Source organism: Phoenix dactylifera, chromosome 4 (genome assembly GCF_051530095.1).
Source record: "Phoenix dactylifera cultivar Ajwa chromosome 4, Ajwa_hap1_PhDact_Kaust_v1.1, whole genome shotgun sequence".
Taxonomy (NCBI): Eukaryota; Viridiplantae; Streptophyta; class Magnoliopsida; order Arecales; family Arecaceae; genus Phoenix; species Phoenix dactylifera.
In genome coordinates, this window is record NC_143193.1 from 50030636 (window position 1) to 50167531 (window position 136896).

Below are 136896 nucleotides of genomic sequence, written 5' to 3' on the forward strand. Positions count from 1 at the left end.
ACCTTTGGGAATTTTCACTATAATCCACGATTACAGTACGGTAGTTTTGCGAGTTCACTACCCAACTCGTTGTTTTACACCGGGTTCACAACAAACCCTAAAACCCCCAATTTAACCTAGGCTTGGGACGCCTTTCCCTTGTTCTAAGTCCCTTGACTGGAACAAGCACAATGTTAAAAGAGTTTTACAAACAATTGGAAAGCTCTAAATAAGCAAATATGACAATGATAAACAATAGAACCCGGAAGAATCCTTTTGCCGTTGGAAGCGTGGGAAATGGTGATTCTTCCGATGTGGATCGCGTAGGTTTGAGTGTGAGCTTTGAATGCACGAGCGGAAGAGAGTAGTTGAGCTTGAAATCACTTGGGAAGCTTGAAAGCACTTGATTTCTTCACTTGAATGCACTAACTCCCTTGAACCTCTTTTTCTTTCTTCTCTCTTGAATGATTTTGCTTTGGGTTGGTGAAGAGTTGTTTAGAAGCACTTAAGAGGTCCCTTTTATAGCCCAAAAAGCAAATATAGCCGTTAGAGATAAAGTGAAGGAGATTTGAAATTCAAACCAAACCTGAAAAGTTGTCAGTCGCGTCTCAGGCGTTCCGGGGACGTCTCCGCTTCAACGAGAGACGTCTCGGCTACAAGATTTTACTTTTTACGTTGTCTGGGGACGACTCGGCTCTTTACGGGGACGACTCTGGAATTGTACCGTTTGAATCCTTGCCTTTCTGATTTGCTGAGAGGGTCGTCTCTGCACTTTACGGGGATGTCTCGGCTTGTTTGCACTTTTTGAATGGGGACGACTCCGCTCCCTCGGGGACGACTCCGCTTCTTTATCTCAGAAAAACATGTCTTCTGGAATTCCCTGAGAGAGTCGACTCCGCTCCCTCGGGGACGACTCCGCTTCTTTATCTCAGAAAAACATGTCTTCTGGAATTCTCTGAGAGAGTCGACTCCGCTCTTTCGGGGACGACTCCACTTCTTTATCTCAGAAAAACATGTCTTCTGGAATTCCCTGAGAGAGTCGACTCCGCTCTTTCAGGGGACGTCTCCGCTGCCTTATCACCGAAAAAATCATTCTCTGGAAAACCCTGAGAGAGCCATCTCCGCTATCTAGGGGACGACTCCGGAGATCTGCTTTTTACTTGCGGGGACGACTCCGCGTATGGTGGGGACGTCTCGCGCATGTCTCTTGAAAACTGCCTTTCTGCCGCCACTGAGAGAGTCGACTCCGCTACTGAGAGAGTCGACTCCGCTATCGCGGGGACGACTCGGCAGGTGCCGGGGACGTCTCCAGACGTGCCAGTTCTTCCTGTTTGTGCCAGAGACGTCTCTGAGACTATCAGGAGACGTCTCGGCTGTCCCTGAACTTTTTCTTTCATCTCAAAAAATTCTTCAATAAATTCATAAAAATTATGGGAACTTGCCTAGACATTTCTTAACAATATTCTTAATAAAACACATGAATTTCTCAATTAAATTGTTAAGATAAATGGAATTATACTCTAGTGTTTTGTATTCATCAAAATCCATTAGGGGGTCAACACTTACCAATCCACAGGATGTCTTGGGAGTAACAGGACACATAGGAGATTACCTAATCTACGGCCTCATTAATCTTTCTGAACACATGTCTTATCTGAAAGGCCACTCTATTGCTCACCCTAGCTCAAATATTACGAAGTAGAAGAAGTGCCCCTCCACCGCCCCCTCATGCCACCTTGGATCTAAAATCCGTGCACCTAGTCCTCAGACCTAAACTTCTTGGTGTACCATCAACACCCAGTACCTGTCAGATTTTCATCACAACATTGATGGCCCGCGTTGCACGTTGATCTTACTTTTAACTAGGGGTGGCAATCGGATCGGGTTAGACATAAACGGATCGGGTCACATGCAGGTCGGATCAAAAAATTGTAAACCTGAACCCGACCTATTTATTAAACAGGTCAGAAAATTACAACCTGAACCCGCCCTGTTTATTAAACCGGTAACCAGACTCGACCCTTTTATCCTGTTTAATTAAAAAAATAAAATTTAATCCGGGCACTGGGGAGTGGGGAAGAAGGTGCCGACCCTCGTGGTGGTGGGCATGGCAGTCCCCTTCGCCGTCAGCTCCGCGGGAATATACTGCCATGCGTGCGAGAAGAAGGTGCTGACCCTCGCGGTGGTGGGCATGGCAGTCTAGCCTCTCCAGGAAGAACGTCAAGCCGCTCGTCTTTCACATCTTCGTCGGCGTCACCGTCTCCATCAGCGGCTTCCCCATCCTCGCCCGCATGATCACCGAGTTGAAGCTCCTCAACACCGGGGTTGGCCCCGTCGCCATGGCCTCCGCCATCATCAACAGCGTGCTTTCCTTCACCCTGCTTGGCGTCGCCATGGCCTCCGACGTGCGCTACAGGGAGGAGGCATCGATGGCGGCGGCGGTGTGGGTGACGCTCTCGGGCGCCGCCTTCGTCGCCGGGTGCTTCTTCGTAGTCCGACCTGCTGTCAAGTGGATGGTGCGGCGCAAGCCGGAGGTGGGCGAGCGGGTGAGCGACGTCGAGATCAGCATCATCCTCAGGGGCGCGGCGGCCGCCGGCTTCATCTCGGACGTGATCGGGATGAACTGGGTCTTCGACGCCTTCGCGTACGAGTTCTGAGGGAAGGAGAACTCGCTTCCATCGCGGACATCATCCATGGTGGAGCCGTGGAGGGCAAGAGGATTTGGGGATGGAGGAGGCCGGCGCGAGGAGCGAGGGGAACGAGAAGGGTTTTATTTCCGCCTAGGGCTAGGGCTTTTGTATTTGATTTGGTTATTCAAACGATCCGTTGGGCTGAGGCTGTGACTTGTGAGGCACTTGTTCTCTATAATAAAAAAAGCCTGATTCATATATTAAACGGGTTAAAAAGGTTAAATGGGTCAGATATTTAAAACCCATATTCAACCCAATTAATAAACAGGTTAAACGGATCGATCTGTTTACGATCCGAATTTATTTAGGCCAAATCTAAACATGTTTATGGCGGGTCGAACACGGATCGAATTGACGGGTCGGGTCATATTTTGCCATCGCTACTTTTAACGGCCTGAAATGTACCGACACCACTTGAAATTTAACCCGTTGTATTTAAAAAAAGAAAGAAAGAAAATTCTGACAGTTTGGATCCACTGCGGCAATGCGTCCCAACTTGACTTTAAGATGCGCAACGACAACTAGGGGGGCGTTCTGATGCACGACGAATGCAGTCCACGTGGGCTGAGCTGACGCGAAGTCGAAGGCTTTCCTTCCTCTGCTTCGGAGCAAGCCGCACCCCATTACGTTCTCCTTCGCTCTTTCCCTCTCGGCGACGGCGACGATGGCGGAGAAATAAAAAATAAAACCAAAATGAATAAAACAATGCAAGAATTTGGGAAAAAAATTTAAAAGCTCTTCCCCAAACCCTCATCGAAGACAAGAATTCTCTCCACTTCTCTCTTCTCGCCGCCGCCTCGAAATCCAAGAATCTCTCCGTCTCTCTCTCTCTCTCTCTCTCTCTCCCTCTCCCTCTCTCCCTCCTTGGATTTCAAATTAGTTTCTTCGAATTCTCTCTTCTTGATTCGAAGCCATTGAAACCCTTTCCTCCCTAATTCAGACCTTAATTAGGGTTTCTTCTCGGCTTCAACGATTTCCCAGGGTTCGTGGAGAGGATTTTGTTGTTTAGGGTTCGGAATCTTGGATTGCTTTATTCTCGATTTTGTTTGAATTGGAGGCGTTCTACTAGGCTTTGGATTGGCTGAGCGGAGCTGTGGGGATGGGGAATTGATCATGGTGCTGTTGCTGGGATTGAACCGCTTCTTGCTCGACGACTCCCCGCGCGAGATCATCCGGACGAGCCCCATCGTCGCCGGCGGCGATGGCAGCGGGGAGAATGGGTGGCTGATCCGGTTCTTCGACTCGGCCTTCTTCTGCGAGTGGATCGCGGTGAGCTACCTCTACAAGCATGATCACCCGGGGGTGCGCGACTACCTCTGCAACCGGATGTACGCGCTGCCGCTCGCCGGCATCGAGAGCTACCTCTTCCAGATCTGCTACATGCTCATCCACAAGCCGAGCCCCTCTCTCGACAAGTTCGTTATTGATACGTGCTCGAAATCCCTCCGGATCGCTCTCAAGGTGCACTGGTTTTTAATGGCCGAGCTCGAGGACTCCGAGGACAACGAGGGCATCAGCCGGCTCCAGGAGAAGTGCCAGATCGCCGCCACCCTGATGGGCGAGTGGCCGCCGCTGGTCCGCGTGCCCCCGGCCTCCGCCAGCACCCCCTCGAGCCCCAAGGGCAACCCGGTGCTGAATAGGATACTCTCGTCCAAGCAGCGGCTGCTGTCCCTGGCCTCGTCCCCGGCATTGGGGTCCAGCTCTCCGATCGAGGAGAACAGCAAGAGCAATAGCAAGGGGGATGAGAACAGCAAGGCTTTGACCTCTTCCGAGGAAAATAAGCTGTTGAAGAAGCTGATCCCTGGGCCAAAAGTACGGGATACGTTGTTCTTCAGGAAGTCCATGGAGAAGGAGGCAGAGGAGTCAGATAAGGATGGGTTCTTTCGGAGGCTGCTCAGAGACAGCAAGGATAAGGAGGTGGTGGATTCAGACAAGGACGGGTTCTTTCGGAGACTGCTCAGTATCAACAAGGATGAAGATGCGGAGATGACTGCAAGTTCAGAAAGCTTTGTCAAGAGATTGTTTCGTGATAAAGATGAGAAATTGGGGGAGGAGGATGAGAAGGACAGTTTTTTTCTAAGGATTTTCAAGGACAAAAATGAAGAGAAGAAAGATGGCGGGCATGATGGAAATGAGGAGGATAAGGTAAGGAGGAGTCTCGAGGAAGATGACAAAGATGGTTTTTTCCGCAGCCTTTTCAAAGACAAGATTGAAGATAAAAAAAATGGCGGGCAAGACAGGCATGGGAAGAAAGATAAGGGCAATGAGAGTATTGAGGAGGATGAGAAGGAAACTTTTTTCCGCAGACTTTTCAAAGACAAGATTGAAGAGAAACAAGATGGCAGGCATGATGAAAATGAGCGGGAAGACAAATTAAGCAGGAGTGGTGAGGATGTCAATTTCTTCAGAAGGCTTTTTAAGGACAAGAATGAAGAAAAGAAGGTCGTTGGGCATGATAAGAATGAAGAGAAGTGTAATGGGAGCATCGAGGAAAATGAAAAGGATGGCTTCTTCCGTAGGTTTTTTAAGGACAAGCATGAGGAGAAAAAAAATGAATGGCATGCGAGGAATGAGGAAGACAATAGTCAAAATGGGTGTTTTGAGGAAGAGGAGACTTCAGAATTTTTGTCATTCCGTAGGTTGTTTAGGGTGCACCCTGCAGATGTTAAGACAAGGGGTGCCAATGAGAATGGTCTTTCCAATGGTTCACTGGAGAGCAGCCCAGGGACAGAGAACTTCTTCCGGCGGCTTTTCCGGGATAAAGACCGGTCTGTAGAAGATTCTGAACTTTTTGGTTCAAAGATACACAAAGAGGTAACCATGAGTCTTGCTTTCAATGCCATTAAGTCTCTGTATCCTGCCACTTTTCATTTGCTGCTTTCTTGGTAACATTTGAGTGTTTTTTTCCTTTTCTTTTTCTTTTATTTTTCCTGCACACATTCAGTGAGGGTCTGATTGGGATTTTTTAAGCAACTCATGTAATCGTTGACCTCTTGCCAGTTGATTCTGAGTAGCTTTATCGAGATCAGAAGTAAATTGTGTAAAGGCTTCTAACTCCGTGAATTGTGCTAGTTCCTATTTTTATTTATAAAGGCTTTAATTTTAGCTGTGGATCCTACTCTGGTAACAGAAATACCCACATTGCTAGCCAGTGCCTTCTGGACCATAAAGTTGCTGCAACATATAGTTTCTTCTCAATGAATTTTATATCCTCAACCCCTTGACAGACAGAGATGAATCTTTTTACTGTCCACTTTTTACAAATCTATTTATTATATTTATTGCCATCTCCTTACAAGTGAACAAAACCTCATGGAAACCGAAAAAATAATTGCTTCTGTCAGGAATCAGGAATAAAAAGACACCTGTACTTTCAGAGCGTAATAAATGATGTGCTCACACTTTGGTTGTTGACTAGAAAGGTTCTGGTATTGTGGGTAAACTCCTAGTTGATCAGGCAGAAACTCTCTCTCTCTCTCTCTCTCTCTGTAAAAACCGTCATCCCTCTACCCTCCAGTTGCAAAATATTTAATCAGGTCGGTCGAAGTTGATGATTTGAGGTTTTCAGGGTCTTGCTTTCCCCTACCGGTGAAGTGAGCCAGTCTGTGAAGAAGCTGGCAATGCAACTTATGATGATATTTGTTGCAATTATTTAGACTGTAAGATTGCTGTCTTGTTGTATAAGAAAATTGTATCTACCTTTCCTGTTAACAAAAAATTTATTAGCATGCCAGCATGCCTGAAAATAAACAGAACAGAGAAGTGAACATAATAACTGTTCTAGTTTCCATATTATATCATTTCCTGAAAAAGTACTAGCTGTACCAGTAGCTCTTACGAAACTCCTTATTTTGTGTTTATCTGCCTTCATTTTAGACTCATTTCTTCTCAACTGACAATTACTGTCCCTTCTTAATCTTATCTCTGAATACAATGCCGGGTGAAAAATTTGGGTCACCCAAAATTCTTGACAGTAAGGTAGATCCCTTTACTGGATTTCTGCATAAAAGAAAACTTGATTCATTAATGGCATTGCGAAAATAGTACTATTCTTATTGTTCAATAAGATCATAAGATCCACTAAATAAATAATTAGTTTTCCTGCTGTTCCCTGTGATTTCTGAAGTTCTTAATTTGGTGATCATTTACAAAAACTGGAAATTGTTGCTGTTGTGTATTGAACATCAGTTATCAATGATTCTCTTTCCAAGAGACTTGGTTCATTACAAATCGAATTCATATGCTAAATCCTTTGACTAATTATCATAAAGCTACAAGATGGTGATCCTCAGAGTGCATAGGAGTTCGATGGCCTGAGGAATCTATGAAAAATCCCTTTTCCATCAAGAGAATCCTCGTTATGCTTCCCTTCTGAATGCTGCAGATATCTTTTAAACTGAAACTCCACATATTTGTAATTTTGTACATTACATGACATGGATGTGGATGAGCCTATTGATCATTTGCTCCTTTCTTTTTCTTATCAAATTTTGTATGTTCCTGAGATTGTGCATTTATCATGGTTCTAACGCAGGACATTTTGCCATTACTGGCAGCTTTTTCTGTGTTTCTTGAATCTAAAATCTAGACGTGACATTTAGCAAGAGATCAAGATAGATGAAATAGAAGATATTTCATGATCTTGTGCAAATTAGTGAATATATCGCAAGCTTATCTTCTTTTTTGTACCTTTATACATGGTGCATCTATTTCTTTGTGAAATTGACATGTTGTATATTTTGCCTCTGGAAGGATCACTTCCTTTAACTGTTTACCTGGGTCATTGATTCTCATTCACCCAATTGGATAACTTGTGGCTTTTATTTTGGTCTTTGTGCATGAATCAAATTTTCTTCTTGCCCTACTAAGTGATATTTTATGGGACATAGTTCTCCATTTTGATCCGACAGATTTTATGGTGTAGAGAAGCTTGAGGGGAGAACGTGAGAATGTGCGGCATTTCCCTAGGAACTTATCATAGAAAATAGAAGTAACTTCACGAACGATTATATAGGGAGCAGTTCTTTTGTGAAAATTGCAAATTCAAATAATCTTAAGCACAAATATATAGAATATAAAATTCATAAGGCGACACATGAGCAGATATATGTTCTAATCTTTAGAACCTTGAAGGTTTTTATCAACATTTCATTTCTTTTTGAACACTCATAAGGTATTGATGGTACTAATCTCGTAATATTGGTGCAAACCATATGTCATGGAAAGGATCTATTTTATGTGCATTAGGCACAACCTTATTTGCATTTTGCAGGATCAGATGTTTCTCACCCTGAACATGTAACTGGACTACTATGCCATCATTCCTTTTTTAATTATTGATTCTTAATCATGCACTTGAAAATGCTTGTCTTTTTGATTATTAATGACCTATATTTTGCACAATTTCTTAATTTAATGTGTGTGTGATATATGCTGAGTGCTGACCAAACTTGTTCAACTACACAAATGCAAGCAAAGACAAAAAAAGAGATTGCCTGCTTTAAGAATCTTAACTCCATGTAAATTGAGTCATCACATACTGGAGATAATCCGTTGACCCTATAATATGTTCTTCAGTTTTTTATATAGGTTATTTTAGAAGGTGTATATATTTTTTTTCTTTTTTCTTTTCCTGATTGTATGTGACTAAATGAGCTAAAATCCGATGGCTTTCAGGTACTCATACCTTCCCTTTAGTGCAGCAAGCTATTAGTTCTTTACAGCTTTTCACTGTTGTTCTTTACAAGATTTTTGATCAGCCTGTTTACCATAAAAGAGCCTTTAATGTGATAGCTTATTAATGTTATAGGAGTGTGAGGCAATCACAACTAGATGGCAAACATGTTGGCAATTTGAACTTGAATGTTAATGATTTTGGACTTGCAAAAGAAGCTTTTTGGTTTTATTATTATTTTTTCTAACTCTGATCTAAAGTTTTTATTGCAGAAGAATTCTTGTACCATGCAATTGTTGCCTGTTAAATAGTCTCAAGACTCTCAACAATAATGTTCATGTTGTGATTTCATGTTCCTTACCTGTCATGCTTGTCAGAACATTCTGTCACAGAGCCATACTACTATGGTACTATGACATGATTGCCTGCTTTGGAAATATGTGGCCCCATTGTAAACAGAGTATGCTGATGTCTTGTCATGCCTTGGGCACATGTTGTAATATATATATGTGCTTACCTACTGCTCACTTTGTGCTTAGCAGAAGCGTCCTGGCTCACCAAGACAATGGAATGAAAAACATGGAAAACCACCTCTACCAAATAATGTGGTAGCAGAAATTCGCAAAGGGTCCTATCATGCTTCATTGGAATTTGTTCAATCACTATGCGACACATCATATGGCCTGGTGGACATTTTTCCTATTGAAGATCGTAAAATTGCTCTTCAAGAGGTCTGCTTAGACTTATCCCATGATATCTTGTTGTGTTTTTCTTTATTTCGAAAATGTATCTTAATCTGCTTTATTTTGCTTCTTTTGCCATTAGTCCCTCATGGAGATCAATTCACATCTTTCTGCTGCTCAAAAAAATGGAGGTATTTATATGAGATCCTACCGTTGCTTTTGACATTATTGTCAACTATCTCTTAGTGTGGTGCTTGCACATGGGATGTTTTAATTACATCAATATGATCTTTTTTAAAGAAGCATTATAAGAATCATGTGACACATCAACTTACTGTGGAGCACTTGCTTGGATGGTATCACCCCTTGCCACTTGGGAAAGAGGAGGGGGGTTTGATTCCGGTTGGAGTCAGCCCTCAAAGGGTGGAGTTGGTATAGGGTAGAAAGTGGTGATTAGCCCCTCCTAATATCAACAAAAAAAAAAAAAAGATGTCACACATCAACTTCACTTAGGTGACCAGTTGGGCAACATATAGGTCTATATGCCTAGGCAACCCTCACCTAGACTATTGTACATTTAGATATACAAGGATATACGTGGATGCATGCACACATGCTCTTTGTGCACACATGCATATACATCAGATACATATTATTAGATACATGTGCACACATATAGTAGCTTATATATATGCATATGTAATTTCATATGTATGTATGAGCATGCAAATATTTGTGAACATATAGAGTGCACATACATGCATGCAGACACACATGCACACATAAATGTAATGCTAAATCTTTAGTATGATTTTAATGATTCAAATTCAGATGAGCTACCCAAATTGGAGATCCTTACCATTGATCATGATTTGTATGAATGTTCCATTTTTCAACCTACTTGATTCATAGGTGAGAGACCAATCTACACAACAGATCGAATAGATTGAAAATTTGAACAATTCTTACATCTTAAAACGTTAATAGACCTCAATAGTTTTTGATGCTAAGATAATAGCAAAACATCATGTCATTAGAACCGTCTCTCTCTCTCTTTTTTTAAATACTTGTTCCTTAGCAAACATACCTCCAAAATATGTGATTTTTGGTCTAGATTTCTAATTTAAAATGGTGTAAATTTCCAATTTGAATGACTCACCATCATTTTGTAGTTGTTAAATCTTTTACCAAACATCTAACACTTAGCATGGATTCCAACCATATATAAGTATATTCTCAAGTTTGCAGAAGCCTCATTGTACTTGGTGCAAAGCCAACCATGGGCGTTATGATGATCCACACTTCTGATGTGTAGCATCTAAAATTTCTCCAAACAAAAATAATGTTTTTGGAAGCAAGTTACCTATACATCAAGTGGATGCATGATGGGGAATATAAATGGTCAATACATTAAAATGCATGATAGGTCATGTAAATTTTGAATTCAGTCTATTGATTATGTTCTACATGTCTTAAAGCTGTTTTTTTTTTGAAGGTTTCATGTCTTAAAGCTTATACAGCTAAAAGTCAACATTTTTGAGTGCTTCTGAACCATGCATTATGTCAAAACATTATATCCAACCATAAAAATTGTCAATTTTTGAGCCACTTGATGCATATGTGAATCAGTGAATGACTTCCAAAAGGTACTATTTTTGATTTGTAGGTATTTTAGATGTTACAAATCATTATTAATGGTATGAATCGTCATCTTGAAGCACCCATGACTCAGCTTGCACAGAGCCGCTCAATACGCTTGAATTTAGACTAGTCTACTTTTGCACAGACATTTACTTATGGAGGTATATTGTTTCATATATGCATTCATGCATGCATGTATGCATACGTATTTGTATGTGTGTGATTGCGCACTGTATATATATGAATGAATGAATGACACAAGGATTCTAATAAGGGAGTCAGACACACTTGTTTGGACCCCAAGGAAAAACTGGATTGCATTAAAAAAAATACATAACTTAAGTTTTGTAGGTGACTACAGAAGGCTATTTGTTCAAAAGATTAGGGAAACTGAGGAATCCAACAATCTCTGTCCTTTGAACTAAGACACTAAGGTTTAAACTTTAAACAAATGTTAATTTAATAACATAGTATAAAAAATTTATGATATAACAGATGTATGAGCTCATCAAAGCTGCTTATAAGATCTGAGATCGGGTTTCTCAAACCCGAGTTTAGATCTTGTCAATCCACTCTACATGACTGTGAGTGCATGCTCATGAGGTTGGGGCTTGATCTACCATCTGTGGATTCTTTTTTACTGTCTCTTGAATTTCTGGAATTGAACTCTCGGTTGCTTCCAGCTCTCTTAGTAATTGCAAAAGAACAAGAAAATGCTTCTTGAAGAATGACTTTGTTGCTAATGGCATTCTTTATTGAATTAATTATTCAAAAACTTATATATTTCCATCCCATTCTTGAAATTTTGGGTAAAACCAATTATATGCAGGAATCAATGTCTTCTCGTCTTGTCTGCTTTATTCTCAAAAGTTTTTGATTAATTGGCAACTGAAAACATTGGAGTGGTTTTCTTCATGTACTTAGATCTTTTTGAGACTTTGGACTATTTTGTATATTTACCTTTTCATTTACACATAGCTACAATTAATTCTTGGTGAATAAGTGATGAGACTTGGAGAAGTCCAAATTTAACTTGAATGAGTAATTGCATCAATGAATAGTGCTATTTGTTAGTTAGGATCCCTTCTTTGACTGAAAAGAAGAGAAACGAATCCAAATTGACACTAACTACTTAATTAATTAAGGTAATGATGAATCAATCCCAGAAGGGCAATAGCAAGCCAAATAATGAATACATATGGCATCCATGGTCAGTTTTAGTCCGTATATGACAGAACTGGCTGACGGCTGCAACTTGATTGTAACTGATCAGTTTTGGTCAAACTGAAAACCTAAAATAAGATTGGCTCTTGTGAGAAGTTTGCTTCTGGTTTCTCGCCTAAACCAGTTAATTTCGACCTAAACTTACAGGCTGGAATACTTTCGCTGGAGTGGTAAGCATAGTTTGTGAGATACATTAGCATGCTTCTTTGATGAAAGACTCGGTCATAAATGATCAGTTTTGGCTGAAGCCTGAAACCTGAAACCTAGGGTTGCTTGTGGCTAGAACTTTGTAACTTATTCTAGTTGAAACTGACCTGTTTTGGCTGAAATATAAGGGCTTGAACATTTTTTCTGGAAATAAGATACATAGTGATGGCAAATAAAAATTATTAGTGCAGATACTTTTGAATTTTCAGAAATTTTAATTGTTGAAAGTAGAGTTAGGGTCCTATTAAGGATAATTTGTTTGAAGAAGTCTTCTTTAGGTATATATTGAAGTGGGCAAGTCATGAGGTCACAATATTTTGAATATTTTGCTGTTTTAGGTGTCCTTTTTTATGGTAGGATTATGTGGATTTTGATTTTTGGAATTTTAGGGAAGTTCTTGGAGAGCTTAGTTGTAAAACAAGTTTTGTATGGTCTAAAAAATATTCCATTAGGTTGATGAAAATCAATTTACGTGATTTACTTTGAAAGGAAAAAAGGATTTCCCTAGGTCAAGTTCAGTCCTTCTTATCTTTCTCTCTCTCTTTCCCCTACCTCTCCCTTCTCCTCCGCCTGTTCTTGAATTCTCTTCTATTATCTTTGATCTTTGCCTTCATTAATCTAAACCTTGCCGCACTCTTGTTTTATATATAGATATAAAATATGTGATCCATATTGCTATGATAGGATTCCTAGATACCACCACCAATTGACAAGTGCTCTTTAGAAACTTGTCCTTTGGACCTGTACCTCATCACATAAATTCTAAAGACCTAACTAGAAATTTTTTGACCTTGAATTTTACAATCACCAAAGAATACCTTTTTTGCCTGTTTTCTGTAATAGGACAGCAGGGAAAATTCTTGACCAAAAGCCTAGTTTTTGAAACTCTCCAGGTCCTTTCACACATTGTAGGCCATTCCCGATTAGTCTAACATCACATAGCTTCTAAAATATGTTTTTTTTTTTTTTTTACTTTAGAGGGAAAATAGCGGAGGGGATGCTATGTCATATTTTATTATCATGCTTCTTTTTCTTTTTCCTGATATTCAAACCTTCATAATAGATAAATACTGGATATTATTGCTAGCTAGCTTCCATTTCCAACTTTAGATGATTGTAATATTAGGTTCTTGTCTGTTTAGCTCTTATTTATGCATTTCAATATGAAGAGAATATTATTGATTCTTCCGCAAGTTTTGATCATGCTGTGTAATCACAGGAGTTTGCTTCCCAATGGGGAAGGGAATGTACAGGGTGGTTCATTTACCCGAGGATGAAGCTGTTCTTCTGAATTCTAGAGAAAAGGCACCTTACCTAATATGTGTCGAGGTTTTAAAAGTTGAAGTACGAAGGTATATGAGATGTTATAGAAGATACATTCCAGTTGACTTTTTTTTGTTCTAAGAAAAAAGAAACAATTGTTGAAATAGTGTGTTTCTATAACAAAATCAAATTGCTATTTTTAAAAAAGTGATTTAAGCTATCCTTGAACATGCTTTAAGTTAAAATTACCATGCCATACAAGTTGCTTCTACCACCATTTTCCGTCTAATGACTGTGATTTATGAAGAATAATGCAGTTAAATATTTAGTTATGTTCAGCATTTTTTACAAATGCCATATATTTCTTTTCCAGTCATACAAAAGTGACATCTGATGCTCAAAATATCTCTAAAGGAGGGATTCCTCTAGCAAATGGAGATGCACAATTGCCAAAGCCGCCTCCATGGGCATATCCTTTATGGAGCCAGTATGACATGCATCAAAATGTTACAGATAGGATGCTGATGTCTACCTCGCAGGCTATTGACCAAGCAATGACTCAGTTATGGGAGGCCAAAGTAAAATCTGTTCATGTCAGTTTCTCTATTGAGAAGCACTTCGGAGACTGCTCAAAGAGTAGTGAAGGGCCTGACTCTCGGTGCAACATCAAGCAAGCTACAATGAATGGGCAAGATCCAGCTAGTGAGTTAATATCAAGTGCCGATCATGACTTGAAATGGGTAAATGTTAATCTGACAGCAGTCCCTGACGTCAACATGGAAGATGTAGATGATCAAGAGCCAACATGTCGAAAAGACCACCGCCGTGTTCCCAGCACAATTGCCATAGAGGAAGTAAAGGTGGGCCTGTAAGTGAAAGATATATTATATATATTTGCAGTTTAGGTAGTATGGCAGTTGGACCAGATATTTCTCCCTTTTTGTACTTCATTATGGTTCTCACTTCTTATAATCAAATTATTTGACAAATTTTGCACTACTAGCTTTCATAGACTGCTTAGTTCTGCCTAGATTTTCAGTACCAGCGTGTACCATCTTGTAGCAATCATACTGTACCGTACCCATATCAAACTAATACTCGATATGGGGAGCGTACAGAGTGTTGATCCATGAATTAACCCCCATACGGGTGTACCGACGCTACCAATATGGTAGCCATACCAGGTGTACAGACACTACCAATAAGGTACCAATACAAGATCCAGTACCAAGATTGTGAAAATTGGTAGGTGATGCATACTTTAACTAAATTATCAGGAAACTATCATTGTTCGAAGTCATGATGTGAAATCGACATTGTACGATGCTGTTTTTAAACTGGCATTAGGTCAGAAATAGGTGCATCATCAAATACCGTTGAAGTGCTGGGTCGTCCTGTTGTGGTCTTTGTAATGGATGCTACTAGTTAAAGGTCCTTAATATCATCTAGTGGTTGGTGCTGCACTTTTGCGTCTTTCTTCATTACTATCAATATGACATTATATTTCAGTATTTCAAATTCTCCATTGACATTCTGTGGAACTTTTTCTTTACCTTTGCTATGAATGTTAATTTAGTTTTATAAGCTTCTTCTAGACAGTTTTTCGTTTTGTTCTGGTGGTTGTCATCATAATTATTGTTTTCTAGATGTTCTCAAAATGTTTATTTGGTTTTATCATGCTGACTGTCACTCTGTTTTTAGTTATGCATTTTGATATGAAGCCCATCTCATCAGATTTAGTTGTATAAAATCGAAGTCATTGCTGATTTATTTGAGTTTCTACTTCTTTAGGCTGCAGCAGCCAAAGGACAGGCTCCACCTGGGCTACCTTTGAAAGGAGCTGGACAGGATTCTGAGGATGCAAAACCGAAGGTGAAGGATTTTGGATCTACTATTTCATCCTTTTCACCTGCTGAGTGGAGTTAATAACGAGGCATAAATTTCTTATAGGTGATGAATGGCCGCATTCCTAAACCCACTGATGCTTTATCTGGTGAAATTTGGGAGGTAAAGAAAGAAAGGATACGGAGGTCATCGGTGTACGGGAAGTCACCTGGTTGGGACTTGTGTTCTGTAAGTGAGCTTCTTGCTTATGGCTATGAACATATTGAGTGAACAGGCAAAACACCAATGAGATCACAAAGGGAAGAAACTAAGGATCCATTATATAGGCATGCTCATAATTCTGCAAGGAAATGTGGATTTAAATTTCAGTTGCTATATATAATATAATGCCATAATGATTCTTTTGTCAGCTTATATAAGTTGGGCTCTGCACCTCTTGAACTTTGGAATTCTGATGCAGACCATTTAGATGATATTGCATGCAAGCTGTGATGACCTCAAGCTTCATTCTGGTTTTTGTTCTCTGTGGCTTGTGTTTTGGCCATTCTTTTGCACGAGTCAAATATTTGCTTGGTGTCTGGTGGCAAGATTGGAGGAACCTTGGACATAGTGGCTCAGTGCTTAACTCATCTTGGGGCACCTTAATAAAAATTTCTTCACATATTTATCGATGGAAGGCTGAATAGTAACTTATATCATCAACTCTTGTACTCCACCTTTGAAATCTTATCGACAAGCTCTTTGAAGCTACCTCTCCAATGCTTGTACAGTTAATCTGCTGCATGATTTCATGCAAGTCACTTGTCTTGAAGATGTTTCTGCCTCCTAACCAACTTTTTGCGGAGCATTTTTACAACCCTTTTTTTCCACAATAAGCATCTACTTCTAATGTAGCGACTGAACTAAAAGATTAAATTTGGAGATTTTATTTGCTGCTGAATTTACTAGAGTATGTGATGTTGAACTAAATATCTTGTGTGGAACTTCAGATATCTAATTATGCATATTGTACAATATGTCAAACTATGGTTTAAAGAAAAAATTTTGGTAGTTGATAGCTTTAGCTCCAATTTGTTTGCTCATGTAATCAATTTTTTGCCATTCATTTACATTTCCTCAAGCATTTTCTTGTTCATCATTCAAATCAACAGATGATTGTGAAGAGCGGTGATGATTGCAGACAAGAGCATCTGGCTGTGCAACTTGTTTCTCATTTCTATGGTAGTAAAGTATCCAGTCATCTGTTTTCTTGATTAGCGGTCATATTAAGCTGCTGCTAAGTGCTAACTGCATATGATTGGTTTTCATACTGTTCAACAGCTATGGATTTTGATGATTATGTTAAGCATCTGTTTTAAGACACTGAATTTTACCCGCTCAAATGTCACAATGTCTTTCATGTCATGCCTTTCTTGAAGCAATAGAAAGTTAGAAACTAATGTATTAAGTGGTGGGAGAAATGTTGGCTGATCTTAAATTGCTAATTCTACTGCTCCAAATTGATTGCAAAAAAGTTTATTTTGCCAGCTTTCAGAATGGTTGTAAGAAGTTATTATGATTTATGAAGTTGATCTTAGTTGGAAATAGTTTTGCATAGGATTAGAAATAAATTGATCATTCTACTGTCACCTCAAGAGATCGACAAGTTCATAAATACTCTTGGGCTCAGTTTTGAAAAGGACAAACATTCTTTATTCGATAAAAGGGAAAATTCTCCAGGGATGAGTTTCTGCCTTTTTTGTTTCCTAAACTATCTGCTTGTAAATGTGGCACAAAGCAAATATTGATGCAAAAAAAAATAATCAACACTTTGTCCTCCTCACTACAAATTTTCTGTTGATTCATGGAGTTGGAAATTGAATATATGAAGCAGTTATCATTAACATTTTCAGACGTGTACAATGTTGTGACTGAAATGTAGAAGATATTCTGGAGATGCTGGATTTTATATTAGTGTGGATCCTATACCCATCCTTGGGGATCCTTTTCTAGTTCATTAGTTGTCTTCTGTAAGGCAGACTGTAATTATAACTAGGGCCTAAGCTTAGCTTGCTGTTGTGATGAGCTTTATGGATGGTGAATATCCACTTCTCTGTAAGCAATAGGTTCAATTTCTCATGTGATCATGAGCTTTTGCAGAACCTTTTACAGTTTACTATGTTCCGTTTAGGTTGCCTTAGGTCCTCCCTGTGACCAAAATCCTTTTTTCCTTACCATTGATCAAAATCTGAGGTACCTCCTTATCAAATGCAAGTTTGTGCTTTTTGCTTATTATCAAACTATCTCAGTTGGTTCCCCATTATTCTGTGCTCTGTTGATGCAGCATTCTAGCATTCTAATTTTTGATTTAGTTGTTCCTTATTTGGGTGTACAAAGTCCACGTATAGCAACCTTATACATTCATCAGGAGAAAGGATGGTGAAAGTTTACCATGAAAAGATTAAGAGGTCTAAAAGAAAATTAACATATGAAATGGAGAGGTAGAAAATATAATAAATAGAAACCGAGTGTCAATCCGGTGTGCTAATCATTTGCTTTCGCTGCTTTTATCTGAATCTTTTCTTTAACTTACTGTTTAGTTACTGAGAAGGCTTCTTACTTATGTATCTTATTGTCAGATATATACCAAGAAGCTGGCCTACCACTTTGGTTACGTCCTTATGAGGTTCTTGTTACGTCTTCTTATGCAGCCCTAATTGAGACTATTCCTGATACGGTGATCCTTCTTTCCCTTTAAACCTTACAAATTTCATTCCTATAATATTTATTTTCTATCATTGCCTTAACATTTTACTTTTCCTTTCTTTTTATGTAGGCTTCAATTCACTCCATAAAAAGTAGGTTTCCTAATATCTCAAGCTTGCGTGATTATTTCGTAGCCAAATATGAAGAAAATTCTCCAAATTTTAAACTTTCTCAGGTAATCTACTGTGTGGTACATCGTGTTCTAGTAGACTTGTTGCTAAATCATTTTTTATGGTATTGCTCATTTTCTAAATCTACTTATCATTTATCTGCAATAATTCACTGATCTGTTGCTTATTAGGCACGCATATACTAGCTGGTAATTTTTCAATAATGCAATGGCATTTCTTTATCATTTGTAACTTGTCCATTGAGTACTGGGTTTTCTTGTGGTATCTTTAAAGCATGGAACATTTGTTCAATTGTCAAATTATCGATCAAGATTTTTTCATTGTGGAAGCGAATTCTGGTTGTGTGTATATTTGGTATTTTTTTGTAAACTATACACCCATGTGCTGTTGATAATGTGGCATTTGTACCTGCAAGTTTGTTTCTGTGTAGGAGGTTGATTTAATCAAAGATTGTATGATTTCCTGAGGCAAGTTTTAAATCAGGTGTTTAAAGAACCAAATATATTTGTTTAAGATGAACTAAGATTTTAGAAGTAGGACTCACTGAATCATGTTGTTGAACCGGTTTTGAACCATGCTCCTGCTTCTTCCATTGCTCCCATTCACTGTAGTACCACTTTCATTTTTGAGCAATTTATGAGTTGTTCCCTTTACCTGCTCTTTCTTTACTTTTGAGTTTTGTCATCTAAACTCTATGAAAATGATACCATATGTTAGTCTGTTTCATCCAGCTAATAAGGACTTGAGTTAGAAGCACATTGGAAGGGTATTAGTTAGTATATGATGTTACTTGTTTAATCTTCTGGTTGGTTCTTGTTGGAGCTTTTAGCAGTTGTAGTTTGGGATTGACTCTTTTATATTTGTGTCATTCAATTGATTGTCTGTCATTGCTTCCTGAAACCAAACATTAGGTTTGATTGTTGTTAATTTTTGTACATGAGAATTTTATGCGATATTGATGTCTGATGATCCTCACAGAGAAATTTCGTGGAGAGCATGGCTGGATATTCCATATTATGTTACCTACTTCAGGTATTTCTAGCATTCCTCTTTTTGGATGCTTGATTTCTGGATCAGTCGCTCAGAAGCGGTATGATCATTTTAAGAATTCACAATTATTTGATCCTGCATCGTGTATGTTCTTATTTTTGTTACAATTAACTGCTTAGGAAGTGCTATAAAAATTGAGAACACTTTGACATGCCTGTATGCTTTTATTATGTTGGAGCTTTTAGTTACGTAAATTTTTGAATTTTTTTTGCTTATTTATGAGGTAGGCAATCATTTGGAAAAAGGGATGGAAAGAGAATTTCTATGGTCATCCTTCCTTATTCATGTCAATAGTCCATCCTATGTGATGAGATACATCTAAACTATATGGTGTATTTGATTCTGCAAGCATACAAACTTAAACCAACAGTCAAAAATGTAGCAGGCCTCGAGCACGAGGTTCTTGTCATTGGTTAAGCTGGCTAAGTATGCACATCTTTAAATGACGTACTCAAAAGAGTGCTATCTTCATCAACCAAAGGCTGCGTAATTTAGCATCAAAGGAACCTATGCACATAAAAGTTCGTTAATTAGAAGAATTGAGGTAAAAGGGTATGCATGGTTTATTCCTTAAGGTTCTTGTAGTTCGTTGGGGTCCAATCAAGGTCTGCCGTACCGGCCGGTACGAATCGGTACAAACCGGTTCGACCTGGGACCGGTGCCGGATCAGCGTGGAATTCGGTACCGGAAGCTTATCGTTGGAGATCCGGTATGAGACCGATATGGGCTGGTACGGGCCCGGTATGCGGAACTCCAAAATCCGGCCATTCAACGGGACTTCGGTATGGGACCGATATGGGCTAGTACGGGACCGGTATGTGAAACCCCAAAATCCGGCCATTCAACGAGACCGGTAAAGGCCGGTACAGGATCGGTATGGAACCAGTACGGACTGGTACCGTACCGGTCCGGGCCGTCACCGATACGCCGACCGGTACCGGTACGGCGGACCTTGGGTCCAATGTTCTTGATGTCCAGTGAATGTGTTGAGTCAGGGCACCAATTATGTTTTTCTATACTTGTTTGCAAAAAGACAATTGGCTGGAGACAATTATGCTGATTGTTTTCCTTTTTGAGCATATATGTTATCTAGTTATGATTGCAATATACATGCATACATACATACATACATATATATATGTATGTATGTATGTATGCATGTATATATAAGCATATATGTATGTATGCATGTATATATATGCATGTATATATATGCATGTATGTATGTATGCATGTATATCTATATATATAAATTTTCACAGTTGGTATGGTTCATCTTTAGTTATCCACGTGTTCAAGGTCGGAAATGTTTCAGGGGCTACGGAGTTTTGGTTCCAGCAATTTCAGTTGTGTTGGTAGTTTAGCTCCAAGTTTCAGTCAAAAAGTCAAGAAAAAAATAAAAATTGAAAATATAGAAAAAGAATAAAAGGACTTCAAGAAAGTTACTGGACAACATTTTGGAGTATTCAGTTTTAGACTGGTTCTTTATTTGTGCAGTCTCAACCATTATAAGCTGAAGTTAGTATTGCATATAAATGAAACTCATAAATTGTGAGGGTATTCTGTATTGTGAGCATATATATTATTTAGTTCTTGATGTTCATTTGTTTCAAAATTCATTATGTCTAGCAATTTGGTAAGCTTTTCAATGCCTAGTTTGTTCAAGTTATTTTCTTCATTTTTTTTAGTAGAAGTGATAAACATATTAATTTTAGCATTTCAAACTTATATCTTTGATTGTAAGTTATTGTCTAAATTAAATGCATGTATTTGCAGAATGTTATATGTATTTTATATTAAAATAGATGGTAGTTTTTTGTATTTAGTTGTTCACATTGGTCTTTCTTAAAAGAAAACAAGAAAGAACAAGTACCCAAAGCATTCAAGTCCAGTGTCAAAACTGACTGGAATCGAGTTTTGAGGTCTGTTTGGATCACTTCCAGCTGAAACTGGTTAGTTTCAGGCTTCCAACTGAAACCTCAAAGGTCAAACCTTGAAACTGATGCAAACAATGTTGTAGGCATTGCAAGTGAAATCTGATGATCCCTAAGCTTCAGGAGTTTGGATTCCCTCCTCCTAGGAGAAGGTTAACAGGCTAACTTCATGCAGGGTGTGTGGAGTGCTTACACTCACTCGCAAATGGAAAGACGAATGTTCGTTATTGTCTCTGGCAGCAAACTAAAGGCTTCTGCTTACCCGATTTTAGTTTCCGCTTGGAAGGAGGCTTCCTCAGGCATTAACAATGGGAAAAAGTGAGAATGCACACTGGTATGAGAGAGGGAGAGAGAGTTTGTAATGCACAATAGAAGATTGGAAAAAGCTGTAATGACCCATATATATGTGCAGGAAGTGGTTTTGACAGGCAAAGTGAGGAGTGGTTCTGTACTTTAACATTAAAAATATCAACTGTAAACAGTAAGGGCGAAAGAAAAACAAACATAATATAATACATGATATTTTGAACCTTGTGTGATTCTAATCTGATTCTCATTTTGCCACCCTCTTTTTTTGGGTTTTTGTTGATGTTGATTTTGCTGGTTAATCTGATTCCAATCTGATTCCAATCCTATGATTTGGAGACACCTTACCTGTGAATCAAATGGTCAAGAAAAGAAATTATAATTTCTTATCTAAGCTTTCTGTTTTGACCACTTTATGGTCGATGAGCAGTCTAGAGATTATAGATTACATCCAAAAACTCGGATTATCGTTCTCAAACCCCCGTCTTTTGATTTCACGTGACTGGATCCAACTTGAAATCTGGTTGACTAGATCCTAGTCTACTTCATGTTTTAAATATATCGATCATTATATTGTACTATAAAGTAATCGTTACGTGGTGCTGATTGCCTAGGTATTGACCCCACTTATCGTATTACCATATTATTCCTGTCTATCATCGATAAAATCCATGTATATATAAATAGTGTTGCTTTTCTCTTGAGTTTGTATTGACTTCATGCATTCCTACAGTGTTAATTGTCGATAATGATGGTTTTGGGATAATTAATGTGTTTGAAATAAACATCATTAGCTCTACTAAAGTGGGTGTTGGTGTTCTGCAACTGGATACCATTAACCCCCTATAATTGTATGCATGACTTGTCCTCCATAAGCTTCATATTTATTTTCTTCAATTACGTTTTTGGTTATGAAGGGGCCATTGCTTGGTGCAGTGGTAAAAGGCTTGGGATGGCAGACGCAATGGTATGGATTCAAGTCCTGAAAAAATTTTTATGCGAAAAAAAGCCAAAGGTTATGTCTGTCCCCAGTTCGTGCCTGCCAGGACCCCGGATTTTCCGGACCATAACTGTGTAATGGCCTTTGTTTTTGATTTTGGTTAAGATAATATTTCGTTCTGCTTGGTGCTTTAATAGTTCTTTCATAATTGATGAGTAGAACTTCTTTGTAATTTTGAATGCATATTAAAAAAAGCATCATTCTTAATATATTACTTGCATATTTTATAAAATAAGAATGCATGCAAAGAAGACATTACTTCCTTTGCCACCATTGAAGATATTATCTTTTGCAGCGATTGATTTACTTGTACTCCTTTGTGGATCAGTTCTCAGTGCTTTACTATCACCATTCTGTAGTTGCTATTCTTGCATTGGCACGTAGTTCAGTAATTAAAGCATATTTTTGTGGTTGTATAGATTAAGGATCGGCACAATGGCAATCTTTTAATAGACGAAGAAGGTCATATCATTCATATAGATTTTGGTTTCATGCTATCTAATTCTCCTGGGGGTGTAAATTTTGAGAGTGCACCATTTAAGTTGACCAGAGAGCTTCTTGAGGTCAGATATTTGCAGCATTTATTTTTAGAATTGTATTTAATAACAATTGTCTTGTCTAATGGTTGTCGTCTTTCTTTTCCTTGACATCTCATGGCATGCTTGTTTGCTAGGTGATGGATTCTGATGCAGAAGGAACTCCTAGCGAATTCTTTGACTACTTCAAGGTGTGTGATTGACCTTGACTTTTTTGTTGTAATCACTAATGCAACTTCGGATATATTCTGTTTTTAATTTGGTTTGTACAGTTGTTATGCATCCAAGGTTTTCTTACATGCCGCAAGCATGCGGAGCGCATCATACTTCTTGTTGAAATGCTACAGGTAATACAAGGTTTCTATGGAGGCATCACTTTTAACTTGCATTTGAATTTTCAAGATATCCATCTCTTTTACTGCATGTTGTTCTCTCTATAATTGTAATTTACTGGCAAAGAGATTTGTTCGCAATCAAGAATATATTTGTTTAACCCAAGATTTGAAGTACCAGTACCAATACTCTTACCAACCTTACATAAATGACATGATACTATACTGACATGCAATATGCCTGTATGTGCTGGTACAGCAAAAACTAGGCACTGCATATGTTGGTAGGGTGCCTGTACAAGAGACTGAAGAGAGTACAATTATCGATACCAATATCTTACTAGTACAAGCTAGTATGGCTTGGTATTCACTAGTATTTGAATCCTTGGTTTAGCAAATCAAAATTATTTAGACATACGAAAACCCTAGTTTAAATGCGAGGCTATTTTTTTGCCATTGTAAGTAAGTTACCTTGTTCTTTCTAAGTATAGTTCTTTGTAATTTAATTTTTCCCATCTATAAGCATTTGTATAACCTCATGGGTATGGCATTGGCTTCATCATGATATATGAACTAACTGTATTGGTGTTTGATATGAAATATCGGTAGCATTGGTTTATCCTCATGTTTCAAAGTATGTGGTTCTGAGAGCATAGAAATATAAACCCGTGTGCCTGACCCCCTGTAAAAAAAAGAAACAAAACATGGGATTTTTTTGTGACCTCTTGATTTTTTGGGGATATGAGGTGAACCCCTGTACTTTCGCAAGAATAAATTAACCTAGTAAATAAATGGAACATTTTCTTTAATTTTGTCCTATCTTATCCCATTTTTGGATATCAATGCCTAGGCGGCCAATCTTACTCTGGTAATCCTTTGTACAATGGCATTTGCCCACGTTTTGTATAAGTAACAGACACGTATAAAGAAATTAACTAAAACTTGCTCTCCTTCTTCCTTCTCCAACCCAACTTGTCCAATTCAAAGTTGTACATAAACCTATCTCATCAAGAAGCCTACCGAACTCCTCTCTCTCTCTCTCTCTCTCTCTCTCTCTCTCTCTCTCTCTCTCTCTCTCTCTCTCGCTCCCTTTTCTCTTTGATGACCTATATTTGACTCATCTCACCTCCAACTTTCTAATTACTAATTGCCAGCCAGTCTTTGAGCCCTTTTATATTTGCCCACCATCTTATGCAGCAACACTCACCCGCAATCTGCTACCTCACGCCCAAACCATATTTCCAAAAAACCCTCTGTTCCGTGCATTCCTTCAAATAAGTTGGGAAGACCTGCTGACCAGTTGATATTTCATTGACCTTAGCCTGCTAGTCTTTATGGATTCAACTCCAATCTCTTGTTCTCCTTCTCTCTGAGATGCCATTGGCCATTTAGTTGTTCAAAGATTGATAGCCACCAGAGCCGCCAGAAATGATGCTTTTTAACTTCTAGTTGGGTGGCATTTGGTTCCTCTGGTGGCTTCCTCAACCCTCCTATCTTTCTAGTTCTTCTGACTCCCCAAACCAAGAAAGCCCTATGTCTTCTACCCAGTTGCTCAATGCTCATGATTTATTTTCCCTCTTGGGCTTGTAGCAAGGAGTCTTTTTTTCTAGAGGTCAAGATTTTGCTGGAAACAAAGTTGTCGAAAGCAAAAAGCATCCTTGAGGCAATAGGACCCCTATATCGCCTGAGGCATTGAGCGCCAAAAAGGCACTCATTTGGAGAATGAAAGCTGCTAATTTAAAAAAAGTTCAATAAATATATTAGAAATAAATACTGTCTATATATATATGGAAACAATGCAAGCGTCTTAACATTAGTTATTCAAGTATCAACTTCAAAAATCATAGTTGTTTTAAAGCAAAAGCATTATCATGTTCTTAAACAGAAGTCAGCAAAAATAAACCACTAGACATCCTTCCGTAGCTTCAAAATTCAAACGTCACATCTAATTATGATGTCTGTAACATCGTTTCCGTCTCATAAAAGGTAGTTATAAGTAATCATAGCATCTCGTTGCATGAGATTTATGCATGTCTGATCTTGCCTAGCAAGCAATCCAATGCAGTTGGCGTGACAAACACAAGTGTCACAATTTACATGCATAGAGTCTGCCCAGGCATGCAAACACAAGTGCCAAAACATATAATATGAGGCTGTGCTTAAGGGACTGATTAGATTTGCGTTGCTTGTTTGCAAATTGTAGCCCTGCTCGGTGATAGATTTTATGATTTTCATTTGGTGGAGATTCCAAAGGAAACAGGGATAACATTGGTGTAAATGTGTTTGATTCTAGTACAACAAACTGAAACAAGAACTCATGTGACATACAATATCTGCCACCGCATTTTTTTGTTGCGAAGTAACTTGCACTTGGTCTCTGGAAGGGATATATTATACCCTTTCCACATATCTTAAGCCTTTGAGGCTGATCTTCTAGATCAATTGCTCCAATTTTAGGTACTGCTTATGTCTGGTAGACATGAGAGCTGTGTAGGAACTATTTTAATCACAAACAGATGACCAATTGTGACTCATCTTTCATGTGTTATGCACTTGGAATTAGGGGTGGCAATCGGGTCGGGTCGGACATAAACAGGTCGGGTCAGATACAAGTCGGGTCAGAAAATCATAAATCTGAACCCGACCTGTTTATTAAACAGGTCAGGAATTACAACCTGATCTTGACCCGTTTATAAAACAGGTAATCCGACCCGACTCGTTTAACCCGTTTAGCCCGTACATGAAGTAGACCGTAGACGCCGAACGGAAGAAGTCGCGCATGGAGGGGAGTCACATCCAGGGAACCCTTTTGTCAAGGGAGCGGAGGAGGGCGAGGGCAGCGCGCGGCGGCGGGGGCGCCGGCGACGCGGAGGCGGAAGACCCTGGTGCAGTCCTAGAGGGAAAGCAAAGCAAAGTATTCGGGAAGCGCGTGGGAGAGAGAGTAGAAAGAAGGAGGAGGAAGAAGAAGGGAGGGTGAGGAAGGAGCCGAGGGTAAAGGGGTGGGAGAGGAGGGAGGGGAGGAACTTGGCGGAGGAGGGGGGTAGGAGGCGGGCGTAGAGGTCGGCGGCGAGGGAGGGGGGACGCGGACAAGGGTGGCGGAGGAGGACGGGGGGAGGCGGTGCGCGTGGATGGGGTGGACGAGGACGGCCGGCGATTGGAAACGGGTGTAGAAAAGGCCGGCGAAAAGGTTGAGGGAGGCTGTGTTGATGTGGTCCAAATCGTCGCAGTCGCAGCTCACACCACTGCCCGCAACAGTGCTCTACCATGCGGAGGTGCTCGTCTTCTTGGTCAGCCCCGGATACGGTGTCTTGCGCGTGGAAGGGCGAGTTGGATTGATTGCGAGCGGCGGGCAGCAGGCTAAGCTCAACATGCAACAAGGCGTGGTAGGTGAGTGATGCGAGGCGACGAGATGGGTGGCGCGGGAGGAACCAGTCGTAGGCCTGCAGGCTGCAGGGGCTTACGTTTCAGTCACATTAACCTCCCATAGGCTGCCTGTTTTTTTTTTTGGTTGAATATAGGCTGCCAGTGGAGAGCTTAAAAAAAACCCAGTGAGAGAGCATGGCAGTGTCTTATCGAGAAAGCATGGCAGGAGAAGATGGTACTACACTATGGGTTGCGTTTATTTATGACCTACTCTCACCCACCCTTTTAAACTATATAACTCGACGCAACCCTTTTAAACTATATAACTTGGCATTTATCTCTGACGCGATTCGCCGTGCCGGCGGCATTAGGTAGCCATAGCCATAATTAGTAGCCACATGTAGCTTTTACTCCACTGTAGCCATAGGCCCATATTCCGTAGCCATAACTCTGAATCCGACCCATATATATATATTAAACAGGTTAAACGGGTCCGATATCTAAAACCCGTATCCGACCCAATTAATAAACAGGTTAAACGGGTCAACCTGTTTACGATCCGAACATGTTTAGGCCAAATCCAAACCTGTTTATGGCGGGTCGAACACGGGTCGGGTTGGCGGGTCAGGTCATATTTTGCCACCCCTACTTGGAATAGAGGGAGAAGTTGTAACTTTCACCTATATGTATCCCATCTTGTAAATGGTTTGGCCCCTACATGAAAAATCAAGAAGATGGATGGTTGGACATTTACTCTCATGATGCTGGTGCAATGGAAAACACTCAAACAAGATTGAAATAAATGTAGAAAGGTCTTAGGTATATGTACTAGGTTGCCGCCAACTTTGCTGGTATAGCTGTTGTTTGGACATTACTGTACTGACCCTAGCAATTTTTAATCCCTTCAGATATCGTGCTGAGGCTCCAAAGCTTCCACTTCCCAAGACACGTGTTTCCCAAGTTGCTTTTGACAACTAGATTTCAAGATGAATGGTTTCTGACCCTTATCAAGTAGCCTAGTTTTTAGATGTCAATTTGCTGGAGGTTCTCCACCTATTAAGTTATAGTATAAGCCATTCTTATAGCATCTTTCCTCAAGTCATTATGAATTTTTGTTTACCTTCCAAGACAGGTTTTTGTAAGGGTGTGCAATTAGAAGCCTTGCCTATAGAAAATCATTGATAAACTCATGCCATAGTATTAATTAATTTTTCACTATCTCCAAATTTATTAGGCTCTTCATTGGGTATGTTTGATGTAATCACATGGCACTGCTTAACTAGTAAGTATCATTATATCCCATTTTGTGGACACAGATGATATCTTTATAGTAGGGCTTATTAACACTGACAAATTTTCTATTATTAACCTTTTAAAATTGATCTTACTCTTTATAACATGCTTTAAACTGTCATTTCTCATTTTAAGGACTTCACTAAAATATTAGTATTTTCTGATCCAAGTAGACAAATTATAAAAATGTTTTGGTCGGATAATTCTTCCTGAACATTTTTAGGCTCTTGATAATGTGTGTGTATGACTGAAATGAAGGATATCTGATTGATAGCCAACATTTTCTATGACTCAAAAAAGTAGAAGTAATACTTGAGGAGTTGCTCTCCTTGCTTAACATATAGGAAAATCATCAAAGCACTTTGCCATTATTGTCTTTTACACGTACCGCATCAGTAGGTGGCATGAGAAAATATCGAAGAAAGATGAAATGGATTTCTGACAAAGGTCATGTTATCCAACTTGTCCAACATCCTTGATATATGAAATTCATCAAAGACCCCTGCTCCTTGCCAATGAATCTCAAAAATTCTTATCTGCATAACCCAAAAAAACATGTACATGTCATCTGTTAACTGCATTCCTATTTGAGAATTATAGGATACTAAAATTTCTGCATATATGGAAATGACACCCAATGAGATTTCCTGTATTTTGACTGAACTGTTTTTATGAAAATGTAGATAGCTTTCTTTATATGCATCTGCTGTTTATATCAGGACTCTGGCTTTCCCTGCTTTAAAGGTGGTCCTCGTACCATACAGAACTTGAGGAAACGATTCCATTTGAGCCTTACAGAAGAGGTTTGTTTACCTAATTTTTCATATTTATCTTTTCATATCAATATACAGAAAACTTCTTTCTTTTGTTCGTTCTTTTTCTTTTGAGAAAAGGGAGGGAACCTGATCCAGCTTCATTAAGATAATGAAAGATACGTTACAACAAATATCCAGAAAATACCTCACTGCAATATCTGGTGATTTCATGCAGCAATGTGTCTCGTTGGTGCTCTCCTTGATAAGTAGCAGCTTAGATGCATGGAGAACACGGCAGTATGATTACTACCAGCGAGTACTGAATGGGATTTTGTGAGGGGCTCTCATACTTGCAGGTTCTTCTGGCGATTTGCTTTTCTCCTTCATAAAAAGCAAATCTAGGGAAGCGTGTTAGGCCAAAGGAAGTGCGGTTTTGATAAAGGGGTTTTGTGACACTGACCAAGCGGCTTAATGTTAGTGCTCGGCACCTCTGACACTTTGGTCTCACATGGTGACTTCCTTGAAAGTTGCACTGCAAGAATTTTGAAGATCAAATTGTTTAATCTTTGGCAGATTCTAGCAGGAAGCAGGATGACATTGTTTCCATGATCTGGAACTGAGAGCTGCGTTCCCACATTGTTGTAGATATACAGGTTAGCAAATATGAGAAAATCAAAAGAAAAGAGATTTAGTTGTCAGTGACTGTATAAAAGAGGTTAATTTGATGTAGACCGGCCAAAAGAGGGCCTCGAAGAGAGGATGTGTCTGAGGAACCCAGTTGATTCTTGGCTGAAATGTAGAAGTTTTCCCTGACCTTAGCCGTGATTTGTGAACAAAACGGTTTTGAGGTTGTGAGGTACTTAAACATTTGTACATTCAATTCTTGGCTGACATGTAATTAAGCGCTTGGAGTTTTGGAAAAACAAGCTGCAACTACTTCCAGTCTGCGCTCATTGACATCTTTGCTTTATTGTCATGATTCCTTGGAACATTTCCTTAGTGGGTTCCCTTTATGATGGTTCCATTCTGAATTGGGGATTTTTTCCCCTTTTGTTGTGTGGGTTGAAGCGTCAGAATGTTGGGCAAGATTATCTCTACTCGTTAATCTTTCTCCTTGATAATGCTTATTCCAATCATCTGCCTCGTTATGATATTGTTGCATTAAAATACAGTTGTATTTAAGCATTTTTAGTGCATCCATTTGGTTGTGCCATTCATTTGTCAGCTTTTTCAGAGATTTCCAATTTCTTGCAACGTCATTTGGAAGATGGCCATTGACCATACTTCATATTTTCTTTTCCTGGTTTACTGGGGGATCTGCTTCTAGAGTATATTGATAGTCGCATCAGTTATTTAGCATTCTTCTATGAGGTGAGGACAGGCCAGAGTGTAATTATTGGATCTGTTGATTTGTACATTCTGAATTAGACACCAAGCAAATGCTAATGTGAGGCCTGGATCAAACTGAGATCTCCTGTATCAACATCATGGACTTCATACGCAGTTGGTCGGTTGGTAAAAATCATAACTTTTTTTTCTGACATATTTTCTCTTTTATTAAATGAAAAGGAAATCCTTGCCCAAATAAGTAAATGAATGGTGCTTATGGTTGATGTACTCTTTTGCAGCGCTGCTTAATTGTGCCGTTACTCCTCCGTGTTTTGGCAGGTTGCACGACGGGAGCTCTCCTAAAGTTCTGGTTGTGCCTGCTCCACGAGCTACTTGATCCTAGAATTTTGTTGAGAATGTTATATCAAATATATTTAAAGCGAAACACGAGGAACATGATTTGCTCAACTTTTCGGCTGGTAATGAAATTATTCAGCTGGAAAAATGAGGGAACCGTGTCGCAAACATTCGTTTAATGTGCAACGCGAGTTGTACGCGAGATTGTGAGGATCTTCTTAATAGGGCTTGTTTCATTGTCAGGATTTTCGCTTTCGGCAGTGCTTTTCAGGATTTTCGCTTTCGGGAATGCTTTTTAATAGCATTGACCATTCTCCCTTTGTTTGTAACATTTACCTAGTAGAATTAACAACTTTGCGTTCACTCTACTCGGCCTCGCAACAGATGTTGTTTCCTTCTTTTTCGTACCTTCTTGGAGTTATGGCTTTCAAGTTTTTGTGGAACATGATTTAGTTCTGAGGAAACAAAAAAAAGAAAAAGAAAAAAAAGAGGAAGGGGCTGACGTCTCTGTGCTGTCATGAATGTAGCTGCACATAACCTTGCCTAGATAACAATGGGTTGTTGCATATTTACTTTCCAAATATCACTATTTACATTTATTCCTCAGATCATTCTGTTTTAGCATAAATATCTCTTTTATTGATGATGCTAATAAATGATGGTTTTGAGTATCATTTTGATACTAGTACCTTTTTTAATTAATATCCATGAAAAAATTGAACATTCAATTTTTATGAGTATGATATATATTTTTATGTAATTTTTACTGGTATTAATGCAGAAGGACAGTAAAATCGTTTTATACTTAAAATGATTGTTTATTAAATTGTCAGTCAAAAAAATATTGGAAAATATTCATGTAAAAATAAAAAAAATTTGAGAGGTATTGTTAAATAGTATTATTTAAAAATTAAATATGCAATGAGTTATATTTGCCATGATATATATAATAAAACTTCGACGACTTATTTCTCCTGGCCTTGTCAAGAGCATTAAGAATCCTTAAAAGTCTAATTGATGGGTACATTTTAGACAAGGCCTCCAAACCAGAGTAACGGCGATCGGAGCCAATGGCCGGAGTATGAACCTAAAGCCTTGGGAATGAAAACAAACGGTTCGCCGTAAGAACTTTCCTGCACCGCTCATTATTGTGTTGTGGTAGGGGATGCAAGATTCCAGTGTGTCTTACCAGCCTACGGTAGCGAGGCTCTACAATATATATATATATATATATATATATATATATATATATATATATATATATATATATATATATATATATATATATATATATATATATATATATATATATATATATATATATATATATATATATATATATATTTACCCTAGATGGTACTGTTATCTCTTGGGATTTGCCCTGCTTTTGTTTTGTTGATGAATGAGGTAAATTTGTCATTGGATGCTGTGATTGACCAGCCTATTTCATCCATTCCATGAGAAAGAGATACATCCAAAAAGGCAGGACATATAATATTGTTGTTTTGGATTGAGAACACACCATGCGAGGGAGATATTCTTGTTTCTCGACTATCCTTCCCTTATTCTTGGAACCACCTGATCACGGTAAAAAAAATAAAAAAACAATTAATTTTTTTTGGCATTGTTGTCGGCTTTTTTAAAAATAAAAATAAAAATAATATATTTTTTAAAAAATTCTAATAACAGAAAATATGTTTGATTTTTTTTCTTTTCTAACAACAAGAGTTGATGGCATGGTCGGCAATGATGGAGAGGGAGAGATGATGGGGTTGGCGACGTGGCCCAAAGAATGAGGAAGAGCTCAATACCAGATGAAGAAGCACTCAAAGAAGCAATAAGAAGTGAAGCAGTAGAGATGGGGCTGATAATGCAGTCAGAGAAACTGATATAGTTAGACGGGCTGATAATTTTTAGTTAAATAAAAATAAAATTTTTTCACTTATAGTTTTCAGAAATAATAAAAATTATTTTATATATATATATATACACACACATATGATAACCAATTATTTTCTGCACCGGATTTTATATTTTTATTTTTTAAAAAATTAAAAAATGCCAAACAGTTGCGGATCCGTACGAGTTCAACACCTGCACTTTTATATTATTTTTCTCATTCCTTCCAAAGCCCCTCTTTCAATTAAACTAATTGATTTGACTAGAATCTTCTCTTCCTTAGAAGGAAGCAGACTTAAGAATGGCGATGTGACTAAAATCTTCAAGGATCTTAGTTGATCACAACCTTTGGATTCGAAACGAGGGAAGAGCTGGAAGGGAGCGAAGGGAAATATGAGAGGTAGAGAAAAACTCAAGGTCCTCCGGGACCACGGGATATGCAAACAAAGGACGTGAGTGGGGAGAAAGACACCACATCTATCGTTCACCTGATTGGATCCACCATATCCACATGCTGCTGTTCCGAAAATACTTTTTTTTTTCAAAAAGATTGGATTCGAATCTCCCTACGGTTTGTACCTTTTGATTTTTAAATAACTACCGTCTTTGGTTGCAACTTCCCAAGATAGCCTTGAGTGTGATTAATTTGAAAATAGTAATCTTTAGGTTATTTTGTACCAAGACACTGAGTGCTTGAATATATGGGTGACATAAAAATAGTTGGTGTCCATGAAACGATTGGGTTTTAGATCCATTCCTCAAATCTTGAACCATAGGTTCATTGCATATTGGACAGTATTGCAATTCGGTGGTGATATCGTTCAGCATCAATAAATATTTTCGTTCTTTATTAATTTTTTCTCTATTTATTTAGGAACATTTTGTACTTAAATTTTCTCATGATTTTTGTAAAGATTACTTCCTCTTAAGCTCCAGTTTTGTTCCATCCACATCTACTTTATGGATGGATGCAAAATTCATATAAAAAAATAATTTACAATAATCTCTTAGCAAGGACGATGCCACATTTGAAAGAAAGAAGTTGATAACTAAAACAAAAGTAGAGTGAATTATAATCAAGGGACATTTTTGGTCTACTATGTAGTGAAAATTATTATTTGAAGGGATAATATAACAAGCTTTAGGATAAGTGGTTGGAATGAGATATGAAGGAAGATACGTATTAGTCCCTTGAGATATGGCTTTTGAATAGTCTTTGATAAATATTAACAAAGTCCATTATTCAACTTTATGATTTTTTTTAACATCTAAATAGATTAATAAAATAAATTTGTTTTTCAAGCAATTGAGAAAATTACTTTTTGATATTACAAAAATATTTTTGAGATTGAACAAAAGTCAAAAAGCATTTTTTGTATTTCTTTTTGTCAAGATAGAACCAATAGAGGGATTGGATACTTTATTTGGTTAAAAAGAAATAAGGTATGGAATAAATAACTTTCTTTTAAATAATAAACAACCAAATAAAGCAATAAAACTAATTATTATCTTATCATAAATTTCAGAGACTATTTGGTATTGAATTTGGTTGCAACAAAAGAAAGTTATTAATGCATAGAAAACCTACCCCACGTTCCTGAAATGGTAGCTTTTTATTGTCTAAATAGCACCAATGGTAAACTTAAAAAAAAAATCTACATATAATAATAATTATAATCATTTTAGTCAAAATAGCACCAATGGTAAACTTAAAAAAAAAAAAACTACATATAATAATAATTAAATTTGTAAGAAAGAATTAAAGAAAAGGAAAAATTGTACAGGGTCCCACCACCTTCTACAAAAACGAACCCCGGCCCGGCCCCCCGACCCAGCAAGAGACCAGCGGCGAAGAAGAAGAGAGCACGAAGCCGAGAGATCGAGCGCTCGATCCAATCGTAGGGCTTCCGATTTGAGACACCACGGCTAGCCTTGCAGCCGACCGGCGGGCAACCGACCGCCACCTCAACCCCCACGGCCGCCACCAACAAGTGGAGCGCCGCCGGGCTACCGACGAGGCCCTCCGCCTCCCCCTAGACAAGCAGCGCAGCCCCGCCCCACACGGCGGCCGCGGCGCCCTCCCCTCCGCCGGCGGCCACCCCTCCGACCTCCTCTTCCTTGCCGGCGGCGGCCCTCTATCTGCCCTCCTCTTTCCCCGCTCTTAATTGACCTGTTCCTCCCTCATCTACGTATCGATAGAGTTGTATAGAGATGCTGACCATCAAGAGGGTCCCCACCGTTCTTTCCAACTACCAGGAGGACGCCGCCGAGCCCGGCGGCTGCGGCCGGAACTGCCTCGGCAAGTGCTGCTTGCCCGGTAAAGACACCTAACCCATCATCTTGATCTAATCAACGAAGTCCCTTCATCAAAATCCCTTTTTTACTGAATTTTTGAGTTTTTTTTGTGGGTAGCAGTCTCAAAACTTCCCCTTTATGCCTTCAAAAGCGACTCGAAGCCGCCGGTTTCTCCCTCTGGCGCCACCGAGGATCCACCGGCCGACTTTTTCCTCAACGCCCTTTTGCTTGGACAGGTATTCGTCATATATGAACCCTCAAAATTTGATCTTTTTGTTGTCTTCGATTTTTCTTATGTGTTTTAGTGATGTGCTTGTTATTGGTTTGTTGATTTTCGGGTGGGGGGTTTGTAGTGGGAAGATCGGATGAGCCGGGGGTTGTTCCGGTATGATGTGACGGCCTGCGAAACCAAGGTGATCCCTGGGGAGCAAGGGTTCATTGCCCAGCTGAACGAGGGCCGCCACCTCAAGAAACGGCCAGCCGAGTTCCGGGTCGACCGCGTCCTCCAGCCATTTGATCCTGCCAAGTTTAACTTCACCAAGGTTGGCCAGGAGGAGGTGCTGTTCCGCTTCGAGGCCGGGGGAGCCGACAAGAGTCGCTTCTTTGAGAGTGCCTCTGTTGATGAAGCCAACCCTCCTAGCGTCGTCGCAATCAATGTAAGAGGCCATTTTTTGGTGTATTCATCTTAGTTTGGCTTTTCGTATCCGGCTATATGATATTACTGTTGATATTTCTAATGGTTGCAGGTAAGTCCTATTGAGTATGGTCATGTGCTGCTGATCCCGCGTGTGCTCGACTGCTTGCCTCAGAGGATCGACACCGAGAGCTTCTTGCTTGCCCTCCATATGGCAGCAGAAGCAGGGAACCCTTACTTCAGGCTGGGATACAATAGTTTGGGTGCCTTTGCCACTATTAATCACCTGCATTTCCAGGTCACTACTTCTTCCTGCCTTACTTGTTCTTTCCCATGGGGTGACTGCTTATGATCGCTATTTTATTTGCATGGAGTATGAATTATTGATTACATTGATAATGGAATGCTTTCAATTGTATGGCGACAGGCTTATTGCTTGTCGGTGCCGTTCCCGGTGGAGAAGGCTACAACAAAAAAGATACCAATAGCTAAGGGCCTGGCTGATGGTGGTGTGAAAATCTCACTATTGATGAATTATCCTGTGAGAGGCCTGGTTTATGAGGGTGGGAACACCTTGAAGGACCTAGCTGATGTGGTAGCCAACTCCTGCATTTGCCTTCAAGAAAGTAACATACCATTTAATGTGCTTATTTCTGACTCAGGCAGAAGAATCTTTCTTTTTCCACAGGTAAATGTCGTCTTGCTATTCATATTCACCTCTATGATGGTTTGACTGTTCTTCCATGCTGTCCATGTTTCTGAAATTTCATGCTCAGTTTTGGTTCGATAGGCATAACCAACAAACAAGAGTATGCCAGTTTTAATTTGTGAAAGTAGGTATATCAACTTAAAATGATTTGATGACTTGTGTATAGAATAAAGGGAAAGGTGTTCAGTCATAGATGCCTCATGCGGGCAGCTCTGAGACCTCGTACAGTCATAATCATTCTTGTGCAATTTATTAGTTTTGGCATAGGACTTCATGAATGTATACTGGACACTATTGTATAATGTACTAACAAAAGAAGATAGGATGATGAGGTCGTATACATAGGCGTCGAAGCTCTTGTTGATGTGACATCACAACAAAGAAAAATTCAGTATTGCAGAAAATGCATCACAGTGTCTATTTTTTTGTTGCTTGCTATTTGTATTCTTTAGTAAATTCTATTATTTTTTCTAGTTTCATTTATGCTGGTGTCTATGCACTTGATACTTATGTGTGGAATACTCCTTGATGGAATGTGGGTGGGAACAAGCGGTGTGAACTAATTCATATCCTGAACTAGTAGCGGTGTTTGAACTTTGAACTGTTGGTTCTCTTAACTATACTAGGCATAGTAGTCATAAGTTGATGGGTTAATTTTTTTTAAGGATGGCTAGGAATTGTTTATCAAACATTTATTGCCATTACCTGTATGTGGAAGAGGGTGATCTCTCGGTATTCTAATTTTTCTTTCTAAATATGATCATAACTTACGAAGGTGGCCTAAATCCATAATTGTATCATGAATTTTCCATGGTGTAGTAGAAACAAGCCTTGCTGATTTTCTTTCCTGTGCCCAAATTGCTCAGTGCTATGCTGAAAAACAGGCTCTTGGTGAAGTGAGCCAGGAGCTCTTGGATACTCAAGTGAACCCTGCTGTATGGGAGATCAGCGGGCACATGGTGCTGAAGCAAAAGAAAGATTATGAAGAGGCATCAGAGGACTATGCTTGGAGGCTGCTGGCTGAGGTCTCCCTCTCTGAAGAAAGGTTTCAAGAAGTCAAAGCTTGTATCTTTGAAGCCACAGGTTTGGTGGAGGCCGAAGTGGAAGATACAGATGCGAACGAGAATAAAGGAACTTATCAGTCTACCACAGCTTCCAATACTCATTTCCCAGAAGGCTGTCTGGTTCTACAGTGAATGATGAGCCTTCATCTGCTACTGCTGTTTGCTTTCGCTTGCTTGCTTCTGTACCAAATAAGGGCCGTTATGGTGCTGTTTTGTGCAGGAACGTTGCCTGAGGACTTGTTTTTCTTCAGTGTGTGCTCTTTGTTGTTGGCTTATGTTCCAATTTTCAGACTGCCAAGCAGATGCTGAATCTATTGTTTGTTTTCAACCCATATCTAGTTCTATCATGTTCTCGTTCTCATTGATGTTTCTAATGAAGTCTATGGGCCTAAAATGAGTACCAAGACAACTAGTGAGAGCATGTAAAAATGAGTACCGAGATGTTTGACACAATTTGAAAAGCTAGTGATTACGGCCAACCACTTTTGATCGATAGAATCGTGGTTCTTTTCCAACCTGTGCGTAAAGTCTGCGCGTAATGAAGATAGGAGAAGTGAGGGAGTTCTATTTTGTCCATTTTCAATTCAGTATGGTTCTGTCCCTTCTGTAATGTCAGATGAATAAATATACTAATTCTGCTTCTGTCGTGCTGCTTTTACTGGTTCTGAATGACATCTATTTAAAACCTTGGAGTTGAGGGAGCAGCAGAAGTATGGGTTTAAAAAGATCATCTTCCGAAGAACCAAATGATTGTAATCATGAAAAAAATCTCCGAGCTATAGAAACTGAGGAAGTGACTTTCCTACCTACAATGTGCTCGAGCTTCACAAGTGCTGAAGTATGTAAATAACTAGGTTGCTTCAGAAGAGACTGGGTGCTGTGAAATGCCCAACTGTTGTTCAAGATGTTTCATCATGACATTATTTATGACAAATTTTATCTATCATTAATTGAACTCAATTTAACTGCCATTCAGATTCCTAGTTCCAGCAGTTCACTGGCAGCCTGAACTCTGTCAACTCAAACCACTGCCTCCAATAGGTCATCCTTTACCACATTTTTGGCTTGTTTCCAGCAAACTCTTATGAACATTATTCCGTGAAGTTAATTGAAATTGATTGGCATTATAGGGAAGTTTCCCTGGTGAATGGGGCACCAATATTGAAGTCACAGCGGAAAGGTGGTGGTGGCTGTAAGAGCTGGAGTCTGCAGGATAAGGTGAAATGCCATGAGAAAAGCAGCAGCCCAGTTGAAGGAGGTGAAGAAGAATGGGTAGGACAGTGAACTTGATGGACCACCACCAACTGAAACACCTCATCTTTGTTATGAGGGGTAAAATGGTTTATGCTCCTGGTTAAATGCAGCCAGAAATGGTTAAGGCCTGGGTTGTGCATATTGATAATTTTTTTTATTATCCCCATTCCAAAGCCTGGCCCAAACCAATATGAAGTTAAGCCCATATTCTCGGCCCATTAGCAGCCCATCGATTACACACACAGCATATCTGTATATCCATAACGGATTGTGGGATATGCATGCACAAGGTATCCATATATCCATAAGGGCCAATATACAGTTTGTGCATGTGCATGCATGTGCGTGCATGTGCGCATGCATGCATGCATGTGTGCGTATGTGCGTGTGTGCTTTCAAGAACTCAAGTTTGCTTAAAGATTATTTATAATAGCCTAGGCTTCTTGAAGAAAATTCCAACTACAAGCAGTATCACAGAATTGTCACCAAAATCTTTCTTCAGCTGAACTATGCCATGATTTTATAGTTTTAGAAGCTTAACTTGCAGAAGGGTTTAGAATGTGTTATATCCACATATGTACAAAATTGGACATACCATACTGACCATCTAACTGCATATCATATTGTTCATGGGCAGCGCCTATCGTAGCCCTCCGTTACCCTGGATTTATCTTTTGGTGATGTTCGATGGACTTGTATTTAATTAGGTAACACCAGATGTAGAGATATGTGCGCATCTTAGACATCCTTAAAACTCTTAAGATGAATAGCCTCCTCTAGAACTTTTCCTATGAATACTATAACTTTGATTATATGAAGTCTAGTTTATTAGAGAGTAGATTAAGTCTAGTTTCAAGGAGTTCAGTTTTTGACTTCCTGAGAAGCAATTTATCTGGAGCCTCATATCAGGCTTCCGGTTCTTTCTTCTTTCTAAATTATGCAAGTCTTGTGGTAGTCCCGAGATGAAGAGAACAACAACAAACAACATAGAAGAGATTGGAATAAGAATGAGAAGAATAGAATAGAGAATAAGAATAACAGGAAGGGATAAAGAAGGTAATAGAAAGGGTGTGGAATTTGAAAGATTTCTTGGTTTTATTTGACTATCATGTTGGTGTGTTTTATTGTAGCTCTTAACTGGATAAGTGACGACTCAGCTCTCTCCATTCTGGCTTATTTGCCATATTATCAGAACAATATCCAGCACCAACGTTATGAATGGCTGGACCTCATAGATTCCACATGAAGTGCTCCAACTTTTGAAGTCTCCAAGAATTTTAAGGAGCAGAGACGGAACAGGGGATGATTAACTGACCTGCCAATCCCTCATCATTACTAAGCTTCATCCCCAGGTTTTGTAAAGACTCTTGTCCTGCCGACCCGTCCTCCATGGTTGGGAGCCTGCATGGTCTGATTTTCTGGGGCCGAGTCTGCATGGTCTGATTTCATCGCAGGCTCTTTTCTCGCCTACGTTCTTACGTTGAAACTCTAGCAGCAGCATCAAAGGCGCACACATACGCTTCAATTCCCATTTGTTCTAATCTTGATATATTAGTGTTGTTGATCTAAGTAGAGGTTATTATATTAATTAAGAAGTCAGATCCAGGCTTCCACATGTCGATGAGGGCCAGAGCTGGCAAATCAAGTCAGAAATTCATTAACAAATTCAACCTATTTATTAAATAAATCAAAATCTGAATTCAATCTACTTATCAGATAATCTGGCCAGACCTACATAACTTATTTATTAAACAAATCGAATTAGATGAGATGAGTGAAATAAATTTTTAATAAATTAAATATATTTAAACAGATTAAGCATATCAGATTAAACGGATTAGAAATAAAATAAGCAGCTTTTAAACAAGTTTAACAAATTTTAAATAGATCAAATGTGACCGGTTATGACCAACGGATCAAAGGTTTGAATCTAAACCTAACCTATTTAATAAACAGAGGTCATAGATTCTAAACCCAACTTATAAACATATCTAGATAAATTGACCTATTTATGATCCAAATTCATTTATATCAAAACCAAACCTATTTGGAACGGATCAAAAAAAAATTCAATGAAAAAAAAACTGCATACAAAATAAACAACATAGGCATTCGATTAGCACACAACATCCACCTATTGTAACCCTGTAAAGCATTCGATTAGCATGTATGTACACATAACAATTAAAACTAAATAAGAACAAATTATAGTCTAAGCAACTGTAATAACTGAGAACCTCATTTAAAAAAACTAATTAAAAATATTATTTAATTTTTTAATTCTGTATAATAATCAAGATCTACCGGATGATTGAACTAAGTATACGCTCATACGCATCCTCATATATTTCTTCCAATTAACCTCTAACTTGCTGCGATATTCCCTAATTAAGATAAACCATTAATCAGTTCTTTCTAATACTATTTTTAATAATCCAAAATTTCTCAAAAGTATTTTAATTCATCGATCCTATATAAATATTGGAGACGCATAAGCACAGGAGCCAAGCTAGGAAGGGCACCACATAAGCTATTCCACCACTCAACATGCCTACTTTATACAAATATCTGGATGTTCAAGCCGGGCTAAAAAAGAGGTCAAGGAAAATCTGGACCAGTTTCTCATGTACAAGGACTAGCTAAAAAGGAGCAGACAAACCCTCTCTCTCTAAAAAAGGGAGGTTTATATGCTCCATTTCAACACAATCCAACATCTCAGCATCGTCATCCAAATCCACGTTGTTCCTTGTGCTGAGCACTGGCTTCAGACCCTGAAAAACCAACACAAGATCATCAGTAGTTATTATTAAACAACCTTCTTGAATGCTTTAACCAGGCAAACCTTTTCTAAAATTTTAACCAAAGATGACACATATATGTGATTCACACACCTCTGTAAAGATTTGAATAGCCTCTTCCATGGTTTTGGTGCTTAGCACATACAATGCTGCCTCCTGAAATAACAAAAGAAAGGAATAAAAACATTAGAGTTGATTTCAGTTTGTATCTAACTCCATCATAAGGCATGTAACTAACAAATAAAAGCGTGCCTTCCCAAGGAGAGACCATATAGAACTCATTAGTAGGAACCATGAGGGAAAGGGAAAATAATAAGATTCAAAGATTGGTTGCGACAACACCTTCCTCTCTTTTTTCTTTTTTCGCCCCAGTTCTTTTTAAGTAAGAAATATTCATTAACATATACTTTTGAGAAAAGAGTAGAGCGTGAAGCCCAAATCAAGTACAAAATAGAGTGAAAGATTGCATGGAAAACTGTAAAAAAAAAAAAGAGGATACAGAGGAGATGTAGCAGAAGAGATTATTCATTATTAAGAAAAAAAAAACAAAATAAGAAAGATAAAAGGAAAACCATATATAAGGATATAAGGAAAGTAAATCATGTATTTAATAAAATGTTTAGTCGATAATAGCCTATTTGGTTGCAAAAATAAGAAAGAAATGGCTACCCTTGCATATTTGAGCTGATCAAACGTGAGAGTCCGAGGCTCATCCTCTATTGAAGATTTCCTCTCTATCTTCAGACGTGGAGATGTGTTCATGTTGTTTCCTTCTCTTTTTTTCTTTATCTTTGTAGCAAGAAGAGAAGAAGAAGAAGGAAGGAAAGAGAGAAAGAATGGAGGAAGAGAGGAGAATATGGAGAAGGAAAGCAAATTAAGAGACTACTTCACATTAACGTACAAACGGTCATGTTAGCAATTCAGCCAGCACGAGGAGATCCATATATAAAGGAGCTAGCTGTCCACCTTACGGACGCGTGTCGGTCCAACTTACGGACGCGTGGACCATACACGTGTAGAGAAGATTGTGGTGCTTCCGCATACGTGGCAGTGGAGGGGAAAGGAGTCTTGCGGTGGGCGAGAAATGGACGACTGTGATTTGTAGACTTGTAGTGAGGCCAAGATACGATCTAAAACTCGTGGTCGAGCCAGGCCTCCTAAGTTTCACCCCGCCACCTTATGTTTAATTATATATTGTATTTATCCACCACCGGCCTCCACTTGGCTTTCTTCTATCAAATAACAAACAGGATTCGATTTGGATTCTTTCAACGCAAAAAACAGGACAGTTTAATGATTAGGATACCAAACAAATGGTAGGGGACTGAGCTGGACCATCCGATATTCATAAAATTTATGAATCGATGTCATATGGACCACCAATCAATATCTGGTGGGTGCATTTAAATATTCTAATCAAACCATGACGTGTTGGCTTGAGATACCAACAGCAGAATCACAGGAAGATGGCGGTGGAGAAAACGCCATCCCGCCCAAGCTGGTGGAGACACGTTTGCAATTGTCCATTGACTCCGATTATTAACTTGTGAGGTTCAATGCAGATGCATATTTAGTCCCATATCAATTATTATATAGAAATAAATAATTTAAAAAAAAATATTTTTTTAGTTATTTTGGGTGAAGTCGTGAATTGTTACGAATGATAATAAAGTGAACTCGGCTCATAACCTATATGGATCAGGAACACTGTAGCTGGATTCATAAAGATTGACCACGAGATGGTCGGAATGGTTGTGATTAGATTTGAATAGATTCGAACTCTTAGTCTAGCTATTTACTATCTGTATAAAATGCAATGCACTTATGCAGACAAGGTGGTAGTTAAAGACTGGCATCCAATAAAATTACTTGCATAGATTTTTGAGAGCACATATACTGCACCTAACAAAATTTTTATTTATGCTAAATAGAAGATCTGGCCTCAATTGCTAGCTCCAAATTGTCGCCTTCATCATCATCATTCTTCCCAATGGTCACTGCAATGCAATCGAATAAATAGTCTTTGCGAAGGCTAGAAAAGAGATGGCTCGAGGCTTCCATTATCCAAGCCCGGCGGTGGCGAAGGATTCTGAAATTCGCAGGCGTTATATATGTTGGGATATTTATACCGGACGCCATTGCGTGAGAGTCTCCACCTCCATCGGAGTAGAACGTCGCCTCCATTGTTTTTTTTTTTTCTTAATGGAACGGGAGTCGTGTGCCAAGTGCCAACACCAACACTCACAAAGAAAAAAATAGAAAATCTTTCTGAAGAGGAACCGGACAGAGGAAGAGTACTGTTTGAGCTATGGTTATGGAGGATCTTGTGAAGTATTAACCCACTGAACACCCCAGATAACAAAAGAAAACGTTCGGCAAATACTGAGTGATTATTTCTTTATGAACCTAGCTATAGTATTACTCTTCCTCATGAAATGCTACTCGGTTGAAGGCTTTGATTTTCTCCAGAATGGGTAGCTTCCATCTCACCTTGCAAAGTTGGTCCGGAGCCTCCTCTACCTTTCAAGAAGTTCTTTCATGTTCTTTTCCAAGGAGGCATGCAAATAGCTCTTGAATCATTTGGCTTGATATGCAAAACTGTGGTTAGATTAGGTGCAATGATTGATTATATTAGGAGACTTGCAATGATATTGATGTGGTCGTTAAATGGTGCTATCAATTTGCACCTAACTCACTTTCTTTTTATTCTTTGACCTTACTGATGCACTGGCACTCGATTTGGCTTTATAACAAAAATCAAAAATCTGTCAGCTCTGTGGCTTGCATAGAAGGCTTTCTTCTATGTATTTGTGCAAGCTAAGCATCTCTTTTGCAAAGGGAAATGTCATGAAGCACCATTTCCTTACCCACTCAGTTACCCAGGATGCCCCATGAACCATATCAATCCGCTTCTGTCATATCAAATAGGCAAGCAGTGGGTAAGAGAATGGTGTTCCACATCATCCTCCTTTTATAAAGTTAGTTCATGATAGCTAATCATATACAATTATGAGTGGCCTATAATTGGATCCTGATACGGAATCTATATCTAAATTCTTTACCCCGCCCCACCCCAAATTAGAAAGAGTAGAGTGGGTGGGCAACTGTGGCATGTCCAATTAGAAATACATTTCGGCTCCAGCATGATGTAACCCAACAATGGTGGAACTCTTGTAATGGTGGATACAAAGGTCCATGAATGCCACTGATGGCAATAGAATGGATAGTGATTCAAGAGAATCCTTATAAGATTTACACTTCCTTTATAGCTTTCTAACATTTGCTTTCATAAAAATAAAAGAAAACAAAAACATTCTAACAAGTGCGAAGTGAATTTATCTATTTTGGATATTCTTGGTTTTTGCAAATGGCTGTCTATTCTATTTTGGCGACCATCTCAATGCCAGCCTGATCTAACCCAGCAAAGGTGGAACTCTTGTAGTGGTGGATGCAAAGGTCTATGAATGCCACTGATGTTAATAGAATGGATTGTGATTAAAGAGGATCCTTATGAGATTTACACTCCCTTTATAGCTGCTTTCATAAAAGTAGTTTTTTTTTTATCCATATGATCGATCGATAGTAAAATTAGGAAGATATGAAATTAGAAGGAAGGTCAACTATCTATTCCAATATATATTTTATTGTATATTAGAAGTTTTTACCTTCTAATTTTTATGATCATATGCAACTAACATACTATAGTGTGTTTGCTTATTCCTTTATTTTAATATCAGATCTAAACTTTGTTAATGCTTTACGGTACGTGCTAAACTGCTCATCATTGCTAAGTAACTTTATCTCAAAATAAAAAATCATCTCTTAGATTGAATGGAAGAAACGAGTTAAGTGCATCTTTTATATAAATTATATAGTGAACAAGAGAAAAAAAAAAAAAAAAAAAAAACTTTGATCTGATAGGACTATGTGTCATTTTTGTTGCGAGCCACATTTGCATGCTCGTTTGCAATCATCGCACTCTAAATAATTTAGTCTCCGGGGTCTTGGACAAGTTAAATAAATAAATAGATGAGCAATAAAGAATTTCTTTCTTTTTTTTTTCAGTTGGTAAGCCCAGAATCCAAACTTCCTACCGCCAAGCCAAGAACTCCTACCCCATTTGAACCCATCCGAATCCCCCGTTCTCCCCTTCGTAGTGCGAGATGCCGAGTTTGTTCCGCTCCCCCACGGCGGACTCCGGCGGCCGGAGATCCGCCTCCCGCCGGAGGAACTACCCGAGTCTGCGCCAGGCCTGGTGTTGCTCCTTGGCCGTCGCGCCCCACAGCCCCGAGATTCTCGTTTCCTCCTCAAACCAATCGAAACTGCCGCAGAAGACCATCGACCCCCGCCGGATTCTCCCCCCCGGAGGTGTCTCTCCGATCGCCACCGACCCCCCTCTCCCGAAGACGGCCGCCGAAGAGTCGGAGTTGAGGGTGAGGTTGAGGGGGAAGGATGGGAGGTGGCTGGAGTTGGATTTGGACTCAGACGTGTTGTGCGAGAACAGCTCATTCTTTGCACGGATGGTTGCGGAGGCTCGCCGGAAGGTCTCGGATGTTTCGGAGGATTCTCGGAAGATCGAGGTCGAAGAATTGGAAGATTTGGATGCTTTTAAGGAGACAATCGAGCTGATGTTTGAGAAGGACGCAATGAGGTGGCTCATGAATGCGGGTGTCGCTCGAGCGATCGATGTACTGGAGGTGAGGATGGTTCTTTGTTTCGGTAACTAGCTTTTTCTACTCAATTTTATTTATGCTCTCTTAAACACCAATTTGGATGCTGAGATGGATGTGTGGGGAAAAAAATAGAATGGACAATGTGTGGAAGGTCAGTATTTGCACGAGATTAAGAAATGATTCATATAGAAGGAAAACAAGCACTTGATATGAAAAGATTTACCTATAAATTTAGTACAATTTTGTCTGATTGGTAATGGTCATTGAATTTGTATCTTTGCTTCATGTTACCTAGACACATACTGGGGGTGTCGAGAAGTGTCCAGGAGTGTTGGATATGGGATCTTTCAAAAGATTGAAATTGGGGACATGCCCATATTATATAGATGTGTCCTTAAATGTGTATGGCCTCCAGGTTACAATAGAGCAACCATACCATTGCACCAAGGCTCACCCTCGTGTATATATATCTAAAATTTCATAGAATTCATGAAATTTTTTGCTAATGTTATATATTAGATTTGAAGACTTCTAGGTGCCAAAAGTTGATATGTAACCATGATGATATCGTGGTTCATTGTCTTGAAGTATCCGGGTAACATTTTAATTACTTAATTACCACTTAATCTGAAGAATAAGATTTATCCCTTGCATGAGGGGTTAGCCTTCTGGTTCAAGGTATTATTCATTGGAGTTTGAGACTGTTGCATAACCAGCTCTGCTGTAGATGCCAGCCTTGTATGAATTGGGAAACTGGGAAATCAATTTTGCAATGTTAAGTTTGACAAACATTAAATTGTAAAGCATGTGGCTTACTAATTGAGTATGTGCTGTCATCTTATAAGGAGGAAATCATTACTTATGTATTTAAATCTTGTCTTGGGAAAGTTTTTTGTTTGATTAGGTAGGCTGAAGAGTAATTTGCTTTCCTTCAAAGTAAGATCACCCTTAAGTAGCTTTGGCCTTCTTTATGTACTTTACACCTGTCTTAAATTTTCCCACCTATATGCCTGATGAATCAACAAGAATCCAAACCAATCGCGTATGGAGAAGAGCAATAGGTTAGTACGGCGAAAGTGCATGTAGTTGATGTGGACAGAGTGTCATCGAGATAAGGAAAGATAGGAGAGTGAGAATCAAAGGAAACACGAATATGCCTGTCTTAAATTTTCCCACCTATATGCCTGATGAATTAAGGAGAATCCAAAGCAATTGCTTATGGAGAAGAACAACAGGTTAGCATGGCGAAAGTGCATGCAGTTGATGTGGACAGAGTGTCATCGAGATAAGGAAAGATAGGAGACTATGAATCAAAGGAAACACGAATATGACCCATTTATGTATGTATATTTCAAGGTATGGTAGGATTAGGGTGTATGCGGAAAGAGGTTATTAATGAAAGATATCATAAATAATGTGGGTTTGAGCATTAAGTACATTGGAAATGTACTGGGCCTACGGGAGATCATAAGGGTTGCTGGATGTGTTTAAGTGAGGTTTAGTGTAGGAAGAGTGACAAAGTTAAAATTGATTTGTGGTTTAAAGGGAGAAGCATGGGCTCTGTATCATGCTTGTGCAGTACATACCACTTTAGTCGTCCGGTTGGCCCAATAAAATCATGATTAATTTGCAAACCTTAGACAATCTGGATATATGAAGATATTGTCACTGTCCTTATCACCAATATGTAATTGGTAAGTGCCGTTTATCTCTCTCTTTTCATCTTCTTTTCTTTAACTAATGCTAGCTCATGCTGAGAGGTAGGAGAACGGGAGGAGAAAAAGGATCTATGCTTTGTGGTGATATCTGCTCATTGATGCCTAAATATGCTACTTTGGCATCATCTTGACTATCTGTATGTAGTGATCAAACTTCATACTTTGTCTTTAATATGCATAGCCAGATTGTGATTGGCGGCAAAGCCATCTTAGTATCTGTTGCATTCACTTACAACCCTTCCACGTCTTCATTTCTGAATAGTCCAAGGGAATATATAAAGATTTGTTTATCTTCGATCTAAGTTTTCTACTTAGGTTGCTATGTTCAAAAATGATACGGCCTCGATATTATGAATGTGTCTCCCCTTCAGTTGGGTGATTTTGGAGTTTGGACACTTCTTGAGCTATTGCACATTTCTCCCTGTTGGTGTTTTCTACCTTTACCGCCTTTCACCCTTACCTTATTGCAGGATCACCTCATATTTTTATCAAGGAGTCAAGCCTTATTTTTTCTTATTCTCATCTGATTTCACCACAAGATAGACAATTTAAGCAATTATTCTATGAATTTTTCATTCTGAAAATCTGTTTTAAAAATTTGATGATATGAGAGTTATGGTTTAACCTCAGCAAGTAGAGAGGCCAAACTGGAGACCTTTGCATTTCTATGTATCAAGTGATTGTAGAACAATTAGGAAAACAAAGGGCTGGTAAAACACCCTTGCATTGATATTCATTTCCACCCTCCTAGTTAGATCTCCTCCCCCTTAAAAAAGTGTTTCCAATCATGAAGGCTGCTTTTAATTTAATTTCATCAATCACCTATTCAAAAGGAAAGAAAAGATCATCCATCTTTCAAGATTACTTGTTTAGCTCCTTTTGCGAACCATATGGTGTCTTTGATTTATAAATCTATCAGGAGATATGACCTAGCCTATCCAATTTTAGAACTGGATCTATCTTTTGTTTCAGAAGCCAGATGAATGATAAACTGATCATAATTTTACATTGTTGCAAATGATGGGTGTGCCCTTAAAACTAGGTTGCACCTTCTAAAGCCTACTTTTCCTTGACTAATACTTGGACAACAAAAGAACTGTCAGAAATAGCAGACTTAATTGCATTTGAACAAACATTTTTCTATAAATTAGACTAGCAAAAACACTGAATAACGAAAAGGGTGGCCGAGCGCACAACGCTCCCGCTATTGGAGGGTCTAAGGAGGGCCAGATATATGCAACTTTACTCTCATGTGCAGAAAGGCTATTTCCATATTTCAAACCCATGATCTCCAGGTCAAAATGGAGAAAAATCTTACTATTGTGCCAAGATTCACACTCAAATACTAAATAATGAAAGATTTAAAATATATAACATATCTCCAAATACATAAATAACCGTCAGATCTTGGAAAGTAGATTTGTATGCATATTTAAATAATTTTTCTTAGTTATTGCACCGCACCATATTGTCCTTTTCTAAAGTCTTTTAGTAGTCAGATTCCTCAGTTTTCAATCATAAAGCAAATCTGCCTAGTCCAGCATATCGAGTGCACTCATTTTTCGCTTGATGAAAATAGAAAAGGAATAGGAGGTATTGTCAATTATTAGCTGGAGATTTCATCGCACTTCAGTATTCTTAAATGCTTCGTAATACCTTTAGGTGGCTCATTGGTTACTTCACAGTTTTGTTGTGGTCATACATGTAGAAGATAAAAATGGACAGGACAATGGTTCAGTTGAAACCACAAAATGAATTGGCAAAATCTGGTAGTTTTACCATCTTTTTTTAATTTTTTACTTGATTGAACACTTCTGAAGTGGATTTTATATACCTCTCACAATCTTTATGGATGAAAAGGTATCATGAAAATTGTTGGAGTTTTAATTTATAAAAAAATATTTTTTTAAAAAAAAATAAAACCAATCTTATATCCTATTTGTTAAATGTGCCAAAGACTTTAAAACTTTCTTTATTTTTTAGTCCCACATTGGATATGTGAAAGCAAATCTTCTTGCTTAAAAGGAATTTTTTTCAGGAAGCCCAAATCGGGCTTTGAGGGAGTGGGTTGGTGACCACACACACACGCGTGCATGCTCGGCTCGGTCGGTCGTGCCATGCACGTGCGCATTGCGTGGTGAGGGCTGTCCGCTCTGCTCTTACTCACACTCACTCACTAGTGCTCTATTTTCAAGATTCTTCCACTCTTAGACAGACTTCTTCTCTCTTCAAATTTTTGCTTCTTTTCTGCTTCTGCTTCTTTTTTTCCTTTTTGGGCATCTGAAGGGGTCATTCAAATCAACCCTCCCAGCGATCGTGCTCCTTACAGGAGGATCGGGTTGAGTCTGGTTGTTGTACTTTGGGGATGAGATCGTCATAGACATACATATAGAGGCCACATCACGTTCTTAGGGCAATGTTAATCACATGCCTCGATCTAGGCAAGCTTTAAACCAATTGATTTTCAAGGTTTTGTAGATATAAAGTTTTATTTCAATTTATTATTTCAGAGCATAAATAGTAATTTCTGGGTGTATTCCTCCAAAAAAATAAGTATTTGAACTAATGGTTAGCTGTCTTAGGCTAAAGAACCAGTAATGGAGGTTATAGGAGGTTATAATCAGAATAATGGAGGTTATAACATATAGTGCAAAGCCTCTTTTACATCTGGCTTTTACCATGAATTAATTCTTCATGGTTTTGATTATAATTCTGCTTCACTGCAGTTGATTTTCCAGAGATTGCATACTCCAATTATTTGCTATTTATATTTAAGATCCAGAGTTTGGCTCTCAGGTATCCTCCATGATTATGTTTGACAGAGGAGTTGCGTCATGTGTTAAGTATCTGGAAGCTGTTCCATGGAGTGAGAACGATGAGGAAAAGCTGATGAATTTATTTGCAAGATCTTCTTTTGATGTAGCAATGTCCAGAGACGTGCTAGCCAGGTTATATCCACAAGGTCCAAGCAGCTCCCAAGATCTAGTGGTGCAACTCATACAGTCTGTAACCAAGGGGACTGACAGCAATGCTAGGAAGAGGCTGCAGTCCTTAGTCTATGGTCTCTTGTCCAGGAGCTCATTCTATCATAAAGGCTCTGTTGAAATATACAAGGATAGCTTGTATAGCATTTGCCGTTCTTGTCTGAATTCTTTGGTGGGGCTCTTTCAAGAAGCCTCTGCATCAATTCCTGTTGATCGGACAGAAACAGTCGGAGGAAGAAAGACATTGATAGAACAGATCTCTAAACAAGTTGAAAATATCAATTGGTTGCTAGAGATACTTATAGACAAGCATATCGCAGAAGACTTTGTGGAGTTGTGGGCAGACCAGAAAGAATTAATTAGGTTGCATGAGAAGGCATCACCAATGATAAGGTATGAGCTCAGCCGGATTTCGGCTAGTGTTTTCATAGTCATAGGGAGAGGGAAGCTGCACTGCTGTAGAGACAAGAGGTTCAGTGTCCTCCGGGCATGGTTTAGTCCAATACTGATGGATTTTGGTTGGTTGCAAAGGTGTTCAAAGGGGTTAGACATGAGGGTCTTGGAAGAAGGTCTTGGTCAGGCAATCCTCACCCTCACACTCAACCAGCAGCAGAGTCTATTTTTGGAATGGTTTGGGGTATTTGGTAGGCAAGGCATAGAATGTCCAAATCTAAGCAAGGCCTTTCAGGTATGGTGGCGAAGGTCATTTGTGAGAACAACAGAAGCATGAAGCCGGCTTCAGTGATTCGATCTTCAATTATTATTGGATGTATGCAGTGTGATGCTATGTCAGGGAAGAGAATGGTTGATGTAATAATCCAAATTGCATTCCTTTGATCACAAATGAAGTCTTGTCATTTGCTTTTCACACAGATATCTCTCTGTATCATAGCTCAAGTTATTTATTATTACAAAGCAGAGCCATTTCAGGCATACGTGATCTCACAGGCATCCAGAAATCTACTTCCAATATCTTTCTGAGATTCCCAGCATCTAGATATCTTTGTCTTGTGGGGCGAAAAAGAAAAAAGAGAAGGGGGGAAAAAAGGATTGTTCAAACAAAGATATCTCTAGTCTTCTGAAGTGCAGCAACAAGCAAAATCTTTGACGGAGCCTTATTGTTAAGTTGACGGATGCTCTTTGAAGGGTTAGGAGTTTGACTGCTGAATTCTATCTCCTAGACATGGAATAGAAGTTTTCCAATTCTTTTAACTCTCGCAAGATGGACCATTTCTGTAACAGAATTTAGGTATACTAAGCTATTGGAGCATGAGTTGGGTCAATGAATACAGATGTTTATAATACAAATAAGCAATGTGCAACTTCTGAAAAGCAACATTAAAATTACCTTCCGATGTTGCTGGCAGCAATTGTTGCTCAAGCTATGAAAGATATTTCGTGATACTAAAAAGAAAAAAATGTAATAAAATTGAGTGTGGAAGAATCTTGAACATAGACTTACATGTGATAATAGCTCCATACATTTTACTTGCAATCAATCAAATGCGATCAATTAAATAGAAGGAATCAAAACAACAGATGAAGGTTAGATTTTTTTAAAAAAAAGAAGAAAGAAAATCAACTTTTCCTAATAGAATTGTAAAAAGTTGGTGGAACTATCAATAGAATTGGTCTAATCAGTGCCTTGAATTAGAAGAGCAGATTAGTAAGGGAGGAAGCAAGCGTTGCTTGCTTGATAGAATTCTAGAAGCCCATTAGGATCCATAATTAAAAGGTTTCTCATAACAAAGTACACCATACTATGATAACGTCTGGCGAGCTGTCAAGGTCGTCTTTCTAATGATGTCCATGGAGGCCCAGTATTCAACAATGTGCCACTGGTTCCACTCCTCACGGAAAAAGAAAAAAGAAATGCCATATCACCACATATCTCCATGCATCATAAGTCCGTTATAAGATACAAATTCACACACAGCGACAAAAAAAATAAAAAGCGTATTTGTTGGATTTTTTACAAAGCAGTCCTTAACATATTTTATATTTGTACATTAATCCTTTTTCTTTTACATCTATATTTCAATCCATGAAATCTAGGGCTAAAACAAGATCCGATATGATCAGTATATCCATATCGATAGAATCAAAGATATTAACAAATGGATAGTAAAAAAAGTTAATGGCATGTTAATGTAGTCATATATTTTTCTTAAAAATTCATGAGTGCTATATAAAATTAAATAAAATAACAAATAGAATTGAATATTCAGATATGGTTCAGGTAGTTGTCTATCCATATCCATTTTTTTAACGAATATAGATATGGATATGGATATTAGTCGCATACTCAAATTTCTATCCATATTCAGATAGATTCGGATATAAAAATAGATCTGGACAAATACTATTCCTTCCACTTTCACCCCTAATGAAATTTGGTAAGTTATTGCTTATACATTCCTCGGATTAAGTTAACTAGGTAATAATGGAGTGTTCTATTTATATTCTACCAATAATGTTAATTTTACATATTTTTAATATTTCTATCTATCACTCTCGCACTATATCGATCCTTTTAACATGTGTCCCTCTATTATTAGTTTCCTAACAACAAAGTTCCTTGCGAGAACAAGGTGATGCGAGGTTGAATCCTAAGCCTCATTTATTGTTAAGCTAAGAGCATTATTCTTCTTAACCCTAACCAGAGTTCGGTCAATAAAACTTAGTAGAAAGACTAATGCATACAAAATGGAGAACTATGCAAAACTTATCAGATAAATATGAAAATACAAACATACAAAAATAAATTAGTGACTAATCTAAAAAATCATATTTATATGGCCATGCATATTATCCTTCTTCTATTGAACTATTCATTTGCTAATTCCTTCATAAACACTCCATCTGCAAGAAAACAAACACTTCTAGGTAATTCCTTCTATCCATAAAGAAAAATAATAATATAATGAAAGAAAGATAAAAATGTATAGTTATGCATAAGATTTTCATTAAGTTAGACTAGTTCATCTTTTTGAGAAGCACAATCCAACTCATCTCACATTTTCAAGTGCTAGTAGCATTTGACTCTTTGGCATATATATTCCAGGTGTAATGCTGGGTGCCAATTTGATCACAGGAAAAGTTCTTGCTATATTACACAAGGGGATTATGTGACGAAAACTGGCACACTACTTCCTACAACAAAAAATATTTACTACTTAAAAGCTACTCCTCAGTAAGCAAGTATGTGAAAGCTTATGAACATTCATAGACCCAAAAATTTTCAGGCAGTGCTTAATTGACTATATGCAAAACTTGTGCGGGTATTGAGGGATACGCCAATGTATGAATGCATAACCTTAAGCATATCAGTTGGCATGTTTTTTTTTCACTTTATTAGCGTACTATCAATCACTAATCTGTACCTTGCTTAGTTTCTTGCTCCATTTGCGAATGTCATGCCTGAATCAGGCCATTCATTAGGTGCACATAATAGGAGAAGGAAATATAGTGATGCTTGATCACATCTTTCCTTCCATAAACAAAAAGAAATAGGGCTTAATCTTTTTGATAACAACAAACATGACCTAATCTTGTTATTAGCAAAGCTTAATCACCACTTGTCACGAGGAGACTGGTACTTTATACAACAAGTGCATGTTTTTTTTCCTTTTTCTTATGAAGGCCAACTTCATAAATTATACAAACGTAAGGATGAAGGTGGATAGGATAATATCCATCCAAATCTGTTTCGTATCGAAATTTATCCGAATATATAGAAATTTGAACATCCTACTAATATACATATCTGTATCAATATCCGTCAGACAAAAATGGATATGTATATAGAATTATAGATCGAGAACTATCCAATCTATATCTGAATATCCGATTTATTTTATTTAATTTTATATGACAATCATGATTTTTTTAAAAAATAAATGATGACATTAATATACTATTAACTTAATCAATAATCTACTTAGTAATATCTTTAATTTTATCATTATAAAATTTAATTGTTCGATTTATATTCATATTTGTATCCATATTTTTGCTATTGGATTTATATTCCTGCTCGTTTAAAACAAATATAGATATAATTTTTTACATCTGACTAATATTCGTATCCATATCTATATTTGTTAAATAAAATAAATATAAATATAAATATATTAGTATTTGTTCAATATTTCAATTTGAGCTCTGTGCAAACCTCGGCCCAGCATTTGTTTTGGTGAAATAGTTGGGCCCTAAATTAAAATCCAACAATCCGAGGGAATCAACGGTTGCGATAATGCCATGCGTTCGTCCTTCTAGAAGCATGCGCCGCTGTTCAGGCAACTCCAATGCAGACAAAAAAGTTTGTTACGGAATCGGTTCGGACGTCATCTCAGTAGTTGCCGCTCGCTTTTTTCTATAATCATCCCCTTAAGCTGCGTGGGAACGGACGCGCCGCGTGTGCGGGACTCGCACGCTAGGTCGCGACCAACGTCGACAGCCGTAAACGGCCCGATGGCTACGGAGTAACGAACTCCGTTACGGAAAGGGCGGACCTTGACGGCGATATTGCGGTGACGACACCCACCGGGGCGATGACCGGCGCTTCCCCTAGTCTAATGGACTCGGATACCATATCATGCCGCATTGATGATGATGATGATGATGATCATGGCCGCATGCATGCCGTATGCGATCATGGCATGGTCATCATGTGGACACCGTTTCTCGTGCTCGAGCTGGACGCGGACCTCGTGTCCTTTTTTTTTAAACAAAATAAAGCTTTTAGGTCACGCTTTCTCGAAATTGCCCTGGCCTTTTTGGGATGTACTTAATTCCGGTGAGCTTACCTACCGAGAGTTTGGAAAGATGGGCGGAGCGTAAGTTTTATTAGGCTAACAGGGGGTTCGTGGAATGAGTCTACCCCAGTCTCTGCCTTATCGCCTTAATAGACCCTGCATCTACAACCGTTCGATCGTAAATCCGACGGTCAGAAATTACTGCATTATAAAGAAGGTAGGACACCCTATGGTCCCAGGACGAGGGTAGTTTTGTCATACTAAAAGTTTGAGGGGCGTCTCATGATTGCCATTGTCGGGGACACGTGTCGATTTGTGAAAGGGTTCTTATTTTTAGGCGGCCAAAAAGCTGGTTTGCGTTAAGACATTTATAAACAAGGCGGGCTTGAACCGGTCAGTACAAGTTTTTGACCATCTGATTAAAAAATTATAAGATCATTAGAACTTGGGTTGGGATGGCTCGGATAACGCTCTTGAAAATAAGAAGAATTGCTAGTTGGGTTTGGTGAATGAATTGGTCGGGTCTGGCTGCTGACAGCCATGGCAAGTCAGAGTCTAATGTTTCAAAAGCTAGAGTGGACCATTTCTAGTTCCCATTGGCTTAGGTTTGAGACCTATTAGGAGAAATTTATGGGTGTTTTAGGTAACATTGGTTTCAAAAGATTAATGATGGATTGCAAATATCCAACCCTAATACTTATAGGGGCGTAGGGTTCGCACCATTTTCTATTGATTTCAAAACATTAATGCAGTACCAAATTGTCGCAAGTCTAGGTAAGCGTTTGCATTTCTATCCCATTATTCATCAAGGGCAATAGATTTGCATATAATCTATTTTGGTATGTGTTATGCATGTGTGTGGAACCATACATAGCTGCAATTTACAATTTAGAATCTTTTAGTGTTCGTGATCCATATAGTCTTGCATGCTTTTAATTAGGAATAAATATATTTCTAAAATATTTTAAAAATTGATAGATATGATTGAATGTGTAGGAAATATTTTACGAGATTTTTTATATAAGTGAGAGGCTAAGATTTCGTCATGAAACCTAGCATTCTTATTCTCTCACTGCTCCATCCTTGGCCCACTCAACATGTTAATCTTACATCACACTCGAAAATTCATGCAACATATAAAAGATACATTGGACCAATCAGGTCCATGCATGATACAAGTAATCACCAACTTTCATATAAAAATACATGACACATATTCATTCTCATTTATTATATAATTAAAATCACTCTAAAATTAATACACGCTCGTTTTGAATTTTTGACATGTGGATTGTATGAAAAGGTGCCTTCTAGACTCTTAAATGGTCATCTTACAGCACTTTGCTTAGATCACAAGGGATATATGGGCAAGTGATTGTTAAGTTGCTCTACTTTTATCATTAAATTAAGATATTTTCTTTCTACCTAAAAGTTTTGGTGACCGTTGCCACTGATATGCTTGACCAGTGTGTAGTGAAATGGTCGAGTCGTGGTATGATGAGCCTCATGGAGGAAACTGTGGGATACCATTAAGTCAACTATTTCACCCAGTTGACCACGGTCTCAATACCATCTTAGATGACGCTTAAGGCATTGGGCTTTCTGCATCTTTGGGGTGGTTTGCAGCGAATGTTTGTATCTTATAATTTAACAAGTTTTGGCAATCACTTAAAATTTGACAATTTTGTCCAATATTTGTGCTAGTCTCTTTATTTGTTTATTTATTTTTAAAAAGTGATACCTTTATAATTGACAAAGGCTTCAGCACATTTCATTTCTTGAGCAACTATAGCATTCAAGACATTAACAAAACAAAACAAAGTTAGAGGATAACTAGATGGACCATTGCATGCTTTCATTCATCACTTTGCACCTCTAATTGTAAATTAATTCTTCATTAAAGATGGAACCAAGTGTTTGAGCAACGCATGCCCATAACAAAATTCGAATTAAAACATTAAAACAGGAGGGGGAGAGAGAGAGAGAGAGAGAGAGAGAGAGAGAGAGAGAGAGAGAGAGTTAAGAAGCACATAAATAGCTTGAATGTTACTTGAGTTTATAAGAAATTAATAGATCTATGAATATTTTGAATGTCAAGCCAAGCTATTGATCGACCACCAAAAAGGATCGTATACATGCCTCAACTCTAGCAAAAACTCAATGTTTATAAGGAACTTGCCATCCAAACCCTCGTATCACATCACAAAAAAAAAACAAACAATGCCGACTACTAAATTGAAGTTTTAAAGCTGATGCTTGAGCAAAAAAATATCAAATCATACTAGCTCAATCATGCACTTTGCATTAGTGAGAATAAAGTCCTTGCGTGAATGTTTCAATTATATAAGATGGGGTATCGACAAAATTAACCTTATTTAATTATTAGTTTCTGTTTATCTCCTTAAGAACAGCGATGAACTGATCGTAATGTGCATATTTTATTAAAAAAGAATTTTTACATTGCCTTACATTTTTGTACAGATATAGATATGAAAAAACTCTAGAAAATATTAAACAAGAAAATGCAACTTATTCTCCTCGCACACAAAAGGACTGGGTTCGATAGACGGCTGGCCTTCCGGTTTCGGTCAACCCTGGAGCACGAGGCCCACTTTTTCCGTTTCATGAACAATTAATTCTTCTAGAACAAATCTAATTACCTAAAAGGCTTCTCGTGTAACGCACACCTGGCTGCTACCAGGAGTCAGCTCATAACATCGCTTCTACTCTCATGAAACGAGACGCCTAGCATCTGAGCACCGCCAGGTGAGATAACCGACGCCGAATTTGCCTTCCCACTGGCCGAGACGCCAGAGGGCCGCAAAGCAGCCCAAAGCTAAACAAGACAGACCATCGATGGCGGTTTCGGTTCCGCATAGCGCCCCAAGTCTACGAGACCCGGTGGCGATGGGCATTCTATTTTTTGATTGTATTGGATGAATCCGTACTCGTCACTCGTCAGGTATACCAAACTCTTCGTTCCGTCAGCACAGATCGCAAAGCAGCTGTTGCGCGATCCACCGGACGGACCCACCAATCCCTGCCTCGAGATTCGCGCTGGCCCATTTGTACCTCTCGAGTCCAACCCCGTCTTATAATCCCTCCATGGCGCAAAACAGCTACTCTACATACGCGACCACAATTATTCTATGCGGGCGTCCGATCAGCCGTCCAACTGATACGGATTACGGATTACGTGGCGAATTCGCAATGAACCTGGCTGGTAGCAAGATTGGGCCCGGAAAAGTCAGTTTTTCTCGGTTAAAAGTCCGCATATATATTTCTATGCGGAAATATGTTATCCATCTCCGCGGTGGTGGGCATGTAGATGGATGGTTGGATGGTGTCATGCATGACCATGCATGATGGATGGTGACATGATTGCGGGTATATTAAATATCTACGAAGAAAATAGACTAGGAGCGGGGGGGTGCGGGGTGGGGCGTAAGCAGAGGAGGAATGAGAGGGAGAGAGAGAGTTTAATCAAATCTAATGGAATTTTGATGTCCGCAAGGACGGAGGGCTCTCTCACTCTCTCTCATCTCCCCTTCTCTCTCTTCTGGAGAGTGAAGAAAGGAAGCCAGAGAAGAATAATTATTTATATATAAATTTAAAGAAGGAAAAAATAAGCCTGGAGTTGGAAGGGAGGAAGAAACGGCAGTCGCTCGGAGACGAAATCGAGCTATAATCAACAAAGACGAAGAAACCCTAACCCTAGAATTCGCAAGCACTAGAATAATCTAACAAAGAACAGGCGTTGAGGATCTCTGGTGAGTTCAAGGGTTGTTTCTTTTTAGATTTTGTGGGACTTTTTTTTGTTGTTGTTTTGCTTTAGTCCCGTTATTTGTGAATCTTCATGCATTTAGATTACTTGGAGTTCTGTCGGATTTTGCAAGATCGGGGTGAGCTGGTGGTGGTGTTGGACTCGGGGAGGATTTTTATCTATATTTAGTTGGGTTTTTTCCTCCATTTGAGTGATGCTTCTGGGGTCCGAATCGGTGGAGGGATTTTACTTCAGATTTCAGCGCGCAAAGTGGAAAAGATGGCTGTGAGGGGAGAGGAAAGCAGTTGTTTTGGGGTTTAGGGGGGGTGGGGAGATCGGATTTTGAGCTGTCCTGCTTGTTTGCTTTCTGTTTCCGGAAAAAGATCCGATTTTTTTCTTGCTTTCTGTAGGTTTTTGTTGGATAATCTTGCTAAACGCGGGGAGTAGGGACTTGGGTTGAGATATCTGAGATCAAGATACTGACTTTTTGTGGGGAAATTGAGCGAAGAGATTGAATAGGATGCTGGGAAGCAGAGCCGCTTGCTTGGATTTTGTTTCCATCACTCGAAGTTCCTTGTGTTCCTGTATTTTTGAACATAAAGATTCCATCTTTCCAGTGGCGAGCCAAACTAGTATGGAACCATGGATCTGGGGTTCCAGATCTTGGAAAGTATGTTGCTTTAACTAGAAATCTGATCTTCTTCTGGTCTGTAAGCTTTCCATTCCCTTTGCTCCTCTCGAAAGATGGTTCCTTCGGGGCCTCCGACTCCCATTGGTGGGGCTCAATCTGTCTCCCCTTCCCTCCTCCGGTCGAATTCCGGCTTACTTGGAGTACCCCAGGCTGGTGCTCTCCCACCTCAGTCGCCATTCTCGTCCCTGGTCTCACCTCGCACTCAGCTCAACAATAACAGTTTGCTGGGAAATATCTCCAATGTCTCCTCCCTCCTTAACCGCTCGTTTGGAAACGGAGGGCCTGGGTCTGGTGGTGGGCTTGGTACACCTCTAGCAAATCTCCAACAGCGAGGTGGTCTTGGAGGTGCTGTTGAAATGTTGGGCTCTGCGGTGCATGATCCGCTCTCCTTCAACTCTTCATCCGGCCCAACACAGGGGCAGCACCTCCAGAATCCTACTGGAAACCAGCCTGGATCGGACCACCCACAGCCTCAGCAGCTTGAGGCAGTGCAGAACTTTCAGCAGCAGTTCTCTGTTCCTCACAACCAGCAGCAGCAACAACAACTTCGAGGAGGATTGGGTAATGTAGGCAACGTGGGACCTGTTAAGTTGGAGCCACAGATGGGTTCGGCAGATCAGAATGGTCCAACACAGCAGTTACAAACAATGCGCAGCATCGGTGCAGTGAAAATGGAGCCACAACAGCTGCTGCCTTCGAGAAACTTGGGGCCTGTTAAGATGGAATCCCAACATTCAGATGCATCAGTGTTTCTGCACCACCACCACCAGCAGCAACAGCAGCATCAGCAGCAGCAGCAGCAGCAATATTTGCAATTGAGGCAGTCTTCCCAGGCTGCAGCTGCACAGATGAGTCTATTGCAGCAGCAGCGGATGTTGCAACTTCAGCAGCATCAGCATCAGCAGCAGCATCAGCAGCAGCAGCAGCAGCAGTTACTCAAGAACCTACCTCAGCAAAGGAGCCAGCTGCAACAGCAGCTTCATCAACAAGGTCTTCCTGTAAGACCCCAAGTGAAACAGGCTATGTATGAGCCCGGAATGTGTGCTCGGCGATTGACTCATTATATGTATCACCAGCAACATAGGCCAGAGGTGATCTTCTGTTACTCTTGATTCAGATCTCATTATATCAGGATGTAGTTAAGTTGGGATGTTCCTTTTATTAACAAGCCTCTTGATTCCCTATGCTAAGCGCAGGATAACAATATTGAGTTTTGGAGAAAATTTGCTGCGGAGTATTTTGCTCCCAATGCAAAGAAGAGGTGGTGTGTTTCTCTTTATGGAAGTAGTCGTCAAACTACTGGTGTTTTCCCTCAGGTATGTTTAGTGATCAATGTAACCTTGTTATTACATGGCACTTGGTTTGTATGTTATGTTGGGTGGTTCCACTTTTTCGCTGTCCATTTACTGGAGATTGTAGTTGGTGTTGATAATGTCATCGACATGTATGTAGTATTCCAGCTCAGTTTGATTGCAATCAACACAGATTTTCATTTACATGCTCTTGAATTTTATCTGCAATTTTACAGGATGTGTGGCATTGTGAAATATGCAACCGTAAGCCTGGGCGTGGTTTTGGTATGTACTCTCCTAATAAAGAATTACCATTTATCGTAATTATCATTATTTGTAGATTGCATTTCTTTTTGCGGTGTATATCTTTTGCTACTCTATAAAAGAGCAATTCTTCTTGGGCTCAAAAATGGGTAAGCAACTCATTTAATTCCTTGCATGTCCCCACTCCAGTGGCCTTTCATTTTTCCCAGCTTCAAAAGCAAACTCAATACTTCCATTTATTTCCTAGACAGCTATCCATGCACGTTAATACTTCCTTTCTTTTGCTTTTTTCGTGCATGCGCATATGGTTTATTTTTTCGTCTTTTGGGGAGAGGGATGCTTGGCTTAAAAGTTTGTCGCCTCGGTATTGAATCTCGTATTGGAACCATCTTATTATAATATCGGTATGCCCGGTATGGAAGCCGAATCAGCATACCGAGTATCAGTATGCCACCCATAAGCATACCAATTCTGCATGGTACGGTTGGTTCACACCAGTACTGACTGATACGGCAAACCTTGCTTGGCATTGTATCATGTAGTCCTTTTTGGAGTCCAATGCTGGCTTCACCTTTATTCTCTACTCTCATATCTGTTGGTCTGCTGCTTCACTATTGTGGTGAAAGGAACTTGTTGGAGGATTTGATGGGATGGCTTTGGTGAGCAAGTAGACCAAGTTGTGGAAGATGTAGGTGTGGGTCATGGTGGTTATGGTGGCACCATGGTGGTGATAAAGGGGTTTGGGTTCCTGAGCTTCTCAAACAATTGGGATTTAATTATAGAGGGCAGAAAGATGAGGAGAGATTTAGAGAGAGATGCTGGGGAGGGGCTTGATAGAGAGGAGAGAGGTGGGAGTGAAAAGCAGGTTTGGATTTTGTTGTTAAATATTAGCGGAAAATAGAAGATCTGTGCTTAGAGAGAGGATAGGTATTGCCATTGCACCTGAGATTCTCTCCATGATCTCATCAATCAGAAAAAAATGTTTGCTCATCAGTTTTGCTTTTTTTCTTTTTGATATGATTTTATAGATCCATTTCTACTTTTCCTCTTTGAATATTATCTTAGAGAATTATCTATAAGAGTTTAAAAATTACATTTAGTGAAATGATGGGTGTCTATATACAAGAAGCATGGGCTATCAGAAGCTTTGCTGCATTCTTGTCTGTCATTTCTAGTGGAATATCAATAAGCATGTGCAGTGCACATCACTAAGAGTAGGTAATAATTAATGATGGGCATTATGTGTTAATAACTCTAACTGCTGTAAATTATAGGCATATGCTCTCATTTTATTTTTATTTTCTTGTTTCTAAAAGAGAAAGGTAGGGAGTGAATCAAGAAATAGCTTTTTATGTCAAAAAGAAAATCTTGAACCAATTTCTTTTCCTTCTCTCCATGGCTAATAAGTGTACAGGCAACCTTAGATAAGGTGAGGACACTGTCTGGCAACAAGCCAAGGTCTTGCCATTTGGATGTAATTTGTATGTACAATGGGTTGGATAGGTCATTTCATGCACTTTAAAGAGTTTTATTTTGTTTTCCTTCTACAAATTTTATGATATCATTGAGGAGTCCAAAGGAGGAGAGTAGAAGCGGAAATACCCTGAACGTATGTATATGGATATGCATGCGTCTATGTATAGACATAAGCAAGGTTTGCCATTTCGGTACTGGATTCCATACCGGTGCCACACTAGCATAGTGTCGGTACGGGTACAGTATGCCATTTTTTTGGCGTACTGAGTGTCGGTATATCATCCGTATCGGGTACTAGTACCGAATTGGTACGGCATACTATGGACATAAGTATACATTACTATACACATACGTATATATACATGTGTATATGCCTATAGGTATTTATGTATATATGTATATATACATGACATACGTACATATAATGCATATATAAAAACATATAAAGACATCCATGTGCGTATACATACTCACAAACATATACATATATGTACACACACACACACATAGATATATATACATATATATATGTATGTGTATGTGTGTATATGTATATGTATATGTATATGTATATGTATGTATATGTATATGTATATGTGTGTGTGTGTGTGTGTATATATATACATATATATGTATATGTATATGTATGTATGTATACGTGTATCTGTATCCTTGTTTTGCTATAATGACAAATGTATTGATTAGAATAGTTGTTTTTGTCCCTGGAACTCCATCTTGGAATGACTGTGTTTTAGTTCTTCACAATATTTGCTTTCCAGAAACTACTGTTGAAGTTTTGCCAAGGCTATGCCAAATCAAATATGCTAGCGGTACTTTGGAGGAACTTCTATATGTTGATATGCCTCGTGAGTATCAGAATGCGTCAGGTCAGATTGTGCTGGATTATGCTAAGGCAATCCAGGAGAGTGTCTTTGAGCAATTACGTGTGATACGTGATGGTCAACTAAGGATTGTCTTCAATCCAGATCTAAAGGTGAAACATCGAAATAAATGTTCTGTTGCATGCTAGATGCTTTCTTTCTTAGCTCTATACTGTGATTCTATTCAGTCAATTTACCTTTTTTTCAATGCTCATCTCCTAGATTGCTTCTTGGGAGTTCTGTGCGAGGCATCATGAGGAGCTTATTCCTCGAAGACTGATAATACCTCAGGTACCAAGTAATCTTTTATTCTGGATATCAGTTTGCAATCTCCTGCCCTATTTTTAGTTCTTACTTGTGAACATGCTCTTGTAGCTCTGGTTCATGGATGGTTTATGTTTTTGCTATGCAGGTAGGTCAACTTGGTGCTGTGGTACAGAAATATCAGGCTGCTGTTCAAAATACATCATCAGGCTTATCTACCCAGGATTTGCAAAACAGTTGTAATTCGTAAGTCCATTGCTTTTGTTTCATGTCAAATTCACCCATCCATTTAGTATTTAATATTTAATATTTATTGCTTCATATCTACTGCCAAATGAATTTTACTACTTTGACTATTCTTGAACACACATTAAATGAAAAAGGATCACTTGACCATTGTTAAGAGAGATGTGCATTTGCAGTCAGGGCTATAAACAGTTTCTGGTTATCTAATAACATGACTCTTAGAAAGCAATCAACTTTAATCCTGAATATGAGCTGATCATAATAAAATATACTTGATAAGTTATCCATTAATAATTTATTTATAAAAATGTATACCCAGTATTATGTTTTAGTGGAAATTTCACATACGTTAACCTCTCCACCTTATTTTTGCATTTTTCATGCTGATTGTATAAACCAAATTTTCGGTTTTAGATCACACCATCAAATGTATGGTAATTTGGGTCTAGGCTACTTAGACTTATTCAAGAAAAAACATTGCAAATATAAACATTCTAGTTGTTAAATTAATAACTCCACCCTATAATATTGCTTAAGTTTAAGAAAAGAGATGCTTGGGAGAATATTGGTATAAATTTATAATAGAGCTACTGAACATCTGATCATGGATCTGAAATCATTGAAACCAATGAGGAACCGCTTATAAATTCTGACCTGTTTTGACACTTATTGCAGTTCTTTTTACATGCGTGTGTACTGGCCTTGTGTACGTCCTTGTGTGTTTGTGTGCGCGTGAATTTGTATTTACAGAGCTTTGCCATTTTTATTAGTATGAAATGTTTAGCAACTTTAACTATCCAGGAAAGCTTTTGAGGCTTGGGGAAAGCATTGTAGCTTCAATTGGTTCATTTATTTTTAACTGCAGATAAGTTAAGGGTGACAATGTACATGGCTGGGATCTTTGTTCTGCATTGAATATTGTTCTAGTCTTCTAGAGGCAGTTGCCTAGGTGCCCAGGCGGCTGCTTAGGCACCAAATTGTCAAGGCCACGTAGGACCAACCCCGTGTAAGCCCTACTTTTAAGGGTTCTATTTCCCTTTTCTTTCTTTATTTGAACCCCATATAGTTAATTTGGGAAGGTAGCTGAGACTAGCACCAATCCAGCAGCAGCTGATAGGCTGACAAATGATTATTGTTGGGTCAAGCGACCATGATAGCCTAGGTGGTGGTGCTGACAATTACTGCTAACACTGGTGTTGAGCATGTGTCTGTTTTCCACTTTGTTCTTCCTTTCTCTGTTTCATACTTTCTTCTTTAAACCAGTCTTCATCTTCTTCTCGTCCTTCCTTTGATTGTGCTTCCTTTTCTTCCAGTATTGCTTCTTCATCTGGATGTATTTCCATGTTTTTTTTTCTGTTTTTCCCTTCCATCCTTCTTTCTAGCCTCTATTCTTCTTGCCTCACCCTCCTCCTCCTTGATGGATGTTTGCTGCGGCCCTGCAGTCTGTTTGCTGCTACTTGTCTGCCTTGCCTCTCCTCATCTTCTTTCTTCTTTCAGTCCTTGCTGGGTGTTAGTGCTTGTCTATGACCTTACAGCTTGCTGGTTATTACATGGCAGCAATGCTGCTGCTTTCCTTTTTCTCATGGAATTTGATCTTTCGACTTTTTAAGTATGAAAAAGAGGTTTTGTGATGTCATATATGATGATAAAAGAGTGCATATGTAATATGTGCACATACTTATTCATGTATATCATCAAAAGCGTGCATAATTAAGGCTTGGAGAGAGCTTCCATCCCTAGGTGGCTGTCTAGTTCTGCCACCTGGCTTTGCATTGGCAATTAGACTACCTTGGCAGTTGGCGCTGAACCAGTTTTGTGATTAGGTTTTTTATCCTTTTGTCATTATTCATGCATTAAATTCTTCATACTGTTTTAGCCCACTTTTATGATATTAACAGCTGGCTGTTATTTAAGTTTCAGCAATTTCTTAATTATCTTTTGGAGTGTTACTTATGTCAGGGCTCCAGCATGTTGTACTACAATTAAGAAGACTTCCCTGTCCTGCCACTGTTAATATTTTCAGCAATTTTGTAGATTTTTTGTCACCTATATTTCGGGGTGAAGGCTATATCAAGTAATGAAATTGTGGATTGGATTTCAAAAAAATTGCTTCATCTAATAATTGCATTTCTATTTTGATATTTATTGTTTTCATTTTTATGAGTATCATTAAACTGCACCAGCTAATCTGCTACTATCTTCTATAAATCAAGAGAACTCCAAGTGACCCGACTGCCAAACTTTGTTGGATGTTCAACCATCTCATAATTGCATGTAAGACAGAAGGCATGCATGGAAAGTAATGGAGGAAACAAGGAAAGCCAAGTATCTGAGTGGAGCAAATAATTGAAATTGGGATGCGGATGTTTTTCATGTGCATGGCATGCATCAAAAACTAGTGCAATTAATTTGAACATGTGGTGCACATGGATGAGTAAGCTAGTTTATCATTAACAGAAGCATACACGCAGTTGAAGTGACCCTTGTTATCTAGGCAAGCAATTGATGATAAAACCTTCTTTGCTTTTTATATGCTAAGGCACCTTTCTAACCTCAGCAGGTATTGATGTTGGGAAGTAGGGACAACATTTATCGATATAATCTATTTTCATAGCCTTTGATTTCTTTTCTTTTTTTTGATAATTATTTTTGCATGTGAGAGATAGTGTGGCCCATTTTATTTAAAGATTTTTTTATTGTTCGTGTGATTTTATAAATGCACAGTTTCAGGGACTATAAGTAAACTAAATAGGATACATTCATTTTAAGATGGGGAGTATTCATGGTGGTCTAGGGACAGGCATTGTGTCAATCTGGAGTGTCATGAATGATGCATGTATGCAGGAGTTAGGTTTAAAATTAGAACAGATGTAAACTTGTTATGATTTATGAATATGGATGCTGCAAATTTTAGTATTGCTAATTTAACCAAACTTTGATGCATTTATTAATAAAACCCATTTTTGTTTTCTGCCAGAGCACTCTTCTAGTTTCAGCCTGTGTATATGAATATAAAATTATGAAAGAAAATATGGACTGTAAATTAAAATTTGTCGAACTATCTGTTTTTGGATCTATATATTGAGATAGAAGTATGCACGTGCGCATTCTAAATAAATTTTCAGATAATGGTTTGTTTATGCATTGCGCTGAGATGAATAAGTTATTGGGAATGAATCTGCTGCTAGACATGTGATCTTTTGTCCATTGTATATGGTTGCATAAATGAAGAAAAAAAATCATATTGTCACTTCCAATCAAATAGGTAAGATTACTTCCATTTTCTGACAATATTGCACAACTCATACAAGATGACTGGTCCATGGCATGCCATTATTTTGAACAAATAAATTTCGTTGCCTTCAAATTGACACATGCTAGATAATTTCATATTAAAAGCACTATTGACTTGGTTAATGTGATCTTCCCATGCATCTTTTCGATATGGCCTTCCTCCAGAACTTGTTCTGCTTTTTCCCCTCACTGTTTATGTTCAGTGACCGTTGTTAAAGGTGCGTTGAGATGCAAAGCGACCTAGGCACAACCTTATTCTGTGTTGCCTGTGTCAAGGCAACAATGATTTCATCAAGGCGCTCAAAAAGCAGGCTTTATGTGCTCCTCCCTGAGGCACCAAGGTGCAAAAAAGGCACAGTTGTGACTATTTGTGTTGTGTACGTGACCCCTGCATGATTGCAAGTTTAGTTTGCTATGGTGATTGTGTGTTTCTGTGTCATATGTGTGTATGGCCAAAATCATTTAGGTGTTTAAATATGTTTTCCTGTCTGCGGTGTCCCTGTTATTTTTATTGCCATACATACCATGTTACCCAGAGCCTTCGATTTTGCCCAAAGTACCTGCACCTGACACCTGACACCTGACACCTGTAGACAGACATTGATATGGCACTTGGACATAGGTGCATAAGACATGTAAATATGCAACACACAGGTCGACAATATAAATGTGCATACACACAGACACACAGAGTCAGGTTCCATTTAGACCTTGTTACCTTGGTGTTCCTTGAGCCTTTAAAAATTTTGCATGTGGCTACTTAATGCAGAATTACTTTCATTAAACATGTATCATGCACTGAGTTCGTGTTGATTGATTTTCTCCCACTGATGATCTTTAAATGGATTCTAATTAAGATGCATGTCATTATAGGTTTGTGGCATCTGCTCGTCAGTTAGCTAAAGCTTTGGAAGTGCCATTGGTGAATGATTTAGGATATACCAAAAGATATGTTCGCTGCCTTCAGGTAGCTGCTCTCTTACTGCTATTATTTGAATCAGTGGGAAGAGCAATATTTTTGACTTTATTCATGTTTTAATCATGAAATACAAGTATGATTTTCTACTACTACATAAGTTTTTTGCATTATGTAAAATTTTTTATGTAAATATTTTAATCATAAAATATGTAAATATGCTCTGCTTGTTTCCTATACCTAGTTTTTACATTATGTAAAGCAACATAAGTGATAAAGACTTCACCACACTGTTCCTTGATCCATAACTGATTACAATCTTCTGGTTGCAATAATCTAAAATTGCAGATATCAGAGGTGGTAAATAGTATGAAGGATCTGATTGACTATAGCAGAGAAACAGGGACTGGACCTATGGGTAAGATCTCTCTGTTCTCCATCTCTATGTTATAGCTCCTCAGCAACATTGCACCTTTTCATATATGGCTGATGTTGATTTACTTCCAATATTATTTTCAGAATATTTATTAGTGTGAAATTAATTAATTGATTGGAATCTGATCCATGCACATTTAGGTTAGTTAATAAGTTTGTATATTAATTGTAGACTGGTAATCGCATGTAGCTTTGGATCATGTGGATTACATTATTCCCTAAGAGCTGCAGATTTACCACCATGTCCATGGAATCGTAGGACTTTGAGAGATGTGGATGTAAAAGTGTATAGGGCATAGCCATGTTACTATCATTTTGCAATGCCATGCATTCTGGAATATAGCTACACTTTGCCAAAATTAATTTTGTTTTTATCAAAATTAGTCTTTCCATACAATCCTGAATGCATTTAATTACCCTCTTGTTGAACATATCATTCTGTCCTTGCTTTGGTTCAGATAGTTTGATCAACTTTCCTCGAAGGAAGTCTCTGTCGTCGGGACTTCAAGCTCAGCAAGCCCAACAACCTGAGGAGCAGCAGTCCATTACCCAAAATTTGAACCACGATGATCAGAGCGCTGCTCATGCCGCTAGAGTGCAACTTGCTTCTGCTAGCAATGGTGGTGTTAATGCAAATAACTGCCTCAATGCTGCATCATCTACATCCACGTCTGCAACTACAATTGTGGGGCTCCTGCATCAAAATTCAATGAATTCCAGGCAAGAAAACCAGATGAGCACTGTAAACAACGCCTACAGTGTTGGGAGCACTGTTCAGATTCCATCTGCCAGCTCGTCAAATTCACTTCCTCAACCCAATCCATCTTCCCCCTTCCCTTCCCCAACGCTGTCCACATCTAATACCAACCCTGCAACTTCTCATAACATGACCCACCTAAGCTCCACGAGTTCAGCCGCGAATGTGTCTGCAATGCAACAGGTGACGGCACAGCCTCATGAAGTTGATCCAAATGAATCACAGAGTTCTGTGCAGCAAATTTTACAAGAGATGTTGATGTCCTCGCAGCTAAATGGTATGAGTACCTCAGGGAATGATATGAAGGGCATCAATGGAATGAACCCAGTTTTGAGTGGTGGGAATTGTATAGTTGGGAATGCTATATCTAACAGTTTGTCCATCGGTGGTATCGGGTTTGGTGGCATGGGTGGGCTTGGTCCATCAGCAACAGCTAGTGGGATAAGAGCAGCAATGTCCAATAATGCTATGACCATGAATGGGAGGATTGGAATGAATCATATCTCTCGGGATCCAGCAACCATGAGCCATCAGCAGCAGCAGAATATGGGAAACCGGCTGTTGGGTGGTCTTGGAGCAGCCAACAACTTCAATAATCTTCAGTTTGATTGGAAGTCCTCGCCATAAAAGTAAGATAGGGGCTGTTAACCCAACTAGAGCATGTTATTCGGGCAGCAGAAATTATCCCGAGTACAGGAGGGAATGTTACCATCAGACTATCGCAACCACGGCAGCAGCCACCTTGCAAGTCCTTAACTTCTTCAAGATGCCTCTTTCTGTACCAAGTTCTCAAGAGGCATATATAGTAACGTCATACAAATCCTTGTACCTTTTATTGTCTATCATCTAACTGTTGTTTGTAAACAATGTGTATTATGCCTGGTTCTTGCCAATACTACTTTACAAGTGGGAAACACGGGAAACTGGAGTCTGTACGACGGGAAGAATGGAAGCCTTGCCTGGCAGCGCCCGTTGTGCGCTCTCCACCATTTTGGGGAAATGCAGAGTGATGCATTTTATATGGATCTTTTTGTAACCTCTGTCCTCTTCCAAGGGTTTGTGGACAAGCATGTGCTCTATTTTGTCTAAGATGTTCGAAATCATAGGTTAGGTGATTCTTTTAAATGACAACAGAAAAATGAGAATTTGAGTTCTGGAAGATCTTCCAGTGAACAGGTCAATTTTGCGAAAGTTTCTTGCACTCTAGTCGTAAGTAACACGGTGAAAGGTACCAGCACAATGTGGACGTGCTGAAAGTTTTAGAATTTTGACACGGTATCCCACCGAACTAGATGCTAAATGATTCGAATGCCGTTAATCAACTTAGCTGGCAGGGTATGCTGTCTCGTGATGCAAGGGCAATTAACGGTCCTGTACGTTGATGAAGAGAGCTTTATGGTTCAAATTCCAAATGGATAGGCTAATTAATCTTTATTGATCACTCGACAGAGGATAAACTAGGTAAGGTAAGAGGTGTGGTTTGAGTAGCACCCCGGTCTGCCTTGGGGCCAGGCTTCAGTCTAGGTGGGGTAGGGCGGCGTATAAGATAAAATACATCTGGTCTCGATTAAAAAATAATAATAATAAAATACATGTGGTCAAAAAAGAAAAAAAAAAAACGTGAGCAACAAATCCTTTAGCCGTTCCATGACAAATACTAGATGGCAAGCCCCATAGAGACCTAGTGGCTAGAGGGCGTCTCATAGGTCTCTCCTTAGATGATGCAGAAATCGAGATGCAGGCATAACAATTACAGTCAGGAACTATGAGATCACCATGGTTCCAGTGCCCAAAATTCTAACACTGAAAATCTGCATTCAACCAACTATTGTGTAATTCAATTTGTGCACAATGGGAGCGTCATTTAGCATTCTGATGTAACGAATATTAATCTATAGAGGATCCAGGGATCATGCAAAGGTGATCCTCTAATTAAATACCTAGTTCTCCCAGCATGCATATCATGTGATGTCTTCAGAGATAATATCCCGTTATCTACTGCAGTAGGTACTAAGCTTATCCACTGCAAGAATCAACTGAAAGGAATAAAAATTTGTTGCATCTTTGCACCAAAAGTAAGGAAAATAAAAGACATCAATTGCACCATAGCTTAGTCAGTACCAAGTCCACTTCCTTTTCTGCACTCCATCAAGGAATTTAAAAAAAACTGACAAAATCATCATATTCTTTTCAATCATTAGCTTACATAACATGGAACTCGTTAGTGAACATAAGCAACAGTCATAAGATAATCTGAACAGAATCTGAACTGTGAACCGTCTTCTAGTTTTAGAGCACACAATACAGTACATACAAAAGGAAATTGCTTAAGATGTGTACACAAGAACTACATTTCTCCATTCTTTGATGTTCCTTAAAAGTCATTCTGTATTTTTCATCCTAGAGGCACTACCCTCCATTATGCTCCTAATGTGCAGTTCTCCAACCTCGGCATTTCTTCTGTGGCTTGTTTCCTTCTGGAGACACCCAAAGTCATGCCCACAGAAACTAGAGTTTCGAGTGATCTTTCACTGTTGGCTAGAAGATCTTCATCTATCTGTATTGCATCCTGCAAAAAGTGCACAGGGGCCATGAGTTTGACACAAACAACATTTAATAGCATCAAAAAGTACATCATCTTTTGTTTAATAAGCATGTGCCACTATTAATTGAGAACTATATTCTTTATCACAGATTGAATTATGATTCTAGAGGTGCTTGGGGCTTCATTAGGCCCTCAATTGCTTCTCAGATTCTTCGCTTGAGATCTCCATTTCATTCCTTAAATTAAATATGTGGTGCTATCCCCACAATTTTGTTCAAAAAAGTATTTTAAATATTAAAGCTAAACATGAAGTAGCAGCAGTGCTACTTTGTTTATGAGTAGAACATGCTAGGGAAACATTAAGGTCTAGTACTTCAAGCAGATTCAAAGGTATGATGTTTCAGCAAGGGCAATACACTTGAGCTGATGTTTCTTGCCTTACCTGATTACCTTTTCTAGTCCAAAAACAATCCAGGAAGAGATATAAACTCGCCACTGTGATTTGTCGTCTAACAATCTTTGACCATGAACAGATTCTGAACTTTGATCAAGTTTGAAGTCTAGATCAAGGTTCCAAGTGCTAGTGTGGGGCCATGTTGGTACCTTATGGGCATGGTATATTGGTATGGTACACCTATGCCATGTGCCGCTACGGGGATGTACTGAGCTTGTACTGGTAATGTATCAGGTTGGACTACACACAAATACTGGCTGGTATGTGTCAGTACTCAAAGCCTTAACCTAATACTGTAGATGGGTTCTACTAAGAATTGAGAGAACTACATTGCCATAAGAGTTCTCTTCAATGAAGAAAGGACAAATGGCGGCAGAACTGTGACTTAACTGGCAGACAAATTTAAGGTTTATTGACTTTTAGGGTTGGTTGGGGGTAATCTGGCAAGGAAAAATAAATCCCATGTCAGATTACCATGTTTGGTTAGAAAAAAGGATGAGAAAGATGATAAAACAAATGGTGGGTCCTATTGCCCATTGAAATTTGAGCTGATTTAAGTGAAGAGATGAAAAGGTGGGTGGAGAGATTGGAAATTCCATGGTCCAAGTTGGGAAGGTCGGTGTAAACACGATGCAGATCTGCGAGATAATGAAGAAAGGCCGTTCAGCACTGGGTCCGACCTGAAACTGGAAGAAAGTCTGCGTGCTAGACAATGTCCGACGTGGGACCCTTTGATACTTAAGTCAAGCAGAGATCTTAGAAAAATAAGAGAGATTTAAGAGAGAGAAAAATTTTGTAGATCAGGCATGGCCCCCCCCCCCCCCCCCAGCTTATCTGGTGGTTCCTTAGAGCAGTCATATTTATTTGATACTTAAGTCAAGCAGAGATCTTAGAAAAATAAGAGAGATTTAAGAGAGAGAAAAATTTTGTAGATCAGGCATCGCACCCCCCCCCCCCCAGCTTATCTGGTGGTTTCTTAGAGCAGTCATATTTATAGATGGAGCTCAGGGGAATCCATTAGAAGTTCGTTAAGGATGTACCAGCTTTCTATAGGGTTGGTCGTGAGACTACAGGTATATATTACATTAGATTCATAAAGAATAATATTTATTTGGTTTTGGCAAAAAAAAGATAGTAGTTAAATTAAGAATAAATGATGACTTTCCAAAATATTAAAATAAGGTCTCCACTAAATAAATATTTCACATGGAAAGAAAAACTTAGGACATACATGCATTAAGATAACAAGAATCGGTGAATAGTGGAAGGGTTTAAAAAGATCAGGTGTTAGGGCCAAGGAATATCATAGATGTAAAGCCAATAAACGAAAAAGAAAATTACATTGACTACACTATTAGGTGTAGTCCAGATAAAAAAAAGAAAGAAAATTGCAAACTATCAATTGGGTAGTACTGGCATGGCAATAAGAAAAAAAGAAATGTCCAATGTTGGGAGCTGCATAATGAGTTGTTGGAGGCCAACGAACAGGGATCACAATGAGAGATGGTGGCTTACTAGAAAAAAAATGACTATATGCCTAGGCAATAAATGTAACATTGGGTAGATGAGAATCAATCTAAACAAGGATTCAACTGATCTAAAACAATATGTATTGCTGAGAAAGAAAGTGTAAGCCTAAATTGGGAAGACAAAAGATTGCATATTTAGTGAAAGTAAACTGGATGAATAAAATTAGGGGCTTTTTTTTTGGACAATCACCACATACTAGTGTTATTTAAGGGATACTTTTATAGGATTGTACAAAATCTTAGTAAGTATGCAAGATGAGTATCCAGAAGAAATAATTGTCAAGAAGCACACAAGATAAAGATTAGAAATTGAATCAATACAATATTATGTGATAGAAGACAACATTGAGTCAGTAGACATGCAACAAGGACAGCTGGAAGAGCAAAATCTAGTAGGAGATCAAGGAAGCAAATCAGAGCCTGGAATGCATCATGATCTGAACTGCGACAATGCAATGCAATGAAAGGAACTATTGATGTAAATATGGATTTTATATTGACAAAAAAAAATAATAACTCTGATTAAACAAAGGTTTCTTTTGACAGCTTCCGATAGCAAGACTTTGTTAGTAGAGTGGGTGGGAACCATTAGAAAGGTGTATGATATTTCAAGGGGAAGATTATGGGTAACAATGATTTGATCAAATGAGATGTAAGGAAGCCTGCATGTCTTACACTAATTGCTTGGAGTAAGGATACTACCAACTACCAAGGCTTGCATCTCACCTGGATATTTGTTTGTACTAGTATGGGGGGTACTTACCTATATGAAATAACTGATATCTCAGCCCATATTATTTTGGCCGATGTAAACCGACATATCCTAAATTATCAGCTGATAATGATATCCAAATACAGCCAAGATCAGTCATTCACCATATTAAACTAATTTTTTAGTCACTATATATTCAAATCAAAATCTAATAAAAGTAATATATTGGCAATTTACTATCTTCCAAGATTTCATCATCTCAGTTTCTAATGAGACTCCAGAATATATTGACCCTTCCCTTTCTTGGTGCGAGTTTCCATCTTAGGCAAGATAAGACGAGATCTCAGTCCATCTTGGTATCAGCCACACACCGAGACGACCGAGATCTCCAGGCTTAAGAACCTTGGCTGCAACCTTTAGCTACCAAAAAGGATGCAACCTTATATAGTAACATGTGGCATGGAACTAAGTAGGTAAAAAAAGTGGACAATGCTTGGTTACGTTTATGGCATGAAGCTACAACAAAAACAGCTCTTGCTGATGGGCATTGTACGGCAACAATTCCCCAGGTGAAGCCGATTTTCCCAAACATTTAGTTGTCAAGCCCTGTTATAAGATCTTTCTTTTACCATTTCTCCTTACATTTTACAATCACAATGACTTAGAAGATCTTCTATTGGTAATATGATAGGTTGCATGGATATGGAGCTCAAATTCTGCAAAAGTGGCTTTAATGTACTCATAAATTTTTGAAGAAAATGAAGATCTTTGGCAAGACAAACCTTCTCAAAGACACATATTACAGTGCTTCCTCCAAATGAAAAATACCCGAACTGACAAAGTGAAAAAAAAAAGAAGCCCATTAGCAGCACTTAGTTCATGATAAGGGCAATGCAAAATAGTGGTTAAATTAAAGGGGCAGAAAAGCACCTCATCTCCTTTATGAACATAGTCACCCTCCTTTTTTAAAAAGGTAATGCTTCCTACCATCGTTGCTCCGATTGCAACAAATGCTACCTGTAACAAGTAACATGAAAGAGTAAAGCATGATATGACACATGATATGCAACTAAAGCTCAATTACAAGTAAAGCTTGCAGCTTAGATATTTAAGATGAGAATCTTAATTATGGTGTTAAGCTATGAGCCAAGTGCCCTAGTCAGATGATGCCCCATGCAACCTAGAATTTTCCACTTAGTATAAGTTCAACATTGGATTTGGACGTGTTGAAACCTTTCTTCATGTACCTGATATTGGTCGGATTCATGCAATTTCTTCTAGGTGATGATTCTGATTTGTAGGTAAAACCAAGGTTTGCCGAACGGGCCCGTACCGGCCGGTTCGGGCTGTATCGGACCGGTTCGGCCTGTAACCGGTATGGTAGAGCCGTGAAAACCGGTACAAGGCCGAACCCAGTTGGAGCTGGAGAAAAAGAAGATAAGGAGAGAGAGAGAGAGAGAGCGGAGAAGAGAGGAAGGGAGGAGAGGCCTCTGCCATCCGCGGAGGGCCGCAAGGGGCCGGCAGACGCTGAGGGGGGGCGGCGGAGCCCGCAGGGGGCGGGGGAGCCCGCGGACGTGTGGCGGAATGCAAGGCCGCAGCCGCGTTTCGAAACAGGGGGCGCGACAGTGGCCTCAGCCGCACCCCCGCGGGCTCCGCCCCTCGCGGCCCTCCACGGGCGGCCTCTCCTCTCCTCCCTCCCTCTCTCACCCGCTCGCTCTCTCCTTCTCTTCTTCTCCGGCTCTGGCGGAGAAGAGCTGGCCGATTCAATACCGGTTTAAACCGGTCCATACCGGTCCGGTAGATGACCGGTACGCCTATCGGTACTAGTACGACGAACCTTGGGTAAAACAGAACTTTGGTTCACCTCTGGGTATTATCTAATGTATCTTACTCTCTTATTAGTATATATCTATTATTGATAACTAGAAATTACAAGAAAACACCTTTCATATATTTTATATGTAATATTTATGTGTGTAGATATGTGTATACAGATGGATACATAAGAATATATGATGGTTGAGATTAGCAATTGGCTGAGTTGGTAAAATTACTAGGTGTTAAATAGTAGCAACCTGGGTTCGATCCCCCCCTCCTTGATTTTGGCTGGGCTTCCTTACATTCTAGTTCTCAAAAAGGAAAAAAAATGCATGACAGCCTAGGCTAGGGTTTCCAAGGTGTTTGGAGGCATGTCTGTCACCCAGTTCTCTAGGCAACCACTTGTAACAATTATAATAAGTGTTCAGATGGATACAAACATCAACATATATAAATGGGTCAGTTGATCAAATGCTTTGTATATTAAAAATTGACTGGATACTAGAAGTTAATCTATTTAATTTCAGCAAATTAGGTATCATTAAGAAGGAATCAAGGCAAAAAAAGCTAGCAAGAAGATATTATTTGGATTCCTTAATTTTATATAAGTATCCAAGATCTCTGTAGTGTACAAATGATAGGGGACCAAACACATGCCTACATGGGTTGTCACATACTTCCCTCATTGTAATCCCTAGCATCCTTTCCATCCTAAGGATCCAAATCTAATCAAATCCTATTACAAATACCACGACCAGCCCATGGTTAGCCACAGAGGGATTGTGCTACAGTGTACCCTAGTCAACATGGGTCATAGGCCAGGTCTACTCTGATGCCATTTTGAAAACCAAGACCTTACCTAAAAAACTAGCTAAAAGTTATTATTAGGATTTCTTATCCCTGTATAAGTATCCAAGATCTCTCTAATATGCAACCGAGGTATGACTAAACATGCCTGCAAAGGTTCTCACATTGAACGCTTTGTATGTCCAAAATTGACTAGATACTAGTAATTAATCTATTTAATTTCAGCAAAAGTCTATTAGGAACATTTAGGAACGGATGAGATGCAAAATTGTTAATAATCTGATGGAGGATATCGGCATAGCAAAAGGAGATCATATTTAGAATAAAACTCATGTTAGTTTTAATTATATTTACATACATACAAGAACTACAAAGTTACAATTTTTTCTTTTGTTAACTTCAATGCTAAGAAATGGATTTGAACCACATATCTATATGGCTTGAGTGGTAGAGAAATGGAACCATATACATCAGTGGTCAAAACCAATCAAAAGAGGCATATGCTACTGAACCCAGAGACATCGAGATAATGGCATCCACTAAAAATTAGAAATGCTAATGATTGACTAGGCATATTCCACAAGTTTTTGTTAGAAAAATTCCTGTTTTCTTGTTGCTTATACAAGCTTGAAGGTGGTCGGGTTACCATCATTGTTAAAGTTATATGCCTATCTGGTAATATGGATGCGCGAACAATAAAGTGGTGCAGGTATGTGGCATAACATAAACAACAAACCTTTCCAAACTCTGAAGTTGAAATGAGAGATACAACTCGTTTATTCTCGGTGAAGACATTACAGTATTTACTATTTATGGCAATTGGATTCACCTAGCAAAGCAAAATAAGAAATCAAGGACCATGAATTTGTCAATTGGTTATTTAAAAAGAGTAGAGTAAAATTTCTCAGGAAAAATGAAAAATATTTGGTCAGAAACAGATATCATTTGCACATACTGTGTACAAACATCCTGGAATATCCACAAAACTTTCAATAGTCCCAGAGACTGGAACATGAAAACGATGGTAATCCTGCAACCATGTGAAGAGAGAAGACCAAAATTTATGTATTTGTAAAAACATTTAATAATTAAGTCCAATAATGATTGTGCAAGAAACAACTAAGATCAGATTTGCACCTGAGGTGCTAGTCGAAATATCACCAGACATCCTTTGTCAAAGGCATTAGAGTAGGTACCCATCCCCAAGAGACCTTGAATAGAAAACTTACGACCCTGGAAATTTTATAAAAAAAGTATTCAACAATTACAAAACCATTTAAGTGACAATATTCTCTTAACTGATATATATTTGAAACAACATTTCTCAGATTATTTACAAATCAACTGAAGCAGGTTAAACCTCCTCATGGGTCAGGCTGGGCTAGGTTAGGGCTGGTCTTTGCACAAATATTAACACAATTTGTTTAGGCTCGGGCCAAGCTTGGCGCGGCGCTCAGACCTACTTTTCAGGCCCAAGCCTAGCCCTCCCTTAAGCTTCGGGCTTCCGGAACAATTTTTCAATTTATAAAAAATGCTAAAAAATATGGAAAAAAAATAAATATGAACAAGTAAATATTTTTAATAGTAGTTTCAAAATTCAGTATCAGGTACTCTAAGATTTTAAATCTTCTTCCATTTAGTTTATATATTAACAAAACCTATGGCTCCATCGAGAAAACCTAGAATTAAAAAATTTTAGGCCAAGCTGGGCTTGGACCAAGCAAAAACCTACTATTTAAAAATTTCAGGCCGAGCTAGTGCTAGGCTGGGCTTTGATCTCCCAGCCCGAGCCTAGCCTGTTTAAGAAACAAGCTTATTTTCCAAGCCGGCCTGACCTAGCTCGCCAGGCCAAAAACCTTGGTTCAAGCCCACCCAAAAAATTTTAGGCTAGGCTCGAGCCAAGCTTTGATCCCTACGCCCAAGCTCGGCCCACTTAATAAACATGCTTATTTTCCAATCCTCGCCCGTTTAAGGTTTCGGCCTTGAGTGGCTTGAGCTAGCCACCCAACCTGTGAATAAGTCTAATGCAAGTATAATCTTTCCCTAAATTTGGGTTTCATTTGATATAGTTGAGTTATATGGGACTATTTTTATCTTTTCTTCTTTTCCCTTTCACAATCTTCACATTAGTTATTCACACATTTTATGGTTAATCTTGGAGTTATATTTTGAGTATAATTCATGTCTAAGAGTAAGTTGACTTAGTATCATAAAATCTACTAAAACTACAAGTTAGTATAAGTCCTAAAATCAATTAGAATTAAGGGCACGTTTGGTTTGCAACCGAAATCGGAATCAGAATCAAAATGGATTGGAATGGGAATTGGAATGACCATATCTTCTGATGTGTTTGGTTCGTGACAGGAATCAGAATCGGAATTTGAATGAAATTTGAATACTAGGAGAAAGTAGGGGTTGGGTTTTGGGTTCCCTCTGAAATCAAAATAGGACCGGAACTCCCTCCAACATTGCTGAAATAGGAGTCACATTCCATAGCAATTCAAAGTTTCTACATTCTTTTCCTTTTTATTTATCTTATTACTGCGCTTTTCTCTTTCTTTGGGAAAAGGGCTACTTGAACCTCCTATGAACCAATATGAGCATAATCTAGTGTAAATGTGTAATACAGATTTTAGTCCTTATGATGAATCAAGGGCTTTCTCCTCTAACTCCACCATGGTGCAACTTTATGCTTCAATGGTGTGACTCCTTTGACCCTAGGTGTGACTTCGAGGTATATTGATGGTTCAAACAGCAACATTATCTAAGGTTTTCCTCAAGGTCTGTCTCTTCAAAACAATTTTTGTTTCTTTCTTTTATTTTCTTTTAAAATCGTTTCAAGCCTTCATCAACATCTGAATAGATAAAGTAAGCCTTTATTCCATAATTTCTTTCAAACATTCCCATCCAGATGATCCATGTTCTTTTCAAACAAATTATAATATTTCTGGAGTTATCAAGACAGATAATAAAGTTGTTTTCCCAAAGTAATTCCATAAAAAATCTATTTGAAATTATGTAGCAAAATAAATTACTTTATCTTGAATATGCCCCTCTAGAGTCTAGAACAATTTAAAGGAAGAGGAAGATTTTTTACCTTAATCCAAAACCTTAAGCTATCATCTACTGAAGTAAATGCCATTAAACGGCTATCAGCAGCACAAATAGCAATATCATCACGTTCCACATATGCAATTGGTCGTGCACCAGGCTTCAACTCTCTGATGAAAAATTCATTAAATGTCTGCAGACAAAAGATAATTTTGTAATTTATAAAATATCATATGATAGTACAAATAACAATTTACAAAATTTTGTAATTATTCCATTATAGATATATCATTCTCTTTGTGGCCAAGTCTGGAAGGTGAGAAACAAATAAGTACAGAAAGAGAGAAGGTGAAAGTATGAAATTAATATTTGTGAATGGGATAACAGCTAACATTGATAGCAATGAATATATGGTGCAAAAGGCAGCTTTACTTGTTCCATGTTTTCAAAAATGGTTTAGTTAATTAGACTGTTAAATGTTAAAATGGATATCAATATCTGAAATGTTTCAGATTTTTAATCATAAGAAGTTGATCAGGCTTGAATCGACAAGGTCAATAATCACACTATCACATGATATTTTATACTTTCATCAAGTAATTAGGAAAGCATAAGTATTTATCAGGTATTTTCTTCTCAAAAATAAAACTATTTGTCCAATATTCACAAACTACTATTAGTATCAACATTTTAAATATCAGGAAATAATCAAATCCAGAATTGCCTACAATACTCTTCAAGATAGCTGATTACTTACTAGATACCAACATCTTATTGAAAATTTATTTTGATGGCAATTGTGACCTTGTGGACAACACTCACCAACAAGCCATTAATCACCAAAAACAATACTAAGAGTGACGCACCTTGTGGAAAGCGCTCATATTGACTTTGTTAAACTTATTTTGTGAAATTGTATCATAAAGTGAGAAAATTTGATAACATTGTATCTAATGATTCATAGGCAGTTCTTTTGCTTACGATTAATCTTAGCAAGCATTTGTATAAAATCTTTGGAAGTTCCCTAAGATTCTTGAGTCTATTGCAAGTCCTGGACCTACTTAAATAACAAAATCCTATCTTGTGGGTAAATTTGATAGGATCATACCCTAACTATTTGTGTATCATATATCTATTCAAATGTTAATTCTAGGGACAGATTTGTGATACCCAAGGTTCGCCGTATTGGTACCGGACCCCGTACCGGTGCCAAACTAGCATAATATTGGTACGGTATGGTACAAAATTTTTTTGGCATACTGAGGGTCGATACGGTACCGGTACGGTACGGTACGACATACCATGTTGATACCACAATCTATTGTGTAAATAAAAAAAATATACATCATGCAGGAAGCAGTTGCCTGAAGCAATTTGGCAAAAGAAAAGTAGCTAGAGAAATAGTTGAAAAATTGAAAAATCTTCATATCAATATCTACATTTCACCAATTTTATCAGAAATTATGGAACGCTATACCGTACCAAACCAGACGGTGTGGAGTGTACCATATCGTACCAGTTCGGTACCGATAGATGGTACGGAGGGCGTATCGATACTCGGTACGCCGAATCACCCTCCGTACCGAGCGCACTGACACAGTAATAGGGTGGCACAGGTATGGGGCCCGGTACCAGGACTGCATACAATGACAGAAACTAATAATGTATTAGTAATTATGACAAAAAAAAACTTTATTTATCAAGCCTAATATAACTTCCATCAAAAGCCTCATGTGATCCCTCTCCTCCTATCTCTCACCCCCATAACAACTAAATAAATAAAGGAAAGGAATTAAAAAGAGAAATTTTATGCCAACTAAGATTAGAGAATTACCTTGAAATATTCAATTGGATGCTTAACCTCATCCATATTAACTTGATCCTGCATCAATACAACTAGACACTATAACAAAGAATTCTATGATAGGCATTATCAGATATATTCAAAAGGAGGTATCAAATTGGTAATGAATTGTAAGAATCTCATGATTAAAGCCAAAAATTGACAAACCGTTTGTTGAATACACTAATATCAATTGAAATGGAACTCAGATAGTCATGTTAGATTATTCTTATAGGTCCTTCTTGTTAAGTTACATCTTAAATGCTAGTACATCAAAAATATTAAAATCTTTCATGGGGGAAAACAGTCCATAATGAGTACTTAAACACTATGCAGAGAGAGCATACAGATTACAACCTATAATACATTTTCAAAAGAAATGAAATCTGGAGCGATTTAATAAACAACATATAAGGATCCTTGTGGGAGTGTGTTTAGTCCCACAAGTGGGCATGGTTTGGATAGGTTTTAGGTACTTAAACAGGTCAAGAACAAAATAATAACCTTTTGGCAAGCTTTTTTGGGTGAGGCCCTGGGTCTTTACAATGGTAGTGAGCCGAGCCAGCCCATGCCCCATGTTGCTATGGGACACTGCAGCACTTTCAACCATGAGCTGATTATAGTGTTTGTGAAACTTGGATCCTTCCCCTAGCAAGGACGCCAAGGCTTAACCAGTATGTGGCCTATGCAGGCATGTGCTTAGTCCCACATCATGTGTTGGAGAGGCCTTGGGTACTTAAATAGGGCCAAGGATCCGAATTAATAATCTTCTGGCTAGCCTTTTTGGGTGAGGACCTAGGTTGTTACACAATATCTTTATAGTGTCCTTGAAATCTAGATATGACAAATTGGGATATTTCTTTGAGGGTCCAAACCTTAATCAAAATGCCTTCTTAGAGGGTTAAAAAGTCTAATCAATAATGGATAGTAACCAAGTCATGACTTTTATGAAGTACTTCCAATAAGCAAAGCAACTTTTGATGTTATACCAAATATCCTAAAAGCAATAAAATCCATGATCCAAGGTCAGCGTAACCGTCCCGAATCGGACAGTTTCGGCCAATCCGAGTCGTACCGGTGGCTCACTGATACGATTCTGACAACGAAAACGAGACCTGTTGCTAGAGCCGGAGAAGGAAAAAGAAGCGAGCGAGAGAGAGAGAGAGAAGGGGAGAGGTCGGGACGCCGGCGGAGGCCGTAGCCGGTTTTCTGTTTTGAACAACATAGGGGTCCGGCCGCGGCCTTCAAAAATTTTGGATTTCACTTAAAAATCACATTTTTTTTGTGGAGTTTTCAAGTTGATTTAATTTGTAATCACTCTTTTTTCCAATGATTTTAAGTCTATTTTGATATTTTTTGACATTTTTTGATGTTTCTATGATCCTGTTTTAACCTAAATGATGCATCTTATTGTTTTAAAGTGATACAAAATATAAAATGATTAGTAAGATGTTGCATGCTATAAGAAGCAACATAAAATATTCTCAAATCAAGTAGTGAGATAAAAATATAAAATAATACAATCAATTATATATATATATATTTAAAGTACAATATATATACCGATATCTAAAATCTCGTTGAGTGGCAATATCTCTCATAAATATCCGGATTATAAGTATAGTCAGAAGGCACATCAGCCTGCCCCTCTAAACAAGCGGCGTTGTAGTCTTGTATGTTCATTACATAAGAAATGCGCTCCGGGTTATAAATACTCTCGAATCTCTCACTAAAATTCTGGCTCTAAGAGTTGTCCTCTGGCTGATGAACTAGCTGATAAAATAATTGTGAAGGGGCCCATACGAATAAGCCGGAAGCAAAAGGCGGAAAGCTCTCTGCCGCTTAGAAATAATTTTCGCTGAGGAGAAGGGCGAAAGACGGAAAGCTCTCTGTTGATTAGAAATGATGTTGGAAAGGCCTTCTCGGGCTTTTCCAACATCATTTTAGCAAACAAAAAAAATGGGAGAGGGCCCAGTTCAGAATCGGGTCGACTCGATGCGAACCGTCTGAACCGGCCGATTTCAAACAGTTCCGGCTGGTATGGTCCGGTTTAGATCTTTTTCGGCCGGTTCGGAACCCATTTCGGATAGTTTGGAGCTGAAACCAACTCCAATGGCCAAACCAACCCGATTTCCCACTAGGTCGGCTCGGTACAGGCCGAACCCGACGGTTCGTCTGGTTCGCACTGAGTTGACCCAATTTTGAACCGGGACCTCTCCTTTTCTTTGTTTGCTAATAAAATGTTGGGAAGGCCTGAGAAGGCCTTCCCAATATCATTTCTAAGCGGCGGAGAGCTTTCTGCCTTTCTTCTTTTCCCTCACGGCCAAAATCATTTCTAAGCAGCAGAAAGCTTTTCGCCTTTTGATGTCGTCTTATTCAGATGAGCTCCTTTACAGCCATTTTATCAGCCAGTTTATCATCCAGAGGACACCTCTCAGAGCTAGAGCTTCAGCAAGAGATCCGAGAGTGCTTATAACTCGGAGCGCATTCCTTATGGTATGAATATACGAGACTACAACATCACTTGATTAGAGGATTGGACTGATGTGCCTTCTAACTATACTGATGATTTGGATATCTGTGAGAGACATCGCCACTCGACGAGATTTTAGATATTGGTATATATGTTGTACTTTAAATATATGTAATTGATTGTATTATTTTATATTTTTTACCTCACTACTTGATTTGAGGATATTTCATATTGCTTCTCGTAGCATGCAACATCTCACTAATCATTTTATAATTTGTATCATTTTAAAATCATAAGATGCATCATTTAGATTAAACCAAAATCATAGAAACATCAAAAAATATCAAAAAACATCAAATTAAATTTAAAATCATTGAAAAAGTTCAAAAAGATTGATTACCAATTAAATCAACTTGAAAAACTCCAAAAAAAAGGGTCAGCTAGTATGAAACCGGCACGCCCTACCATATCGTGTCGGTATGGTACCGAACAGGTACCGTACTGACCCATCCGCCAATCGGTACCGTACCAACCCGTCTGCCGACCAATACGGACCCCGGTACCGGTTCGGCGGACCTTGGTCTAGATGTCATCATAACTAACTATTATTATCATCATTTTTTAAACATGACTTGTGGTTCTAACAAAATTATCCCTTTTACACATTATTCAAAACCTACAAAAGAGTTTCTAAAAGTGAATTCTTCAAGACAATGATAGAATTATCATATTGACAATTTGATAATAAATCATCCGATCACTATGAGAACACTTGGTTTCGCTCCTTCAATCTGCAAGGAAGAAGTCCTATTTGCATCCTAAACAGGAAATGGTTGCTCATATTTGCAGAGTCTGTCACATAAAGAAAGGAACTTGGGACCATTCTTTGGCTTGCTTTAATGTAGCTTGGTCAGCACCTTTTCTGATTTAGGACTTTTTGACTGAAAGAAACTCAAGTGGCTAGGCTAAGAAGGAATAGTAATTTGGTGGAACAAAATCATGAGCAATTTGGAAAGAAAGAATTTAACAATCTGCAAATCAAAGAGAGAGCAAGGCGTTATGATCATATTTGTCAGTGCTTCATAATGTGCAAAGGGCATGAAGACATGGACAAAAATCTTTAGTGGCCTTGTAAAGAAGCTTGTAAGATATAAATTCATTGTTCTTTTCTCTGTGCATATTACTTGCACACCCTAGCATCCTGCAAGTTTCTAATCTTCCTCATTTTGACTATATTGTATGGTTTGAGCAGCTTATGTTACAGCTGGGTTAAACCTACCCTCCACTCTTGGTTGCTTTTTTATTTGAATATGCTTCTATGTAACTAACACAAAGAAGGCAACAAAAAAAAGAAGTCCATGCCTCAAAAGACTTGATGAACTTGGGTATATCTTTAGCAGATTCAGGAGAGTTCATCCACGTCCCTTGCTTCTCAGAGATGCTTCGCAAAAGATCCCTGGTCCCTATACACAAAGAAAGTATAACATACATCTCAAAAAAATAAGAGATACATGGTCACAAACTACTATCTAGTACCAGATCACATAAATCACAAGTTTCTCAGCATGGTCCATACGCAATATGCAAATAATTTTAAACAAACTTAACTAGAAAATCAGACAATTGTTCATTGTTTGATAAGTGCAAACATGGAAAAGTTCACCTTGCATAGAGGTGTCACATTATGTTTGTATCAATCGTGAAATGAATGAAACATAAACCAAAATCATGCGAGTATATAATATTACTTTAGCTACAATTTACAGATCGAAGAGATGGTCACCCATGAAAAGTAAAACGAGCATACTTGTTTTCAGTAATCAGGTTTTTCTTTTCTCATAGCATATCAATGCCCTGATGGCAACATACTGTTGTGAGAGAAAATACATAGTGTTGAATGTAACATACGTACCTTTATCAATTAGTGTGAGTCCAACTTTTGATTGATATATGGCTCTCATTGAGAGAATTATTCTTCTATCTATGGTTTCTTCTACTAGCCTCTTTGTTCTTCGATCGAAAACCTGGTAGCATACAATGCATTTGAATTAATGCTTCCAAGTTCTAACCATGAGAAAATCTGAATGACCCAACCTCAATGGTAATCCTACGTAATGAATGGCATTTTAACGTGTGAAAAAACTGCAAACACCAAATAAGGTCAACCCCTACCAATCAAAAACTTCAACACAAAATAGGCTCAACCCCTACCAATGCAAAGCTGCAACCTCAAGGTAACCCAACCCTAGCTTTTGACAACATATGCTAGACACCAACAGGATATGATAAGATAATATACTGAAAACATCGCAACTAGACCAATGTATGCTTTGATAGCTTGTCACAGTAGTCAATATAACATGTGCAATTTAAAATATAACATACAATGAAAAAGGTCAAAATCAGAAAGCAATCTACAGGTAAATTACTATAAAAAAAATCAAACAAGAAAAAATGATTGTCCACAATTCGCATATGGTTTGACTAATGCTATATGAACATAGGCAATTATTAGCACTTCATATTATGAATGTACAAACACAAGATCAATTAATTGCACTTGAGCTGACATGAGCCATTGCAGATACAGAATAACATAAGACAAGAGAAAGTGATGCCGGAGAGGTGTTGAACTTGGAAACTTGAAGGAGGAGAGGTAGAAACCCTACTACAGCACGTACGACACAAGGGCGGACGGCTGGTGATTTCTCTTAGTAATAATTTTTTTCTTTTTCTCAGTTTTCCTATACCAATAATGCACGGATTATAGGTGATTTTCTTTAGTTGGAAGAAGAGCAGTAATGGATCACTCTCTTTCAAGGCCGAAAACACCATCTTGGCCAGCCACTCAAAGGATACAGCTCTCACACGCTCACTCGCAACCCCTAGGAATCCACAAAATGGAGGAGAGAGATAATAGAAAGAAGGAAAAAACCCACAAGAGAACTCTCACGAATCTATAACTAAAGGATCTCAATTATCTCAAGTATAATTACAATAAAAGTCCAAATGGGTATTTATAAGTAGTACAAGAGGAATCTTTTCCTCAACTTTCTAATTTGGGATTCCAAGTGCTATTCTCACTCGAAGAATCATAACTACTAACTTTCCTAATAACGTCAAAAGTTCTGAAAAAGAAAGTTTACAAAAACCAAACTCCCTAAAATTAACTAACATCAAACTTTCATAACAAAACAAAACTCATGTTGGGTTCCGAGATCCATACACATGGGACCCACGACCCATGTGGCATGTGCGTCCTAGGCACTCTGACATCATACTCCCCGAGCTGGAGAAGATTTGTCTTCGAGTCTAGGTCTTCTTTTTGTTTTACAAGAAGCTTAGATTTTATAGAAACAACTGAGTACAGTAACTGTAGCACGTCCGAACCTGCCTATGTTATGATCATCATTTATTGCAGTTGAGTCACAATACTTCTCGTCATTGCTAAGGGATTCTTTTCAGGCTTCAATCCTAAAAGATATCATGTTATAGTTCGCTCTTCGAGCTCCTAAATGTTACACCAAAAATCTCTCATGCTCACTCGCAAACCCTAGAAATCCACCAAAAGGAGAGAGAGAAAATAGAGAGAAGGATAAAACCCACAAGAGAAACTCTTACTAATCTATAACTCAAGGATCTCAAGTATCTTAAGCATGGTTCGCCGTACCAGCCTGAACCGGACGATACAGAATATACTGTACCATACCAGTTCAATACCGGTACCCGGTACGGATGGCGCACCGACACTTGGTACGCCAAAAAAACTCTATACCATACCGTATCGACATAGTGCTAGTGTGGCACCAGTACAGAAGCCAGTACTGAGATGTCGAACCTTGATCTTAAGTATGATTACATGAGGAGCCCCAATGGGAGTATCTATAAGTAGTACAAGAAAACTCTTTTCAACTTTTCAATATGGAATTCCAAGTTCTATTATAACTCGAAGAACTATAACTACTAACTTTTCTAATAACATCAAAAGTCGTCAAAAAGAAAGTACACAAAAATTAAACTCCTTGAAATTAACTAACATCAAACTTTCCCAACAAAACAAAATCTAGGCGCTCCAGCAACTTGTGCGGCTGCATAAGGGACCCGTGACCTATGCGGCTGCATAAGGGACCTGCGACTTGTGCAGCCGCATCTGCATCCTAGGCGCTCCAGCATCATACTCCCCTAGTTGGAGAGGACTTGCCTTTGAATCTCGGTCTTCTTTTTGTTTGGCAAGAAGCTTAGTTTTCACAGCAGTAGCTAAGAGTACTGTAATTGCAGCACATTTTAACCTGCCTATGTTATGATCATCATTTGTTGTAGTTGAGTCACAATTCTTCTCATCATTGCTAAGGGATTCTTTTCTACTACTCTCTGTTTTCTCTCTAATTTCAACTGTTGAACGCCTGAACCATTTCCAATTGTTTGTTGAGGCTTCTATTCTTCCAAACCAGCCAAAGTAGCCTTCGATATATCTGAATGTTGTTTGGCCTTGTCTAAAGAAGCTAGATCACCTAAGTCCTTCATAATACTTGGTTTGTCCTTTGTTGCAGAATCTAAATCATTTTTTTTCTTCTTTGTACTTGGTATCTTTTCTTCTTATGAAGCTAAATCTCCTAGTTCTTTTATATCACTTGGTGAAGAGACTGTAGGCAAAGAAGAATCATTCGCATCCTTTAGAGCACCAAGCATAATCTGCTCCCCTAATGAAGCATGATCAATTGAATCCTTAATAACGGTGTTAGGCATTTCCTATGATACCAATTGATGCTAAGGACATGTTGAACTTGGAGGGTGCCGACGTTTTCAATACCGAACTTCCCCGATTGGATGCTCCATCTATATATCTTGGAAAGCATGAATTTACTTGTTCTTAGTTGCTGCTTCTCAACTTTTGTTGCTAATTGTTTCACGTCGTTCAACATCCAAGAGGGTTGAGTTGCAAGACCTACTCAATTTCAGGCTTCAATCCTCCAAGATTTAATGCTATAGTTTGCTCTTCTGGCTCCTTGATGTTGCATGCCATGAGAAGTTGCTCGAATTCCATTGTATACTCTTTTACGGTCAAGTTCCCTTGCCGAACATTGTGAAGTTTAAGAAATTTATTTTAGCGATAATCTTCGGAAAGAACTTACATTTGAGTTCGTGATGCATCTTATCCCATGTTCAGATCATGCCACATCCTTCATGCTCACATCGTCGCTTCAAATTTTTTCACAAAATTTCTTAAACTTGATGCCGACTCAATTTATATGTCGATCGTCGGAAATTTTTGTTAAACTTGAAGACACATTCAACGGTGTGGAGTCAATCAATGAACTCGTCAGGTTGCTGGCAACTCAAAGTCGAGGATATCTCTTTTGATACCGAAGTCACAAAGGTTGCAATGTGGTCTTCGTTCACATTAGTGCTGAGCATTGAATGCTGAATCAGCCCGTACCGGCTGGTTTAGCCCATACTACCGGCTCTGACCGGTCCAATTCGGTGTTAAAAATCGGTACCGGCCAATACCGGTTCCAAATTTTTTTGGGGCTTTTGGATGCGTGAACCAAGCCAAACCAGTGGTATTGATACGGCATCGGTCTGTACCGGTCCGATCCGGTACCAAACCGGTACCAGTGCCCACCGGTATGTCAGAACGATCGGACGGCGGACCTTGGTGCTGAGTATCTTTTTCACTCGATGAAGATACTTTTCTATTATGTAACAGATTGACATCCTCCATTTCTTTATTGGAACACTCGTTTTCATTATTAAAGGGCTCTCTATTAGAGTAGTGATTGGAACCTTGGCAATGCTGGTATTAATGTTGCTCATCATTGACAAAGCTATTGATTTTCTAAACAAAGCTATTGATTTTCTTGTCAAAGTTGTTTAAGCTGATAGCGCAATTCATCTAATTTGAAGTCTCACAAATCTTGCTCATGTTCAACACTCTTCGACATTGCAGCGGTGGGCGGCATCTTGAAACCTCTGATACCAATTGATGCCGAAAAGTGTTGAACTTGGACTGAAAACTTGAAAGAGGAAAGGTATGTCGGCGCAACCAATTGTGGCGAGGTAGAAATCCTACTATGGCACATACCACAAAGGGGCTAATGGTAGTTGGAAGAGGAGCAAAGATGGATCACTCTCTTCTAAGGCCGAAAACACCATCTTTGTCGACCACTCCAAGGATACATCTCCCACATGCTTATTCGTAAATCCTTAAAATCCACCAAAATGGAGGAGAGAGAATGGAGAGAAGGATAAAACCAACAAAGGACTCTCATTAATCAATAACTCAAGGATCTCAAGTATCTCAACTTCTCAAGTATGATTACAAGAGGAGCCGCAATGGAAATATTATAAGTAGTGCAAGAGAACTCTCTTCAACTTTCCAATATGAAATTTCAAGTCCTATTTTAATTCGAAGAATCCTAACCAAGCCCCACAATCTCGGTACCAGGTACCATATCGATACCTTACCTTTTTTTTGGTATGATGCAGTATATACTTTATAGTGAAATAACTCTTTAACCATATTTTTTAATTTTTATCTCAGTACGCCCGATATAGACTGGTACGCTTCAGTACGGATCGGTACGCACCTCGATATGCCTCTGTACATATCAGTATGCCAAGGTACAAGGTGGTATGGCTTGGTACGGGATGGTACGAGGCTTGTACTGACACAAAGTTGAGTTTCGTACCGAGTTTCTCTCGGTATGGTATGGCACGCCCTGTATCAGGCAGTACGGGGCAGTATGGCAGACTACGATCCTAAATACTAACCTTCCTAATAAAATCAAAAGTTCTTCAAAAAAAGTACACAAAAATTAAATTTTCTAAAATTAACTAACATCTAACTTTCCTGCGACAAAACTTATATTGGGTTTTGAGACCCATAGTATGGGACCCACAACATGTGCGGCAGCACAAATACGATAAATTGATAACATGATATAGGAGGAGAAAGGAGTTGGCTTAATTCACACAAATATATGATTACAATTTCAAGGAACAAGCTCAAGCTGCATTATAACTACCAGAAACCATGTAAACAATCGAAAATAACATAAAATGATAAAAATGAGAATATCAGAGCTGGCTTAAATCACAACCAAAAATATGATATAACTACAAATCTACAATAAACTATTTCAGACTCCACGATATCAATGAAAAAACAGGTAAACATGCGACAGCAAGATCCGCCGTACCGGTACCGATCGGCGTATCGGTGGCAGCCCGGACCGGTACGAAACCGGTCCCGTACCGGTGGCGTATCGGTCCAAACCGGTGGCGTACCGGTCTCGTACCGGTCCGAATCGGTCCCGTACCGGTTCCGTACCGGTTCTTCAACAATAAACTACCGGTACCGGATTCCACGCTGATTTGGTACCGGTCCCAGGTCGGACCGGTACGTACCGGCCCGTACCAGCCGGTACGGACTGATACGGCAGACCATGTGCGACAGTAACATGAAAATTAAGAATTGATAAGATAAAAGCTAGCTTATATCATAGTTCATTATGACAGAAGACATTACGAACAATCACAAGCTCCAGAACATTTGTTGAAAACCAGAAAAGAAAGAGGGAAGACAAGGTTGGTAAAACTTGGTATCACAGTGTACAAATATGTTAGCTAAAATATAAAAACCAAAAATTAATTACCAGCAACCTAGGCAGCAACTATATCATGTTCGGAATAGCTAAAAGATAGCCACAGGAAACATAAGAAGAAAAGAGGAGTCAGAATTTCCAAAAATAGTCACCCAGTATTTTAAACCAAGAAATTATAAAAGGTGGAGGCATGGTATGCTGAACCGGCCTGTATCGGACCGGTCCGGTATAGCAGTAGAAAACGGTTCCGGCCCTCAGTACTTTGAACCAAGAAATTATAAAAGATGGAAGCATGGTATGCTGAACCGGCCTGTATCGGACCGGTCCGGTACAGCAATAGAAAACGGTTCCGGCCCTATACGAAGGACATACTGGTGCGAACCGGAGGTTCGTACTGGTACAAGCATGGTACCACCTTGTACTGGTGAGAACCGGACTGGTTCGCACCGTTATGCCTTAGGGCACTTTGTGCAATTTTTAATGCCGCAGCGTGCTATGGCGTTGTCCACAAAGCGCCGCGCGCGCGCCGACCGATACGCCTACCGATACCCGTTCGGCTTACCTTGGGTGGAGGAGAGGATGAAAGGGTGTGGGTTGGGTGTGCAAAGATGAATATGATCCTCACCAAAAAATAAGCCATATAACAGGAATTGGTCACCCACAACTATATATATGATCCTGACCCCACAGGTGACCAAAGTTGACATATTACGAACATTACCTTTATTGTATTTTTTTTATTTCAATTATTTGCAACAAATTAAAATTTCTATTTCTATTTTCTTGAGGGAAATACAAAAGTTACAATAGAGTAATATAACTAAATCGTGCCATTTTTACAACCTATTACCAGTCCTAAAATAAGCCACTGATCTTAAACCAGGAATATTCCTGGTTGTGGTACGTCTATAATGGATAAAAAATTACCTTGCACTCATTTCAAGCTTGGACCCGTAACATTACCGAAGCCTTACAGACACATCAGAAAAATCACAACTGATTCTGAAGACCTCAGAGAAACAAAACAGATTTCCAAGGCAAAGATAATGAGAAAAAAAAAGGTGAAGAAGAAAAGGTACAGTGTAACAAAAGAAAAAGAAGAAAATATATGGTACCAAAATATGATTTGATGTGATTCCCTTCTTTTGAAAATTACAGAGCACAAAAAGTTCATAACTTGCTAATCCATCAGAACTACAGAAGAAGTAGGAGATGCATGATTTGTTTAGAAAATGAAGTAGGTAGAGAATTTAAGTATATGTTTTAACATTTGAGGAGGGCTGATGTCAAGCTCTAGAAAAGAAATTATAAAATGAGGTGACAAGCATACAAGAACTACGAAAACTTCACCCATATGCTAACAGAACAGAAAGCTAGCAGATTGAGAGGTTCAAATACAACTCTGCTGACATCTTGAGACCTGAAAATCTAAATCCAGATAGATATAGTCCAAAACATGGAAGAAATATCTTTAGGTTGTCATTGATCACAAATAGAATTAAAACATTGCATTAATGATAAATATTAAGGCACCACATTGAGAGGCAAATATAGGTATAAAAAAAGTGCAAAGGACAAAGAGAAGACATGATGGATGAATATGTAGCCAAATAATACAAACTTTAAAGGAATATAATCAAAAGGAATATGATAAGGCATATCGACCTAGACCAAGAACCAAAGAGATGAACCACGACCTTACTGGCAATGACTGAAGTTCAAAACTTTTAGAGGATTTTTCCAATTGAGTCAGCAAATCAAATTTCAATGAAAGAAAAAATGAAGCCACTTGTGTCGACCTTTAAAGTTGTACTCTTCCCTCTCCGCATATCAGGTCCGATTGAAAGGAAAAAACATTGAATAGAATATCCAATCAAAGAAAAAGGTAAAAGAAAAATATGAACAAACCCTATAATGCTAGTGAACTGGGTAGAATTTGAGAAAGTATAGGATCAGGCAGTCAGGTGAGATATGGATGAATTAGAGAATTAGGTTCTATTTAGCACAAAAGTACATCAGAGAACTGCCCAGCCTCTGTACTTAAATGTTTTTCCATCACAATAGTGATTATCACAAATCAAACATATATAGAAATGAAGCAGTGCATACCAAAATATGCGAGGCACTTGATCCAGACTTCAGGCCAATGCCATAAGATGCAAAATGGGCCCATTCGCTAAGTTTAAACATCCACCTGGAAACAGGAAAACGATACAATATTGCTTCTTCTAAGTTACTAAGGACACAGGCAATTCATTTGCATATAGACTGAAGTCACTGATCATTTCCTAACAAGGGTAAGATTGAAAAGAGAATCATTATGTGCAAGAGCAATATAAATATCTCACCCATATGAAGCCTGCTTATCTGTTAGAAATCCTCCTGTCATAGACTGATTTCCAGTTCCCTCATCAAAACACAATGTCATATGTAGCATATCATTCATCTTGTCATACTTCCCAAGGTTCTCGCCACAGACGGGGCAGTTGCTGATAAGTGATTCTCTGCAATAATCATAAATTATGTTAAGTCATCCAGAAAGCAATAGAAGAATTATGATAATATAAGACATTGATAATTTCAACTATTCAATCCACCACAAGTGAAGCTTCGGGAAAAAGAGATCACTTTTGAAAGCAAGGAAAAAAAATGTCACATGGATGTCAGTTTAAACTCGAAATCATTACTTTTCTTGTTGAATAGATAGAAGAATTGCTAACTCGTCCATGTCAACAACACCATCACCATTCTTGTCTGCTTGCTTGAATAGCTCTTCTTTCTAATTAATTGAAAAAAAAAGAATAGATATTACTATTTATTTAAATTCTATAAAAAAGAAGAGACAATGGCATGTGTATGAGAAACTACAAGAAAATAAAGATGCCTAGGCCTAGACCTTGGATGCTGCCACTTCATTGCCAAATGCACTGATCAATTCAGTGAACTCGGAATATGAGAGCTTGCCATCTTCATTGTAGTCCTGTCATCAAAATCCATGTGTCATAGAATAGTGCAACATTTGCAAAAATGGATAAATGCCTTGGTTGGTTCTATTACCTCATGCAAAATCATAAAGTCACAGTCCGTAACAAATTTTTGTTGGACATTTGGTTTTGGGTTTCGACCTATTTAAGCATTGAAAACACCCTACAGTTCAACTCTTCTATCCCGGACTCCAGTTCAGGCTTCGTTTTACCCTGGAATCAACCTACTCTCACAGATCTTTTTGTCATAGAACTGGCTTTTTGTTAACAATCCTTGCACCAAACCATTCTTCTTTACTTTCTATGAACCCAAGGGTAATACCCTAGTGATGAGGAAGAACATGAATACATATCATGACTAATGTGAAACGATGCTGCGAAAAAAGTAAGAATCTCATCTATGAAACATGAAAATATACAGCATATAGTTATAATTCTTCAGAAAAAATATCTAACAATTTCCTCTTGGTGAAATAACCCTAGTACCCACAAAAGAATTATTTTGGTCATTTCTCAATCTTATGTAAAAAATTTAAGGCAATCAGTGAAGTGGAAAAAAAAAAATAATAGATCCCCATGCATACCGACCTAAAGCAACCAAAAATATTGGGTCATTTCACCAATAGGAACAACTAGCTTGATGCTCCATTCAACCATTAAAATTATCCGATCACATGCATGAAGTGAGATGACACATTTTTAGTTTGAATAGCATTGATGCCAGTGAAGCATGAGAAACAAGAAGTTAAAAATCACTTCAGTGATATGGCTGTTGAAAGATACCATGTATCTCTTAATATTTTAGGTACATGTCTCCACTCTTTAGGGCGGGGAGCAAGAACATAATGTTAATCCAGCTTGCTGATGTGTATACTAGTTGTTACCAAAATTATCCATCACCTAGAAGTTGCTAACAGAATTTCTAAGAGAGAAACTGTGAGGACCCCATAGTTGTGTGTTTAGTTCCATATTGGGTGTGCTTGGGGAGGTCTTGGGTTACTGGGTACTTAAATAGGGCCACGGATTTGATTAATAACCTTCTAGCTAGTCTTTTTAGGTAAGGTCCTGGGTTGTTAATTGTTACAAATGGTATGGTAGTATAGCTGACTGAACCATGGATAATGTGGCTAGTGGTCACTACAGCACAAGCTCTTTCAGGGATGACCATGAATCGGTATGGTGTTTGAGATTAGATCCTTGCCCTAGCACAAACATCAGAGATTAAACAGCCTAGAGCTTGTGAGGGCCCGCGCAGATATATGTCTAGTCCTATATCAAGTGCACATTAGGGAGGCCTTGGATACTTAATCAGGGCCAAGGACGCTAATTAATAACCTTATGGCTACTCTTTTTGGGGGAGATCCTGGGTCATAACTTGAAATGTCCTAGTGACGACGCCCAAAAATCATATAATTTCAAATAAAGTAAAAGCCATGAAACCACTTAAACATGGAGTACAGGAGGAGATACCACTACAGCTAAGACACGACGTGCAAAGGCTTTTTCTGTTTCAATTGGATCCTGCCATAAAGTCAATAGCATGATAAGTTAGAACCGTTACATAATTTTGGAAGAAGTTTGCATTCAGCACCAAGAACAACGAGGAAACATGATTTGTTAAGTATGTACCTCGACATAACATGAAATAGAAATGCTACCCACTATTGTGTTGGAAGATGATGGATCTAATAGGCTAAGTCCTTCAAGGTTATCCTCTGAATCCTGCAAGAACCAAGAAGAAAAATACCCAAAAATATATAACAATGAGAATTGGTCAATAAACAGGACCTACAATGAATGAAGGAATAGTTAAGAATGAAACCAAAAACAATTCGGCACGATCCCAAAGAGTTGCAAAGTAGATGCACATATAGCGACATTTTGTTCAACTATCTGTACAATTCATGAAATGCACACAGAGTGACATTTTGTTCAACTATTTGTACAATTGATGAACTCATCACCACAGAGAAATTGTCTTTATATTTCAAAATTTGGTATTATCCTTTTCTCAACAATTAAAATAACTTGTAGTTTTATATTCTATACTTCTCCTTCTCTAATAAAAAATGATACAGCACAGTACAGGAAAGATCTAAACATGCTCTTGTAAGGAGAGGGGCTTGGAATTGGATAGGCCTAACATAATATTGATGGAAGTTGTGAGAAAGAGTGTATATATATCTATGTTTTTTGTACAATGGGGACACCAGTTTAGCATCTAATAACAAGGCTATTGTTAAATTATGGTGCTAAATAAGTTGAAAAAAAAGGTCTCAGAAATCAAAGCCACTTGTTAGCAGTGAAGTATGAAGAACAGTATTTGTTATTATTTTCTATTTTGCCTTATTTTCTAAACAGGGTGCTTAATGCTTGCCATTACAACTACCATTGTCGAAAGTCTTGACATGACAAATGATCAAGATGACATGATTATTTCCCTTGAACTCACCAAACCTACATAGATAACAGAGCTAATATTGGAATAAAAATTCATTACAAAAAGTGAATCATTCCGTATGGGTAAATTCCACCCACTTTCACTGCAAGTATAAAACTGAGAAGAAAGCAATGAAATCTAAGGAAGATAAAGTAGTAGGTATCATGACACTTCATATGTTGGACCAAGGAAATGCAGACGAAGGCATTAGAGAAGAAGAAAGAAAGACAATCATTTAAGCAAACATGATATCTAGAGATAAAGAAGCAATGGGAAAAGAGAATTAGAAAATGCATTATAAAACAATCAAGTGATATTACCTCACTGAGGACTTTCCAGAGATCAATTTCACAATATCCAACCAGATTGTTCCTAGATAATCTGTTTGTCTACAAAATAAAGATAATATTAAAACAGGAAAGATTCATGACATGTATACAATACTCTGAAAATTTCACATTACTGTTGTGAACATACATATAAGTTTCTTTATTTTCAACAACACATTTTAATATGAAATGAGCTTTTTATATGCAGCCAAATCAGTTATTTAATTATTAGAACCAAGAAATGAGCTGAACTAATCAAATATATTATGTAACCAAAAAAGTTACAAATTTATAAAATAAAGGAGGAAATGAGAAATGCACTCATAAGAAAGACTCAAAATGTTACTAACTGCATAGATGATGGTTGAAAATTACAAATGAAAACATTTCACACACTTTTATTGGTTAGCTGTAAACAAGTATTAGAGTGGCATTAAGTATAGAACAGCAAAGGCATTCATTAAAAATCCAATCAACAGTTGCTTTCAGAGTACCAAACAAACTCCCAAATTAATATGCCTGTCGATAGTCAAGGTGCAGTAGAGCGAATAATATCCTTAACCATTCCAAGATGATAGCATACCTCAAATACAGATATGCGTGCAATATGAGGTCCATTTCTTTCCAATATAACTTTCTTTTCCTACAACAAAAGTTACAAAAGGTTAGCAGCTTTATTTTTTTCAGATATCTATGTACACTAGATGCGAAAGTCTCTCAAATAACAAAACTAATGACTTAATGTGTGAATGTTTTCATGTTTTGCGTTTAGTTAGAATTTTCTAAAAATCATACACGGGGACATCCTTGTATCTTGTACATGTGCACATAGTGAATAATGAGCTAGAACAATGCTCCTTAAGTTTATAAAATTTGATAAAATGGTTGTTAACTTTTATATTGCACTTGATGGCTTTCACATAGAAATTTCAAAAGTAGATAGGTGATGATGATGGCATTAGGATAGTATAAAGTGTCCCAAGTTTGCAATCATGGTAATGGATTATGTACCAGTAATGTGCTGATACCATGTTGGTACACCTGGTACGGGGTCTATTCGACGTACCAAGACTCAATATGCTCCCTCTGTACCGAGTCTCGATTCAATAGTGATATTATATGATACGCCTGGTATGGGGTGGTACACACCGATACGGCAAACCTTAGTCCCAAGTGGTTGACACATTAAGAAAAACCCAAAATGTCCAAGTAATATTGAAGGGTTAGAGTTTAAATTTTATTAGTGCACGGCCACAACCACAGCCACGATGTTAACCATGATCTACAATATTAAATTGCTAAAAAAAAAAATTTATAAGATTACAAGGTCTTTTCCGTATGCATTGAGTAGCCATGACATGGAATCTCTTGTGGCAAGATGAAGTGTTCTAAATAATATGGTTTATAAATGTCTAAGCCTCTTGAATTTTGGTACATGTATTATGTCCTACTTGGGATTAATAATGGGATTCTCAATTCATAGGACCCACCAAGCAATTTGCCCTTTACATTTATTCATTATTATATTCCAACCAAGATCCGTTGAACTGGTAACGAGATCCATACCGATCGGCGGATGGGTCGGTACGGTACCGAACCAGTACCGCACCAACACATAGTACGCTTGGGCGTCCCAGTTTGTAACCGGCACACCGAATTTTTTTGAGTTTTTTAAGTTTAATTAATTGGTAATCAATCTTTCTCAACTTTTTCAATAATTTTAAGTCTAATTTGATTTTTTTTGATGTCTTTTGATGTTTCTATGATCCTGTTTTAACCTAAATGATACAGCTTGTTGTTTTAATGTGATACAAAATATAAAATGATTAATAAGATGTTGCATGCTATAAGAAGCAACATGAAATATTCTAAAATCAACTAGTGAGGTAAAAATTATAAAATAATACAATCAAATACATATATTTAAAGTACAACATACATACCGATATGCAAAATTTTGTCGAGTGGCAATATCTCTCATAGATATCCAGATCATTAACATAGTCAGAAGGCACATCAGCCCACTTCTCTAACCAAGTGGCGTTATAGTCTTGTATGTTCATCCTATAAGGAATACGCTCTGAGTTATAAGCACTCTCAAATCTCTTGTTGAAGCTCTGGCTCTGAGAGATGTCATCTGGCTGATACAACGGTTCTAAAAGGGCCTATCCGAATAAGTCGGCAGCAAAATCTGATCCGTAAGATGCTCCGAGCTGCGTAGAGTAGTAGCCACTAAAAGTTGCCTCAGACACCATATCTATATCCGTATCCGTATGGGTCATAGGCTATTTGTGGTTGCGAGTCATAGAATCTAGTATACAACTTGGAATCTAATACGTCTATGAATCTTACTCCACGTGCGAAATCATCTGCAACTGCATCGTTCCTCTTAAATGACCTCGAGGAGCCCGTCTCTTATATGCAATCGGATCCTTGTGGGCTCTACCAGATCATGCACCGTGGTCCCTATTCTGTGTAGCATGCATAAACTGAGACTCACCGATGAATTGAAGACTATCCCACGGTTGTCTCATAAATGATGGTCTCATGTCCTCCATTTTTTTCTCTAGCCAGCAAATCCACGGCCACCAGAACTGTTATTCCCAGTCTCTAAATCTGAGTGAACTAGTTCCTCCTCCGCACTCTCCATGGAGGCTGCAGATGCCTTTTGTTTTCTTTTTGGGTTTGCTGAATAGCTGTCTGCTTACCCTTCGTGCCCCTCTCTGCCTGGCTATGTTGGAGGATGGATGTCATATAATATATTTCGAACAGAAGAGTCGGTCACTACATGACTTCTTGTCTGAGATATCTTTTAAGAGATATGATCGAAAGATGCTTAGACAAGGCCACTACGCAATCCGAACGACTCGGTTGGAAGGGTGACATCCGTCCTTCCAACATAGCCAAACAGAGAGACATAAAGAGTAAGCAGACAGAGAGTGGCACGAAGGATAAGCAGGCAGCGAGGGGCACAATGCGTAAGAAAACATCTACCCAGCATACCAAAAAAAAACAAAAGGCTTCTACAGCCCCCATGGAGAGTATGGAGGAGCTAGTTCACTCAGATTCAGAGACCAGGAGCAACAATTCTGGTGGACATGGATCTACCGGTCAGAGGGAGAGTGGAGAACATGAGACCACCATTTATGAAGCAGTCGTATGGTGGTCTTCGATTCACCGGTGAGTCTCAGTTTATGCATGCTACACAGCATAAGGACCATGATATACGATCTACTAAAGCCCGCTAGGATCTGATTGCATATAGAAGACGGGCTTTCCGATATTATTTAAGAGGACACGATACAGCTGCAGATGACCTCGCATGTGGAATAGGATCCATAGACGTATCAGGTTCCGAATCGTATATTGGATTCTATTATCTGCAACCACAGGCAACCTATGACCCAAGGTCCGCCGTACCGGTACCGGTCGGCGTACCGGTGGCCGGCCGGACCGGTACGGTACCGGTCCGGTCCGGTACGTACCGGCTGGTACCGGTCCCGTACCGGCCGGTACGCGGTGGTTTCAAAAACCACAGCGCGCGGCGCTGTGGTTCTAAAAAAAAAAAAAATCGTACCGGTGCGAACCAGCCGGTTCGCACCGGTACGAGGCCGGTACCGGCCGGTACGGGCCCGAACCGGCCGGTACGCACCCGTACCGGCCAGTTCGGATAAAAAACCGAAAAATACCGGTTTTTTATCCGTTCCGGTACCGGTCCACGGCCGGACCGGTACGTACCGGCCCGTACCGGCCGGTACGGGCCGGTACGGCATTCCATGCTATGACCTATACGGATATGGATATGGATATGGTGCGTCCGAGCCATCTTTCAGTGGCTACTATCCTACTCAGCCTGAGGCATCTTACAAGTCAGAATTTTGCTGCCGGCTTATTCGAATGGGCCCCTTCAGAGCCATTTTATCAGTCAGAGGATACCTCTTAGATCCAGAGCTTCAGCAAGAAATCCGAAAGTGCTTATAACCCAGAATGCGTTCCTTATAGGATGAACATACAAGACTATAGCATTGTTTGATTAGAAGGGCGGGCCGATGTGCCTCCTAACTGTTGATCCGGAAATCTACGAGAAGTATCGCCATTCGACGAGATTTTAAATATCAGTATATATGTTATACTTTAAATATATGTAATTGATTGTATTATTTTATAATTTTCACCTCACTAGTTGAGTTTAGGATATTTCATATTGCTTCTTGTAGCATGCAACATCTCACTAATTATTTTATATTTTGTATCACTTTAAAAAAACAAGATGCATTATATAGGTTAAACCGAGATTATAGAAGCATCAAAAAACATAAAAAAATATCAAATTAGACTTAAAATCATTGAAAAAATTGAAAAAGATTGATTGTCAATTAATTAAACTTAAAAAACTCAAAAAAAAGCGTGCTAGTTCCGAACTGGCACGCCCAAGCTTACCGTGTGTCGATACGGTACTGAACCAGTACCGTACCAACCTGCCTGCCAACTGATATGGGTCCAGATACCGGTTCGGCGGACTTTGCTTAAAACCTTATAGTTAGCCATCTGCTGTAAACCTTATCCATTCCTTTACCCTCTTCTTCTGCCTCAACATCAAAACAGACCCTTTCATCCAAGGTTCGTCGTTGTGTTACTAGACCTCATACATATATCCTACTGGTACAATGTCGTATTTTCGATATAGGGGTCAGTTCAGTGTACCTAGTACACGACGGTATATAACAGTACGGCGAACCTTGCTTTCATTCCTCTGAAAGTGAAAAACTGATCCTAACCCTAAATCATAGAGTTGTGATATATTATACTCTAAGTTCTTGCACACCCTTTGGATCATATCCCCTAAACTACCAAAGGCTTCCTAGCAGCTGATCAAGAGACATCTTTGAACCAAATTGCTGAGTGGAATTAAACTTGAAGAGCCTCTCAATACTTGAAGGTGACCATAAGGGGACAAGCAACCTCATTTTGTAGATAGTTTCTTGAATAATGTGCCTACTTCAGCTTTCTATCAGTAGAAAAGTGATTCATTTGCTTAAATAATCTAAATCTGATCTAAGCTTCATTAATTTTAAGTCACAGAGCACTAGATTGAAATAAGATCATTTACTTTCAGTTTGTTTTCATTTACATGTTTTGCGTTGTAACATCTTAAGATAACATAAAGATTCTAAGCCCTCTAGGTTGTCCTACATCATGTTAATAAGACATTGATCTTCTTGCAGGTGTAAGCACTTGAAAAGAGCTCTCATACCATTACATCTCCAAAACCAAAGACATTTTAATTCCTCACTGCCAAGCTTAGCAAAATCTTGTATATGTCCAATAGAATTCATGAAATGTAGCACATAGCAAAATCAATCACCACACAAGAAAAAATGCAGATTCATTTTATAAGGACCGATCTGATAACATTTGTCATTTGGGTGGTAATTTACTCCGCCCCATCGGGTACTCAATTCGACCCAACCCTAATGGGGCGGGTTTTACCCAACCCACAGCGGATCCAGGGTGGGTGTAGGTAATGGTAAAACAAACCCGGTCCAGATACATATAACTCTTTACAAATCCCCTCTCCACCCTTTACCCTAGTTGCTCCACTTGTTAGAAAGATTGAACATGTGAAAGGTTACATGCTATGATGCTTCGTTCTTTTCTTAGTCTACAATTCTTATTTTGTTTAATATTATATGAAGTACCAATATTTATTTTTATATTCTTTTTTTGCTTGATTTGTATCCAAAAAAATATTTTTTGTGCCTTTACCCAACCTAATCCATCGAACCCGCCCTGCCTTGCCCCGCCCCGAGGTGAGAACGAGGCAAGTACGGGTATTTTTACCTAACCCATTGTCATCCCTACTATAGTTTGGACAAAAATTGAGTGACTTGGAAGAGACACCAGTAACCTCAATATTACAAGATTAACGCTTTGATTTAGCAAGAACAGCTAAGATTGGCTGTCATCAGTGGTGGTCTAAGGTTTATCATTAGGTTCACTTTGTTATCAGACACGTGTTTTCTTCATTTGTCTCTAGAGCTAGTGTTGCTTGGATATGGATACAAGAATCAGAATAGGCATCCAAGTATCTGACTCGACAAAAAGAAAAAAGAGAGAGATAGGGTTACATAGGATAACATATAAATTTAACTAAATTATATATGTATACCTTTAAATATTTACTGTTTAAATATTAAAAAGAAAATGATAAAAGAAATCATTTGTTAATATCTTTCAAAATATATGTTTCTCATTCTAACTTCGCAACTAATTTAAAAATATTAGCAAAATAATATTTTGCAAAGTTGCTTCAATACCTACATCTTTACGAAATTTCGAAAAAGCTACAAGCCTTAAAGCTCTCTAGGGCAAAGTATATTCTTACTGAGACATTTCTTACTGAAAAAGGAGCAGGATCATTTAGTATGGAAATCAATTGAAAAGATTGATAAGTTATTACCGAGGGATCAAAAGGAGTATTTATATATATATATATATGTTAGGTTCTTGATTCTTGAAAAGATTGATGCAATGCAAAGACATAATATTTAGATGAAAATGAATTGGCTTTGCAAAGTCTTTCAAGGTATAGTCCTGTTGTCTTGACTAAAAATGATGGAGTGTTTTCATGAGCTTTCAACTTTGCACGTGCAAAACTAAGTTCTCATGCTTGAGCCTTATAACTTCTTACATTTATCCAACAAGAACTATGCATCATGGCATAAAATCAAGGTATTCAAAGCATAAGACATGTTTTAGAAGATAATATTGAAAATTACAAAGCATAATTAAGAGTCAACAAATTATTTCATCAATAAGTCAAAAGGTACTTCAGCATGTAAGTGTGTTAACCGTATTTGACATTTATTTAGAAAATATAAATTGAAATATCACACTCATGCTAGAAACGAATGAAGAAAATTTAGTAATTCAATAATGCATCAGTATACTCACTGATCTCCAAACAGGCTTCTCAGTACTGCAGCATTGCTCACGTACAATCACATTATATGGATCAAAGGAAATTGTTAGAAGTAACTTAAAAGAAAGAAAAAAGAAAGTAGAGAAGGAAAATTCCTTACGTGGTAGTAGTGAAATATCTAACAAATGTCAACAATAAGGATGCCAAGGAAGAAAGCCTCATGATAAGACAAATAATATTACATAAAAAAAATAAAAAAAAAATTAAGCAAGAATCGGTGATAATTACAAACATTCGTTTCTTTAAATATAGAAACACTGAAAAGTATTACCTAAGCTTCAGACAACATAACCATGTCCACAAGTCTAGAACAAGAATAAAAAATGGCATTTTGCTAGAACATATACTCAACTATGTGGGTTATTTCTCTTTTTAGTGCTCTCGGACTTGCACACTTCTATAGAAGAAGGCATTGCTTTATCCAAAAATATAATTTAGTTAATTCTATTTTCAATCATGTATTATTTAGCTTTTGGATTGTATTGCGTGCCTCTTGGATGATCCTTTGCCAAAACTCACCTTCCTTTTTACATAGACTCATTTCAAGTCGAGGGGTGTTATAGAGGGTAACTATTTGGCTATATCTTCCATTTCCAAATTACATTTGGAGGAAACTACTCAGATCATCATCATTTTCATTTTCCTGGGTTCAAGAGTGGAAGCCAAGATGGCACCATGAAAGAATAGAGCAGATTTTATAATGGATTACCTAGTAGCCATTGACCCTCTAGAAATGATGTTGCAATACCAAACAAGTAAATCAATTTAAAGGCCCATCATACAAGCTGGCCTACGTCTTCTTTTCGGGCCTATGTTTGGTTATGCACCTCCCTAGTTTTCTTTTCTTTTTCTCTTTGAGAGATTGTATTTTGTCACTCTCCTCTCTCCTTTCTCTTCTCTTTCGTTTCCTTTCTCTGCTTTTTTTCTTGTTCTTCTCTTTGTGAGGATGTAATCCTTGATTCTCTTAATGGAACTTTTGGGCTCCAGCTCATTTCCTCTAAAAAAAAAGAGGCCCATCATGCATTCATCAAGCATTGAGGCATTTGAGATGAAAATCTTCATAGATCTTATCAGTTTCGCAAAGAAGAAATTGCCTTCATAAGTAGTATTTATTAGAACAAAGTTTACATAAACATGATAATGACATTTTTCCTTCTTCACAAACTTTCAGGAGCTTGTTGGACTACCAATGCAAAATAAGGAAAAGTAAGGATATTTTCATATTTACTTATTGTTCTGCTTCAATATATATCATGAAATAAGTTGACCAAATTTTCAACATGAAGGTTTTATCTAAATTTTATCTTTGGTGTTATTTCTGTCTACTTTATTAGATGCTTTAGTCAACCTTATACCACAAAAACTTTTAAGCTTTATTTTCAATACCATTCTCATGGAGGTAACTAGCTAATGGAGTTCAAGGGTTTAAACCAAGGTTCGCCGTACCGGTACCGAACCCCGTACCAGTGCCGCACTAGTATAGGCGTACCGAGTGTCGGTACGGTACCGTACGCTCGGTACCGACCGTACCGATATTGGTGTACCGATACCGGTACCCATCGGTACGGGTACAGTACGCTCGGTACCGACTGGTACCGACCGGTACAGCGAACCTTGGTTTAAACCCTGGTACCGGGACCCATCTCCATCTTTGGCCAAGTCCATCTAATATCGGAGCTGGTCCTGAATCGGTTTCAAATGATCACTATAAACAAGAAGAAAGAAGAAAAAACAAAAATAAATTTTAAAAAAGTTGTGCTCAGGGAAACATCGAGATGCAACGAACATGAATTCGTCCCTGTCAGGGCAAATTGGGAAAAATTTGGACAGCCCGGTTTGGAGAGACCTAACATCATGGATATGTCCAAGGGCCCAATCTTTCTCTAGTCCGATTGAAGACAACCGGGATAAATCAGGTAGGATAAGGTCTTGAATTCTTGTAATGAACACATTAGAGGAAGTCCATATATCATTATAAATTTGAAAATTCATATAGCTATATAAAGATTGACAGATAAATTCATCTTAGCTGTACTGCAAGTCGCCTTAGTAGGAAAGATGGCAGTGTTTTGCGCATTAATTGGTATACCATATGGAGAAATGATTACAATGTAATTGCCCAATTCGGTACGGTATAACATACCTTTAGGACAGACCTATAATATCTTTTAAAAAGTCAGAGCATCAAATCTCTGCTTCAACTTTTTACAACCAAATATAAATAATAAGAGATGAAATCTTAGTGAAAGCATTGTTTTCCATGAGAAAAATTGGGCGACATCCAATAGGCTGTTTAGGTAGAGATTAATGAGTCTATTTCTCAGGTTCAAAGACAGAACCTGACAGATTTATGTAGCACAAAAGATCGAAAGAAGATTATATTACACGTGGCCCTTTATAAGGGCAATGTGCAGTCCCTTTTAGCACCATTGTATGTAGAACAATGCCTACACAGGTAGCTTGCCTTCAGTGAGTATATATTCATCTAAATTTAGAGGACAGTAATATTACGCATTCTCAGATATTTAATAGCATCTAAATGTAATTTTAAGTTCTAATATCATCGGCCAGATATCAAGCATAAACTTCAAGATTGAGTTCGATCTACAGTCAAGAACACAGATAATAAAAGAAAACGCAGCTAATGTCCTCCTTCCTAGTATCTCAGTATCTCGTCATCAAGAACACAACATCGGATGTCCAGCAGGAAGTAGATTACAAAAAAACAGGACTTAACAGGAAAAAAAAATGTGAACCAAATCAAGGAAGTGAAAGCGATCAAGTTTCCAAATTCAAATGATTCAAGAACAGCACAAATGAGGAAGTTGAAAGAAACCAATAAAGCAAGAATTACAAAATTCTATGTCCAAATGATCCAAGAACGGCATACATAAAGCAAAAGCGATCAAATTCCACATTCCAATGACTCAAGAACAGCACAGATGAAGCATAGAACGAAATCAAGAAACCAAGAACAATCAAATTCCCATGTTCAATCATCCAATTCAAGAAAGCAAGAAAGACGAAATTCCATACTCAACTGATCCGATTTGTCCGTCCGATACGTCCGCTCCCCAAAAGACAAGCAGGCGAGCCACCGGTCCTTAAACTTCATCTCCGCCTGCCATTGCGACAACCAGGGAGTTACAAAGAAACGAAGTTCCAGTTCTCACCACCTTCACCGTTTCTTGGACATGAAAACAAAAAAATAAATGAAACATAGAAACGGGGGAGGGGGGAAGGAGGAATCTTACGCCGATAATCTCGATGCGCGCGATTCCGGCGAAATCCTCGGCAGCGAGGTTCTTGAACGGGAGCTGGTCGGAGCCCGAGCGGTGAAACCGGAGCCGGCGGCGGAACCGGGCGAAGCGGGACGGCACGGGAGCCTCGGCGGTGTCGGCGTCCGGGGAGGGCTCGCCGGAGTCCGGTCGCGAGCTTCCGTGGCCCATTCTCGTCTCTGGATGTGGAGTGGTTGAAGACGAGGGTGGGAGCGCCTTATATAAAATACTTTGACTCGCTGGTGCCGTCTTTAGTAAATAACCCCTAACATTGCAAATAATAACGGGAGTGCCACCCGCTCATATCTGAAACACGTGAAATATGGGATATTCTGGGATTCCTGTTGGAATGGAACAGCGCACTTCTTAGCTAATGCAATCATAGCCTGCCACGTGTTCGGTGGATATGTAATAAATAAATATAACATTAATTTATAAGTAAAATAATTATTACTTTAAATTAATATCTTATTTATCTATTACATATATTTTCTATTGGGATTATTTATAATTTTACGAGGTTTTGTTACCACTATATGGCTACCCACATGAGTAGACTAAGACCAGGGAGGACAATACCAAACCTCTAATGGCCAAGGAATTTCAAACGTGATTTCATTTTCTCGCAAAAAGTTCGATGCAGGAACGGAAAATACATGTAGAAACAAGCTCTATTCTAACTGAACAACTGGAACCACGAGCACTGATGATCTAAGCTATTAGATATGATCTCTCTTTTAACTACCTATAATATAAAAATTATAATGTGAAAATCCCAATCTATGCATTGCCTAAGCATCCAAGTGGTTTCGGTAAGAATCCTCTTGCATATCCACCTGCTAATTGTAGTTATTGAAGTATCTATATATTTATTCTCTATGAATCGTTTTTAAGTGCATGTATTATGATGAGTTTATTTATTTGATGGATTACCATATGACAGTATTTTTGACCAAGAAATTTTGTGTACAATGGACTAATGAACTAAATTTGGCATGATTTTGTGCTAAATAAAAATAAGGTATTGGACTAGCCATATTAATGTGGATAGCGGGTTTGAAGACCTCAAACCACTTGGATCTCCAAGCTGTAATTATAAAAATCTTCTTCAACCAAAATTATAGATTCAGATGCCTGATTTGGATCTCTATAATATATATTCCATCAAATGCTGCCGCCGTTTTATTCAATGATTCCATGTGACATTTGCAACGCTCGTCATGATTCATTCGATCAGACCGAGTAGCATATAGGACCAGTGAATTCAGCGATGACAAGACCCAATGATCTCTTACATTTTTCTTTTCCATTTTATATTGCCACGTATGGACCATCCATCCTTTTTTTTTTATGTCAAATGATGCATTCTACTTGGTTCTTTGAATTATCTTCTCATATCACCCCGGAGGCCACCCCACTAATAACTAGTGGGCTTATGATGTATCCACAAAAGTTTGAACATTTCAACATCTAGCCTAGGGAATCTTCTTTTTGGAGGAGACCACCAAACACCCAAGTCGATGACTCCCTCGTTTGTCTCGATGACCGCTTTTAGAAAGCGGTCTTTTATTTATTTATTTATTTATTTTGGTACAACAACAGTTCACATATGAATGCAGCCAATAAAATTAGAAACTTATACCATACAAGAGCTCAGGCACGGACATGTAGTTTGTTCAAATAAAACCTTCAAAATTGTGAACCACAAAGAAAGTTATTCAGTTTGCAGCACTATTTACCTTTCTATAGACATACGTAGTTTAATAGAAATTATATTTTTTCAGAAGCAAATAAATGTCGTGAAGCAGACGGCCTTTTTCCGGCAACACATTCGTGGCTTCGACCACCGCTTTTAGAAAGCGGTCCATCAATGGGTATATCCGGCGGCTTATCATTTCCGCTACCACATGTTCAAAAAGGCTTGGGATATTTGGTATCCACAATTGGAAAATTCTATGGCTGTTATTTTGGCAACCACAGGCTACTTGAGTTGCACGTAATAACGAAAATGCTCCAGAATTCCTGTTTTATGAAACGTTATGCCATCTGCAACGGCATCTTATAACGGTTGCAGATGTTAATATTCAATATTTTCAGAAACTCTAGGTTTCTAATCATCTGATATAAAATATTTACCGCATCCATTATTTTGTTGCAAAGTTTCAGTTGAGCTGAAATTTTCTAATTTATAAATGCCCCACCAGTTTTAATGGTTGTTTTATTGTTAGATCACCAATAGTTTGAGTTATGAATTAGTGCAATGTTTTTTATGCTCAAGTTTAACCTCTCATAACACTCCAACAACTACTTTAAAATTTAAATCAAGGCCATGGAAGCAAGGTCGAGCTGACTTGTTAACAAATTGCTTGTCAGGTACCAAATGCTTTGGGTTTGCCAAGGTTTAAGATTTTGTTCTGACACGACCACAGCATGCTTGAATTCAACCATGTATCTTTTGTTCTTGCTATTGTTATATACAGCTGAGTCCAAATTCGAAAGATCAACCAATTAGACAAAGGCCAATAGCTTTAAAGATCAACCAATTAGACAAAAGGAGCCATGGATGTAATCCATGGCAAGCTCTTCTTTGTCATTGGCATTCGAAAATCCATCAACTCTCTTATACATAAGAAATGCCTTCAAATAAGCAGCTGTAAGATCCTTGCACTAGGACATGAACATATTTGAAGGAAGATTAATTGTACTCAACATTTCGCTAGCCCAAATGTCTACTTGGCTGGTTGATATTAAAACATTGTTTGCACCCATTCCAAGTATCTTCTGGGTACATGTACCATTCTCCATCTGGAAATAAGTTAGGGATCCTTGCTATGAACAATAATTCACTTGGAAATTATATGCTACAGCCTAGAGAGCAGCTACTAATTCTTTGCTGATCCTTATAACCTTTAATGCTTCAAAGATAGGATGAGTGTGCCAGATTCTTTAAAAGGAGAAGGTATAAGCTTGCATCTCCTCTATAGTACGGTATAAGCTTGTAAATATCACCTTGTGTATTTTGAGGAAGATTTTCTGTTGGAGTTGGATCCCACTTATTAAACACATAATATGAAAAATGTTTAGTGCTCTACAAATGGGTTTAAATAACTAACTGAGAATGCAGATGAAGTCTTGATGCAAAAGTACCTATTGCTGCTACTGCTGTTAACGTGGATATTGTTAGGCAAATTATGTGCAGCAGAATAATAAATAAATAAAAAATTTTACTGACCTCCGCCTATGCTCTTCAAGCACGAAGATGTCACACCAAAGGGAGAGAAGAGAGACCCCACGCGAGAGAGAGAGAGGAGACCCGAATTTTCTAATCTATGCAGGACTTGAGTGCCTTAGGTGATGGATCCACAAGCTTATTTATAATGCTAGGTTAGGGACCCGTATCTTTGTTCATAAGGTTTATCTCTAATAGTTTCTATGCATCACGGAAACCACCAAATAAGATAAACTCTTAATAACCTCTTAATTCGATTGTATTTAAATCACCATTTAAACGAGATTTATTTTGATGTGGGATAAACTTATCAAGTGGGCCACATCAGTCTCCTAAAATTAGGAGATGTGCTAACAGATATATGAGAGTACTCATAGGTTATATGCTTGAATTAGTCGATATAGCTATCATAGTTGACCTTCTTCAATAATAATTAGCAATTACTCTATAACTTGGGTGCAATTGAAAAGGGTAAGTAATCTTGCATTGGGCATTAAGTCAAGCTAGACTTGGCTAGATCTGCACTTAGACCTTTAAATTTATACCGGACAATGAGGGTTCTACATTGATGTTCTAAATTATTGGATGTATTTTACTTCCTCTAAACTATTTATTTAGAGACCCTAATATATGCATCAATTGGTTAGGACAGTCCAAATTTCATCAAATTATATGTATTTTTTATGACTTGATGCATAGGTCAGGGATCTCGAGATTACATGATTTTTTATGCACAAACAAATTATATGTGCTACCAATTACGTATGTGTGGGTTTGGATAGATGGCACGTATTTATTAAAATTTAAAAATTAATTAACTCAAACAGTCAATAATTTAGAAGAGACATATCATTTATTTGCACCATATCATTTCAAAAGGAAGGTAGCATGTAGAGGCAGTATCATGATAGCGAGACTCGAGAAGTATCTAAACCATATGTTTGATTTAATTCACACCTTTAATAATTCCATCCTCCAGTTTGGATCCCCTAACGCTATCCATCTACTGATTAAGGTCCATAACTGAGATGAGAAAAGGACTAGTATGGAAACTATAATTCGTAATCCATTAATTATCTACAATGAGTAGACTTTGGATCAGATGTTCACCTAATGATGACAAGTTCGATGTGCGCAATACCTTGCATTCTTTTGTTAAAATTAATTAATTTAGATTAAACAAAAAGCTTCTTTAGAGAATGTAGATTTCAGAAATATCAAAAAGAATACAAGAAGAGAAACTTGCAGACAGTAACTTTATGAAATTACAATGCCATGATGTAACATGACAACCATGGTCTACACTTACATGACCATACAATTAAGAACCTAATCACATTTCCAAATATTTGTCTATAATATCACACAAGGTGTTCTTTGGCACTGCTCCAATGACACTCTCTTTCTTGTCTCCACTCTTGAAGAGCAGAACAGTTGGGATGCTCCTAATCCCATACTTAGATGCAATGTTCGGGCAATCGTCGGTGTTAACCTTGCAGCAGATGATCTTTCCAGCATAGTCTTTGGCCAATTCATCGATCACCGGCGTGATCATCCGGCATGGACCACACCAAGGTGCCCAAAATTCTACCAACACTACTGGTGTCTCACATCCAATGACCATGTTGTCCCAGTTCGCATCATTGGCCACCAATACTGCAAATTCCCCATATTATTACAACAATGATCATTGAACAATATATACGTAAAATAGTAAGGTCCGAATCAAGATGTATCATGTTGTAGCCATTTTCTATTTCCAGTTTAGAAGCTAAGTGAAGAAATCTAAAGAACGAAATGAACTCTTTCACCATTTAAAGAAGCTTAGGACAGTACACTACCAAGGTTTCTCAGAAAATACGAAAGCAGCAACAGTTGGAAACTAACTCTTGATACAATCAACTAAAATAATGCTATTACTTCATCTTTGCCTTCATCATTACTCCAACATGAAAGAGCAAAAAAGACGACAAATTTACCTTCATCTACTGCATTTTTAGCTTGACAGACAAAACGGGAACGATGGTTATTAACTGAAGGGATCGATGTGGATGGAGTCGGCGATGATGAGAGGGATGAAATAGCTCTCTTTGATCCATGGCTTGCCGGCCAAATATGCCTTTCCTTGTAGGAGAAGGGGTGGTGGGCATGCAAAAATCTGGCTCTACTAGTTGCTGTAGTTGTGGAAGCAATGGTGCTCATTTGGAAACAGGTTTCGAAAGCCATTCCCCCTCCCTTGTTAACTTTGGCTGGTTTTGAAGAGAAGGTGGATAGAGGTGCTTGTGGTTTTAGGCACGGATTGCTTTCCCTCCTTTTGCTCATTGGATATCCAAAAGAATGCAAGGTGCTTAGGATCTCAGGCGTTTTGTGGATAGGATTTGTAGCTACACGCACCACCAAATACTATATATATATATATATATATGTATTCCCGAGAAGTCATGGACCAATCAGTCTTTGATCAATGGTGGTATCTATTCAGTAATGAGCAAAACTTGGGCCATGGTCTGCCAAGCTTAATTTCAGATAGAATAGGTCCAAGCCCATCGCCTTTGCCCAATTAAACATCATGACCAAAACTTAAGCCTGCTTTCTGGTAGAATCGTTGGACCAGGCTTGTTGTAACATGGGCCGCATAAGACATCCTGCAATTTTCTTTCTTTCTCTTTCTTCTTTTTCAATATTTTTCATCCAAAAAAAAAAGTAGCAAAGCCGTATTATCTATTTACAATATTTTATAGAATGATCGGCAATAAAAAATATAAATTTTTTGATATCATTTATTTTAAATATAGTATACTTTTTTTTGCACACTGCCAAATAATTTCTCTAGGACTATCATTCGTGCCTACGAGGCCTCCCATAATTCAGGTCAAAGGAACGTTAGAAGGCCTACAAATGCGAGACCCCATCATGTCACCGTAAGAACTATTTTATACAAATATATAATTGTTTTGAATATGGATTGTTTTGGGGGGCAAAAAAATCTCAGAAAAGCATAAAAGAGACCCATCATGTCACCATAAGAACTATTTTATACAAATATACACTTGTTTTTTTATTTTAAAAAAAGATCTCACAACAAGAAAAACATAAAAGAGGAATGTTCGGGCGCCAAATAATCTTGATAACAAATTGGTGAGAAGAAACCAAATGCCAAGAGAAACGTGTACTCCCACTTAAGTCATATAAGTTACGGAGTATAAATAATAGATATAGGCCCACAAGAGCAGTATAATAGACAAGATGTAGGCCCACAAGAGCAGTATGGGCATTCAGCCAGGGCTGGAAATGGATAGACACGGGCCGCTTTATACAGATTCTGTCACACCTTAGGTTGGTCCAATTGAAGATTTTGGATGTGATCTGCCTAAGCCTAACCCACATCTAACCTTGGTGCAGAGTAGGCAAGGACCACCATCCACAAAGTCTTGAATCTTAATCTCCATGGCCTGTCCTCAGAATTATTACATTGGAGTGGGGTCACTGGGGAATTGATTGGCGAATGGATGACCACGGAAGCTTCTTTGTGGTGCATGGAGATATGGATGATGCCTTCCAAAGTTCCAAATTTTATGAGAGTTGGAAAAGGCCGCATTACAAATATCAACCAATGAATCATTTCCTCTGAAACCGCGTTATGTTCGAAGGCACCATAAAGCCATTACTAATTGGGTCTAATTGCACCAGCCTGGATCAAAGCGACCTAGATTTGGTCTGATTGGCTTGATTTGGGAAAAGTCGTATACAATTAGCTTTGTCTGCTAGACCTACCATTGCAGAAGGTTAGGTCAATTTTGTGTCTAGATTTGCTCGGATCCGATCTAAATTGGCTTCGCATCTAGACATTCAGACAAAAAGACACGATCCATCATTTAATGGATCCATGTCGGGCCGACTCTCTTTCCAGGTCGCTTCCAAGTCTATAGAGCTAGACCTGGATTTGGGACCCATTCTTGACCCATGGGGCTCAAACATTTAATTTGGGTCGGACGTTCACATTACTCGAGTCATATCCCAAGTCTTGACTCAATTTGTTTGTACCCTTACCACCCTGATGTAAAATTTCTAAATGATCTGGTCGCAGAAGACTAATTCTCCAACTCAATCATGCATTTGCCTCATGACCAATTCAAATGTAACAAATTTGCAGACTACTACCAATTGTCCTCTATGCTTCAAATAGTCAATGGGTTTTCCACGCTGAGTAATTGTATATGGTCGACATGATATGAGCTCAAATTGTATAAGCTGGCAAGTTGACCCTGTCTCTGCGTTAGAATTGGTCAAAACACGGATGCTCGTGAATCATCCCTATAAAACTTACACCGCCCTCTTATATCTTAGCACCGTGCCACGGCAAAAGGTCCCATAACCTTTATTTTTAGGGTCCCCTACATTTCATGAGGACATTGCATGGGAACAGAAGGCTAAGTTGTGACCATTAGTATAGCTTTGTACATGACCATAATGTGATTATGGTCTATATTAAATGGGTGCTTGAGGAATCTTCCCATTGTTAATCTAAGCATGTTGATGGAAGTTTAAAACCGACGGCCTACACCAAACTATAAAGAATGAAATTTGAAATCCTCTTACAAAACAATAGCAAGATCTTAATCAAGTTCTTAATCCCCCTTTTGGTCATTGTTGTTAACTATAATCTTCCAAAAGTCATACTATAATCTTTGGGTATTAGACGAGGGCAGGGTGCAAGTTTGTTTGTTGGGAAGAATTGATGCTTCATTTGCCTTCTCCTTCCCTTAATGATTGGTACCTCATAACATTGGTCCGATTCTTTTTATCAAAAGTATTGATGAGGGATCACCTTCTGATATGGGGCCTTTGAAAGGGAATGCCGAACAAACAAAAGGTTTAGCTTGAAGGAGGCTAAATTTTAAAAGGTTCCGGTTCTTGGTCCATACTTTTGGCTTTGGTCTAAATGAAGCAATCAATGGATTTCTCTAAAAGGCAATAGAAAGACATTCTAGAAGGAATTTCTCTAGAAAGACAATAAAATGCATGCTCTGAAATATTGCATGGTTTGACCTTGATCTACTTCAACTTGAACCCAATCAAGAAGCTTCAAGGGTAGCTCATCGTCGACTCTCAATAGAATTTCGTTGTCTTCCAAAACAATCATCGTACCAGTTTATTGTAATTAAGATGCAAATTTTGATCCTATGGTCTCGATACATGGTCGTATACGTTCATTGGTGCCACATGAGATTTGTACCTTATAGATAGATAGATGGATAGATGAAGAGAGAGAGAAAGATGATTAAAGGCTTGACCTAAGGGGTCATAATTTTTCTTTCATTTTCTTTACCTTTGTTCTTCAAGGGAAGTATAATATTTTTTAGTTTAAAGTCATGGATAAGCTATAAAATTGTTCTCCAGCCTCACCATGATGAACGCAGTTAGGCACTCCGGCAAGTGGCATGCATTAGATGCCCTTGAAGATATAGCATATATTATAATAACTTTATCATATATATATATATATATATATTATTCTTTGGCGGGTTGCATAAGTTAGCATATGATATGATTATTTACCATAAGATATTATTCCTGATAAACCTTGAAATTTATATAATGCCTAAACTTTTTAGGCAATGTACTAGAAGATAGCATGGTACCAAAGAAACATCTCTCTAAATCTGAACTTAATTTTTAACTCTCATGTTAACCAATTTTTTTTATACCTAATATTTTTTTTAAATAAACTAATACTGGACAATGATTAGAAATAATTAAGATAGCTCCTGAAACCTCAAATTTAAAGAGTGCTTCTAGTTGCCCTCTTCTAAAGAAAGGAAGTGAAATGAGTGCTGATGATCAAGAATTAAATATAGCAATTATAAGACCTTCTGGATTTTAGTATGGCATTGTTTAAGATAAAAGGTTCTCATCCACATGATGCTCAATGGTCCCTGCAGTTGCTGAAAAATTAAAAAAACAAGGAGAGGAAAGCAAGGAAATGTTCACCTACAAATTTTTAGGCAACTATTAATCCATGCATGTCTACAAAGCCAACTTTTTTATGGTCAAACCTTGATTGCCTTGTAGTAACTTGGCAATAGGCTAAGCAAGTGGTATTGCCATGATGAACGAAGAAGCAGCTACAGTTTGTTCCCTTTTTAAAAACATAATTATGCCATCTCCAGGACACTATGGTAGCCAGCCAAGTGATCACCATGCGCAAGTTGAAATCTTGTGACTTGTAGGCAATTTAAAATACATATGGCCACCTACAACTTTACCAACTTGTACAACAATGGTTACAAACTTGGATTCATTTGCTGTAGCTCACCTACTTCATCACCATTGCCATCGACCCCAACCATCTTGAACCCCAACTTTGTTCTCCATCATCTAAGCCTCTAAGGTGAACCTATTGTCCCTTGAGCCTCAATCTTATAGACAAACCAAAGTGAAGAATTGCAACTTGGAATGTTGTATATACAAGTGCATCACAACTTCTTTGCAAGCACCTAAAAATCACCACATCATAATACTTTCTATAATTGGAGCGCAAACTTGTGAATCTTGTTCAATGGTCTAGAAGTTCATGATCTTGAAGGATCGATGTGCCCAAAAGGATCTGTGACACCAAAGAATATATTCATTTATTTTGGCTGGTCTTCATAAATAATGATAATAATAATAATCTAATGCTATATTTGCCTGACTATTGGAGATCCGGTCAACTAGGATTCCAGCCTAGCTGAACAAGATTGTGACTAAAGTGAGTAGGGATGGCAATCGAGTCGGATCGAACAACATTCAGATTGAGTTGGATACATGATAGATCAAAAATCTATCAACCCGAGCTCGACATATTTATTAAATAGATTAAAAATTTAGATCCAAAACTGTCCATTTTGTTAAACAAATAGTCTAACTCGATCTACAGTGAGTTGAAATAAGTTAAACCGGTTGAATGGTTAAGTTATTGCAGCTCTTAAAAGTGAGCTAAGGCATAAATTAGTGCAAAAAATAATAGGCTCTTGACCTATATAATCTGATTGAAGCTTAGAATTTAGAGCGAACCAATTCCAATATTTTACCAACCTCTCACTACACAAGCACGGATGACAACACAACTGACAAACCCCAATAGCTACCCTACCCACTAAAAATCAGCAAACGTGACAATATAGCCATTCAATTTTTTTTTGAAAAAAAAAAAAGCAAAAACCTCCACCAACCTTCATTAAACATATGAAGAATGATTACGTAAGCCCTTCCACTAAGTGAGGTAGAGAAAACACGCACAAAAAAAAAAAAAGCAGTCTTATATCCTATTTGTTTCCATCCAACGACCAAGTCATAGTTAAACTGAATAAGTCCCATGCCACATCATAGCCTGCTAGCTTTTTTGGTTTCCTCCAATCTTTCTACAGGGATTTAGGTGAATTCCGGAGCATCTCCAATTGCGTTCCAGCGACGCATGGAAAGTCGGCAAGAAAAAGAACGTGTCCCATATGCTCTGAGCTTGCTTTGTTGTTTAAAACTTGACTTGTCTTCAATTTATTTTTGATAGCCAACCACATAAAATTATTTAACTTCCCTTGAGCTTTGACCTTCACAACGCCAAAGCCACGAGGCAGATTACACCTCACTGATTTAATAATTTGTCGAAGGATTAAATTTGGTATGTGTCACAGTTCAGAACCTCATCAAAAATGGCTAGCCGGAAGATATTATTTGGGTTTCTTGATCATGTATAAGTACCCAAGATCTACCCAGCGAATAATCGATGTAAGACTAAACACACGCCCGCACAGGTCCTTACAGTATGTCTTTACTGTCAGAGAAGATAATGTTATTCAGTATGTTAGTCAGGTCTATGAGTTCCTCTGGTGCTCATGGGATGAAATATTCCAGTACTAAAACAGATTTCACATAGTACTTTTTTTTATCGAAAAATCAATCTGATTGATTTCGTACCCATCACTCGATGAGAAAATAGTTTGGATTCTACAAGATTAACAAACCTATGAGACTTAATTCTATTCTTAAGTTTAGCGGCAGCAAAAAGAGAGTAGGGAACAATAAGGACAAGGCTTGCTCGTCGAGCCATATGTCATGCTAGAACTGTATGTCAAGCCTCTGCCCAAGGAGAAACGGTGACTTGTTGGAAGTTTTACAGATTGATCTCCATATTAATGTTGAGGTTGTTGTCATCCTGACCCTTCTGCTCAAACTAAAGTTGGCTCTAATAGAATAAGCTTAGTTGATTGACCTCATGCAGAGTTTTTGTTTTTTTAACAGAATTTATTAAATCAATTTAGAATAGGCACATCCATAGGCATTAGAAAATAAAATAACTAATAATTCAGAAAGAATATTTATTGCAAGAACCCATAGAGTAGATTCCGTATGATCGACAATATAAGTCGCCATCCAATCTGCAATGCTGTCAACTTCTCTCAATAGATGTATTACACTTTGTAAGATTGAAGAGTTGCTTTCATTCTCAAGCAATCTTGTCTCAAAGAATGCATTACTGATACAAGATTTCTCACAAGTCAGCAACCTTGGCATTTCAAACATTGTTATGCTGCTGACATTCCAGCAGCATAGGTAATAAAAAAACTTCAACCCCTTAATTAATTTGTTATCTCCGTGGCCGCCGCTGGAATCAATTGGATTTTTTTTTTTCTCATTCATAAGGTTGTTGGTATGGACCATCACCCATGGAAATAATTTGAAACAAATCTTTTTAAAGATATAGGAACTAATCTACCACCTTCGTATGCAAGTTGACCCCTAGATATGGTAGGACTCTAGGCGTGACCTGCCCGGTATGGCATGGCAAATTTCTAATTGCCAAGGTCTGACACCAACAACAGCAGACTATTAGCAAAAAATCTTTAATTTGCCTTAGATTTTGAGGATTGTTAATTTTTATTATATTTTTCTGGTGCAATGAATGATGCTTCGAAGTCTACTAGCAACAATAAAGTCATGCTAGAAATATACGGGTCAAATTATTCCAAACTGCTTCAAACCATGGCAGACTGCCTTGAATCATGCTATATGAACCCTCTATCCATAGTTTTTAGCTCGACGAATGGATATCATTCTTCTAAGAACTTTGTATTTGAAGAAATCCAGAATTTTTATATTTTTACTATTTTTGATGAAAAGAGAAGAAGGGCCCATCCTATACTTTATTAAGATAAAGAAAGTAAAAAAAAAAAAAAAGTACAAAAAACTGAAAAAATCCTCCTACTACCATCCAACATAGTTTATCTATGAATAAGGCTGCAAATGGGTCGGATCGGATCGGATTCTGAGTGATCCCGATCCGACCCGGTTTCTTATTCAGGTTCTAATTTTGGATCCAGATCCGGCGCGGTTGAAAATCGGGTCGGGTCCATGCCTACAAATTTTGACCCGACGTGTCATTCGGATCGGGTCGGGTCTAGATAGAGTCCGAGTCTATGTATTTTTATATGCAAAGTTCTACTATATAATAGTAAAAACCTAATCCAAAAAAATAGGTCGGGTTAGATCCGGATCAAAATTGGGTGGACCTGATCTAATCCGAAAAATAGAACGGGTCCAAATTTAGGACCCGATTCGGCCCTGCGGATCCTAAAATTCGGGTCGGGTCAACCCTATCTATGAAATTCACAATTCAAAATTTAAATCTCGGTAGGGTATATTGTTATATTACTTACAGAAGAAGAAAAAACTAAACCCATTGGAATTACTTTAATGCTAATTAACCTAGACTCATGCCATTTAATCACTCGCTTTGAAGCGATACGGAATAGCCATTTAAGTTAGACAGCTGCACCTACATAAAGGAGAGAAATGGTTTCATCATGTGGCTACTGCCCCCTTGGTGGGTGGTAGGAGAGTGTTGCTTCATGTGCATGTTTTTGCATATATCCTCAACTTACTAAACTTGATCTTATGAGGTCCAAAAAGATTGGCGCATGATCGAGTTAACAAACGGCCTTTGGGTATGAAAGGACCAGGGGTTGATTAGCCAATGGAGATGGAACCTTCTATCTTTTATAGTTGGGCAGACCTTGAAACGATGGACACACAATTATTAGGCTATCAATTGTGCGAAATAGCTAGCCAAACTGCATCCACCAATTGCATCTTTTTGATTCTAACTTTGAGAGGTGTTGTTGTCAATAACCGTGCATCCATAAAAAGATTCCTTATGCCACATGATACATGCCTATATAGTTATTCGGGCATATCTATCATTGGCCCGGCAATTTAGTGATCAATCATCGGTCTATTGCTGACTTGGCAACTCCAAATTTAGTAATCAACCGTTCCAAATCGTGAAATGCTCCCAAGACTTAAAGAGGGCCCCGAAATAAGGAGCTGGCCACCAAGATGGTAGCACGGTTGGAACGGGGCTAAGGTTCCACCGAAGTAGCCAGGTTCGAAACGCGCGGGCGTCGATTAAATATGGAGACTGGATGCCACCCGCTTGATCTATTTGGTGGAATCGCCATCTGATCCGCCGGTACTGAGGTGGCACCGAGGTGACGTACTCACACGTGGAGCAACTCACGGGTCGGAAAGGGTATGAGTAAAGCATAGCTATCCCGTCTATCCACATCAAATATTTTCTGGTGGAAGGGGGGCCAGTGGAGACTGCTATGAAGGCGGAATTTCACCTCCCTATTTCTAAGCCAAAAAAAAAAAAAAAAAACAAAGAGCTAGCTGACGTCATCGTGGGCCCCGGGGTGGCCAAGATGGAGGCACCAAATGGAGCGTCACCAAGTGTGCCTGGCCAAGTTGTCCTCTTTTTGGATGGCATCATTCATGAGCAAAGAAAAGGAGGAAAAATTGGCCACGCTGTCCTTCTACGACAACGCAACGAGACGATCGCCACCTGTCACGATGATAAGGGTTACAGTTTGAGGATAGATTCCACGAACCTCAGTACATTCCCTGCACCAGAAAAGCTCTAGGGTCCTTTGCCTTTTTGGTAGCCTGGTCCAGACCCAGCCATAAGCTCTCGCCACAAAATTAAAGCATGATCCTCTAAGACTTTTTAGTAGCCTGGCTCTCTCTGGACGCATGAGAGAGTGAAAATGGAGCTTGCTGGATCAATGAAACTGGGGACTTGTTGCAATTTGTGAGTGCAGCTTAATTTTTGAATTTTCCCCCCTTTTTTTTCCTATAAAAGGGGCTTGAGTTCCATGTTAGGGTCATTCAGACTGATCAAGCTATAATATTAGCTTGCTCATGAGTTTAAACCATGCCTCCACTTACCTAAATTTAACTAAAGGGGTGTAACACGAGAATTTTTTAGGAGGTCACCCATCCTAATACTACTTTCTAATGGGATCTCGTGCATTAAAAAAAAAAACTAACCTAAATTTAGAATTTAGAGTAGACACATATTGCTTGATCAAAAATTGATTTTTGATTTGTGATAACTTGCACCCGAAATATATACCTAATCATCAATCTTCCAAAATCAATATCAAGCTCGGGACTCCAACGTGACCTATCAAGGAATTGAGTATAGGATGCATTGCAATAAGACGAACTGCCATCACCAGATTGACATATGGATGTAATATGCAGCAAGAAAGGTTCCCTTATTTTTCAGTTTTCTATATATATATTTTTTGGTACAACAACGGCTCACACACTATGGTGTGAATGCGGCCAACAAAATCAGAAAACAAAACACTACGTAATGGCCCTGAAACAGACCCACTCCTAATCCAAACAAAACCACCAAAATAGTGGGCCGCATAGGAAGCCACCCAGTCGGCCGTTCCGTTGGCTTTTTTGAACACGTGTGAAGCCTGATGGGAGTCGCACTTCTCCATCAACCTGCGAATCTCAAGGATCAATGGCTGGTCCTCAGCAATGCGTCTCCGTCCCTGAATCTACTCAACCACTGTGGTTGAGTCGCCTTTAAGAATAGTACGATCCGCACCGATTTTCTGCATTTGCCGGGCAAGAAACATATTGAAAGAGTTGAATGAAACAAATTTTTGGACATAAACTATTGGACTTTGTATCGATTTTTTGGAATAGAGATATAGAAAACAACAGGCAAGAGATAGATCATTATCATGCCATAAGATAAAGAATTGTACTGTAGCAGTTATTTTTAATTTTGAGAGTTGAATCTTCCCCAACCTCAATCTTATATTAATCTATCCTTGTCATTAAAATAAATGAAGGGAAGAAAACATTCATATTCCTAAAAGGTAATAACTCCACCTCAACGCGGACCATCCAAAGTTACAAACAAATGAAAACACAAAAAGGTGTGCTTGGTGGACGGTATTACCTTACCGTTCCAACAAGGTTGAAGAAACTTCTACAGCTGTTGCCACCTGGCGTCGCTACTATTCTCAAAGACCATCACACCTCCAAGCTAAAAGAAGAATGACGCTTGACCTCACGTCATACCAAGATGGACGTGAGAGCTATCGACAGCATAGATATTCCTATATAACTCTTGAAAGATGTCTTAAGGATTTGTTTGGTTCGCAAGAAAAGGAAGAAAAGTAATAAGAGATGGACGTGGATGGATGTTTTATTTGGTTAAATTTTTTAAAATATATATATATAAAATAGTATATTTATAAAAAATATAATTTATAAAAAAAATTACGAGAAATATGAAAAAGCTATTTTCTTACCGATTGAAAATTAGAATTTTTTTTTAAAAAACTATTTTTAAGCCATCGTAATTCGTGGATAAATTTTTTTATTAAAAGTATAATAGATTTTTCATACAATTTTTTTAGAAAATTAGATGTTCAACCAAACATAAGCTATCGTATAATATACCGCTTTTTCATGATTAACCAAACATGCTAAAACTATTTTCTCAATCATCATATTGCTGAGAATCAGTTTCTCAAAAATAATATTTTATTTTTCTGCGAACCAAACTAATCTTGAGAGTGATCACAGTAGCTGATGCAAATATTTTATAAAATTGTAGTCCACACATCGGTAGAATATCCTGTCCATAGCATAATGTTTATATATATATATATATATATATATATATAGCATTCTTATTTCTAAATAAACTTGTAAAATGGAGTAAAAATATGAGATGGTGGAAGTATTTTTTTTTTTTTTGCTTTGAGAAAGGGAAGAGGGGGAGGGTATGAGGAGAACCCCACTGCCTTCCCCCATTGAAGAATGTTCGATATAGGTAGAACCTTTCTTACTCATATCTTTCACACTCGTGGTAGAGCTCGACCAGTATTGCAGTCTATCTCTACGTGAGTACGTCACACCAGCACCATCTAAATATCCGACAGACCAGATAGCGATTTCACCAGATCAATCAGATGGAAGGCATCCGATCTTCATATTTAATCGACGTCCGCGTGTTTCGAATCTGGACCATTTCGATAAAATTAAAGCTACGTTTTACCGTGCTACCATCTCGATGGTGAAATAATAAATATTCACAAGTAGCATGAGATACAACCACCGTGTGGACGGTTTCTATGTGACGTACAGCACATGTGAATATGTGACATGCGCGCGATAGGTTTACTTTGGGCTGTGTCGAGGGCCATGTGTAGCGTGCACGGGCGGAAGGTGCCGTTCCACCTTCGATCCATCTTCGTGCATCGAGATGCTTTCTATCCCCTACCACGTCATCATCCGACGCTCCGGTTTTTATCTCCCACCCTCCAACCTCCCTCCGCCGGCCGTCAGCTGAGCTGTCACCCACTGCTTCTCTAAAGCCATCGCCTCTCTCTCTCCCCCCTCTTCTATTTCCTCGAAACCCAAAAATCTCTCCTTTTTGTCCTCCCAGACTCGTCTTCTTGATTCGTTCACTCCCTGATTATCTTTCGTTATCTTCGAGATCTCTCGGAAAGATGCCGGCTTGGTGGAAGGGGTTTACGAAATCGAAATCGAAATCGAAATCGAAATCGAAGTCTACTTCGAGTCCAAGGAAGAAGGACGAGGCGGCGGCGGAGGTGGTGGTGGAGGAGGAGGGGGTTCAGAGGGGAAGCAAGAAGGAGAAGGCTAATAGTTTCGATGAGGTTCTTCTCTCAAGGAGGAGCAGAGATCCGTCGCCTGTCGGTGGTGCCTGCGGTGGAGGGCCGGCGGTTGGGCTTGCCTATGGGCATCCACTTCCCCTCCCGTCGTCTAAGTCTTCCCCGTTGCCAACGTTGCCCCACGACCATGGGGTGGGAACGGGGTCGGCCTCGGCGTCGGTGTCCAGTGCCAGCTCCTCGGGGTCTTCGGAGGAGACCGCGGCGGATCTGGGGTTCTATAGGTAGGTGGAGTTTCGTTTCTTTTATTGGGTTCGTGTTGTTATTCCGGTCTTTCTTGATGTTCGGTTTATGGGTTTCCTGCGATTAGGTTGAGTCTGTGTTCGTTTCGGCGATCCTGCATCGAAAATTGTTGGGGATTTCGTTTTGTGACCTATTTGTCTCTAAAGTTTGGATTTTGATCGGATATTTGATTGATTTGCTGGAATTGTGTGTTTCGGATTGGGGGGCGAGGTGATGTTTTTAATTTGAGGGTTGCTAATGAGATCCAAATTATTACATTCTTTTTCTGAGGATTATTGATCAGGGGTGAAGTTCGGGATGCTTGGGTTTTATTATAGTTTCTGTGGCTAGTGATGGAAATGGTTTCTTCAAAAATTGTCGAAGAGCTTGTCATCTGGTCTAATGTTCTAATATAAGTTTTCTAAATATAAGTTTTTAATGTTCTAACATAAGCTTTTTTTTCCCCTTAAGTTTCTCCGTTTGCTGCTAGTTCATTGAAGTAATGAAGGGTGAGGGGTAGGGATCTCATTATTGTCGCATTTGATCTCGTTATTTAGTTCTCTTGTTCATTTATGTAACAGTCTTTTAGGATTTGGTATGTTTAGATATTTCTCAGTGTCTGGTCACCATGGTTTCCATACCGATCTGGCTGTATGTTATGTTGAGAAAGTTGTCAGGTAGTTTGGCATCATAACTTGTTCGATGGTTTGTTTAATGAGATTCTTAGACTTATTTCTCTTTGGAATTGTTTAAGTGTGAGATCTGTTGGATACTCTGAACATGCTTTGTGAAAGCTACAAATATTTCATCATTTCATTTCAGATGCAAGTGTATTTGATTTTATCTTAATTGTTTTATCTCTTTGTTGGAACCACTAGATTCCCGGACCCAATCAACGTGCCGAGGTGCAGAAACGTAACAACTGATTCACAGAGGCATAATCATGGTTCTGAAGACAGGCAGCTCTTCTCTTGCAGTCCAGTTTTGGAGCATCCTAGATGTGCTGAACTCCCTGTTTCACCAAGAAAAGAGTTTCAAATGCATGGTTCTGATGGTTCTTCTAATGTAAATGCTTACACTCATTTCCGAACTCCCACAGAGACTGTCTTCCATACAAGAGCACCTAGCTCTCCACCTGGCTCAAGAGGCCATCTGTTTCCTACATCCCCTCGACATCCCAGAGAGTTCAGCTTATGCCCAGGGTCGCCAACTTATAAACAGGATGATCTGAGGAGCCCACCTCATCCCTTACCCCTTCCTCCAAGTTCTCCCAGCTGTTCTTCTACACGTTCTCTTCAGTCACAGTGGAAGAGGGGAAAGTTATTGGGCAGGGGAACATTTGGCCATGTCTATCTTGGATTTAATCGGTACCTGGCCTCTTTTCCCCTCTATTAAGATGCAGCATTTCGAAAAAGATGCATATTTTTGAGAGCTGGAGAAAAATTTCTTGGATGCATTAAATTATACTAAAGGAATATTCTGAAATGAACCTAAAAGCCTTCATAAAGTTTCTCTTTTTTTTTAAAAAAAATTTCAAAGTATCAAACATTCAAAGAGTTAAACTCCAGATAGATTATTTGTTTTGTTCTGCTGAAGTTATAAAGTATCTCTTTATTCTTGTTCAATCTGTGCATTTGAGATCTAGGATTTTATCTCAGACTATGAAACTTAAAGCTGATGCTCGTGATGCATATTCTACAGTGAGAGTGGGCAGATGTGTGCAATTAAGGAGGTCAAAGTTATTTCTGATGACTCAAATTCAAAAGAATGCCTCAAGCAACTAAGCCAGGCAATCTTCTAATCTTGTTCAATTTATCAGAGAACATGTATATTCCCATTTCTGAATTACTTTAGACTTTGTTGTGTCATAAGGCAATATGAATTTATGATTCACATGACAAAATTTATCAAATCATAAGATTAAAGGTGACTTTTATTCTCATGAATTCAGGAAATAACTTTGCTTAGTCAGCTCTCACATCCCAACATTGTGCGGTACTATGGCAGTGAACTGGTAAATTTGAATCCATTGACTAATTTTTCTAGAGTAAAGACAGTGATTTATATTTATTTGTTTATTCATATTATCTTTTTCTCGGTGGTACTCTATGCAGCACTTTATGCATAAAATATTTTCCCTCACAAGGTAGATAGAGAATTGAATGCTAGTGAAGTCCATCAAGTTGGGTTGTGCAGCAATAAGCCAAAAGTAATGGAAAAATAAAAGTTCTAAAGTTGAAAAAGAAAACAAAAACAAATGACCTAAAGCCAACCTGAAAAATAATTGAGCCATAATTTTTTAATCATAGTTACGGGGATGGCATCTGCTAACACATATTGTCAGGGTAATTTTAGTCTTAAAGATGATAAAAAAATTTAGGATGAGAGCAAGGATGAATAGGTCCAAAAATGTAATTCCCTTCTGTTTCGAATTCAGCTCAACTCAACTCAGCGAAGCCTTTATTCCAAACTAATTGGGTCTGTCTACATGAATCCTTTTTCTCCATTCCACTCCATTTAGGGGCACATTTTCCGAAATATGCAGCGATATCAAAGCTTTCCTTACTACTTTATCCTATGTGATTTTCGGTCTACTTTTACCCCTTTTTTTTTCTACACATATCAAATCACTCCTTTGTATTGGAGCATCCCTTAGCCTATATTTTACATGTCCAAATCATCTAGTTGTATTTCTTTTAGTTTGTCCTCAATTGGTGCTACTTCAACTTTTCTATATATGACCTCATTTCTTGTTGTATCCTTTTTTGTATTACCACAGATCCATCTCAATGTATTCTGTAATTCATTTGCTTAAAAGCAGCGGTGCATGTATCTGACCTTGTGCATATCTTACATAGTTGAACATTCACCAAAGTGGAGGAAGGAGCCGGGAATAGTAAAAACTTATCTTGACCTAGTTGAGTGCGTTGTCTAGCATTTCAACTTCTTGCCGAAAGTTATTCTGAAAATTTCTCTCTCTAAATAGTATAATTTGTTAATAACCATGTGAAAATAACTTGAATTGAGTTGAAATATTTTTTTTTCTTTTAATACAGGCTGAAGACACACTTTCAGTTTATCTTGAGTATGTCTCTGGTGGTTCTATTCATAAGTTGCTTCAGGAGTATGGTCCGTTTAGAGAACCAGTCATTCGTAGTTATGCTGGACAGATTCTTTCTGGGCTTGCTTATTTACATGGGAGGAATACTGTTCATAGGTACTTGGCTGATAAGTATTTTCAGTTATATATATGTGTGTGTGTGTGTATGTATTCTTGCAGAGGATATATTTCATAGATGGTTACTGCGGTGATTACTGAAAGTTGATGGTTTACTTGGCAGGGACATTAAAGGGGCAAACATACTTGTAGATCCTAATGGTGAAATCAAGCTTGCTGATTTTGGCATGGCCAAACATGTAAGCTTCTTGACTTAGGAAACTTATGAATTGCTAGTAAACTTGGATAAACTTGAAATATATTTCCGATAGCGAAATAATTTATAAATGTAACATTTAGGTCATCAAGTGCATCATGGAGCAATTGTTTGTATTATTTTATGCCCCCATTTTTCTCAGAAAATTTCTGCCTCTATTAAAAGACCTCATTTGAGTTTTTTGGGTTCTTTGTTCATCGGAAGCATTAATCTTACTTTATCTTACACTAGCTTGTTATTGCCATCGGAATCCTTTTCATTTGTAAGAGAACTTTTAATATATTTCGTATCTCTGATTCACAAGCAGGCTGGCCAAAAAAGTTACTTCTAGCTGCTGAGAATACCTTATTCTTTATGTGGAGGATGATATCAGCTTCTGGAGCTTAATTTTATTTGTACTCTTTATGGTTTCTTTTGTAGGATAAATTTTCTAGGAGTACTATTGCAGTCGTGGATATTCATGATCACAATTTGGTCAAAATGCATATGACAGGACAGTAATGAGAACCGGGAACCGAATTCTGATGTCTTTGAAAATAAAGTTGATGGTGGATGAGCAGAATTTTTCTCCCCTGGAAGAGTAATTCCCAAGTGGTTTTCTGAAATCCAAACATAATGTCAATGATCTTTGTTTTGTTGGCCAGCAGTATTGATAAAGTTTTATATGTCAAGTAATCAAGCTTTTGGAATTCAATTAAACTGATGCGAAGGAACTTTATCTTTTAGTGTAAAGATGAGAAGCCCCATTAACCAATTCAGTACAAGGTTGAGACTGCTAGACCAGTGCTATCAGGAAGGAAGTTGTTAATTTAGGTAGGACATGTAAAAGGCACTTGTTAGGGATTTTTGGCAAAATAGATCTACGGTGGGCTGGTAAAAATTTGCATTCTTAGGAGGAAGGCTATCTAAAGTAAATACTTATATGATTTCAGAGATTTATTCCTCCTCGTGTTGCAAAGTGATTGTCATAGCATTTCTAGAGGCATTTGAATGCCATAATGGTGATTAGTTTGTGTTCTGACTCCTTGAAGATGGTGTTAGTCTAATTGTGGGAGAACGACTTGTGTGCAGAGAACCATTGAGCCCTGATGCTTGCTCTACTATATACCATGGTAATAAAAGATGGTGACCGGCTGCACGAAATGGGACAAAATGATGTTAAAAGAGAGTGACTACATGTTAAAAAGGATAACATGAGAAGGATAGAAAGATATTGAGATATTTCATTGAATCAAAGGCCAAGGTATGGCAAGAGTAATAATCACAAGGTCATTGTCTTATTTGATACATTGTTAGGTGTGTTTGAATACTAGGCCATTATCACATCTATATTTCATCTTGTTAAGAGGCATGTATGCACAAGTGTACTACCATGGATATGGTGGGATAGTTGGCCTTACAGAACTTGTTGTTTCTAGAAGCTGATTTGTTGATATTCAGTTCATCTGATAGAACTTAGCAGACTCGACGAAGTTCCATCAAATTATCCAAAAGGAAGTCCAGGACAGGCAATTAAAAAGGCAATTCTGAATGATGCAAAAGAGGCCCAAATTAAAAATGTTTGAGATTTAAGTGAGGGTTAAAAACTTTTGAATTTCCTAATGGGCTTTGATTTTCTTCGTTCATATGAAAGTTGATTTTCACGACTCAATTTTCTTGCCACTTATTGCAAGAAATCAGGCAACCTGATTTCCTCTTCATGATCCATTATCACCCATAGTTTTGACCAGGCGACAGATTTGTCAAACCAAGTGCTCACTGGAGGAAATGCTGATTCAAATAGAAGTGGAGTACAGAAAGGGAAGGAAACAAAGTAAAAGGTGACTTCTGAGTGTCAAGAATCAGATTTGAGATGAACTTTTAGTGTTAGCATAATATGATATCTCAAAGAGTAGGAGAAAGAAAGAGGGGAGAGGCAGAGCACAAAGGTTCACTTTTATGCATCAAGTACCTCATGTCTTTTCATCAAAATTACATTAATGCCCAAAGGAGTGCGGTGGTACATGGCCAACTGGAAAACTACTCTTTTTGTCGAAATAAAGTGAGCATGTCTTGATGAATGTCAGTGGTGACAAAGATGGCAATGGACTTCCAAATAGCGGTAATTTCAAGATTAAATATGAAATTTTTAGTAGAGGGGGAAAAAGAACTTTCCAAAAATAACCTCGATGCTTGACGTTCATGTCATTGGATATTCCATCTAGCAAAAAACCATGTTCTATGCTGATTCAAAATTAGAACATTCTGATAGGCAGATCCAAGGAAGGACATGCCCATTGAACGGTTCATGCACCAAATAGAGGTCATTTATATAAGGCCTATTTTCACAGAAATGATGCAAAACTAGAGTTTAAAAATATAATACGCCAGGGCGAAAAAATTTGAACTTAGATCCTGAAGTCCAATCATCAGAGTCTAAGCTATTTTCTGATTCCTGTACATGCAAATAATCCTCTTTGTCCTCTTATGTAATCTGTGCTAGATATCTTTAAATTACATATATACAAGAGTTGGTTTCTGATTTCTGTTTGCTTATTTGTCTTGAAACAGATGTCATCCTACACTTCAATACGTTCTTTTAAAGGAAGTCCTTATTGGATGGCTCCCGAGGTTAGTTATTTCGGATGATATTTACTAGATTTGATTCTTCCTTTTTTCATGCCTGGATTACCACGCACTGTTTGATGTTACAAATCTTAAATATTATGCAGATTATCATGAATGGCAAAGGATACAACCTTTCAGTGGATATATGGAGCCTTGGATGTACAATTCTTGAGATGGCAACTTCAAAACCTCCTTGGAGCCAGTATGAAGGGGTGAGCTATTTATTTCATTCCCTCTTTTTCCTTCTGACAAAATATTCTCATTTGACACGGATATTAGGGCTATAATCAAACTGCTTCTGTAACGTTCTTTTAATATTTGTTGTTTTCCTGTAAATTAAAATTATGTTGCACTTGACAGGTAGCTGCAATATTTAAAATTGGGAATAGCAAAGATATACCGGAAATCCCAGAGCACCTTTCTTCGGATGCGAAAAGTTTTCTAAGGCGATGCTTGCAGCGTGACCCATCAGCTCGTCCTACAGCAGTCCAACTGATGGATCACCCTTTTGTTCGAGATCAACCAACAATGAAAGTTGCAAGGTTCAACATGATCAGGGACTTGTTGCCTTCTTCTTCTGATGGAAACCATACTAAGGTATAGTTTTCACTTATGTCTTGTATTAGAATAAAGAATTATATGATATTTTTTTTTCATGGCCTCTAATTATATACAGGCTATTTATATGCTTTTCCTACTCTGTTTACGAACTATCTTCTGTTATTCAGTCAAATCATAGATTCATAGTCTTAGTTGGTTCTCCACTTCTGCCAAAAAATATTTACAATGCAACACTTTGGAGCTATTGAGAACCAATACATAGAAGAATCTCAATCAGTATATATATTTGCTCCCATATAGAAAGTGATGCATAAAAATATAAAATTAACATAATTATAAGAGCACGATAACTTCGCACATCACTGGATGCAAGATCAATTGATTTAGGGATCTCCCGTTCTTACGGAGGCCGGGAGGGATACCTAGGTGTTTGACTTGCCTTATGAAGCAATTTGCTTTTCTAGATACCTTTTCCCTCTTTTACATTTTGTGCTTAAATAAAATTAGGGATGTTTATGGTCCTTGTGCACTATGGAGGGCGTCACGGATCATTGTGTCTCTGAAAATGAAGGGGTGAAGAGTGATGATGGGCAAAAAAAAGAAAAAAACAGATAAAAGCTTGGTTGGAAGGGTGTTTCACCCTGAATTATAATGAACGACATGGAATCTGATTCACAACTCTCCTAAATAAATGGAACATTTGCTGCACTGTTTTAAAATGTGGTGCGTGAGGCCATAAATGGACTGAAAGTAGAGTCTTCTTGGCACTTTGACACATATACAGCACAATTAGCATAGTATGGCTTTATATGCAGCCTACTTACCATTTTGCAGCAGCATATGTGGGACCACATATTTGGCCACTCTTATGCAGGGCAATGTGTACAAGCAAGTCCATGCTAATGGTTGGGTTGAATATGGGTTTCAAATAGGCCAGATACACGTGCATTAATAATGTCGGTACATTAATTATTTTATCATTATTACTACTAAGAATTAACTATTAGGTACTAAAAACTAATTGCTAAATGATATTATGCTGCTGTTATTGATAAAAATATTGATATTATTATTGTATTCAATATATTTTATTTATTTAAATATTTAAAATACAAATCAGCCAACGCATTTGCAGCCCCACATTATGCATATGTGCTATGTGGTCTTTGACCACCCGCATACCATGGTAGCTTTCTAAAATAATGGTTTCTAATGAGTTAGGTTTGTTTGCAAAGGCCAACCTATAATTTGTGAAATAAAGTAACTTCTCTTACAAATTTGCTCGCAGGAGTCTTTTTGTAATATGTATCTGGTGTCCACATCAATGCAATTTTGTGGAGAAAGAATTAGAGGAATTGGTGCATTGCTTTGTATGATTAGATGTAGCAATGTAAGAGGGAATTAGTTTTACACATGTTCTTTTAGCTAATGACTTGTTAATAGATTTACTGGAGAAAGGGTTAAGGGTGTTACTTTCTGAAGTGTCACTTCCTTGTTCTTATCTCTCATTTATCTACCTCTCTTCGAACTCAAAAGAATCAAAATTTTCCACCAAGGTGTTGAAATAAACATTTGACTTACAAATATTGTCTTTTGTTCAAAGATGGATATATTTCATCCAACTTAGATTTTAGATAGAAATTCCTGTGGAGAAAAAATGATTTATGCAGCTGATCTATCTGATTTCAATGTCTAATTTATCAGTCCACTTGATTTTTTGTCATACCGCCATTTCACTTACAATTGCTTGTGAATCACATGCAGATCACCACAGAGTTTTCCACCAAGAGAAGCATTTCTCCTCTGCACGGAATGAGACATGTAACTGAATTTCCCTCAGCACTTCCTTCAGGATACAGAAATCCAAGGCATGATATCTCAATCCCTTATTGATAAATCACATGCTTGCTTCTTCTTGGACTTAACACAAATCCGTTATTTTGCAGTGATCCAGTCAGCTTGAGAATGAATATGTCTTTGCCCGTTTCACCCTGTTCGAGTCCATTACGGCAATTCAAACAGTGTAATAGAAGTTGCTTACCTTCTCCTCCTCATCCAGCCTTTTCTGCTGGAGCAATCAACTATAGTCCAATCAACTATGCGCTTTACCCAGTGAGAACAAGCAATAACTTCACAGATCCTTGGCCAGACATCACCCAGATGAAAGCACCGTCATCTTTTGACTCTCCAAGAAGACTATAGGAGCTGGAGTTTGTAAAAGAAAAAACTCGGAGAGGAAAAAATATCATTCCAATCAGGGTACTGCTGGTGGAAGATCAGAATAAACATTGAAATGTTCATCCAATTCAACTCATTTGAAGAATCTGAAGGGGGTATAAATGAGATGGCCACATATGCAAGTGATCTTGCTGGGATGGTGCGGAGGTGGATGCTTTTATTGATTTTGTTCATAAAGTATGCAGTACTCCAACATGATTATTGTAATTGTAAGATCACATCTCCACACATTCTGTACAGAGCAAAGGTTGTTCCATAAGATATAATGTTATAGGCGGACTTTTACTTTTCTTTCATTTACGACATTATGGGGTGTTTTATTCCCTTTTTGTATCTGTGATTCATCAGGAGCTTAATAACAGTATCAAGTTCTGGATGTAAATTGGTGATTTCTTCCTGTAGATAGATTGTGCAGAAATTTTCCATGGCAAAGCAATCATGAAGGTAACATTGCTTTATGGATGTCAACATCCAGCATTTGCTCCTCTCTTATGCTAATCACATGAATCAGAGGTCTCTGATGCGTATACTAATTTTGCGAAAAATTGACACTCAGGTAGATAGCTAGTCAGCTTCACAAGCAAGGTAGAACATTAGCTTGTCCTGGATTGCTAGCAAGCAATTTAAGGTACCTAGGATCTCGATGGAAATTCACTTCTCGCAGGTCAATTCAACTAGCCTCTATTTTTCTGATGTGTGCTTTCATCTTCATGAAACGATAGAAAAAATTTCCTAAAAGATAGCCTTGTGATTTATACGCTCTGAAGAGACTGAACTTGCGCCGAAATGCTCTAAACAGACGAAGTGTTAACTATTTGCTTGTGCATCATGTATGAACCTTCAACTCATTGCTGTTCAACCTGCATAGCGGCAAAACTGACCTTTTCAGGAATGCACTTATATGCCGTTAAATGCAGGCTTGATTAGTGACCTTAGAAGTCCCTTGGGTTTAAACATTGTTTAATTTTATCTAGGGTACTTTAGCATGACGAATGATTAGCCTCTACTACACTGTATGTTTTGTATCGCAGAGAGCTGTACATCTCTCGATAGCCGCTACATCATTTCATCATGGAGATGGACAACTGCCAAACATGGCATGTCGTGTGTTTGTGTGTTGTGTTAGGTACAAAATATGTGGATGCTGAACAGCCATCTATCTTTGTAATAAGATGATGTGGCAGCTATCGAGAGCTATATAACTTTCTATAGTATATAACACGCACCGCAAAGGATCCCGAATCATGCAAGAAAGCATAGCATTATGGCCTCTAAGTATTTATCCTTTGGTTTGTCTTCATAACTTGCACCTATCTTTTTGAGTCTGTTAAATGAGAACAGAGCATAAAGAGAGAGCATTCAGGAAGTTGTTTATGAGAGGGAGGCCGGGTAGTCATTCAGGAAGTAGTTTTAGGGAAAATACTGGAACATGAAACTCGGTCACTCTGGCAAAGGGTTTATAGGTGTCCTAGTGTAGCTTGGTTCATGACTTTGGGATAAATTTGTTCACTTCGTCTTCACCATCAACTTTTGAACTAAGATCACGTCGAGTGCAAACCGAATTCTGAATCCATGTCAATGTCTACTTATTTATTAGCTTAGTGCTACTCTAAATGTTGATAGACTCACTGTCTTAGCTCAAGCTTGCCAGTTGATCTCCCTGTTCCAAATGAACAGGGAAGGCCACAGAGACTGCAGCAACGTAAAATGCCCAGCAAATGCTAATTCTTTCCATTTCCATCCTTGAATTTTGGTTTTGTATCAGCTCCATTGAAGGTCGATCTGAACTGTTGGAACTGAAACCTTCTTGTTTTGTATCAGCTTAAGCATATCGCTATTAGTTTGATGCAGCTGCATAGGAGTACTTTAAGACGTCTAAAATGAAAAAAAAGAAGATTTGTTAAGGTTCATCGATTGCCCGGACATAGCATAGTATTCATGTAAATACCATCAAGAACATGTAAGCCTTTACATGGATGTACATAGCTTATTCTAGCTTTCTTTTCTTGTCCTTCCTCAAAAACCAAGAGTAGCTAAAACGTCACCATCTCAGGGTCGCAAGCTAACGTTACGAAGCAAAATTCTGACAAGGATATTTTGATCTTTAGCATATAGTCGGCGGCAACGTCATCGTCGTTGTGATTACGTTAAATTACTCTTGAGAGACCTAACTGTAATCTCCTCCCTCCATATTTTGACCTATTTTTTAAGGTTAGCTTGTGATCATAAACATGAAGCTGCAAAGAAAGGAAAAGGAAATTAAATGGTCTCGATAGGCCCTCATAAACACGCAACGGAAATCGAAGCACAAGC

General features: G+C 38.4%; 7 protein-coding genes and 1 long non-coding RNA gene across 21 annotated transcripts; 5 read left to right on the top strand and 3 right to left on the bottom strand.

Moving 5' to 3' along the window:
• The first annotated feature begins 3286 nt into the window (after window positions 1–3286).
• Window positions 3287–29574, top strand: LOC103720513 (phosphatidylinositol 4-kinase beta 1). Of its 8 annotated transcripts, none has more exons than XR_003388156.4 (17): window positions 3293–5483; window positions 8886–9074; window positions 9169–9217; window positions 13318–13450; window positions 13735–14221; window positions 15153–15233; window positions 15312–15434; window positions 16358–16427; window positions 17825–17922; window positions 18022–18126; window positions 19061–19114; window positions 22792–22935; window positions 23046–23099; window positions 23181–23255; window positions 28580–28699; window positions 28887–29124; window positions 29225–29574. XR_003388156.4 is itself a non-coding variant. In XM_008810246.6 (16 exons), the coding sequence occupies exons 1-16, from the start codon at window positions 3783–3785 to the stop codon at window positions 28986–28988; spliced, it is 3549 nt and encodes a 1182-aa protein (XP_008808468.3). In that variant the 5' UTR covers window positions 3287–3782; the 3' UTR covers window positions 28989–29574. The 8 variants fall into 8 exon arrangements, 6 of the variants coding, with proteins under 6 accessions (XP_008808468.3, XP_026665573.3, XP_088576515.1 ...); XR_015977342.2 differs by having other exon boundaries at window positions 28616–28699; XM_008810246.6 differs by having other exon boundaries at window positions 3287–5483; window positions 28616–28699; window positions 28887–29574.
• A 4495-nt stretch (window positions 29575–34069) lies between these two features.
• Window positions 34070–37580, top strand: LOC103720528 (GDP-L-galactose phosphorylase 1-like). The gene is made up of 6 exons (XM_039133533.3): window positions 34070–34553; window positions 34652–34767; window positions 34885–35187; window positions 35278–35463; window positions 35593–35853; window positions 36741–37580. Exons 1-6 carry the CDS (start codon window positions 34448–34450, stop codon window positions 37068–37070), a joined length of 1302 nt encoding a protein of 433 aa, XP_038989461.3. The 5' UTR covers window positions 34070–34447; the 3' UTR covers window positions 37071–37580.
• Window positions 37581–39249: 1669 nt separating this feature from the next.
• On the bottom strand, window positions 39250–41907 carry LOC148714136 (uncharacterized). Its single transcript, XR_015977343.2, has 3 exons — window positions 41660–41907; window positions 41084–41146; window positions 39250–40963 (listed from the first exon to the last, which is right to left on the bottom strand). It is a non-coding gene; the product is annotated as an uncharacterized LOC148714136 (long non-coding RNA).
• A 2999-nt stretch (window positions 41908–44906) lies between these two features.
• Window positions 44907–51233, top strand: LOC103720529 (BTB/POZ domain-containing protein At2g13690-like). Its single transcript, XM_039133532.3, has 2 exons — window positions 44907–45687; window positions 50178–51233. The coding sequence occupies exons 1-2, from the start codon at window positions 45154–45156 to the stop codon at window positions 51093–51095; spliced, it is 1452 nt and encodes a 483-aa protein (XP_038989460.3). The 5' UTR covers window positions 44907–45153; the 3' UTR covers window positions 51096–51233.
• Window positions 51234–58540: 7307 nt separating this feature from the next.
• On the top strand, window positions 58541–70490 carry LOC103720514 (transcriptional corepressor SEUSS-like). 4 transcript variants are annotated; one of them, XM_026809776.4, is made up of 10 exons: window positions 58541–58892; window positions 59296–60667; window positions 60773–60892; window positions 61105–61153; window positions 63364–63602; window positions 63712–63780; window positions 63902–63999; window positions 68167–68260; window positions 68558–68627; window positions 69103–70490. In XM_026809776.4, the coding sequence occupies exons 2-10, from the start codon at window positions 59630–59632 to the stop codon at window positions 70026–70028; spliced, it is 2703 nt and encodes a 900-aa protein (XP_026665577.3). In that variant the 5' UTR covers window positions 58541–58892; window positions 59296–59629; the 3' UTR covers window positions 70029–70490. The 4 variants fall into 4 exon arrangements, with proteins under 4 accessions (XP_026665577.3, XP_088576520.1, XP_026665578.3 ...); XM_088720394.2 differs by having other exon boundaries at window positions 63388–63602; XM_026809777.4 differs by having other exon boundaries at window positions 58545–58892; window positions 58989–60667.
• Window positions 70491–71511: 1021 nt separating this feature from the next.
• On the bottom strand, window positions 71512–108476 carry LOC103720515 (phosphatidylserine decarboxylase proenzyme 2-like). 4 transcript variants are annotated; one of them, XM_008810250.5, is made up of 21 exons: window positions 108227–108476; window positions 108014–108093; window positions 104945–104969; window positions 98574–98633; window positions 97982–98050; window positions 96851–96943; window positions 96692–96742; window positions 95134–95217; window positions 94925–95016; window positions 94586–94741; window positions 94347–94431; window positions 86546–86657; window positions 85996–86096; window positions 82152–82199; window positions 80364–80510; window positions 78404–78499; window positions 78222–78296; window positions 78003–78095; window positions 75572–75658; window positions 75424–75474; window positions 71512–71970 (listed from the first exon to the last, which is right to left on the bottom strand). In XM_008810250.5, the coding sequence occupies exons 1-21, from the start codon at window positions 108419–108421 to the stop codon at window positions 71821–71823; spliced, it is 1950 nt and encodes a 649-aa protein (XP_008808472.3). In that variant the 5' UTR covers window positions 108422–108476; the 3' UTR covers window positions 71512–71820. The 4 variants fall into 4 exon arrangements, with proteins under 4 accessions (XP_008808472.3, XP_026665581.3, XP_008808475.3 ...); XM_026809780.4 differs by lacking the exon at window positions 82152–82199 and having other exon boundaries at window positions 108227–108449; XM_008810253.5 differs by lacking the exons at window positions 78003–78095; window positions 78222–78296; window positions 78404–78499 and having other exon boundaries at window positions 108227–108461.
• A 4236-nt stretch (window positions 108477–112712) lies between these two features.
• LOC103720516 (thioredoxin M-type, chloroplastic-like) lies at window positions 112713–113829 on the bottom strand. Its single transcript, XM_008810254.6, has 2 exons — window positions 113459–113829; window positions 112713–113135 (listed from the first exon to the last, which is right to left on the bottom strand). The coding sequence occupies exons 1-2, from the start codon at window positions 113799–113801 to the stop codon at window positions 112813–112815; spliced, it is 666 nt and encodes a 221-aa protein (XP_008808476.3). The 5' UTR covers window positions 113802–113829; the 3' UTR covers window positions 112713–112812.
• An 11116-nt stretch (window positions 113830–124945) lies between these two features.
• On the top strand, window positions 124946–134965 carry LOC103720517 (mitogen-activated protein kinase kinase kinase 3). The gene is made up of 11 exons (XM_008810255.6): window positions 124946–125745; window positions 126622–127110; window positions 127445–127532; window positions 127695–127757; window positions 128800–128960; window positions 129085–129160; window positions 131728–131787; window positions 131889–131996; window positions 132145–132381; window positions 134110–134213; window positions 134292–134965. Exons 1-11 carry the CDS (start codon window positions 125342–125344, stop codon window positions 134545–134547), a joined length of 2046 nt encoding a protein of 681 aa, XP_008808477.3. The 5' UTR covers window positions 124946–125341; the 3' UTR covers window positions 134548–134965.
• Window positions 134966–136896: the final 1931 nt, after the last annotated feature.

Bases quoted from the DNA above. Each gene is read 5' to 3' on its own strand.
- LOC103720517 (XM_008810255.6), top strand. From the start codon at position 125,342: ATGCCGGCTTGGTGGAAGGGGTTTACGAAATCGAAATCGAAATCGAAA. The intron at 127,758-128,799 runs GTAAATTTGAAT...CTTTTAATACAG, and splicing joins GGTACTATGGCAGTGAACTG to GCTGAAGACACACTTTCAGT. The intron at 129,161-131,727 runs GTAAGCTTCTTG...GTCTTGAAACAG, and splicing joins ATTTTGGCATGGCCAAACAT to ATGTCATCCTACACTTCAAT.
- LOC103720514 (XM_026809776.4), top strand. From the start codon at position 59,630: ATGGTTCCTTCGGGGCCTCCGACTCCCATTGGTGGGGCTCAATCTGTC. The intron at 61,154-63,363 runs GTATGTACTCTC...ACTGTGTTTTAG, and splicing joins TAAGCCTGGGCGTGGTTTTG to TTCTTCACAATATTTGCTTT. The intron at 63,781-63,901 runs GTACCAAGTAAT...TTTGCTATGCAG, and splicing joins GAAGACTGATAATACCTCAG to GTAGGTCAACTTGGTGCTGT.
- LOC103720529 (XM_039133532.3), top strand. From the start codon at position 45,154: ATGCCGAGTTTGTTCCGCTCCCCCACGGCGGACTCCGGCGGCCGGAGA. The intron at 45,688-50,177 runs GTGAGGATGGTT...TTTGGCTCTCAG, and splicing joins GAGCGATCGATGTACTGGAG to GTATCCTCCATGATTATGTT.
- LOC103720516 (XM_008810254.6), bottom strand. From the start codon at position 113,801: ATGAGCAAAAGGAGGGAAAGCAATCCGTGCCTAAAACCACAAGCACCT. The intron at 113,136-113,458 runs GTAAATTTGTCG...GGGAATTTGCAG, and splicing joins TAAAAATGCAGTAGATGAAG to TATTGGTGGCCAATGATGCG.
- LOC103720515 (XM_008810250.5), bottom strand. From the start codon at position 108,421: ATGGGCCACGGAAGCTCGCGACCGGACTCCGGCGAGCCCTCCCCGGAC. The intron at 98,634-104,944 runs GTGAGTATACTG...CTTTTGTTGTAG, and splicing joins AGAAGCCTGTTTGGAGATCA to GAAAAGAAAGTTATATTGGA. The intron at 94,742-94,924 runs GTAATGATTTCG...TGATTATTGCAG, and splicing joins CTATCTATTCAACAAGAAAA to AGAATCACTTATCAGCAACT.
- LOC103720528 (XM_039133533.3), top strand. From the start codon at position 34,448: ATGCTGACCATCAAGAGGGTCCCCACCGTTCTTTCCAACTACCAGGAG. The intron at 34,554-34,651 runs GTAAAGACACCT...TGTGGGTAGCAG, and splicing joins CGGCAAGTGCTGCTTGCCCG to TCTCAAAACTTCCCCTTTAT. The intron at 35,854-36,740 runs GTAAATGTCGTC...CAAATTGCTCAG, and splicing joins GAATCTTTCTTTTTCCACAG to TGCTATGCTGAAAAACAGGC.
- LOC103720513 (XM_026809772.4), top strand. From the start codon at position 3,783: ATGGTGCTGTTGCTGGGATTGAACCGCTTCTTGCTCGACGACTCCCCG. The intron at 9,075-9,168 runs GTCTGCTTAGAC...TTTTGCCATTAG, and splicing joins GTAAAATTGCTCTTCAAGAG to TCCCTCATGGAGATCAATTC. The intron at 19,115-22,791 runs GTATTTCTAGCA...GTGGTTGTATAG, and splicing joins TATTATGTTACCTACTTCAG to ATTAAGGATCGGCACAATGG.